This window comes from Hoplias malabaricus, chromosome 1, assembly GCF_029633855.1.
Source record: "Hoplias malabaricus isolate fHopMal1 chromosome 1, fHopMal1.hap1, whole genome shotgun sequence".
NCBI classification, from domain to species: domain Eukaryota; kingdom Metazoa; phylum Chordata; class Actinopteri; order Characiformes; family Erythrinidae; genus Hoplias; species Hoplias malabaricus.
The window spans coordinates 55,047,707-55,172,215 of NC_089800.1; the positions used below are offsets into that span (position 1 = coordinate 55,047,707).

At 42.7% G+C, this 124,509-nt stretch overlaps 1 protein-coding gene and 1 long non-coding RNA gene across 7 annotated transcripts; both read right to left on the reverse strand.

The window, feature by feature from the left end:
- Nucleotides 1–26,590: 26,590 nt before the first annotated feature.
- Nucleotides 26,591–119,457, reverse strand: qkia (QKI, KH domain containing, RNA binding a). Of its 6 annotated transcripts, none has more exons than XM_066666773.1 (9): nucleotides 119,309–119,455; nucleotides 118,912–119,223; nucleotides 93,551–93,693; nucleotides 75,706–75,822; nucleotides 70,120–70,263; nucleotides 37,909–37,996; nucleotides 35,469–35,885; nucleotides 32,172–32,246; nucleotides 26,593–30,784 (listed from the first exon to the last, which is right to left on the reverse strand). In XM_066666773.1, the coding sequence occupies exons 2-9, from the start codon at nucleotides 119,054–119,056 to the stop codon at nucleotides 30,768–30,770; spliced, it is 1,146 nt and encodes a 381-aa protein (XP_066522870.1). In that variant the 5' UTR covers nucleotides 119,057–119,223; nucleotides 119,309–119,455; the 3' UTR covers nucleotides 26,593–30,767. The 6 variants fall into 6 exon arrangements, with proteins under 6 accessions (XP_066522872.1, XP_066522874.1, XP_066522870.1 ...); XM_066666774.1 differs by having other exon boundaries at nucleotides 118,912–119,226; XM_066666775.1 differs by having other exon boundaries at nucleotides 26,591–30,784; nucleotides 35,469–35,861; nucleotides 118,912–119,457.
- Nucleotides 119,458–119,845: 388 nt separating this feature from the next.
- LOC136693009 (uncharacterized) lies at nucleotides 119,846–120,676 on the reverse strand. Its single transcript, XR_010802047.1, has 3 exons — nucleotides 120,619–120,676; nucleotides 120,430–120,511; nucleotides 119,846–120,337 (listed from the first exon to the last, which is right to left on the reverse strand). It is a non-coding gene; the product is annotated as an uncharacterized lncRNA (long non-coding RNA).
- Between the last annotated feature and the right edge of the window lie 3,833 nt (nucleotides 120,677–124,509).

Consider the following 124,509-nt stretch of genomic DNA (forward strand, 5'->3'; position numbering starts at 1 on the left):
ATCCTCATCTCGGTTGGTGCTTTTCAGCGTTTGGAGTCTCTCCGCCGTGAGCAGAGAGAGAAAAAGCCTAGCACCGGACCCAGACACTTTGTTTTTTTTACCCATTTACAGACACTGGGGCTTCGTAAACACATTAGAGCGGTTTCCAGAGCAAACCGACTGCAGAGCAGCACATGGAGAGGAGACACACTCAGAGCTTTATACACAGGGTTTTCGTACACCTGCCTCAACCTGAGCAACATTATATTTAGAAATATATCCATAAAGTGTTCAAATAACAAAACTGAGTGAAAACATTTATGCCAGCTCTTCATAGCTAAGCATAATATAAAACAATACATTCCACACCAAAGCCCACCTTCTCTAAACAAAACGCAAATGAAAGAAATCATAATAGAGACTTCCCTAACTTCTAAACTAACCAAACAAGCGAAAGATCCATCAAACAAAAGAGAACTAACCGTCCTCCCGGCTGCACAGAGGCAGATATTCACGTCCAGAATGTAAAAATCCATCTAAAATGAATCATTCTTGAATGAATAGAGAAGCCAGGAAACATCCTGGAGAGTATTTTCACTTTTATTTTCACTGTTATGACAAATACCAACAGACAAGAGTAAAAACACTCAGGGAAAAGTGGAGTGACAAGTTTGATCATGTCAGGACAACTTTAAAACATTTCATCTGCTTTTCATGCTTCTTTTATAGGCCATCTGTCTAAAAACACCAAGGACAGATAGACAGAACAGCACCACCTAGGGTCACCAAGGACAGATACACCTTGACTAACTGAGTTTCTAGTTGTGCATTATGTTAGGATAGGGGTATTTGCTTTAGATCTTGATTATATTTCACAGTCTTGATAAAGATCAAGATTGTGAAATATAATGAGGGTGTCAAGATGAGACAAGACGGTCTACGTATTCTAACAGTTGAAAAACAGCTAGAAGGACCACGCCAATGAACAATAAAAACTTTCCAATATGGAAACATTCTGGAATCCAAGAGAGTTCAGGATGGATCAGTTCATTCCAATGGAAACCCCCAAACAGTACGTTTATTAACGTGGAAACAAAACAGCTTTCTTGTTTAGAGATTTATAGCTGGGATTGCCAACACTATCTTTACTCAGTCTGGAAAAAAAACATTAACTACAGATGAATAGATGAAAAGAAGGTTATTTCTATTACTGTTTATTGAAAACAGACTATTACAGCAATTCAGCCCAGGATTCTTAAAATAGATTCTTAAAATTACATCTAAGAAGATCGAAATCAAAATGTCCCATAATATGCACAGTTTAAGGGGCATCATGTAAGTTCCAAAAACTCATGCTTTTCAGGAATCAGCTGTTACACTTACACCTAGTGGCCTGGATGTGTCAAAACCTATTTAAAGCATGGGTGGCCTAGGGAGGGAGAACCGCTCCATGGAGCATGAAGATTGTAAAAAAAAAAAAAAAAACAATGAATAAATAATTTCATAATTAATATTTGCTAGTTTTTGATGGCAATGTGACTCATTGCTCCTTTAATGCTATGGATGGCTATGAGGGAGAAAAAAGTATCACCTAACACAGAAAAAACTGATTAACTGATTAACTAACAAGATTATAACCTTAATATCCCTTAAAATTGAGAAAAACAGATATAGGGACACAAGCCACTCTTTTGAACATTTACATATGTGATTGGTCGGCTAGCATTTTGCATTTCTAGCATGCTATGACAAAAGAAAGAAAAACTCTTGTGAAGTTTTTATCACCAAAAAGAATAAAACAAACTAAAATGACACCAGATGAAAAGAATCTTGATTACAACCCATCAGAAAATCAGAACACTTACACAGCTGAGGGCGGATTAGGCTTCAGAATAAGACCCAGGATTAACCTATACATTCTAGGCATTGAGAATAGAATATCAGGCTTAAATGTGTCTTTAGTTCTTTTTAAGGTCAATAGAAGCATGGATTTATCTTGTAAAATAAGTTAAATTCTTGAAGACCTCTGTAGAAAATTGCCCAGGTAGAGTTTTTTATCTGTTGTATCTGAGTGGATTCAGAAATCTGATTAAGGCATTAGGATGTAAACTGAAGGATACATATTAAAGTAACTACTGATAACTATGGCTGCACAAGATTGGAAAAAAAACTGATATTGCAATATTTTCAACAATGTGTTTACACAAACAGACAATTGCTGTGCGTTCATCTCTCTCTCGTCTCATCTGTTTTTCTCATTGTTTTCTCTGGGTTTACTTCACCCCCAAATATTCAGGAACAGGACACCCCCAGAGGACCCCATGTGTTTTGCACCTTGCTCATAGTTCCAGTCCCAAGTCCACACGAATGGTTGGTTTGTATCAGAATAGACATCTAACGTAACGAGCCAGGTCGAATGTGCAGATTGTAATTATCTGTTGTGGAGGCCTCAACAGATGAAGGTGTAGAGTTCTTATTTTTCTCAGTCTGTCACATTTCTATCCTGAACTGAAGGCCAGTCTCTGATAGTCACCAGAAGTAAGTATGTACTGAAGGCATCAGTAAGTTAGCTTAGCAACAGACAAGCAAAACAACCCTCCAACCCACACGTTGGCCACATGTACAGCTGTGATTGGGCAGCTAGCCTTAGTTATTACCCTAGTTTATGCAGAGTGCTAGGAGGAGAGAGAAAGATGTCTATGGCAACTTTGTAAAGCACAAGAAAATTGAGGAAAAAAACAAGACTGCTGATGAAAAGCAACTTGATTATAGCCTTTAAAAAAGGGCAATCAGAGCGCTACACCATGGTTAAGATTGTGTGCAGGAGAGCGGCTAGGCATTTACTTGAAGTGCACGTTCTGCTCTGATGCATTAACATAAAGCTAAAGGGAGCGGAATTGCAGGCTGCTGCCTAAATTGGGTGAAATTATTGCATCGTTTCCTGCCAGTTCGTGTGGTAATTACAGCTTGCTGCTCTTGTGCCACAGAAGGTGGGAGAAAAGACAAGAGCGGGGAAAAAAGAGAAAGAGCGCAGATGAATAAGGCGCTGATTGCAGCTATTGAGAATTGCTGGAGCACGTGTGACAGGTATTTCTCTCTCCTTCTCCCCCTCTCTCTCTCGGCCATAAAGGAGTACGTTTTGCTCTATTTAAAAAGCAGCTTGTCATCCAGTCGGTGGAGACAGTGACAGTGAGCAAAAGAAAGAATGAAACGCAAAAAGGAATAACAGAAAACACAGCACAATTTCGAACAAAATTCAATTAAAGCCACTTTGATTGCGATATGATCTCACCAACCCAAGGGGGCAAGATTAAGATCTGATGAGCAGTCTTCCTGTGGACATCTTTTTCATTGCTGAAGGTCGTTTCTTTGTTTTGTCGAGGGTGTTCTCGCAGACGTAGGCGATTTGAGATGTGGTCACAGATCTGTAATGGATTTGTTATTTTATCTCTTACTCAAACAGGTTACGTCCATTTTTAATTGATTTTCACTGAGTCAGTGATCTTCACTTTCTCTGCTGCTGCTTGACAGGCTTTGACTTTCAGATGAGAAAGTCCTCTTAGTAATTCATAATTCAGTCTCTAGATGCTTCTAGAGAAGCCTCATGCTAAGACTGTGTGAGGCTGGTATTAATCAGGTCAGGTACTGGTGTTGGAGGATGAGTTCTGGATCACAAACACCTCTCCAACTCCATGGGGTTTTATGCCCCTGTAGTTTTTGGTTGGCATTTAGCATAATGACTCTGGATTCTGGAATTGATTATATTCCAAACTGGAAGTCAATGTCAGTAATGCATCTTCAAATCATTGATAAGTGGTCTCTACAAGCTTTAATAATAGTATATTAAATATTTGTGTATACAAAATACTTAAGTACCCAATAACACTAACTGCATCCATTCATTCATTATCTGTAACCCTTATCCAATTCAGGGTCGCGGTGGGTCCAGAGCCTACCTGGAATCATTGGGCGCAAGGCAGGAATACACCCTGGAGGGGGCGCCAGTCCTTCACGGCAACACAGACACACACACACATTCACACCTACGGACACTTTTGAGTCGCCAATCCACCTACCAACGTGTGTTTTTTTGGACTGTGGGAGGAAACCGGAGCACCCGGAGGAAACCCACGCGGAGAACACACCACACTCCTCACAGACAGTCATCCGGAGCGGGAATCGTACCCACAACCTCCAGGTCCCTGGAGCTGTGTGACTGTGACACTACCTGCTGCACCACCGTGCCGCCCCTAACTGCATCCATTAATTTCTTAAAGTAGACCAAAACTACCCAAGCATATTAGGATATCACCATGCTAAATTCAAATTTAACAATTCCATTTACATTTGCAGCTTAGTAAAATTTATATCGATATTCATTCATTCATTGTCTGTAACCCTTATCCAGTTCAGGGTGGCGGTGGGTCTGGAGTCTACCCGGAATCACTGGGTGCAGGGCGGGTACACACCCTGGAGGGGGCGCCAGTACTTCACAGTGTGACACGCACTCACATTCACACTCACACCTACGGACACTTTTGAGTCTCCAATCCACCTACCAACATGTTTTTGGATCGTGGGAAGACACCGGAGCACCCAGAGGAAAACCACACAGACTCAGGGAGAACACACCACACTCCTCACAGACAGTCACATGGAGGACACCCACGCAGACACAGGGAGAACACACCACACTCCTCACAGACAGTCACCCGGAGGAAACCCACGCAGACACAAGGAGAACACACCACACTCCTCACAGACAGTCACCCGGAGGAAACCCACGCAGACACAAGGAGAACACACCACACTCCTCACAGACAGTCACCCGGAGGAAACCCACGCAGACACAAGGAGAACACACCACACTCCTCACAGACAGTCACATGGAGGAAACCCACGCAGACACAAGGAGAACACACCACACTCCTCACAGACAGTCGCCCGGAGGAAACCCACGCAGACACAAGGAGAACACACCACACTCCTCACAGACAGTCACCCGGAGGAAACCCACGCAGACACAAGGAGAACACACCACACTCCTCACAGACAGTCGCCCGGAGGAAACCCACGCAGACACAAGGAGAACACACCACACTCCTCACAGACAGTCACATGGAGGAAACCCACGCAGACACAAGGAGAACACACCACACTCCTCACAGACAGTCGCCCGGAGGAAACCCACGCAGACACAAGGAGAACACACCACACTCCTCACAGACAGTCACCCGGAGGAAACCCACGCAGACACAAGGAGAACACACCACACTCCTCACAGACAGTCACATGGAGGACACCCACGCAGACACAGGGAGAACACACCACACTCCTCACAGACAGTCACATGGAGGACACCCACGCAGACACAGGGAGAACACACCACACTCCTCACAGACAGTCACATGGAGGAAACCCACGCAGACACAAGGAGAACACACCACACTCCTCACAGACAGTCGCCCGGAGGAAACCCACGCAGACACAAGGAGAACACACCACACTCCTCACAGACAGTCACCCGGAGGAAACCCACGCAGACACAAGGAGAACACACCACACTCCTCACAGACAGTCACCCGGAGGAAACCCACGCAGACACAAGGAGAACACACCACACTCCTCACAGACAGTCACCCGGAGGAAACCCACGCAGACACAAGGAGAACACACCACACTCCTCACAGACAGTCACATGGAGGAAACCCACGCAGACACAAGGAGAACACACCACACTCCTCACAGACAGTCGCCCGGAGGAAACCCACGCAGACACAAGGAGAACACACCACACTCCTCACAGACAGTCACCCGGAGGAAACCCACGCAGACACAAGGAGAACACACCACACTCCTCACAGACAGTCGCCCGGAGGAAACCCACGCAGACACAAGGAGACCACACCACACTCCTCACAGACAGTCACCCAGAGCGGGACTCGAACCCACAATCTCCAGGACCCTGGAGCTGTGTGACAGAAACAGTACCTGTTGCAAAATTAAATACATGTTTCATTTACAAATAGGTTCAAATGCTTGAGTGTCTTTATTTATATTAAAATGCATTTCCCAATTTCTCCACCGCACTAGAAATATGGCAAAAAAAAGGAAGGCTCAGCTTCTTTTTCTCCATTCCACCTTAAACAGTGCAGTAGTTTTGGCACCTTATTGCACCCAAAAGCTACAGCAGCACTGTTTAAGGTGTTTTATTAGTAAAATCATTCCCCATTAAACAGTGCAGTATTTACACAGCACCATTTAAAGTGGAATGGAAAATCAGAAAAATGCTGAGCCTCATTTCTATGAAGCAGATTCATAAAGCAGAAAACCTGGCCACAAAGTCAATTTAAATGATAAATTATCACTACATTGTAATTTTGCCTATTATTGTCACGGATCACGGGGCGGACTGACAGAGGCGGACGCATTTGCTAAAACACGGTGACATTTAATTTAACAAACGATATACCAAAACCAAGACAGACAACTGAGGAAACAACAATACTAAAAATTTAAACTAAACGACAGGACTTGGACTGGAGAGAAACAACAGGACATGAACAGGAACAAACAAAGGTGAAACAATACGACTGGGAAACTAAACAAAACGACATGACTCGACTAGACTTTAACTTGGACAGAGAAAAACAACAAGACTCGGTACATAGCAAAAGACACGACATGACATGACATGACATGACTAGGGAACCAACAGTACAATACGAAGTGAAATAAACGACAAACAGGACGTGAAACAAGAGGGCTTAAATGCTGACACAAATGAGACACACCTGGACAGATAACGAGGAGGACGGGTTAACACATGACACGGACGAGGAGGCGGAACAAAGGCGGGACAAGGGCGGAAACAAGGACATAAACAAAACATAGCCATGTGCTAAAAGCACATGACCGGGGAAAACAGACATGACGAGACGAGGGCGTGACAATTATGTTTTTATTTTAATTCTGGTATTGATCTGTTCTCATAATAAAGAGATTTTCCTGGCTTTCTTTTTAAGAGGAAACCTGCTTAGTTAACTTTTTTAGCCTGTGGGACACAACCTTTGTTGCACTCTACAATGTAATGACGTAGACGTCTAATCCACTGGACGAATGTTTGACTTTTTGTTGGAGAAGCAGTGGAAAATCTTAACAGCCTCATGCCTGAAGCAAAAAGCCTTTTTCATCACTTTAAAAATGTAAAAATACCACCCTATACCAAAGGAGCATAACTGCAGCCCCTTTATGGATGTTCTTACTGACACGCCGGAGGGGCCTGAGCCGGCTGGGGATAATAAGTGCTTGGTAAATAGGACCTTTTTTTTCTTATAGCTTTTCAGGCATTGACCCCTCAGTACGTGAAGGCGTACTCTGGCCATGCAGAGCATCCGAATGATAAAAGCATATGGAGCAGAATGAAAGCCCCATTGTGGCATCCTGAATAGAGCTCTGTGTGAACCACAGTCTCTCTGAGTGCCCCCTCTTTTCCTCTCCAGATATCCTGCCATGTTCCTCTGGAAGTCCAGAGAGGATCCTGAGCCAAGAGCGGAAGACGAGGAGTCACAGAGCGACCGGGCAGTAATACCCAGCCTCTACATTTAAGATCAGAATTAATCCCGGGATAAGCTTAATCCTGCTGTGAAGCCACACAGGTCAACCAGATTATTAACCCTTAGAAATCTGCAGTAGTCCTTGTCCTTGCTATGGATTGGATTTTTATTGTTTAATTGTTTTGGGTGAAAACAAGTAGAAACAAAGTCGTCACATTTCCATTTTAATGCTCCGTGAACTTTTATCTTCTGAATTAAACTTGCAGAGTTGTAAAATCTAAAATTGACACAGTTTACTTACATACATACATACATACATACATACATTTTCTTTTCCGCTTCTCCATTCCAGGGTCGCGGTCACAGTTTACTTGTTAAGTTATATTAGGTCACTAAAACTCACCTGAAGTTCCCTGAGCTCAGGTAAACTCACATGTGGTTTCCAGATTTAAATTCACCTATTTTTCACAGATTTCTAATAAACCATCCTGTAACTCCAAGAAAATACAGAAATAATTCAGAAATAACTCCTAGAATTCAGGTTTACTCACCTAAATTTCACAGAGTTCAGGTAAACTCTCCTGTGATTCTGAAGGTTTAGTCTGGATAAATTCAACAATGGTTCACAAACTGTAGGTGAACACACTTCTAGTTCACAAAGCTCAGGTTAACTCACACGTGGTTCACAGAGTTCAGTAATGTATGTACATCCTCGGTTCAGTGAGTTCAGGTAAAGTGAGTTCAACAATGGTTCACAGAGTGCAGGTGAACACACTTCTACTTCACAGAGCTCAGGCTAATTCACCTGTGGTTCACTGAGTTCAGGTAAATTCACCTGTGGTTCACTGAGTTCAGGTAAATTCACCTGTGGTTCACTGAGTTCAGATTAATTCACCTGTGGTTCACTGAGTTCAGGTATATTCACCTGTGGTTCACTGAGTTCAGGTAAATTCACCTGTGGTTCACTGAGTTCAGGTAAATTCACCTGTGGTTCACTGAGTTCAGATTAATTCACCTGTGGTTCACTGAGTTCAGGTATATTCACCTGTGGTTCACTGAGTTCAGGTAAATTCACCTGTGGTTCACTGAGTTCAGGTAAATTCACCTGTGGTTCACTGAGTTCAGATTAATTCACCTGTGGTTCACTGAGTTCAGGTATATTCACCTGTGGTTCACTGAGTTCAGGTATATTCACCTGTGGTTCACTGAGTTCAGGTGAATTCACCTGTGGTTTACTGAGTTTAGGCGAATTTAATCCATGGCTTACAGAATTCAGGTAAATTCAAGAATTCCAATAAACCCACCTGTAGTTACATAAAAAGAAACAGATCCTAGAATTCAGGTTTACTCACCTGACATTCCCTGAGTTCCCCAACACATATGGTTCGTAGAGTTCACCTGAATGTATAGGTTCCCACAGTTCAAGTAAATTCATCTGTGGTTCTAAAGGGTCCTGGGTTCCATGGAAACCTTGTGTGATGAAAGCATCAGTGATTATTTGGGGCTTGATTAGCTCAGTTTCTTAGCTGCATCACCAGTGTGGAGGTAGAAGTGTGTTTATAAACTGGGAGAACAGGCAGAGAAACTAAGGTTTTGAGGTGATGGGTGACTGGGTAACTACTGTCCCCAAAATCCTCTATAAACGTAGCATGACAATTGATGTCTGATGATAACTGAAATTAGCTATTAATCCTGATATTATACAGTATTGTAACTGACATTGTTCTCTTCTCAGTTTTATTATTTTTTCCTTCCTCTGCTGATTCTATTCTGTTGCCAGTTTGCTTTTCTCCTCTGCAAATGTGTGTGGGATTTTTTTGATTATGTTGTAACCAATTTTACTCTACTCAGTTACAAGCTGCTTCTCCCTTCCTTCTGTTCCTATCCATATGTTTATTATCCTTCTACATTATAAAGCATTTTGGGCAATGGCAGTTGATTATAAATGTGCTCTAAATATAAATTATTACTTACTTATTTACTAACATTATATATACAAATACTGCAGGTCATTTTTACAGGTTTCTTGGGAGCTAAAACACCTATAAACACACACACACACACACACACACTAATGTACACAGACACACACACACGCACATGGTAATACACACACACACACAATAATATACACAGACACACACAGTAATATACAAACATACAGCAATATACACAGACACACAAATACACACAGACAATATAAAATTGTAGTGGAAATAGTTATGCACATGTGGCGGTGGCATAAGCACTACATAGCGGAGTAAATGATAACCAGTTTCTCAAGTTTAGAAATAGGAATGCTCTCCTATTTATGTCTAATACAGGCCTCTAAATGTTCAATCGTCTTGGGCCTTCTTTGTCGCACCTTCCTCTTTATGATGCGCCAAATGTTCTCTATAGGTGAAAGATCTGGACTGCAGGCTGCCATTTCAGTACCTGGATTGCTTTTTCCAGCAACTTATTAATAATCCTACGTAGCCATGATGTTGTGATTGCTGCAGAATGTGGCATTATCTTGTTGAAAAATGCAGGGTCTTCCCTGAAAGAGATGATGTCTAGATGGGAGCATATGTTGTTCTAGAACCTGAACATAGTTCTCTGCATTAATGGTGCCTTTCCAGACATGCAAGCTGCCCATGCCACAAGCACTCATGCAACCCCATACCATCAGTGATGCAGGCTTCTGAACGGAGCGTTGATAACAACTTGGGTTCCGTAAAGAACTTCAAATCGTGACTCATCTGACCACAGAACAGTCTTCCATTTTGCCACACTCCATTTTAAAAGACCCCTGGCCCAGTGCAAACGTCTGAGCTTGTGGAGCTTGCTTAGAAATGGCTTCCTCTTTGCACTGTAGCGTTTCAGCTGGCAACGGCGGATGGCACGGTGGATTGTGTTCACTGACAATGCTTTCTGGAAGTATTCCCGAGCCCATTCTGTTATTTCCATGACAGTGGCATTCCTGTTTGAGGTGCAGTGACATTTAAGGGCCCTGAGATCACGAGCATCCAGTAGAGTTTTACGGCCTTGACCCTTACGCACAGCAATTATTCCAGATTCTCTGAATCTTTTGATGATGTTATGAGGTTGATGATGATAACTTAAAAGTCTTTGCTATTTTACGCTGGGTAACACCATTCTGGTATTTTTCTTGCACTATCTTTCTGCGCAACAATGGTGGAATTGGTGTTCCTCTTACCATCTTGGGTTCAGAGAGACACTGACACTCTGAGAAGCTCTTTTTATACCCAATCATGTTGTCAATTGACCTAATTAGTATTAATTGGTCTTCCAGCTGTTCGTTATATGTTCAATTTCCTTTTTCCAGCAACTTATTAATATACATCACACAGATTAATATACATACAAACACACACACACAGTAATAAACACAAACACTAATTCACACACACACACACACACACACACACAGAGTAATATACATACACACACACGGTAATAAACACAGACAAACACTAATATATACACACACACAAACAGACAGTAATATATATATATATATATATATATATATATATATATAGAGAGAGAGAGAGAGAGAGAGAGAGAGAGAGAGAGAGAGAGATGACCATATTGACATGTTAGGTGTGTGTGTGTGTGTGTGTGTCTACAGCCAGCAGCCAAGTTCTGACAGGCAAGCAGACGCAGACACACGCACACTCAAATACACACACACAAAGCTCTGATAAAAAAAGAAAGTGACAGAGTATTCATGCATCAGCACCTGCTGCACTGAGAGAGAGTGAGAGAGAGAGCGATGTCAGCTCTGGCCCTCACATCTCTCTCTATCACACACACACCTCTCTGTGAAGAGCCTGGGTGACCGGTCTGTTTGATTTTGTTTATATAAGTGTCTTATCCTTTCATAGCAGTATGCACTTGAAACAATATAAAAATAAATAACTGTATGTATATGTTTTCAAAAGAGCAGCACTGCACCAGCGCTGTCAGAGAACTGTCATGTTCCAGCAATCAGCCTGACACACACATACACAAACACACACACGCACCGATTATATGAGTGTGACGTGAGCTTGAGGCCGAGAGCAGGAGGAGGGGTTGCTGATTAAAGCAGAAGTGGATGATCTCACTGTGAATATGAACAGACCGATGCTGCTCTTCCAGGTGCAAACCGAATGAAAACCGCTTTAATGTGTTTACGAAGCCCCAGTGTCTGTAAATGGGTAAAAAAACAAAGTGTCTGGGTCTGTTGCTAGGCTTTCTCTCTCTCTGCTCACAGCACAGAAAAACCATCTGGAGGTTTTTAGACTTTTTTTGCTGTTACAGTTACATCACTTAAGGTGGAACTGACTCTAAATTCAGGAGAGTGCTAACTGCATGAAAGCAAACATTTCAGACACCAATAAGATACAATACACCCTGGAGGGGGTGCCAGTCCTTCACAGGGCAACATACACACACACACTCAAACCTACGGACACTTTTGTGTTTTTGGACTGTGTGAGGAAACTGGAGCACCCGGAGGAAACCCACACAGACACAGGGAGAACACACCACACTCCTCACAGACAGTCACCCGGAGGAAACCCACACAGACACAGGGAGAACACACCACACTCCTCACAGACAGTCACCCGGAGGAAACCCACGCAGACACAGGGAGAACACACCACACTCCTCACAGACAGTCACCCGGAGGATACCCACGCAGACACAGGGAGAACACACCACACTCCTCACAGACAGTCACCCTGAGGGGGATTTGAACCCACAACCTCCAGGTCCCTGGAGCTGTGTGACTGCGACACTACCTGCTGTGCCTCTGTTATCTACATACATGCATATTGTATCTTATTATCAACCTGAGTTACTTGATTTTTAATAAAGGCAGAAGCTTCCCACTCTTGTTTATTACTCTTGGTTATTCATCTCTCTTTCCCATTCTACTCCCTCTCAGTCTTCTCTTCTCTCTCTGCATCTCTCATCTATCTCTCCCTCCCTCTCTAACTTCTTGCTCTCTTCCATCCCCTCTATTCTCTGTCCCCCTAACTCTGACCTCTCTCACTCTCAACAATCTCTTCCTCCCGCTCACCTTTCTCTCTTTCCCACCCCCTTCTGTCTCTGCCTCTTCTAACCCCCCCACCTCCACCCACCCACTCCACACCATTTGTTTAACTAACGAGAGAGGGCCCTCCTTTTCTTTCTCCTGGAAAAAAAAAAATTAATAACATCACTGGAGCAAATTAGTGACATTTTTTATAACTATCAATATTTAATTAAGAATATCCTAATCTTCCCCAGTTCATAACTCCCAGGGAGGCTGTTTAAATATTAAAATTAATTTGAGCACAGATAAAGGGGATTGGTTTAATTGCACTGGAGGCGAGCGCTGTGCACCTGACCGATTTCCTTTTGTCCTTTTTAATTGAACCGATTGGACCCTTTCTGTCCAAACCCTCTCCTCCCTGGGAGCGCCCCACTGTCCTCAACACCCCACAAACAGTGTCCATCACCATCCATCAATCTATCATTGATTAACAAATCCATACGATCAGGAGAACATCTGGAAACACACTTTGTTCTTAACTCGCTCACAACACAGTGTCGACTTTTTAGAAAGAAAATGTTATATAAGTGCCACACTTAGAGGAGATCAATTATTTTATAAATAAATAATAACCTTAGGTGCCTAGGACTTTTACACAGCACAGTACAGGAGTGAGGTTTCTGAAATATTGATCTATTTCATCTGAAGCATAATATTTCTGCACAAACAACTTGATTCTCTTTTGACATTTTCTTTGCCCTTCTTTCTGTCTCTAAACCTCTCAGGGCCTAGGGGACATCAGCAGAAATTAGATGAACACACACTCAGAGTCCATCCGCTGTGCGTGAGAATTGAAAAAAAAATCCACAAATGGGGTTAAAAAAGAAAAAAAGTCCCCAAGTCCCAGAGACAGAAACGCTCTGTGTTAATGCACTATTGATGATGTTTCTTTAGAGTGTGCGCCAAAGTAATTTCAATATTTAATACTTAAAATATCTTTTTAGAGCACAAGGGCTTTCAGAACCACAGAACAGATCATTCCACTTGCAGTTTTCACGAGGAAAACCCACAGAGGGGCTCACAGAGTTAAGGGGTGGCAGAGCACTGAAGAGCATCAGAAATACACTGTAGGTCTAACAGTTTGTAAACACATTTATAGCTAGTGAATTTAGCCTTTTAAATAGTAAATAAAGCCTACAATTATTATTGGATTTCAGCATTTATTCAGACTCATAAATGATTGGGTATTCTGCTGCTATTTTTAACCTTTTTATAATTATACTAATATTAAACCAAAAGTGTTGGTGCTGTGTCAGTCGTTGATGCCCTCAGCACTGAAGAGGAGAAAAAACATCTGAGTAATGTGAAAGTTTGGCCCAAATGTGGCCCGTCTGCAGTTCTCATTTGGCCCACATTTGGTCTTGAATGATAGTGTTGACTCAGGGTATGTCTGGCTCCCTCAACTCAACCACAGCTCCAACATATACATCCTCACAAACAAAGTACAGTACAGGAACATTACTGTCACTAAAGCTATAAACAGTGTAGTGTATCTTTAAAGGTACAGCAGTGATGTTAAAGTCCAGTTGTGTTCCCTAAAGGTTCATTACATTCTCTTCTCCAGAAGGAGAGGGGGATCTCTGTAATCTTTCATTATACAACTGTGGAGAATAAAAGAACACAATAAAAGTCCTGGAGATGAAACGGGGCGAATAAAATCAACACAATTAAAAAAATATTACTGAACATATACCACTGAGAGTACCACCACAGTTTTTCTGACAGTGTATGCACCAGATGTCATGGGTGTTGTAGCAATGAATCGCCCCACACAGCACACACAGTAACCCACGTCCAGCCCAGACAACATTTGCCAGTGCCATAACTGAGCCACAATAGCCAAAAGTAGCACAGATTTGGCTACTAATCCTGTTGTGAACTACACCAGAGTCAACTACAAGAGAACCCCAGACCCCTGATGTGAGAAGCACAAGACATTGGCCAGTTTTTTCACTCGACCAAATAAACTGAATTCATAAAGCAACGGGACAAGGGTCAGGAGAAAAGTCCTAGTGTGAAAACAATAGTCCTTTTCCAGCAAGACTGTGCCCCTGTGCACAACGTAAGGTCCACTGAGACATGAGGTTTTGGGGAGTTTGTTGTGGAGAAACTCCGGGGGTTCTGAACACAGCCATGACCTAACCCCCCTCCAACAACTTTAGATTGATGATGTTTACTCAAAATAATGTCAATGTAACCTCTTCCCTATATATTCACACATTTCTGTATTTTCTACACAGAATGTGCACATTTACTACAATTAGGGCTGATTTTCCCAAAGTGTGGAGGTTCTTTCTGGAGGAAAATAACATCTGCTGCACTCTGCCCATCACTAAGGCATGCGTCTATGTATAAAATATGTTTCTGACCCTTTACACATTCATACTGAATGAACAGAGGATTGTGGGGAAACAGTAACTGGGTCAGATTTCACATATTTTGAAATTCCTTTTAAAATAAACTTTATGGAGAAACCTTCAAATCTCCAGTCAGTTTATTCATAACCAGTTCCTGTAATAGTTTTCTGGGAGGAGCTTTATAAAGACATCAAACTCTTCAGACATTTGTTTCCACTGGGAACAAATTGACTCAGTTTCTCTACATTGAAGCAATTCACACCAAAGCACTGTTTATTTCTTTGTTTACATTGTAAAACCCAAAATTAGCTTTTTTTTACTTACATTTTCCATGCTGACAAAACTTTATGTAAACTGGGGTTGTTTTTATTGTAAGAAAGTACATAATCAGTTATTTAGTTGTAACTGATTAACTATAAACTACAAACTACATAACACTTTGAGGTAGTTTGAGGTGAGCCTGTGATGTACAGGCTTAATTTTATACTCCCAGTGTTGCTGTAAGATTTATAATTATTATATTCTCTTGTTTAGACTGTGATATAGACCTAGTGCTTGTTAGGGAAACAAATAACAACAAAGAAACAATTTTATATATAGTGGGGTTCCACAGGGTTCAATTGTCAGCCCAATGTGGTATGTGTTATTCTCAGCTGTGCTGTTTAATGGAAGCTTTTAGTGAGTCTTTCTTCCATCCTTTCATGCCCTCGCCCATAATCAATGGCCTGTGGGAGGGCTTTTTCATGTGAGGAGTGATTTTCATCCACAATGCTTGTTTTCCTTGTCAGCCAATAACACTGATATCAGTTTAATACATCCATTCTCTGTCTCTTTCAAATCGATTTCCCAATGGATCAATGGTGGGGGGTGAAATATATCTACTAACGCATTAATGCAGCCAAGACGGGATCTGATTTGCATAATAATAAAGGCAGTTACCTTTTAAAGCCTTTTAGAGTCAAATATTTCAAACTTTAAATTGCAGCTGTGGCGCCAAGACCGGGTATTGATGCGAACGTAATGTTGTTTTCTTTAATTTCCGCGACACAAAGAAATAATGGTAATCTTAATGGGTTTGGTGGGGGGTGGCTGTGAACACAGCTTGTTTGTGATGTGAATGCACACTCCTGTGTGTGTGTGTGTGTGTGTACTGCATTAAAATCACACATCGTTATTCCAGCACGGCTGAAGAATTTTATTAAGAGTTTTTACATCCTGGGCCTTAAGCCGGACCCCGATCAGCCTAATCCACGTCCAAACAACAGATAATGAATCTGGCTCTGTGTCGGAGCGGGAGATCCCCGCTCAGAGATGTGCACAAATTATTGGATTTAGATTAGCCAGAGCTGCTTATAATGGGTTGGTGGCATTAGCTGCACTGCTAATCAAAAAGTGTCCTCAAATCAGGGGCCAGAGAGAGTAGAAACCCAGCCACAAATAACAGAGCACTGCAGCTGAGGTACATTCACTCAAACAGACTATAAACACGTCTTCTAATGAGTGATTTCCATTGATACATCCATTACTGACACAGGTGCTAAACTGTGTCCATGCAGCTTAAGGCTGCAGAAGGCTTTAGATTAGATTTCTGGGCATTTCTATGAGGATTTAGTTGTACTGGGACATTACTCCAACTCACTTCAAAAGAACTGCATGGTTCGCCATCACTCCAGATTTACATGAGTCAGAAATCACAGGATAAAACGAGTCATTCTGATTCTGCTCCGCTTCTGACATCAAGTGCAGATACTTGAGAATGGCTCCGCCCCCTCATCTGAGTTTGTCCAATCACAGCGTTGGACCCATGTTTATGTGAGAGCACAAAGACGAGGTTAAACTCAGCAAAACAGACAAGCGCGGAGAAATAAGAGCACTGAGTAAAAATGGACAAAACGAAAACGGAGAAGAAAGAGAACAGAGTGAAAATGGCTAAAAACCAGAGCTTCTGCTCCTCGCTCCTCACTGCTGTGCGCTCGGGGTCGGGGTGAACAGCAAGCGGCTCATTATCATTTAAAGGAACAGGTGGAAAGTAAAGTGTTGGCATTTTTGTTGTAGCTAGAAAGTGTTGCCAAAACACTTTGGCTGTTTGTCTATTTGATATTTCTAAAAAACTGCACATTGAAACTACACAAAAAGATCCTTAACATAATGCTTAGTTCTTTAGACCCTCAATCTAAGATTCCAGATTCATGTCATGTTTGATGGGTCTGAGTAAATATGAGAAAAGTTGGGTCTTATTTTTAGATGCCAAGAGGCTGAGAATCCTCCAGACAAACAGAGGGATGTGTTTTTCCTCTTTGTGGAGGAAAAGTAACATGAACAAACTAAGCGTTGAGAAACGAAATTAAGTCTAGTGGGGTTGAGATTCAGCTCTGCAGGAGATGAAAAACTTGTAAGGTGAAGAGCTCCACCTGCTGCAGCACCTGAGGGTGAATTCTTCTCTTTGACGCCCACGCTAAAGCTCCTCCGCCTTCTAGACGACAGGAGGAATTCTTCACATCCAGAACAAGCCTCAAACTTCTCCATAAAAAAACAAACAGCTCAGGATCTGGTTTGGAAATGAGCTGCCAGAGGCTGAGAACGTCTCCAGATGAAGCATCTGTAAATGGGCTTGATCAGTCCCATGGTGTGAGAGGAGGAACATAGATAATGGATATTTGATTGTATTCTGTTCTCACAAACGCTTAACTCATCATTCGGTGACAACAGCACCGCCAAACTTTAGTACGATTCTAAAAAGAGCAGCTCCAATTTGAAAGATTTGTACCTTTTGCTTCCTGACATTTTGTAGATATTGACATTGTTATTAAATAACTACCTTAGCTCCTGTCCACCGGTGGCGCTGTTTCACTAAATACCCTCACAGTCTTTTATTTACCTGAAAAAGAGCTACAGAAACAGTGCTGCTGTGTGTAAGCAACAGCATTAAACAAACAAAAAATGCTGCTGTTTTTAATCTTTTGAGGTTTACAGGGCAACACGTTAAATTAAAGCCCACTAATTACTGGGTAAGTACAGAGTATGCACCTGTTAAGTAATTTGTGAGATAAAATAAGTACTGAGTAGGTAAAGGGCATGATACTAGAAATATGTGGTTATTACTGGGTATTTTAAAAATAATAATAATAATACATTATATTAATATAGCACTTTTCAAGAACTCAAAGACGCTTACAATAATCAACACATTGAACACATTCAAAGACTAATCTCTTTCACTCAGCTTTAGTCATGTCATGTATTTGATAATACGAATATTGATAACCTCTTCAAAAATCAGTTATAACTGATTATAATATAATTGATTAATCATTTGCTGTCCCTCTCTCACTGTGAGTGATAGTAATCAGTAATCGATAATCATTATCAATTTTGATAAGATTGTTATATAATATTTTCTGAGTCAGTTATAACTGGTAACTGAATCAATATCAGTACACCTCTGAGACTGTTATAATACATAATATAATTGATGATTAATGTTGACTACACAGTGTGTTTCCAGATGTTTCTCCTGATCGAATGAATTTGTTCAATCTACAGCACACTTCATTTAACACAATGGAGTATTTATTAACCTCTGACACTAGGCACTGGATGATCACCTCCAATAACACTGGACTGTCACCAAGAGAGATGTGGAACGGGTTAAACCAACACACACACACACACTATCACAAACACACACACACACACACAGGAATAATGGGGTTGGGTGTATTCCGATATCATGGTTTTGTTTGTTAAATAAACTCTTACTGCTCAGATAAACAGCTTTTAAATCTAATTTTCTCAGGTGACTAAAGCCTTCCCACAAGCTTCTCCAGCAAAGAGGGGACAAACCCCCTCTGGAGACACACAGGACACGCACTGGAGACACTCTGAAGGAACAGGAGACGCATTGGAGACACTCTAAAGACACAGGAGACGCATTGGAGACACTCTGAAGACGCAGGAGACGCATTGGAGACACTCTGAAGACGCAGGTGTCCATCAGCTTTAAGAATTAGTGTTTATAAGAAAGGGGGTTGGGTGTGTTTTCACAAAAGAGACCTGGGCAGGTGGCTTTACTGAGCACCCGGCGCTCACCTGGTAGAGTGTGTGTGTGTGTGTGTTACAGAGCAAAGTGTGTAATTACAAGCACTGTGCTACAGTGGGTTGAGCAGAGAAAAAATATATGTGGCTGTCACACTGAATTAGAACTGTTCATGGGCTTGAGAGAGAGAGAGAGAGAGAGGGTGTGTTCACTTTTTAGAGGGTGACTATGATTCAGATTAGAATGGAGACTGAGATCTCTCACAAACAGGAAGTGACTTCACACCCATTTACAGCGCAGGTGTCCACACACAGAACACTATTCATCAGTGTGTGTAAAACTGCACAACACACACACACAGCTGTGCTCTGCTAAACACTCACCATTCATCAGCAGGAACTGCCTTTACTCTACATTTTCACACAGACTCCAGTCTCTCAGCTTCAGCTGCTGCAACAAACAGCTCTTTCACCCACTCACTGGCCACTTTATCAGAAACACCCCCCCCCCCCTCTACTGACACTCATTGGCCACTTTATCAGAAACACCCCTCTTCAACTGACACTCACTGCAAAAAGACATTTTTCTGTTTCCTCCAGGGAGAGCTGGACTGCCCTGTGTACTCACTACACACGCTGAGAAGGTATGGAATCACATTGGTGCCAAAAATAATCGCACAAAAAATTAATCTCAAACGTAAAACTTACTATTTTCAAACAAAATATCCAGCTCTGACCTTTGTGCTGCATGGTTTTAGTGCGTGAGTTCTGCGCCTGATCCCTGAGTTTTGCGAACAGTTTTGGCACAAAGCTCTCGCGTGGGCGGGACTTCTCAGTGGTGCCTTCCCATTGGCTAATGAGTTTTTGAGTGACAACTCAGTGCCCTCAACGTTGTTCTCGACTCTGAGTGCAGGAAGCGTGTGTATTCGGCAAACGGTCTTTTAAACCTTAATCCTTGAATTAGTAAGAAATAACATGTTTTCTGACTATCAATAAACACAAGTTAGGAACCTCAAATTCCACTGTAATTATTTGTTTGACACTTTCATAGAGCTGGTGCTTAGCGTTTAAATTTTTCTCTTGTTCGTTCAGTTTTTCCTCAAACTGGCAACTGCTCGCGCTTCACTTCTGGGAGGAGGAGGAGGAGGAGGAAGAAGGAGGAGGAGGGAGGAGGAGGAGGAAGGAGGGAGGAGGCAGACGGCAGACAGCGCTCGCCACTGTTTTGAAACTGTATTGCATTTCCGATTTTAAACGCTTGATGTCAATGTTACAGATTGCTCCTAAAACCCTGCAAACTAACGCCCCCCTCGTCTCAAGTTAGAATTAGTGTATTATCAATTGAAGAGAAACTATCTTTAGGAAACAAAAAGAGGGAAAAAAGACACCAGGAGACTGAGCTGCGGGAACAGTAGAGAGTAATAAGTTTAAGTAGTAGTCTACGGACGTAGTCGTGGGAGTATATTTAGACGGGACACACACTGCGCATGTTATCCACGACCTTAAAAACCTCACAGCGCCAGTGTCATGAACCAAACTTTGAAACGGAAATGTGAACATTTCTTGAATAAAACAGTAGTTGAGCTACTCTGACCAGCTAAATGTAGTGTATCAGAAAATGCTGCCTACAGAAATAAGATACGCACAGCCCAAACCCCGTATTAAATAATGATTATTATGTTGATAAGAAATGGGTTTGTAGTTTTTTTTTTTACATTTAATTCGTCGTGTACAGTATTGAAACTAAGATTGTGTTAAGCACTGGAGAAAAACAGATTTACAACAGAAAACATTAAAACTGCTGGGTCTGAGCATGCGCAGAGCACAACTCGTCACGGCTCTGCCTCCTGGCTGAAGTGTTTCCACTACTGTCTCGGCTTCTGTAATTCATGAAGGAGAACGCAAAGTGCTCAGAGTCTGGAAAAGTGCTATAACTTTAATACTCATCATCACCAGTGTTAATGTATTAACGTTTTAGTTGTTGTAGTCAGTAAATTACAGTGTGTATTTATGTTGAGTCACAACACCAAGATAACGAATGCTGCGTAACTGATTTGATAAGAACTCATAGGAACAGCAGCAAGGTGGCGCTGCAGGTGGTGTCACTGTCACAACTTCAGGGTTCAAGGGTTAGGGTTGTGGGTTCGAACCCCACCTTCGGTCATCGCTAGCCCTTTTCCACCAGTGTGGAACCGGTTCTGTTCCCATTTACGAACCTAATTTGGCACCGCTTACTGTTTCCACTGACAGATTCCTGAACCAGAAAAGTTAGTTCCCAGCTGGAAGAACAGTGGGGTCTTGAACAGGAACCATGATGGCGTCCGTGGGCGAGTCGAGATAAAGAAGCTCCAGAAAGAGCTCAGAGCCTGAAATAGTGTTATGGCACAGTGGAGCTGGACGGGTCATTTACAGAGTGTGTTAGAAATAAACAAAAACGTTAACATTAATATAAATTTAACACTACTTTTCTGTTACTGTTTTTAAATGAACAGTGAGATTGAGTATCTTGTAAGGTGCTTTTAAATAGTTTACTATTATTATTAATTAATGAAACGTGAATTTCAGGCAGCTGAACAGAACACAACCCCTGGACCTCATTCATGTCATAAGCACTTTTCAGTGCACAATTATGACCCCATCTCCTCACAGCTACAATCAGATTTTCTCATGAACTTAAAATAAACCATGCGTTGTTCCAGACGTTGAGTTCCGAATGTTAGTGTCACACGGCCTCATCAGATCATTGTTTTACATATTTGTACAGAACCTGCGTGTGTCTGTAATGAAGATTATTTTGTGTAAAAACAATACAGTTCAGCTCCAGAGCACAGCATTTTAAACCAGAACTCAGTGTTAGTGGCTTTAAGCTCTTTGTCCAATGACCAAACCCTGCATCTTAAATTGTGCTGTATTTTACTTTTTAAAAAATATAAAACCTAAAAAGAAGCCTTTACACTGTGCTTAAATTTCATGAACCGAGAATGACATTAACTTGCATTATTTAGAGGATTTTAATTGCATTTAGGAGATACAGGGTTTTGTTGAAAGGATTGAGACAAGGTCTAAATAAAAATAAATAAAAGAATGGATGAATGAGTGATTTTCCAGGGAACAAAAGAAAGTTAAAGTTGCAGAACAGAGGGAAGACGAGAATAAATAAATAAAGCTTACCTTCCAGATCCTTTCCGACTGAAACTGAACAGATGCAGGTACACAGTCCAGTTCTAAAACTTTATTGCACACTTTACAGTTTCCCTTCTTGCTTTTTCTTTTATTTATTTACTTTTTTGATGCATGACAGTCTTTACATGATTTCTGTCCTTTATTTTTTCTAACTTTTATATAAAACAAAATCACAACAAAAATTTAAACTACTTTACATATGGTTTTAAACACCACCACAACAAAAGCTATATATAGAGAGATATATCTGAGATATAATGCACCCTTTACTTTCAATGCTTGACTTTTCTTTAAAAAAAAAAAAAAATACAATGGTGGTAAAACAAAAACAGTCACGTAGAAACAAAATAAACAAACAAACAAAAAAAAAAAGAGATAATGGGAAAAAAAACCAAACAAACTCCAGTAGATATTTTCCCCCAGATGTGTTTTTAAAACTCAGTATTTTGGTAGTAGTTCATCTTTAACCCCCTGAGTGCCACACAGGGCTAAAACCGCTACAATCTGCAGTCGATAGAGGAATGTTTTCTTTTTTTTTTTATTAAAATAATTTGAGTTAATGAAAATGATTCACAGACAATAGGAGCTTTTCACTGGTGTCCATAAGGCACATGGTTCCAGAAAAAGAAACTGGCCACTGAACACAACAAACATTAACAAAGACACGCCCTGGTCCGAACACTTTCCAAATTTGAACAAAAACATGGCAGTGTAGGAAAACTTAAACTCAATAAAGGAATACAATGTTTATTTCTAATTTAATCTAAAACATTAATACTGACACAATACTGACTGTTGAAATATTTTAAGACGTTTCCAATTGACTGATATTTTTAGGATGTTACTTGCACCAACTCCCAACACACTGGACTTTTCTTTTGAAATATACTCAAAATTTATGAAAACGATGAAGTAAGAAACTAGAGTTTTATTTAATAAAGACGTTTCTCTACTTCAATGTATTTAATTTAGTTTGTAGCGCTTTGTCTGTGAAGAAACCAAAAAGACCCAGATAATTATATTAATTAAAAACAAGGGGAATTCAGTCAGTTTCACATTTGAGGCTGATATCCCTTTAATTTAAAAAACCAAAAGGCAGTGAATAAAAGACAGGTTGCTTTTGTGGATTGTGAAGCCCCTGCACAGAGGAGTGTAAATTAATCTCTCAGCTCCAAAGTTCAGTTCTAAATCTGGAGCTCATACCAACACACCAACGGCATAAAGGAAATAAACAAAAACACTGAGTGTGATGTGTTTGTGCTTTAGATTTTTAAAGTTTGCAGAAATTTAATGAAGGTAAATTATGTGCATACAATTTGGCCAAATGTGATTGAGACTTCCCCATTAATTAAATATTATATTCATAAATTTACTAGGACTTGAAATCTGAAAAATGGCAAGTGTCCAAGTTTAATGCAAATATAAAAATTAATTTAACGAATGCTTTTAAGTGTAAATTTTGTATTTAAAAAAGATCCTAACATCATTATTGCTCTGTTCATCTACTATTACAGTTTTAACAAACTTGCAAACCTTGTGCAGATTTAATATTTGAACCTTTTTTTTGGTCGTCCCTTTTATTTTTGTTTTACAAAACTGTCAGAGCGCCAGTCGTACTGGTGCTGTCTGAATGTGTAGAATTAAACATTAAACTGCATCACTCAGTGGGTTAAAGGGGTGAGAGTCAGATTAATGAAAGTTAATGTTTGCAGGTGGGTGAGCTGCAACACACTGGAATTAGTGAGAGTTTAACTAGAAACGGAGAGAGAGGGGAAACCCCCTTGGAAAGACGACAAAACCCGACATTAGTGCACTGAGTTTTTACAAAGTAGCAGAGAAAGCTTTCAAACAAGGATAAATCTACATTAAAATGACATCAGAAGAAAATTCACTCATGATCCCAAAATGTCTTGGACGCTTAGCCACCGCAAATATGTTGTTAAGAATATACATTTCACTGCGTTTAACCCTAAACGGCTTCAGGAAGGCACTTACAAAGGCAGTGTGGACTAGGTCTAGTTAAAGACAAACCAGTCACAAACAGCAACAAAATCACCTTCAAATTCTAAAATGAAAATGTAGAAAGGATTTTGTTCTTTGAAAATAAGTGAACACTTGCTCTCCAGAGAACGGAACCTTGAGAGGCTGTTTCCATTAAAAATCTTCTGTAACCACTTCAGTCTGTTCAGGCCGGACACACCCCCTGGACATGGGGCCAGTCCAATTCAGGACACTTTCACACAGTCACTCCACCTACCAATGTGTGTTTGGACTGTGGGGGGAAACCAACACAGACACAGAGAGAACACAGCACATTCTTCACAGACAGTGCCCTGAGGAGAGGTCTGTGACCCTGGAGCTGTGTGTTAGCGCCACCGTGCTGCCAGTCACATAGAGTACACACCTATAGCACGAGGCCTGAGGTGAATAGGTTAAAGGCACAATCATGGTTGATTTCCCAGATCTAACACAACAACACTGTCCAAAGATAAACCAAAAGAACGGAAAAAAGATTTTATTCCAAGTCGTTTTGGAGCATTTCTATTGGCCCATTCTATTAAATCAAGCCTGAAAAAAAAAGGCCTTTTTATTTTATAGCAATATGTTAAAATCTTTGAGTAAAATTGTTCTCTGTAAAGTGTGTTCACTTCTTATCAATTAGAAAATCACAGCCTTAAATCAGTCACAGTGCTCTATAGGGAAAAGGTTTCATTACTAAATGTTTACCAATGAGACGAAGGAGCAGGAAAAATCAGAGTAGCTTCAGATCTAGCCCCAAAATGTAGGAACGTTATTGATTGGTAAACCTCTCGATTTTTATGCCATTTGTGATTTACTTTGTGGAAAGAAGTTTAATTCTCAGTTTGGTTTTCTGCTCTGTCTCTAAATCACTGGAGTTCTGGAAGACGCCGTTAGCACCAGCTCGGAGCGACTAGACGCCATGAAAAATTAGACACTGCCAGAATTAAATTACAGCGATTCTTTTGCCAGTGCTTCTGCAAGGACACTTCAAACGACTTTGGCAGGATAAGCCTGTCTCTGAAAGTTGCACAGCTGCAAGACTCTCAATTCTGGGCTCATCCACTAGAGACAAGGCACTGTTTAAAAGATGGACGCGCCGCTTTAACGACATAAATTCAACAAAATTAAAAAAATGACAAAATATTGTCTCCAGCTACAGGTAACATCCAGTTGTGAGGAAAAAAGTGACGAAAAGCTTCAGAAATCAGTTTCTCTTTGAAGTATACAACTCAAATTACTTCCTAATCCATCAATTTAATCATTTCCCCAGCCAGGCTCCTCCCACAAATGTGCTTTTTCATAGCAACTGTTGCTAGACAAACTTTACAAAACACAGAAAAAAACACAAAACCAAACTGTGAAACAACATTAACACAAAGTTCATTAAAACTGACTCCAAACGCAGGTTCAGTGATCTGTGATAAAACCAAGTTGTGTTTCGTTTCTGAGATGTTCACCACAGATCTCTAAAGCTACTCCAGCCTAGCAACAGTAACTATGGAAGAACCCATTTGTGGGCAGAGCAAGAGGCAGCTTTTCACATCATAATCCAGAAACTTAGTCTAGAACACTTCTTCAGCATTCAGTCCAGTTATTCTCCTGAGAACGAGTAAACCCTGCACACGGAGAGAGAGAGAGAGCGAGTGTGTGCGCGAGAGGCAGAAAGCGTTGCAGCAGGGGTTTAAATCTGAGTTTAGACAGTGTGAGCAGGTAGATGTTTCTCCATAGCCACAGGTGAGTCTGCATCGTCAGAGTGAGGACGGACCGTGCACTTCTCCAGTTAGTGTGTGTGTGTGTGTAGGCATTTGCATGGATGTATGCAAAAGTTAGCACCCCTCAAATGACACTTTAGATTTCTCCAAGTAAGAATAAGTGTTAATATCCTCTAAAGAAAACATTGACATTTTTTAGTGTATAATTTTTATGTCTAAAATGTGCCACAGCACAGGGTCTCAATTTGTTATTCATCAATTAACAAAAGAGTTGTGCATTAAAATAAATGTGCAGAAGGTTTCTGTAGAGGAAGCAACCTCACTTTTAGAAAAATCATCAAAAAATCTGCTCTCAACCAACAGGTGCCAGACATTTTGCACACGTGTGTGTTCTGGGTGTGTTTTGAGAGTATGTGCGTATATAAAGCGATCCAGTGTATGGGTCTTTTATTCAGAAAGTGTGTGTTAGTGTTATGGTATTTACGTGTTCAAACAGGTGTTTTAAAAAGTGTCGATAGTGTAAAAAGTGGTCAGACACTATTTAATTGTGTTAGTCCGTGAACCAGACCAAAAAAAGGAGTAGTTACATTCATTAACCAGGTTAAAAAATTAAACAAAAACACAAGACCAAAATAAAAGTATCAGCAAAGTTAGTAAAATTCTTACTAAGAATGTTTTATTAAAATAAATGCCAAGGAGAAGGGAGGGGGAAAGGGTTAATAAGAAGAAAAATAATAACAGCATACACCATGAAAACTAAATGCAAGCATGTAAAAATCCTTACGACAAACTAATAAAAGTCGCTAATGAGTTAAACAAGCTAAAGATCAGCAAGAAAATCCAAACAAAAATTATTCTTCCTTAAGGAAAGGCAACACTCCCAAACAAGAGACAGACTCCGAGAGATGAGAAGAGGGCATAAAAGGGGATGGATAGAGATTAAAAATAACAAACAAAAAAAATTGTAGTGGGCTTCACTGAAGAAAATAAAAAAAGTCGGAAAAGTGATTTATAATATACATATAAAATGAAGTTAGAAAAATACATTAGAAACCTGTAACAGTGATTGTAAATTACATTATTATACATGTAGTAGGCAGGCAGGAGAGAATACAAGAGATTTTCTCTGTACACCTGATGGACTCATAATCGACCTTAAAACAACCACGTAGTAACATCAGAGGGCTCTCGCTTTAATACTGCTTCACGTCTGAGCGGTCTTCAGCCTCCCGGCTGATATTGCATTTCATTATTTTAAGAGTTTTCAAAAAAGAAAGTTAGAGCATCTAACACTGAGAAAACAAAACAGAACCAAGAAAAAGTGACCTTTCCGTTTGGATGTAACAGCGAGTGAAGGGGAAGGAGACTGAGCGCCTGGTCCAGACCTCGAGTCCTTTCCGTTCAAAACAAAAGAGCTCATTCTGTAACATTTCTACTTTTTTTCTGTGACGTATTTAAACCCCTCAGTTGTTTCAATGGCTGTGGGACAGCCCGACCGATATAAACCAATTTAACACAAACCGATACAGGGGCCTTTAACGATGGACATATAGTTATGAGTAAGGCCCTAATTCTCAGAAATTTTGATTAGGTGAGTAAAAGCAAGTCTTGGTTAAGGTGTTTGTTTATTTTTATTCCTTTAACAAAGAAATATTTTTATTTGCTAACCCCAATAAACTGCATGGTATCGATATTACGGGCCAATCAGTCTATCGAACAGAGTTATTTCTTTTGACCCTCAGGGAAGATTATTTTAGGTTATTTTATCTGGGGTGACATTCAGTGATTCAGAGAAATTTTGTTCAATTTTTGCATAACTATTATCAACATCGCTGCACAATTTGTCAGAACTGATGAAACTATGGCAACAATATCGGTCAATATTATCAATCAACTGATACATCGGTCGAGCTCCAGCGTGGACGTGTTTCTTTAAATAGGACCGTGATCGCTTTCATATTTTGGCACAAAACTTCTAACTCTATGATGTCAAACGTCTCCACGAATCCAGCAACAATAATACTTTGAAAAAAAAATGTTATTCTGAGTAACAATCTTGATTTGAGGCCTTTTCAGAAAGCTAAAGAAACACTTATTTTACCTGAAAAAGTTCATTTCTCTACAGAAAACCCAAGCAGTACTGTATACCAACTCAAAAGGAAAATAACAATGCACAATAAAAATCAATCATTATAACAATAAATGTCCACTTTGCACATTTTGAAACAAGGGAGGGTTATAACATTTCATCCCAAATCATTAGTTTCTTACATTGTCACTTGGTTTGAAGCATCGTAAATGGCAGTTCACTTTGAACAGAATCACAGTAACAAGTTCATACAGACAACACTGTGGATATCGTCTTAAAAAAAAAGAAAAACAAAAAACATACATTTGTTCAAATGGCGTGAGGGAGGGCAAACAGGAGAAAATGAACCTAATCCTGGGAAGACGAATCATGGCACATAGTTTAGCTGGTCGACTGACTGCTATTCGTTTTGCATAGAGTAGATTCAGTGGCACAGCAGTGTGACAGTTCATTTTAACTTTAAACGCTGAAGCCTCCATCGCTTTCCTCCTCTATGCTCCGTCATAGCTGCTGCGGGATATTTACTGAACACAAAACTCGGGAAAGAATAATAAAAAAAAAAAATTAAAAAAACATTGATAAGGCACTTTTTTGCGCAAATTCACCTCTCAAAATTGCTTATTCCTTCAATGTGGCTTACGACTGGAAAACATTCGGAGTTGACAGGTTTGGCCTTTTTCCTCCTGACTATTTTTCCCCTAGTGTCTGAAAAACACAGCATCTATGCAAACCTGACTTTTTTTTTTTTTTTTTCTTCTATATTTTTGTAACTGCAAGTATAAAAAGCTAAAATTGCCAAAAATATATTTTCTCCAGCACCCTGTAAAAGTATCTAATTTTGATCTTTTGTATTTTAATATGCAATGATGTATCTACATTTGTATATTTTTATATATTTATATTTAGAAGATGTATGTATAAAGCAATTTGAACTGGCAGACATGGCTTTCACATCCTTTTTTTTTCTTTTTTAAGAGAGATATAAAGAAACGTGGATTAGTTTGTGTGTGTAGCTACTAAGAACAATGTGTGCAGGACACATTGTGGATGAGCAAATTCATACTAAAATGTGGGAGGGGAGAGAAAAAAAAATGTCAGAAGTGTCAGGGAAATGCAACCAAATCTCGACCATTAAAAAAAAATATTAAATAAGTGAAGGAAGAATTCTTCAACCTCACTATCGTACACACAGTTTGGACCCCACTCTTCAGTTTCTTTGTTCTGTTGACATTCCACATGGACACAATTTTCCTGATGTTTTTAGTTCTATATAAAAGTATGAATTATTTGGTGTGATTTCTCACGGCTCATGTTTAATTTCCCAAATGTTTTAAACGCACGGATAAAACGTCACATTTCATCTTGAGAATGATTACTGTAACCCTACACATGACTGTGGGTGTCCAAACCTGTGTATCACATTTTGGCCAATTTTAATCAGGGGTTTAAAAAACAAGGGAAAAATACCCAAAACGCATACAAAACTAAAAGAAATAAAATGCAGGTTATGTACAGATCACCAGTGAGGGACAAATCCTCCTCCCCGCCTTGTCCAACTCATCCCTAATCTTTAGTGTTTCTTGCTTGTGTTTTTGATCCTGGAACATTACGGGAGAAAGTTTCATTCGATCTGATCTAATGTCAGATTAAACAGGCACGACATCACACCTTCTTCAAACTCTAGACTAAAGGAACTGAGCCCTCTGCACTTAGATACATATTATATATAGAGAGAAAGATAAATTCAGTAAATGGAAACCCTTTGGCTAAATATGCACACATAATACTTTTTTTTGTCTTTTGTTTTCAGCTCATTCAGAAAAAAACAAAAAAAAACAAAGAAAGAAAGATCTATAAACTTCAGGCACTGTGTATATATGAAGGCTGGGGTGGGTGTGGCATAGGTCGAGTACTTCCCCAGCCCAAAAAAAAAACGTCCTAGACTTAATTTTACTGAGAATACTCTTCTTAAGAAGCCCCCCATCCACTCTACCTACTGCCCCCTTCTGAGCTGGCACTGGTATTGCAGCTATTAGCCAGACAACTACTGTTTGGATGATATTTCAATGAAACTGATGAGTAAGGAAAACCAAAAATGAAAACAATAAACCAAAGAGTGGAACAGAACAGACAAAGCTTGTTTTCAAAGCAGTCCCATCGTTTTCCAGCCATGCAGTTGAATGAACAGCTATCTATGCGCACCCAGAATGTGTCAGCAGAGTGGGGAAAAAAAGATCATAAAAAAAATCGAACGAACCTTTGAGTGAGTAAACTAGACTTTCCATTTTCTGTTTCTGACATCTGGAAAATTTAGATTTTAAAATAAATCCTTTTAGTATCAGCCAATCAGTGTGAAGTTGGGATCACACACATGCGCTTTTAAGGGAGTAAGAGAATAATACAAAGGGGGTTTTATTGCTTTAACTCAGTGCAGATACTTGGATCAACGCTACGAACAGCCGCCCAAACACTTGGGGGCTCCAAAGTAAAGTAACAAAGGGGGGAAATAAACAGGGTAAATGCTTGGACATTAAAAAGAAAAAGTCTCAATGTTCACACAACTGGTCAGTGTGTGTGTGTTGGTGATTTTTGTGTGGGTTTTGAGTGTTAGCGTCACTTTCGGAGAGCTGCGTCTCTCCCCCAGCGTCCGACAGGCTTAGCAAAGGCAATTACCAGTTAATCTGATCAGCAGGCAGGCTTGGGGCGGCTCATCATTGGGTGAAGAGTTCAGAGGTCAGAGGTCATTTGTTAGTTGCCGGTGGCGGCTAGGTGGTTAGGAACAAAAACAAAAAAACAAAACAAAAAGGAAAAAAGATAGAAAGGATATTAGTGTCAGCAAGAAGAGACTGGAATGACATCATTTTAACAGTAAAATGAATGCAATTTAAAAAAATAAATAAATAAAATAAAACCCCCTGAAACCCACGGCCAAGACAAACAGAGGCTAAATCTTGTTATAATATCAATAATAACGGCAATAATAATAATTATAATCATGACGTGAGTTCATCTTAGGGCTGAATGAAATCAAAGGGATGGAGGGTTGTTTCCCACCCTCCTCCAAAAGTTACACAGTGTAGTTTCTGCAGTGCTGAGCCTGGAGTAGCAGCGACAGAGTTTCTATTCTCCCTGTTACAGCTCAGTGGACATCAGCACGGTTTTTAAGCTGTAATTGTGAGTTAAAAACACTACCTGGTGTTGCATTAATTGTTTAAAGCAGGGGTTAACAATATTTATTGGGGGCAATACCTCCTCCACTAACAATTTTTGGTTTCTATTGAATTTGGCCAGAGATGCGATAGATGCTGATGTTTAAAATGATTTAGAATTTAATAGAAATTGATAGAAAAAATTGATACTAATCTCATTAATAATATCAATATTAAATAGTGGAAACTCTGGTTTAAACAACGGCGCTCATTAAAGCTGCAGTGAATAAATGTGATTGTGATAAGAAAAGGATTTGTCTTTCAGCCCTAGAACATCATGATTAGAAACAGAATTGAGCCCCCCAACTTTAATGAATCTTTAAAATGTTATTTAAATGTCACTGAAGCGCTACAGTGGCCCCACGTACCCACAAACATAAGCAGAGGGACGTCAGAACAGACAAACACATCTAGTAAATGTTTTAGTGTATTTGGGGTTGGAATGCGTGTTATAAACAGTGATTAGTGGTAAGGAGAGCTAGTACTATGCTGCGCAGTAATGGATTTTACAAAACTAGTTAATTTTGAAAAATGATATGCTTTATTTTTTTTTGGTAATTTAGGTACAGCAGTCATAAATACACTTATAATTTTAAATGTATGTCCACAGTACCTTTAATACAAAAAACGACTCTACTGGGACTTGTTTATGACATAAAACATGATATTTAAGATTTAAAAACGGAGGTAAACAGGAGTGTGAAACGTGTGTAAACTGCAAATACAGTTCCAACACCTTCACCGGCTTCGAGACAGACTCCCAGTGCAGGTAGAAATCTCTACATTACACCAGTGTCGTGAAGCAAGTCCATAGCTCTGCACTTATGGGCCTCTCAGAAGATCATCAGTGTACTGAATGTAAACAGTGTAGTGGACATTACACTGAAAAAAAACATCAGAAATAATTAAATCAAAGGAAGAAGAAACATTTTTTCTAACTAACCTCTGTCTGCGGTCACTATCCTTTGGTAAGGATGGACCCGCGAGTCATGTCTCCGCACTTTAGTAGCCATTGCACCTGAATCGCAATAATCCACAAGGTTAGACAGTGGTAACTTCAAAGAATAGTTCAGTCACAACATGACAACAAACCCAACGAGGAATGGAAGTCAATAGCTACATTTCTAAACCTGTTCTCCATTTATCAGCTCAGGCACTAAAGCGTGTACAGCTTCTTTTACGCTCTCAGAATTAAAGGTACTGTACAGGAACATTGTCACTAAAAGGTACAAACATTGTACTGTACATTTAAAAGGTACAGCAGTGTTGTTAAAGTTACATTCCTTTCTCCAGAAGGAGAGGGGGATATCTGTAATCTTTTATCATAGAACTGTGACAAAAGAGCAGAATAAAAGTCCCGGAGGTAAAACGGTGCGAATAAAATCAACACAAATCTACAAGTGATATATATTACATTATATATGTTCCCTAATTAAAGATACTGTAAATGTTCTCCTGAGGGTACCACCACAGATGGTGGGATGATTTAGGTCTAAAATACAAAGATAAAGCTCCAGAGTTAGTGCTGTGACCTAATCAACCCGAACTGAACACTGAGGGTTTGTCAAACTACTGGGGCATGTACTGAATGGGGAAGCGGTCAGGGCTTTGACTGGACACACCCTCATTAAAATGACGAAGCTATTGGCTGAAGAGCTCTGTAGAACCAGGAAGATTACTAAGTGTTTACAGTTTCTACAGAAATGTACAAAAGTTTTATTCACCAGAGAAAATGAGATTTAAAGAACTGTTCATTTGAGCAATAAAAGGTTATTTACACAAATAAACAAACCCTAATATCAGAATAAAACCAATGTGTTTGTGAGAGAGAGAGAGAGAATGAATGTGTTTCTCCTGGTGACAGTCCAGTGCCTAGTGTCAGAGGTTAATAAATACTCCATTGTGTTAAATGAAGTGTGCTGTAGATTGAACAAACCCATACGATCAGGAGAAACATCTGGAAACACTGTTCTTCACTCGTTCACAACACAGTGTCTACTTTTAGAACAAACATCCTTTTACTGTGTTTATGTTTGTGTAATTATATATAATTTTATACAAGCTCCACGCTTACCGAGAAGATAAATTATAAATAATAATCATCCTGTGTCTAAGACTCATGCACAGTTCTGCACGTGTGAGCTCAACTCCATTCATTGTTGGGGATGTCGGCATGTTCACTTTTCAAGAAGAAAACAGCAGTCTGAAGCTCAGCAGCCAGATCTGTCTAATCTAGACTCAACTCTACAACCTAAATACGAGATCAACAACAACAGCTACATTAGAAAACACTCTACAGTCTAGATTTTCCAGGTCTGGCTTTGAACCCCACACGTTACATAAATTAAACAACATTTATACATATGTACATCATTTCTATAAAGAAATCCCTGCTATAAATCCATACTGTACAAATAATACAATCACAAAACCAAGGAATGCATAGGAAACACATTTCAGTTTTGATAAACAGCTATAATTTAAATTCTAACACATCCACAACACCTAGTGGGACAGGCTTCTTCGGGACAAAGGAGAATAAGAGAAAACTGTTTGAAGGAAAATGAAATAAAGAAACAAAATCATGTCCAGCCTCTAATGTGTGTTGTGATTTCTTCCTGTGCATCACATGAACGTAATGGAGCAACAGACGACATATCGACCCCTGCACATCCTTCACTGTACTGCAATCAACCAGAATGATTTTTTTCTAATAAATGAAAAGCAGAGTGTCTGGTTCTGAGAGTATCACAGCTTCAGCAGAGTGATGTACTGACAATACTCTCTCTCTCTAAACCTCGTACGCCCACACTGAGATGCTAATCATAAACATCTATCGGACAGCTGCCGTTCACATGGAGAGAGAGAAGAGAGGACAGAGAGGAACAGCTAACAGTGAAAACAAAAAAGACAAATGATGAAACAATTAGAAACAGAAAGATGGATGTTAGAAAGATATTGTTAGAAAAGAGGAATAAAACTAAAAAAGGAAAACAGTGAGAAAACAATGTATGAAATGGAAAGACTAAAAAAAACTTAAACAAAAGTCTGAAATAAAGGATAACATTCTTCATACGAAGAAGATGGATGAAAGCAGGAGAAATAAAATAACGAAGAGCAGGAGAGGAGAGAGGAGGGAGCAGCCGGGTGTCAGACAGAGTCACTGAGGAAAGAGTGATCGGCAGCTGTGGAGTAAAAGGAGAAAATCAAACTCCGTCTGCAGAGAAAAGCCCCTCTGACCTCACAGCTGGGGGCAGATCCAGGTCTGTGGGGGTGGTGTGGACGGGAGACTATAAACAACCAAACACCACCCTGTGGTCCAGCTGCATTCACCTACACTGATGGGAGAAGAGGGGACAATGCTCTGGGTCTGAATCTCAGAAAGGACGGGTCCTGGCTGTGCTCTTAGACAAAAGGCCTGGGCACAGGTACGCAGCAAACCACAATGGTTTTTGTGTAGTGTGTAACTGTAATTCAATGTTTAAACACACTCCACTCTTTTGTCATTTTACAGTGACCATGTGTCGTATTAACAACGACAATTCCCATTTTTTATTCAATAAAAAGAACCTAACATTTATAGTAAAGACACTGCCATGCTGCCGTTTTTCCACACTTTCTGCAATTTAATTTCTCTGTGGTGAAACCTAATTTAAAATATCAGTGACGCGCAGTACACACACACACCAGGTTAAACGAGAAACCACCACAGTGCAGAAGCCATTCTTATAGAAAACACATGAAAATACTTATTGTATTGACCAAAAAAATTCAAAATTGATGCATCCCTATATTTAAAATACATTACTCTAAAGTACATTCAAGCATCATGTCAAATGATGTACAACACTCTAATGTACCTTTAATAGTACACACCGAACTGAATTCATGATTAAAATGTCTTTATCTTATTTAATCGTTGCAGATGAACAACCAACTTCAAAAACAAGGGAGAATTCCTCAAAGTCACAGTCAACTCCAAAACCACTGCTGCTAAATAGCCCTCTCATCTACAGCCCCATCCCTAGGGTCTGCGTTCATTAACCAGAGCGGAGCTGTAGGTAACTGCCTCTGCTGAAATGATAATCAGAGTTAAAGCACAGGTGTGTTATATCCATGTTTTCTGAGCTGGGAAAGTAAAAGTGCCCTGTTAAAAATGTTAACATTCATTTAATCACGGTGTTAAACAGCCCCCACCCCAGCTAAAGCCAGCGTCCTCAGCTGCTCAGCACATATTTACCTCTGAGAGAGTCGTGAACAGGGGACAGAGCCCCGTTAAAAGCGGGCGTGTAAAAGAGGGCGTCCTGCTGGCCGGGGCTTGGGAAGGACAGGGCGTCTGACCCACGCTTACCTAAGACCCCGGCATGTTCGACAGGGTACTCGAGCAGAGAGGCGGGTGCCAGGGCGTAGGGGTACTCGTAGGGAGCAGCGGTGTAGATGATGCCAGCGTCAGGGGCCGGGGGGACGAGTGCTGGAGCGCCGTTGGACAGCATGGCCGCCATCTGCGCCGGACGCATGATGTTGACCAGTGGCGTGCCAGCCGGGGTCGGGGGTCTCAGGGTCGCGGGCGGCAGCACCTGACCTCCAGGGGCGGCCAGGAGCCGAGGAGCCTGGGACGCTGCCGCCGCCGCTGCTGCAAGAGAGAACGCAAGGTTCGCTACAGTCAGAGAGAGAGAAAGACAGACAGAGGGGGGGGGGGGACAAGACAAAGTACAGAGAAGCAGAAAACAAAGAACAGAAAGAAAGAAAGCACAATACGGTACAGGGAACAGCAACAAAGAAAGAAAACAAGCAAAGAACACAGAGGACAAGACAGCAGAGAGACAGAAAACAGACAAGGAATAAAGAGAAAGAAAGGAGACAAATAGTGCAGAGAACAGCAAAGAACAAAGAGAAAAGGCAAAGAACAGAGAGAAAGTGAGGGATAAAAGAATGAAAAATTTGAAGAGGAGAGAACGAGAGAGAGGTAAATTGAAGGAGACAGATGAGAAAGAGGAGAGGAAAGTCAGAATAAACATGGAGAAAAGAAATGAAAGAATGGGAGGACCGAGGGAAGAAAGTGAAGTAGGGGAGGTGTGTGAGAATGGATGAATGGATGAGGGAATGAGAGGGGAAGCAGAAAAAGTGGGAATCAGAAAAGCAGAAACACAGGGAAAAAGAGGGAGGGGCAAAAAATTAAAATAAAATTAGTTCATGCAATGATCTCACACAGTGCACAGCACAAAAACCCCACACCAGCAGGAGGCAAACAACGAGTAAATCAACACAAACACACCCGGTAAATAAAAACCAGGGGGTAAATGAACGAGTGAACAGCGAGGAGTGCAGCAGTTCAGCAAACGGTCACCAAAGCAATCAGAAACGTCACAGCACAGAGGGGTCAGCAGCGGTCAGAGCCACACAACCACGTCGAGGAATTACAGAAACAGCCACATTTCCCAATTATGGAAATTCATCCTGGAGCGTTGTGTAGTGTTTAATTCAGAATTCAGAACCGCAATTCAGTAACTGTGTTGTATTAAAAGTCAGTGCTAATGCGCTACGTTCTGAGCTCTAACACTGAAGTCTTTAAATCGTCCAAAGCCAAACTCAGATACTTTTGGACACAGTCGAGTGTCTGAATTCTGAATTACAAATGTCCACGACACACAAACGCTTCAAAATATTCGGTACACAGCATTTACTGATGATGTAATAGCCTTCAATATCACTGAGGATTCATCACATTTTCATCACAATGCACTTTTAATACAGTTTTAAACAAGGGCACAGTTTTATGACACAGTGAAGACTGGGTAGAACTGAACCTGGAGAACCACAGGACCCTCTGCAGTATTGATTTTGGGTGATTTACTTTCAGAAAACCGTAAGAGGTTTTAACTGGTAGAAGCAAGAAAAAGGAGTAATTACTGGTAATATTTCACTGATAGCGCTCAGTTTTATAGAGTGTAAAATATTCAGAAAATCTCAAATCCAATTCTGATGCCAGTGAAGATAAACATTTCTCTGTACTCCCTCCAAAAAGGGAAAAAAAAAAAGAGCTTGTATTTTTAATCCATGATTAAATTGTGACTGAGCCAACTCCCTTATAGGACCCAGATCATTTATGTGGTAAAAAGTGTGAGCAAAGAACACACACTTCAGTGAAAATCCAGTGATAATCAAATAAATAAGCCGCTGCAATAAAAGCACACTGCACAGCTTTATTCCCAGTCATGAATATTCAAGAATATAGCACAATAATAATAAACAATAAAATAATAATACATATATAATAAGGGCATATGAATAAAAAGATTTACACTAAAATAGAGCACACTATACAGTTCTATACAAACATGAATATGCATGAGGGGAGGAGTCGTGTGCATATTTATGAGCAGGATACTTCTGATTAGGGCAGGGCTCTAAATGATGCAGCTGCTGGGAGAGAGTGCAGTGAGATTACAGCACACTGCAGCCTTTAAAAGGGCAGAGAGTGAGAGAAAGAGAGAGAGAAGGTAATATCTAATGCTACAATCCATCTTTGTGTTAAATCACTTCAAGAGAAAGTTTAGAGGAGTTAAACTTGGAGGAGAGAGGAATGGAATGTGTGGATTTTAAGTCTAAACTACTTATACAAGTCTCAAATATCAAAGGCGGATTAAAATGCCATTTCTGAGGGGGGTGTGTGTTCTTACGTGTTTTGATGTTGGTGTCTCTGTAAGTTCCGTTGAGAATGGCAAGTTCCATCAGCTGCATCTTCTTCAGATTGTCTTCTCCTTCCGCCTGAGGACAAACAAAAACAAACCCACCAATCAGAGAAGGCCTGGTAATCCTCTCGGCCAATGGAGAACAAACAAAAACACAAGTAGGAAGAGCGATATAAACCAGTGAGAGGGAAACACAGAGTCAGCAGACGCACAGCGGTGGGTAACGACGATGATCTGTTATGAATCTGTGACTGAGGAGCCCTGGTCTGGTCAGAATTAAAGCAATGCTACTCTGCCCTGGTCCTGAGGGGGGCGCTGTTCTGCATGGTGTAGCACTCCCCTTGCTCCATTACCACACGTCACCTTCAGAGGGTTGTTAAAGCGCTCATTAGCTGTATCAGTGTGTGTTGGGAGCAGAGGAATCTCTAAAACGTGCAGGAGAGTGGCCCCCAGGACGGAGAACCACTCAAGAACACGGCACAAAGAGCACCCATGTTTCTCCAGAAAGCACACGTTAGTCCTGTTTAACTGGATTCAGTGCAGTGTATAAAATGTTGATTTAATAAAAGTATATATTCTTGCATCTTTTGTATTTAGTCGAGACGAGTGCATTGTTTCAAAATAATAATAAATTATATTTACATATAGCACTTTTCAAGAACTCAAAGATGCTGACAATAGTCTGTACTGGGGCTGGACGATACGTCCAATATTTATATCACACTGTATTTCTGAGTTTTCTATACAATATCATTCCGATACGGTTATGAACTGAATAAAATCCACTGAAAAACTTCCAGAACCAACATCACCCTCAAACAAACTAAACTAAATTTTAAACTGACGACAGCGCCCTCTAATGGCCGTCAGTAAATAAAAAAATGACGCTGTAAATGTGTCTCTAAACACTGAAAGTGTGATTAAATATATTGTTATTGAAACGTTTTATATTGACATTGAATTATCGTCCAGCCCTCGTCAATTATACAATGCATTAAGTACAGAATGAACGTGATCAGATCACTATTAAAGGAGGACAGGTTTGATTTGATTACAGAGAGCGCTGGGGAGTTATGGACCAGAGGGGGAAGAGAGTTCCAGAGCCGCGGAGCAGACCTCCAGGACGTACGATCCCGAGGAAGCAGCTCGGCGGAGGAAGGCCTGAGAGCGCGAGTGGGTGAAGGATGGAGAACAGCAGACTGTTGTGAAGGAGGAAGGTTAGAGCTTTGTAAGTGAGGAGGAGTATTTTGAATTGAATCTGGCAGTTTATTGGACGCCACGTATGAGGCACTATGAAAATATCTAAACTGCCTTGGTTATGACGTGTACTAAAAAGAACGCATTTGTGGGCGGAGCCTGGAGAGGAGATTAACCCTAACCCTAGAGGGTTACTTTGCACAAGAAATCTGAAAGGAACTGCACACGGTTTCTCTTTATTTGATAAAACCTTTGTGCAGAAATTAAATGCACCGTAGCAGCACAGCAGACGTCAGCCCTGTCAATTAACAGCTGTATGAGTAAACACACACACGGCCATTACAGCTAAATTAGAGCAGGAAATTATTCACAGGAAGCAATTAGACCTGCACTCCTCCCATCCACATCCACACACTAGCAACAACATAACTACAAGAACACAAGTGTAAGAGAGAGAGAGAGAGAGAGAGAGAGAGAAAATAGAAAATGAGAAAGAATTGAGAGAAGAGTGGAGGAAGTGTAATAGAGGAATAGTAAAATAATGGACAGAGTTAATGGTGAAGAGAGGTAGAGAAGAATAAAGGAACAAAAGAAGGAAGGAGGCACACATTTACCCACCACAAGTCTCCCTCCCTCCCTCACCAGCAGACAGTGAATCATGAAGTAGAGAACTGTCTAGAGCAGGAACAGGACAGAGCCGCCTTTCAAACAAAACAACGAGAGGAAGAAAGAACGAGACAGTCTTCCAGCTGTAATGAAGTCTAAATACACACAGGAGAAAATAAACCAAGGAGAGCATTCCGATCCTGCACCGAACAAAACAGAGAGAGACACACAGCCGAGGTTCACAACACCATCCCAAATCAAACACACAGCTGCTGCAGAAACACTGTGGAACACACACACAAGATTTCAGAAGGCTGGGCCTCTAACCAATCACATTGTTCTATAACAGGCATCTTGACCAATCACAGCATCAGATGGTGTTCTTATAAATCAATACATTCCTGTAATCCAGCATCTGAGCTAAAATAACACAGGTTCATCTTTAAAGAGCCTGCATCTGTACTTTACCTTTCTATTAAAACATAACATTCACTTTGGGCTCTTGAAAAGCACTTTATAAATAAAAATGTATTTATATTATAACATTAATGCCACATATCCAAAAAGCAGCTTGTGCTGAAACACTCTTTAGACCTGTTCAAAACTACGATGAGGCCAATTAAAAAAATAAAAAATAAAAAATTAAAGCTCAGGTTCTTAGGATTCTGCTGATACCACATATGTCCATATTGGGTACATTTCCAGGGACTAGTTCGCGCTCAAAAATGTGTGCGATTTTGCATATTATGCAAATTAGCTCCAAATCTAAGTGGGCGGAGCTTATGGGTTCTTGAGGCTTTTTTGTAGGGTGTGACCTGAGGAATCAGAGAAAAATTGAATCTCTACGTCACACGGAGTAAGAGATACCAACGTCTATAGCACCACCATCAGGCTGATTCTTTGCGCCTGAGTAGTGGGAGGGTTTACAGTTGACCAAACGTCAAGTCTGTAGGTCTAACGGTTTGGGCCGCCCATCGCCTTTCGTCAGAGAAAAAGAAGAGGAAACAGAGCAAAAACAATAGGCCTCCAGCACTTTGTGCTTGGACCCCTAAAAAACCCACACTGTGCATGGAGTTCATAAGGTAAAGAGCCTTTAATGAATGGGGTTTTCATGAAATGATCCCAGTGTCGCGTCTTCACTCTGCAGCACCAGCTCATATTTTGACTTCCAAAGAGCTGATAAAAATCTGGGTCCCCTGCCTTTTTCTTAAAGCAGCTTTAAAACATTTGAAAAAGTCTTGAGCAGCAGGTGTTTACCAGGTGAAAAGTTAAATCCAAGCCCTGAGTGGATCACCTTAAGCATCAGAGAAACGCTTCACGAGTCGCAGCGCCGTGGGAGAAAAACCTCTCTTCACACTCAAGCGAGAAGAAGAGAAAGATTTAATTCCATTTCCCCCCTCAGCTTACACTCCAAACCCATTCACAACCCGACAAACACTTCAGCTCTGCATCACACTCGCTCGCTCTCTCTCACACACACACTCTTTAGCTGCTTCAAACCAGCCCAAAGAGCCACACAAACTTCCAGAAACTTTCCAGCAAAATAAACAGGAACAAACACTCAATTCTGCAGCAGTGATCAGAGAGAGAGAGACAAAGTGAGAGAGAGAGAGAGAAAGTGAGAGACAGACAGACAGAGAGAGAGAGACAGAGACACAAAGTGAGAGATGAGGGACAGACAGAGAGAGCCAGACAAAGTGAGAGAGAGACAGAGAGAGAGAGAGAGCGAGACACACATTTCCCCTTTTCAAGTTTAGCTTGTTTTCACACAGTGACAAATGAAAATGCACTAAAACGCATCACAACAAACCACGTGAGAAAATTCTCTTCTCTGATTGGTCAGACCTGTATGGAGCGGGAGCAGGAAGGTTCACACAGGAAGGAGCTCCTGTGTCGTGGAGTCGTGAATAATGTAAAACACACCTGGCTACGTTCAGCTCAGACCTGAGGAGTTCACCTGATATTTCATTGGATCAAGGACAGATCACATTCTCACCACAAACCGCTTTAGAGTTGGTTCTGGACGGGACCGAGACCAGCTCCTCTCCAGGGTCTCAGTGCAGTTGTTTTGATCCGCATCAGAGTGCGATTACTGCGTTCACACCTCCACAAACGAACCGCACCACAGGTGTAAACGAACGAGTCTGATTTAACAGGATTACAAAGTGCATGTGTGAAAACGCCCTTAGTGTGTGTTGTGCTGTTATGAGTGGATCAGACACAGCAGCGCTGCTGCAGTTTTTAAATCCTTTGTCCACTCTGTTAGACACGTGTGAGATCGTGTTTGGTCAGAGGAGATGATTTAATGGAAAAGAAGTGTTGAAACTAGGAGGAATTTTAATGTTTTTTTGCGAGACGTAAGAGATTCATAACATATTACAGTAGCATTACAGTAGCATGTAAATGAAATAGCAGCCAATAGAATTAAAATCTGAAATACAGTAGCTTTTGTAGCGCTGTGAAATTAAACACTTCACTAATTAAAGAACCTAAGCAAATGAGATGAAGTTCTCTAAAGGAGCCCCTCTGGACCACTCCCACTTTAATTCTGAAGAGTCTCCATCACCAAACACACACTTCCACAAAGCAGTCTGTGGTCAGGCCTGACTAATCAAACCCAGAGCAGAGTGAGCTCTTCATTTCTGTGCTGAGAGAATCTCTCTGAAAGGCTTTAAGTGGATTTCAGAGTGGCTAATGAGGAGGTGAGGGAACGGGTCGAGAGACGGAGAAACATTTCATCATCAAACTAAACACTTCCCACAGGTGAACAGTTCACACACACGCGAAAAAGAAGCTATTATGAAAACACAAAAGAGAGAAACAGGAAATAATGTAGGGGAAGCTACAAAGAGAAAAGGGGAGAAAGAGAAACAAACAACAGAAAAAATGAACTCGAGAGAAAGAGAGATGGGACCAAAATAAGAAGAGCCTGAAAGACTGAGGGGGAAAAAAGGAGACAGACAGAAAGATGGGATAGAGCCGTGGACAGAATGAAGAAGGGAGAAAGCAAACAGACAAAAGAATAGCTAAGAGGAGAGAGAGAGAGAGAGAGAGAGAGAGAGAGAGAATGAAGGTGTTTAAAAACAGCAGTGTGTCAGCGGTCAGGAAAAAATCATAGAAAGCTGGAGGGAATCCTGCATCTGATGAAACAGCCAGGAGACAACGGAATGGGGCAAAGGTACACTTCCAGACACACACACACCTCAATGAATCTGCTCTATCTAAAGGAATCAGATGGAATCAGTGGAGTCTATTTGTGTAGGCACTGGAGCAGAGCACACATCATTGGGTTGTGTGTGTGTGTGTGTGTGTGTGTGTGTGTGTGCAGTGCATAGACTATCAGCTCAAAATGTCACTCCCCAAATTAAATCCATAGTTTGCCCAAAAACCTATTTCCCCCACTTTTCCTAAACACAGGTGATCAGCCAAAACAGTTTGCATCTTTAGTTCTACACTGGAGCTACGAGGAGGATGTATCTGACACAAATGACAGTGCACCTACTACCACTTTCCCACTGCAGGGGTCCCTCCTCTACTGTACTCAGTTCTGTTCTCCTCCACCAGGTGAATCAGGTCCTGGTTCTGGAAGCGGGTTTTTGTTTAGTGGCTGTTCTCTCGTGGTTCAGAGCGAGTCGAGTAGGGACTAAACCGTGGAGTGTAAACCTTGCAGAGCGCTGATTGTCCAGAGAGAGTCGTCACTCTACGCCACGCAGCGCAGACGTCCAGCTCCAACTCTCCATCTGTAAAATCTCCAGCTGCAGCAGAGATCACGTTTGTTTTTATCCGACTCACGACGGCAGCTCGTAAAATTACGCCGTGGTCTTTTGAAGAGGTTCAAACGCTCCTTGGATCGGTGGCCGACGAAATAATCCAGCGAGAGCTGGACGCTGCAACAAGGAACAAACTCTACTGATCTGTCTGAACTGATGACGGAGCTGTGTTCAGTCCCAAACAACACCAACAACAACACGCCAATACACCGTTTCAACACACTCGTGGTTTCCAAAGCCCTCTGTTCCTATAGCAAACAGAGAGTAGAGACCAGTAGAGTCCAGTAGGGTCAGAACCAGGTAGTGGAAAAGTGTCATAGTGTTATGTAATCTGTAACAGTGGGGGCAGGGCTGTTGTTCTTTGGGTTAATGAAATGTTTGCGGTGATTGAGAATACACCACCAAGTTTACACTGAAAAACACTCATTCCTTTAAGACCTGCCCCCCCCCCCCTCCCCCGAGCTGCAGCTGGTGTGACGGCTCGTGTCTGAATGCCAAGCTCATTCCGAGTGTTTGCTCATGTCTGGCAACGCCTCTGAGAGGGAGGGAGGGAGGGAGGGAGAGGAGGTTCATTCAGGCAGTGAACGAAAGAGCAGAATAACAACTGAAATGAAAGTGACTTCAGACTGACTAAGAGACATGGACACAATACACACATCAGATTCACACAAATAACTAACATCTGCAAAAGACAGATTGACAGAGAGAGAGAGAGAGAGAGAGACCCAAGTCCCAGATTATCTCTGTATTATTAATTGATTCCAGTCTATCCAAAGGTCCTGATACAGGAGAGAAGGCAAACCTTTCAGATCTCTCTCTCTCTCATCAGAACACACTCCCATGTCCTGTCCAGGAAACACGTCAGCTGACCCCAACACAAAGGAATCCAAACTAACACAGTCTCACGCAACTCTCCACAGCCTCCAACGTCTCGCCTCTCTCTCAGAGGACACAGCCATCCCCTCACACTGCTCAGAACGTGTGTAGATGCAGATGTGGCCTGTAGGGGGAGCTAGAGGGAGTCTCAGTGCTGTGGATGAAAGGGCTTTATTAGGGCCTTCGTTGGGCCACAGTGTGCAACCTCGGAGCTTAACAGCTCAGGCACCAATATCATCCTGAACCTGCCTCACGCAGGAGCACACAGAAACACACACACTCTCAGCTCAGTGTAATCCCACCCCGACCTGTTACACAGCCGAGTGTTTGTAAAATCAGTCTGTTACGCCCCACAAAGTGGAGAGAGTCCCATTAAAAAGTCCATAAAACGGACAGATCAGCTGCTCAGGTTCTTAATTACAGAGCTGGACGCTTTAAATAAACACGGGATAAAAAGCAAGGGATTTGACCGTGTGTAATATGTAGGTCATATCACAACACTCTGGGGACGGTATTTAAACACACAAGCACAGATGCTGACATGCAGTGGACACTGAGGTCCATACGGGATTAAGCGGGCTTTCTACTGAAACAAGAATACAGCGTGGGCGAGCGAGCATGACAGAGAGCGAGAGAGAGAGAACGGGGGTAAAACATTAAAGTGATCCATGATGTGCTCTGCAGTAACACACTGTAAACCCTCGTGAGACATCTGTCTGCTTCTGTGTGCTTCTCTCTCTCTCTCTCTCTGCCAGACGAAGCATTGTTCTGTTGCTGTGATCCTTTAATGCCTCCCAATCGAGCAGGGAATATCTTGAGGGGGATTTTGTGAGGCTGATTTCAGTCTTTAAACACCGCTGGATTTGCATCAGATTCCGAGAATTGGGAGTCCAAACTCATCCCTGCTCTCCGTGCCACCAGCCAGCTTCTGAGTTTGCCCTGACCTCAGATACACCGTGGACTCCCTGGAACCTTCAGGGACGTGTTACGGGCTTTTACAAGAACAACGGGCAGGAGTAAGTCTGCGAAACCAAGAGGGAATGAATCAGCTGAAAACAACACAAACACACCCACAATTAAAAGTAAAAACCCTGCATTCTTTGGATTCTCTGCATTTTGCACCAAGCCAGAGCAGTGGGCTGGGTTTAGCCGGACCACACCGAGGCAGTACAAGCTTCTCCCCCTTTTCTATAAAACCTCCCAGGATTAGAATGCGGCATCCACAATGAGGCGGGAAGACGGAGTGGATGGACAGTCAAGGACGGCAGCGTGGACATGAACTGGGGGGCATTATCCGCAGCGATGAAGGCCTCTCCAACACATCAAGGTCCCCCACGGGAGGTACGGGTTATTGGTTGATCCATTAACTGTTCAGAAACATGGCTGAGAAAAAGGAATGTGATGAGAAAACCATTCCAAACCTGTTTATTTGTTAAAACCCTTCACCAAAAGTGTTCTGTACAGAGCTCCTGATTTCTCAAAGAGGGAATAAAGCTGAACAGTCCGTTTCCGGAAGTAAAAATACCTTCATAATCGCCGTAGGGATGTTATATTTTACGCAGCCGACGCAGACTCGTCCGGAGCAGCAGAGAGTGACAGGATGATTCTGCTCGAGTTAGAGCCATGAATCTGATTTAAACTGTTTTGGGAAAATCGTTTTTTCTTCCCCAATTCCTCGACAGGAAATACATTACCTGTAAATTAAACACGTTAAGCACACAGTAACACCTAGTAAGCGGCCCCTGGGCCTAACGTGGCCCGCCGGCACCACAGCCCCGGTCGCACTGGGTTTGGGTCTTCGGATATTTTTATGTGAGATTATGTGAGAATATTTCGCCACCCCTGCGAGAATACCAGCGCTCTTCAGATGAGAAACTGCTGAGACAAAATGCAGGAGGGTTACGGCACTGATCGCTGGCCTCACACTCAGCTGAGTTTTTCATATGTTCCCTTTAAAACGTCTTTATATAAGAATATTTCTAAACACCCGTGGAAAAAAAATTCATGGGATTTTTTTACTTCCAGAAACAGAGCTGTTGGAAACACTGGTGTTCACTGCTCAGCGATTTACACCAAAACACAAGACATTCAAACACAATCACTAAAAAACCGCTCAAATCTGCAGTGTTACAGTGGAGGATTCTTCATGGCTTTCACAGAAATGCAGAGTAACTCTGAATACTCAATGAGACAAAAGCATCACTAAATGTCAAGGACACTGAAAACTGATCCAAGTTTCTGGCCTTTAATATCCAAGGGATGGCTCTCTACAGATATAATCCCTCACAGTCAAGGTTATCAGGAGCTGTTCGGGATAAAAACTGCATCTCCCTCGAGTCTGAAGTCCCATTCCTGGGAACTAAAAAGTTGTTTCCCTTCTTCAAGACTTTACCCAGTGATTAGGGGGTGAGTGAGGAGGAAGACCTGGCTGTTTCACATGTGAGCCTTGACATAGTGTGTCTCTATTATAATGTTGCACCAACTAAACAAACAGCTATGAAAATATACAAAATCCTTATGCCGATGTTCGCGGTACGACTAACACTGAGCCGCCATGAAACATTGGTGTCCACCTGATGCTCTCCACAGACAAATCTACAGGAACATCCATCGTAAATGTGGAATTAATTTCATATCCACAGGTGAATAAAATCAAGCACTTATCCCTGCGGTCTGCCTTTATAAACATCAGTAAAATAACTGATAAGAGCTCAGATCTCAAGCAGGGCGCAGTAATAGAATGCCATCACTGTATAAAAGTCCTAGATTTTCCAGAGTTATAGGGTTGTTTCTCAGGGGTAATCCTAGGCCCCTTACTTCCAATGAAGAAAATCTTAATCCATCAGCAAACCAACACTTTTTGGACAAAAATATGCTTCCAAACTTTCTTTGAACCCTTTGCGGACGGCCCTTAACTGTGCCCCTGTGCACAAAGCAAGACCCATAAAGGCATGGCTTGGACAGGTGCGGAAGGGGCACAAATTTCCAGAGACACACTCCAGAGTGTCGTAGAAATCCTTCTCGGACGAGGGGAAGATTTTACAGCGGTCAAGGTGGATCTTACTCCATATGAATGCCTATGGATTTTGAAAAGGATGAAGTGTGCATGTCTCCCAAAGCTTTGTCCCAATAATGAATATCCTGTTAGATTTCCATTTGTTTATACATCTTAATGTATTAGTAGTGGATATATATATATGTGTGTTACGTTAAAGCACACAGGCCTTTCCTTTAAACCAAAACAAATAGCCAAACCTCTGGTTCCTGGTATAACTATTACCACCCCTAGCTAATAATTAAATAAGGAATAGATCAATCTCAACTATTGATTACTGCAAAAAGGCAAGAATCAACTTAATGAAAGTTAAACACTACTTGATTCCTGTGTAAAGCCATTTTGCCATGCAGGGTCGGTCTACTCCAGCAGTGTCCTCCGTTTACCGGTCAACATTCCTCAAATCACAAACTCTTTCTGAACAGCCATAACCAGAACCAACTCTCTGAATTAGCCGCCGCTGGCCTGCGGACCGACTCCTGCACTGCGCCATGCGCTGCCTCGAGGGAGAACTGGAATTGGGGCTGGTTGTGTGCGCTACAGCGGCTACAGTTTGTTGGCTGCTGCCAGCTCGCGTTTAAAGGGAAGCCCATAGGCCCCGTAGCAGCACTGAACGCCGCGCAATCCCATTTCCAGCAACTCAAAGAGATGAAAGGAATACGACTCTCCCATGCTGCGTCACCAGCGCTCGCTGGATCCTGGAAGGTTGCAGAGCGTTAGATTCGGAACGGGCGAATAATTACCCCAGTGCTCTGGTCAGGGATGTGCAGAAAGGCCTTTGGGGAGGGGATAGAATGAGGATAGAAGACTCTCCATCTCAGGACCGCTGCACAAACACCATCCTCTTGGTGTGCAACCGCTCCCTTCCAAGTAAAAGGATTAGGAAAGATGTTCAAAGGGAAAGCGCAAGGCCCTACAGCCGCAGGGGGCTTTTTCAGAGGTCTGGGGGCAGATTACAGGCAGGAGTCATGGGCAGGACTAACCTCTAGAGGAGGGGCATGATCTAATGGGTTTATTTTATTTCTCCTGCTTGGCTTATTAAAGAACAGGTGTGTGGAGAGAGTGGGGGTCAAGGTCGTTACAGTGACTTGTTTATCCACGACATGAGGAAAGAGAAAGAAAGGCATAAAGGGGAAAGAGAGTGAGAGAGAACCCATCCCCAACCTCTTTGAAGTGCTTTACACTCAGCTAAGCCGAGATGTAATTGACTGCCGAGGCCTCTACCTCCACCTTACTCAGTTCCAGCAGGTTAGAGCGTGAAAAAACCCACCGTGCAGCGCTCTTATTACTGCGATTTGAATCTTTCCTTTGCGCTGCACTTTTTCCACCCTCCATCCTTCACAAGAAACCCGTGAGCTGACTCCCAAAAGCTGCAGGAGCAGAAAAATATAAATAAATAAATAAAATCAGCGCTCTCTCATGCAGAAACGGCCTCCGAGTTCTTACACACTCCGGTAAATATCATCATTTCTCCAAATGCCTTTGGGTGGCAGTTAAGAAAGGCTACATAGTGTGTGTGTGTGTGTGTGTGTGTATCTTGCTGATTCACCAGTACCCATGGGATATACACAATTTGTTTAAATAATAATAAAAAACCCACAAGATCAGCACTAGCTTGTCTGTTTGATTTGTGATCCAGTTCCCTTCAGCTCAACAAGATTATCCCAGTGTGAACACACACCTGAGAACCTCAGAGAGCGTAAGAGGCCATGCCCCCGGCCTCAACTTCACCTGCTTACCTTCACCGTGCCATTACCTTGCAAACACTTCAAAGGACAGACTCCTGACTGTAGAACTAAGTTGAAACAAGTTCCCCCACCATCATTCCCCCACTGAGAGTTCGGAGCACCCTCTGAGCGCTAAGCTTCTGGATTAGACAAACGTTCTATGGCCTGGAGGAAAAAACAGACCTGAAAACCCAACAGGAAGGCAACTACCCTGGGTCACAGCCACCTGCTCTCCCCCTGTGCTAAAGCTACTTTGGGCTGACGTGTGTGGGCTGAGGACACGGCGATACGATGATAACACTATTATAATTATATCTTTGAATTTTCTGAAAGGTTTCCACCTTCTGCTTCTGCCTCCCACACAGAGCCAAGAGCTCGGAGAGAGGGAACAAAAAGTCCTCCACTGTCCACTCTCCTTTTGAAACATTCAAACCAATCACAGAAAACATGATTTAATTAATTTTACAAGGTTTTGGAAGACGGCGACCACTGCACGACGTATTTAGGGCTAACGCAGCCCCTGAGATTTAAAGGCAATGAGAACATTAAAAAGACAGAACTTCACAACTGCACTGATCTGAGAACTGTGCATTTAAGCGAGAGCCAGGAGGCCTGGAGGTCACAGAAGTGAGAGATAACTGGCTGAGAACAGCAAGCACTTGAAAATCCCAGAGAGGCAGGAACGGATGAGCGAGCAAACGCATTCACCGCCAAGATAAGCGCTATTAAACCAAAACAAAGGAAAACAAACAAAAGAGATGTCTGTCACCAGCAAGTGCACATTGGCACGGTTTAAAACGCTCGAGGCACCGCTGCGAGTGTAAAACAGAAGAGGGGAAAAAAACGTTCCTCGGGCTGTATCAGCTCATCATCTTCACTTCGGGGCGAGGCAATTAACATTAGAGACAATGATGTCTCAGACGGGGAGAGGAAAACTGAGGGAGTAGTAGACGTTATACGCTGTAGGACGGGAGTCTCCAGGACGAACAGGAGGCAAAGACAGAATGATGATGTCGATGCTTTTTGATTTTTCTATTGTTGATATGGCACAGCAGTATGTCCTCAATAATATCACTATACTTCACTGCTTTTTATAACACGATAAAAAAAATCCATAACATGATAGTGGTATTCAGATGTGTTTGTGTGTTGACGTTGTGCAGTTAAGAATAATACGGCTAATGTTCGTAAGCGAGTCATTTAGACTGTAGCAGCATGGTGGGTCGCTGTGGTGGATGAACTCAGTGGTCAGTGTTAGCTCTAAACCAAACAGATAAACAACACAGACTCTAGCCTAGCATCTGTTTTGTATTTGTGAAGTTTAAAGGGTATTTTTCACACAATTGTTTTCTGTTTATTTCCATGCACTCAACGTTTCTGGTAGATTTGGTAAATATGTGAGCACTACTTTGTTCTTTTGTTGGAATATTATGTTCTTGGAACCAATAAACTATATTTCCCTGTTTGTCCCATCTCCAAGAACACAGTTATTACAAAAACATCACTGATTGGTTTTAGGGCCATATCATTCATCCCTATTGTCAACACTTTGTAAAAATGTCTTAATGTAGGTCTCACGTGGCGTAACAACACTGAGCAACATTCATAAAGCTTCCTTCACCTCTTTAAAGGACTGCACAATGTTAGATGCAAACGATGCTCTTTACTGGAAATGTTCGGCAGATGTTTTAACCCATGAGTCCATGTGAAACGTACAGTCAGTGAAGGACTTGTAAAACCCAGAATCCATTTATAATTTTGTGAATTCATGATTTAAAACTCTGCAATGCATCCAAGAGTCGATTATTTTTTCCACTTTTAAAACATGGCGCAGCTTGTACTCCGCACTGTAGTGAAGATCATCAGATGTAATCTTTCAGCACTTAGGATGTCAACTAGGTCTGTCCCAGTGATCACGTTATTGATTTATCGTACGATACACAGACGTGTCCTCAGTGATTGTTGCTGACCTCAGTGTTGTCCGCTGTGTTTTTACAAGAGCATAAACTCCAGTGTTTTAGACGCTCGCTCTGTTCTGGAGCCGTTGTGTGGATCTATTTAACAAAAAGTGGCTTTATTTTATTTATTATATTTATTTAAAAATCTTTTATATTCCAGTTCCTACATCGGAATATTTCCTTGGTCTTGGTGTAACTGCATTGCCTTTATATCAGTGGAAATGGTCTTATAATCACAATAATATTAATTGATCATTGAATTATTTCTGTGACAATATTTATCTCAATCACAAACCTGGCTGCTGTGACATGTCTGATGTCAACAACGAGGGTCGTGGGGAGATAACAGCAGACCTCTCCTTTTCACAGAAAGTTCAGACCCAACAAAGTCATCCAAACATTCTTCTCTAACACTTTACTGGGCACTCACCACGGACCTGGACATTCGACTGTGAACACAGCTTTACAAAAGTCACCAAAGAAAACACAATGAGAGCACTGCAGTGGTGTCTGTGATCCAGAATTAACCATTCATCATCAGCACCAAAACACACTAAGACGACAACGACCTCTAACCACCCTTGATTTCAGGAGAAACGCAGGATGAACAGGTCACACTGTGAAATTCCGATTGTGAAACAGGAGTCACATATTCACAGCTGTTCAAACAGGGAACACACAGACAGACGCCACGTCTCCAGCCTCAGTCTGAATTAGCTCAGGGCTGCACTGTTCTCCAGAGAACGTGTGCGTTTGAAAGGCAGAGAGAGACTCAGGTGAGAATTTGCGCACATGAAAATCCCAATTCTATTCTGGGAACACTCCCTGCGTTCCATTCCACAGGACGTCGCTGGAGTTGGAAGTGTTTGAAGGATTAGCGCGGTCAGTGGGGCTTGACTACACACATCGAGTACAATCACAAGGAGAGCAGGGTGTGGGACAGCTGTCTCTCTCCCTGAGAGGAGAGACAGAGAGGAGAAACAGAAAGGAAGTGAAAGTGAGGAAAGATAGCTCAAAAAGACAAGGCCAGTCCGATGGCAAAATAGAAAAAGCTGAGACTAAATGAGGAGAGAGGAAGGGAGGATATGACAGAGAAATCTCTGAAAAAAGAAAAAGAGGAGTGAAAAAAGAAAAGCAGCAGAAGACAAGTGTAAAGAAGGGACTAAAAAGCCCAATGATTTAGGAAGAGGTGGAAAAGAGTGAAAGAGAGAGAGAGGGAGAGATGAAACAAAAAACAAAGGCAGAAAAAAGAAGAGAGAACAAAGAAAGAAACTGATAAAGACGACTATAGAAAACACAGGTAAAGCAAGAAAGGGAAAGAACGAGAGAAGGCTGTGGAGAGAAAGAAAAAGCAATGGCATTTTCCACTGAATTACGCTGGGGTCGCACTCAGTTTCCCGACGAGTCTCTGGTGGATATTTCGGGCGCTGGGAATGTCAGTCCGGATATAGAGGCTCTGCGGGAGCCGTTCCAAATCCACTCCCTGTGCACTTCTGCCCTTCACCCTTCCTTCAGATCCCCAAAGACAAGGAAGGAGTGTGCAGAACGCCCCAAATTCCCCTTAACAGCGTGGGATTGGAGTAGGTCTGGGTCTTATTCCGTTTAAAACCAGCCCCTGCCTCAGCTCCACTAATGAAACCAGGAATTAAATGGATGCACAAGCCAAGGACTGCATATGTAGCTCTTCTAGTTCTGAACTGAACTTTATTTAAAGAGGTGATCAAACTAACTGCAGCCAAATGAGGAATTCAGGAGAAAACCCAGAGCTGGATGAGGACAGAACTCTTACTCCCACACTTTGACTAATATCATAGGAGAGGCTTAAATGTGAAGTGTCATAAGTAATCGACTAAAGGTGCCAAAGAATATTTACTCTGTACTTTAAACCATTCCCTGGTGTTTACACAGAAAATGTGTGACTACAGTCAGGCAGAAAAAAAACCAGATGTGGTTTTCCACACCCAGTTACAACGCTAAGGTTTGGCTTCAGAATGAAGCAAGCTGTTTTCCCTTATTGGCTCGGCACTAGAAGGATCTGATGAGCTCTGCTCTGATTGGCTGGTTTACAGAGAGGCTCTGTGAACCAGCCTGATGCCTGATTTATATGTGCGTTTAAATCTGACCAAAGGGATGTCCTGTATCGCTTAGTAGAGGCTCCTAATCTCACAATTCCATAGTCCTGACCTCTGCAGGACAGCCGAGTAAATAATCATTAACATCCACAGTCTTGGATTTCAAGCCTAAATTATAATGTAAGCCACTTGTGGACTCCACCAACATGCAGAATATTATATTTTACTTGTTTTATTTGGGGGTGAAGCATTGGGTGTGAGCTGAATTCATAGAGAGCAGTTTACGTCACAGTGTGTGCTCTCCCAGTTCTTAGACACCTTAAATACGCTGCCTACTGAGGTACCTTAATCTGGGCGAATTTTAAGGCAGCATCAAGCCCTTCCTCAGTCGCAAAGGAATCCCCCTGTACAACGCAAGGACAACTCCCCTGTCTTCACCCAGAGCAAAAATAATAAAAATCATGGGAAGAAGAGTAAAAGCCACAGCATTTAACGTGGAGGTGATGCTAGCCCCTGAGGGAAGTAAACAGTGGTTGCATACGGTGTGTGGGAACAAGCCGTGATGGTATCGCTCTCTAACTACAGCGTCTCAATAATCCGCCTCATGAGGACAGACGACTGTTAGAACGCTGTCGACTTAAACAGCTGCTTACAGACTCACAGCCAACTTATGGTGCTTTCCCACCGGATGGGTCCAGCTCTAATCAGCTTGGCTCACTTAAAGATTTTCACTTTTCCACTGGCAGGGCTTCGCTCTCAAAATGAAGCTGATGATGTCAAAAAAAAAAAAAAAAAAGTCACTAACGGGAAACGCAGGCTCTGAAAACCACAACAACGGCAGCGGTAAAGTTAGGCGCTGTTTACTCATCGTGTGTGGCGTGGTGTTGGTGTTGTTGTTTGGACTGAACACGGCTCCGCCCCAGTTCTCACACATCAGTTTTTACTTGTCGCACGGTCGTCTTTCACTGGAGATTTTCACCGGCCACCGGCTCAAGGAGCGGTTAAACCTCTTCAAAACGCCTCGAGGTTAAGTTACGAGCTGCCGCCGAATAAATTAAACCTGAAAGCTGCTGTAACTTAGAGACTTTACAAGCGGCGGTTAGTGCTGGATTTGATTGAGCTCTGCACTTCCTGGTGATTGACAGGTCTCTGGCCAATCAGCACTCTGCAGGGTTTACACCTCACCATTTAGTACCTACTCGGTTCGGCTAGGACCCGGAACAAGCCGGGACTGAAAAAGTACCCGCTTCCAGGAGCAGGACCAGATTTGGCCGGTGGAAAAGCAAGAGCCAAGCCGACAGAAAATATCAGAATATAGATTTAAAAACTCAGAAATCATCCCAGACGTCCACCTCTTTTCTGTGCCTTGATCAAAATGTTTGTTATTTAGAAATCATTTCTTTTTTAATTACAATGCACCATGCCCAAAGTGAGTACTTTATTCTTTGTTAAAATGACGGCTGGATTAGTCATTAATATCATGAACAGTGACAGCACTAGTGTGATCCAAGCTCTGATTTAAGCACAAATAGAAAAAGAACTAAACATGCTCCTCTCCCAGACTGAGGCGTCATATTCATTCATTAGTAAAATATTAATCATGTAACGCATGGTAATATCACATTAGAAATGCCACTCCAGCCACATTTATATCGTGAGCAGGTCACTGATTCAAGGCCAGTGTTATCACAGTCATGAGCGTGTGCCATTAGACTGAATTAGCGTGTACCAGCTAAACTAATTTGGTAAAGGGCGCACAGCGAGGTGTAAACACCACGTGCTAGTGGACAGAAGGCCTATCACAGTCCATCAGAGCCAGGGGTGAACCCAAACACACACGTGTCCTAACGGAGAGGGTCGAGTAGCTAGTAGTCGAGAATCAGAACCTCAGGCGCGCTGAAAGGAGACGAGAGAGCGATGGCGTCTGCGGAGCGGCGATAAAGCGGCAGCAGGTCCGTTCGTCTGAAATCTGACTCCCGCATTAAGAGAGAGAGCGTCAAAAGGTTAATAGAAACCTCACTGCCGTTTGATCTGAGGCCGCTTGACGTGATCAAAGCAGAAAGGTATAAGGCACGCCACCCGCAGCCGCCTGCTCTGAAAGGTGAGAGAGAGTGTGTGCGCGCTGGGGGGGAACAGTCTGAAGAAAAGAAATAAAAGTCAAACAGCAGCTTGGTTGTCGCAGTGTGTTCAGCACGGTTTTACCACCCAATACTTATATTAATTTTACATTTAAGCATTTATGAAACGCTGCTCCCACAGGATAAACACAGAAGTCACACTGGGTTTGTGTCTGAATTTTTACGTTTCAATGAGGTTTGCAGCAAGAGGGAAAGTAAATAAATTTCACTTGCTAAGTTTGACGTTTAGCTAAACTTTGTCACATGAATTTGCGTCTGGCTGCCTCGACTGTGTCCTCTGTCACTGTCCATACTGTAATCAGCCTGCTGCAGATTTAGAACTGGAGAACGTCTACACCTCTTTACTGTGGATTACAAACTACACAAGAACGAACAGTCTCAGTGAAAGCAGAGCTAACAGAGCTCCTCATTCTCACATTGCTGCTCCCACCCCAGCTCTACAGTGAATCTGCTGAACCAAAATGGAGGACCGTTTACACACCGTGCTTAAATTCAAAAACCCAGTGTGACCACAGCTTCGTCTCTGAATTAACCATATTTCGCTTCACAGAGCTGGTCCCACTCCCACGTTCAAAATTAGTTTAGAACAGTATCGCAAACATCCACTAAAGGTCAGTAGAACGGCAGAGTGATACAGAAAAAAAAAACTGCACTTTAAACCAACACTAACATTACAGCTTCAGAATCATTCTCGGTCCGCTGGTGTGGAGCAAACCAGAATCAGAAAGGAAGCGTTCACACTTACTCCAACAAACTGCACAAACAGAGCAAAGGCTTGTTTTAATCCAACAAAAGCTGGCAATCGACACAAATAGGCTTTTAAAAGTCTGCCTCTGACGAGGTATTTTCGCACCAGTCGGGACCTGACACACACTGGATTCGCTGCTGTAGCAGAAAGGCACAGGCATGCAGTGAGCTGATGTGTCTCTGTGCGACTGAATGCAAAGTCATCACACCACCACCACCATGCTGCTCAGGGCTCACCACGCTCTCGTTACCCATCATCCTTCACTGCAGGGTCCTGCAGCTAGAGCCTGAGCCTTATTGGACACGACACGGGCTCAGACACAGCGAGGCGAGAGACCCGCGCCAGCGTTAAGGCCAACCCCGCAGGGTTAAAGCATGTGGAGTTCAGGCCTCACAGGTGGCGCCGTTCACTGCACATTCTCTCAGAAACACAGTTAACACAGAGACAGCAGCTCGACAGGATCTCCAGTTGCTGGAGTAGTTTTAGCGAGGGTTACGGTGGGCGATGTGACAGAGAGGGTCTGAGCTCAACGTGACTATTACTCTTAGATTAAATAAAGCGTTCACGTATTTCTTAAAAGTAAGTTGTCATCTGAGTCCGGGTTGTAGAATTGCTCACTTTTGCAAATTCTATTGTAAAAATGCCAAACAATTATAAACCCATCAGGCCTCATAAGGTCTTTACTCACGGGGGCTGAATCAGGGGCCGAGTCTGGGCTAATGTCCTGGAGTCTAGTCTCTCACACAGCACCAGGCTCCAGTTTCATCAACACACTTGTGTTAAGGCCTTTTCAAACCGAGTCCCGATTTCTACACATGAAAATAAAGCACGTCAAGTTTTGAAAACAAACGCAGAGTCTGCAACTGAAACAGACTGCAACGCTGCGTCAGATTTTAAAATGGAACCCGTCCTATTTTCTGCAATAACAAATGAGTTCAAAATCAGGCGGACCAGTCAGAGCACCGTTGTCATGGTTATAGACCAAACAAATAAATAATAAAAAAAAAACATTGCATCTGTTTTTTTTTTAATGTGTGAAAAGGCCTTAACTCAGAATGGTTCAGTTTTCACAGATTCAACAAAATGAATGACGGAAATGAGCTGATGATTTCTTTATTTCCCTCAGAAACTCGAGGCGTAATAACACCCCCTGCAGGATCAGGAGATGATGTCCACACCCAGGACTTACGCTGCTCCTAAAGGCATATGTCATAAGCATTTTTCCAGTTAAATCATGTTACAGGGAGGATGCTGGAGTCCTGCACTGAGACTCTTACTGGTGGTGTGTTTATCTGAGTAGTGAACAAATCAGCGGAAATGTGATGAAACCTCAGATACCTCATTCCACACCAACTGACCAATCAGACCCTGACAAATTCCATTACACAACTGTTCAGGCCTGAATCGTGCTGAAGCCTTTGCTGATATTAAGCATAAACAGTTAAGGCCCATATGAGGTAATGTGCAAAATTACAGCCACGTCAATAAACACAGGAGACTGAGGCAGAGGAGGAGAGGGTGAGATCATCACTGAGCTGTGGTTACAAGAACACCAATGTGATGGGAGGAACGGAGGGAAAAATAAAAAACAGTCCCCTAACGGGCTGGGAAGAATCCCCATTAACTGGGGAAAGACACACACACACACACACACACACACACAGCGTGTGGCCAGATGGCATTTTGTTCTCGTTTGTCAGACTGGGCTGATAGGAGGCGAGAGAGATTATGCATGTACGAGGGAAAAAGGTGTTTATTGATCATGGCGAGTCTGAAACAGGCCTCGCTCGTCCCTGCGCCAGACTTCAGGCTCCGAGCTGACAGCAGAAATTTGGCTGACGAGGACGCTACGCCCCACAGACCACAACGCCTGTCGTATATTACTCACCATCTGTCTCTCTCCCTCTCTCTGCCTTTCCCTCCCTCCGCCTGTGAGGACCATTCCTCCTGACAGAAGGAGAGAGAGAGAAGGAAACATGCAGAGTACAAAAGAGGAGAAAGGGATGAGAGCACAAAGAGAGAGAGAGAGACTGAAGGCAGGTGACTGCAGCGGTAAACAGTGACGATTACAAACGCCCAGTGACTAAAAACTCAGATGAGCCTGAGATCTCCCCAAACACACACACTAATAACACTAAACACCACACACACACAGTATCAGGAACAGGACACAAGACGCGACAGGAGAAAACGCAGGAGAGTTAGAGATAGAGAGGTGTTAAACGTGGAAGTAAACTGAAAAGGCTAGTGACGCTATCAGATGTTCACAGGACAAAGTCAGATTCAATCCGTTACAATTATCAAATATCAATGCATCACACGTCCAACGTTCACTCAAAACTGAAAATGTCATTCATGAGAAAAACTGATGAATCTGCAAAGACGTGCGTGTGGATGCAGTGTGGATCTGAGTTAGAGCCATTAGTAGCTCTACTGCTCCACACAAGACAAATACTGCACTCGAGCCAAAGCTGCGATGTGTGAGGAGTCCTACAGTATCAGGCGAACAAACTGGTTTTAAAGTGTTTGTGTGTAGTGTATAATTGTAAATCAGAAATCAAACATTCTCCAGTCGTAAAAATCACATTCTCATTTTATTCAACAAAAAAAGAACCTAAAACTGAAGCCGTGTGAAAAGTGAAGAGTTTATTGGGCGCTGCATTCGTTCTGAGCTCCGTCAGGAAAAAGCTGCAGAAGACTGTGATGGGTTTGTTTTGTTCTTGGGGAGATTTCTGTGTCCAAATGTCCATGTGAGTTGGGGTTTAGACTATTTACAGATGGAGTCAGGTGCATTAACACTGCTTTTTAGGTTTTTTTTTGTTTAATAAAATGAGAATGTGATGTTAATACGACACACAGTCACTGTACAATCACAGAAGAGCAGAGAATGACTGAATTACAGTCATTACACTACACAGTAACACTTATTTGGACACCTGACTAAAACACACTGCAATGACAGCACTAAAACACTCACTCAGCTCAAGTAAAAGAAAGATAGGGGCAGGACTGTGTTGTGATAAACTTAGTAAAGCAGCTCGGGGCCCTTCTCCATTCAGTCACTTTGCTGAGGTCAAGGACAGCCCCCCGTTCACGCCGAGAGCTTATGTGGGGGCGCAGTTCTCTTTTTATTCTCCTGCTCCCACCCTCACTTCTCTCTCCCCACGGCTTTTCCTGGCCTTTCAAGCTCTGACAGTCGGAGAAGGATCCGGGGAGAACCCGCTGCCTCCATGCCTTCCAGCGCAGGCCGTGGAAACAATACACTACAAGAGGAAAAGGAAAACGGGGGAAAAAAGGCAGGAAGAAAGAACTGCTCCAAGCGTTCGGTTACTGCTACTACTACAGACACCCACCCACACACGCGCACACACACACGCAGTCTTCCATATCTGTACAGCTCTGGGGGGAGCCACAACCACATTGAGGATGGAAGGTAAACGAGTGCTACTGTCTTACACACAAACTCACTATACAGCGATTGGGAGATAAACCAAAAAAAAAAGGATTTTTCACATTTGATCTAATAAGAGCACCTATATCCAGAGATAGCCACTGGACTTCGATACACAGCCCTTCATATTTCTGCAGGATTTTAAATGGAGGGCAGGTGACTGACAGCTTTAGTTTGATTGTAATGAACTGCTTTGTTTTCTCAGGTAGAATTAGAACGCATCCAGAACCCTGGAGAACCAAAAAGCACATCACAGCAGCGCAAATCAAACCAACTCGGCCGTAGCTGGTCTGAATCTGAAAGAGGAATGTGTGAACAGACTGAATGCAGAATGACCCGTTGTCTTCTCCACTTCCGTTTGCGGAAATATTCTGAAGCTGTTAAACATCTCTTCAAAAGCTCTGAGCATGTAATTATCAAACAGACAGCATCTGCATTAAACCCAGGCTGGAACCCACTGACATAGACAAGTCAGATTGGGACTCTGCCGTCTAGACTGACACGGACACAGTAATAACATTTAGACAGTTGTACCGCCTCATAACTCTGTTGTCCTTTCACATGTGCATACAGCCGCATAGTTCAGGCAGGGGGCGGAGCCTGTGCAGCACATACAGCGCCATTCTCCAGAACATTCCAGACTCTCTTCACAAAGGGGTCACTCGGACATTATCCGGAATCTCTAATAGCGTAGTAAAAAAATGAAAAAGCCAAGATCTGAACCCTTGCTTTGAGTCAGTGCTGCCTTTTATCCACAACAGTAGAAAGATCTAGAACATTAAACATCTGATAAAATACATACACACCTCCCGTTTAGACAGAGATGCAGCAACAGTGTAATTCTGAAATCTATGGAAGCAATGCTACGATTGGGCAGAAAGGCAGTTTATTTACGTTTCAAGGCTCCACATCTTTAATGTGGAGCGCTGTGTGTGAGTAAGAAGCGACTGTATCTTTTAAGGTGGAGCGGTGCATGTGAGTAAGAAGCGACTGTATCTTTTAAGGTGGAGCGCTGTGTGTGAGTAAGAAGCGACTGTATCTGGTTGGTGTCTGAAGTGTAAATTGTTTATTCACTGTTTGAATTCCCACAGAAACTCATGTGTAACTCGAGCTGTTTAGTTTTGTAGCACTTTCGCTCTGTGTTTATTTTCATGCAGTTAGTGCTCTCCTGAATTTAGAGTCAGTTCCACCTTAAGTAATGTAACTGTAACAGCAGAAATAAGTCAGAGTTACCCCGCTATGGAGCAGGAATAAAGCAACATCCTCATCTCGGTTGGTGCTTTTCAGCGTTTGGAGTCTCTCCGTTGTCTAAAAACCTCCAGATGGCGTTCCTCTGAAACAGCGTTTTTTTTTTTTTTTTTTTTTAATTACAAATCGTGAATGTCACCATTAATGTTAAGTGAAAAATAATAAAACATTTTCTGCTTTGGTTCTTATTGACCGAAATGAAAGGCAACAATTAGCAAACGTTCAGTGTTTAAATACAAAACCTTAGCCGTTGTTTGGAAAGCTTAGGCATGATTTCGCAGTGACTGCTGATGCAGCATGACACACTGGTGCTAGCTGGGAGAACTCCCGCGATGCTGCGTTTTAATTAGCCGAGTTAAACGGAACGGACTCGTAGTGGCCTAGATTCTTTAATGAGGTGCGGAAGGTGCATGGCTCCTGATTTCGTAAGAAGTCTCCTGGTACCGGAGCTGAGGAGGAGGAGAGAAGAGAGCAGGACTCCAGGGATAAGCTTCATTGTTAGCGGCTAGCGTGTGTCCATCATGGGAGGAATTTATAGCAGACACGCTTGAACACCTTTTCCGCTGGAGGCACCGGAGCAGCCGGAGAGCTCAGATTAACTTTAGCAGGGATTAGCGCTGACCTTAAAGATCAACCCAACCACTGAGTCAATCATCACACACCACGACGCTTACATCCCTCACACACTTCTCAAGGGAAAGCAAACAATGTCACCTTCAATACAACTGACCGTGTCAAAACCTACACTCCTGATTCTCCCTCTCAAACATCCACCAGCTACAGATTTAATCTGCTCCGATTTGGTCCGAGCCACGATGCCGTCCCTCCTAGAACTGAACAACCTTGGGGGGGGTGGGCGATATCCACATGTGATTTTTCTCATTAATATTAATATAATACAGTAACTGATTCCACACCATTTTCTGTAAACTGCACCAATCCTTTTCCAAAAGAGAAACAACAAAAAGGTCTGTAATTAAGGCCCAGGACATTTCTCTCTGGCTTCCAGTGCTTTAAAGCAACACTAGGTAATATTGTCAGCGGGCGCTGACATCATCGGAGCCCAGGGAGCAGTTGTGTGTTCGGTGCCTTGCCCCCAGTTTTCCTGCTGCTCGCGGAAAACAACAAACACAGCATCACTGTCACACACAAACCTCTTGAACTTGAACAATGAACTGACGGCAGCACCCTGTTACTGCCATCACTCAGTGACAGACGCTGTTAATAATGTACATCAAAATATTGAAAATGTGTTTAAAATCATACTGTTATTTAAATATTTTATTTTGTGATATACATTGATACTGAATTATTGTCCAGCCCTAGTTTAAAGTCTCTGTAAAATCTAAATCTGCTCAATATCAGTGTTTTTAAGCCAATATCAGTAGATACCACTATGAAGAGAAGTGATGACACAAACCCAACTACATTTATTTTGAGTTGTCCGGTGCTATCAACATTTTTACAAACTCTAAACTAAAGATGGTACCATTCATCACAGTCACTGTCTTATTCCTCTTTTCATCTGGAGCAAAAAAAGGAGGAGAAGGGCAGAAATAAAGCACTCCAGGCCTCAGCATCCCTAAAGAGAAAACCAATATGTCAGGTTTTAACATGTTTGAGAAGCTAATTACCAGGCTGGAAGGGATCCTAACACCAGACGATAGTTTTTTCTCGCTCCTCCCAGACACATCTCGGCTTATAAACGCCCGGATTCAATTAGCAGCGAGTGGAGACTGTAGACCATCGGCCCTTTGGCTGCAGCTTTTCGGAGAGGAGCTGGAACCCTCGTGTCCTGCTGCCGTATCAAGAGGAGATTACTGCAGAGCGCTGTCTGGGCCTCGTGTGTAATCACAACATGCGGTGTCCGTTTTCCTGAGGTTTATTCACACAATCCTCTGAAATCGGTCAACATCTTGAGACAGACCGAGAAAATTGAAGAGCGCACAGCTCACATCCGACAGTCCCTCTGCAATACAATCACAGCAGGGGGGGTGGGGTGCACTAATGGAGCAATAAGATCAATAACCTTTGACAAAGCAATATCAGACGATAAGGCAGGTTCATGTTCATGCTCTTAGAAAAGAGGCAGGAGTCTTGCAGCTAGATTACAATTCAATGTGAGCTGCCAAAATGTGATTATACAAGGATTCCAGATGCATCTTGATGTGCTTCCATTTTAAAATGGTATTGTAACATAACTACAGAGTCAGGGTTATAAATGTGTTCATTGTTGGCCAGCACTTTTAAAATGAAGCACACAAAAAAAACCGCGTTCCAACGAGCTCTGCTCCAGAAAATTAAAACTGCTCCCTGCTGTGTGAGGTTTCACTGGAAAATCCGAGCTAAATTAATGTTCGAGTTACGAAGCTCTGTTTGTGTTCGCACACGTTCTTAAAGAGTGTCATCTACTGTAAACTCTACAAAAAAAACTACAATTTTCTACAAAATATACTCTTTATTTGAAATGTGTGTTGAGCCTCAGTGCTGCCTGCCACATTCACCTCTGGCACAAAGTACACACATGACTGTAAAAGGACAGCAGGAATCAGTAACATTTCCTTTCTTTCATCAAATCACCCTCTGATTCCTCCCCTCTGCACCTACAGCAGCGGACGGCATTGTCCTCGGGGTTAAAGCTGTGTACGGACAGGTTTTCAACACCAGACTTATAATCAACTTCTGACCGAGCGCTGAGAATGAGTTGGAGAAGCCTCGGAAGCACTGGAAGGAACGAGAGAGTGTGCAGCTCTCGCTGAAAGAAGAACAGTTAAGACACCAGTTTTTAGACTTCAAGTACTTCAAGTGTTCATTTGATGGTTAATTTGCTTCACCTTCTGCTTCAGCGAACACAAGCTCTACAAAAGCAGCTCAGACTTATGTCTGTGATATTACAAACAAACAGGTGTTTCTTGCAAGATCAGCCATTCAATAAAAGCAGGAATGACAGCATGCTCTTACTGTAATATACACAGACAGCTGTAGATACAGTGAATCTAATATAGGGCTGTAACATTAACCATTTTTGTGGTCGATACTGTCTCAGAAATAATTCTGATAAACAAGACTGTCATTTTAAACCATTTTATGTCATAGTATAGCTATTATCCCCCCGCGGTGCGCGCGAGTAAGAAGCGACTGTATCTTTTAAGGTGGAGCGGTGCGCGCGAGTAAGAAGCGACTGTATCTTTTAAGGTGGAGCGGTGCGCGTGAGTAAGAAGCGACTGTATCTTTTAAGGTGGAGCGGTGCGCGTGAGTAAGAAGCGACTATCTTTTAAGGTGGAGCGGCGTGTGAGTAAGAAGCGACTATCTTTTAATGCGGAGCGGTGTGTGAGAGTAAGATGCGATTGTATCTTGTTGGTGTAAATTGAAGTGTAAATTGTCTGTAAGTGTTTATTTACTGTTACACATTAGAGCGGTTTCCAGAGCAAACCGACTGCAGAGCAGCACATGAAGAGGACACACACTCAGTTTGATACAGGGTTTGTCTAATTACATTCCTGAAAGAGCAATGAACTTTCAGCAAAAACACAGTTAAGAATATTCAGACACTGGAAAGGGAATATAAAAATGTTGAAATATGCTAATAAAATAATAATAATAAACACATTTCGTTATAGAACTCCACATAATGGCTCCAAAACAGAGCGAGTGGCTAAAACACTGGAGACACGTATTCGCCTATAAACACACACAGTAAACACAGAGAGGACATCACTGAGGTCAGCAACAATCACTGAGCAGCTGTCCAGATACAGTATGAACATTGTATGATAAATTGATAACGGGATTATTATGACAGGACTTGGAATAAAAAGAACAGATCCAAACAGATCAAAGCACATATCAATAATGTCTTTAATGATGTACTGACTTTATCTAAACAGTGCACATCTTCAGTAAGATTACACCCACTGTGTCCTTCTCTACTTCTCTACTCCACCTCCTTCACCTGAACACATCCGGACCTCAGCTAAGCCACAGTGCAGATGATTGTACAATTAGTGCCATCGATAAAGCCCTGACCCCCAGTAGAGCTGATAACCTACCGGCATCAACTCCAGTCGAGGTCACAGCCCTAAACAACAGGAAATTACACTGCACTGAGGGCTGCTCCAGGACCAGCATTAACTAATATACAGTAAATTTGAATGAGGAAGTGGTTTACTCTGAGGAGACATGGGTGTGATTCCCTGCTCCGGCAGCAACAAACTACATCAATATACACCACTGGGCAAGACTCCTCATATGACATTAGCCTGAATGTGTGGAACTGGGATTAGAATTGTAAATCATTCTGGATAAAAATGTCTGCTAAATGTTGTCAATGTGAATGTTTATTAGATCTCATTTCTGGAGAAGAAAGAGTTTGTTTATTGCCTACAGCGCTCTTCCCAGCTCTGCATCTTAGTCGTAATGAACACAATCAGGTCGTGTACATGCCTTTGTGCTGAACCAATGCAGACTGGTCTACTCCTGCCTCTTCTCGACTATTCTCAGCTCACCTGGTCCCTGGTTGTTTTTCCACTCCCACAGCTCCCCCACAAAATGTAACCAGTGTCGTCTCAAACCCATCTCTAAATGGAACAGCGGTGTTTACTCATGGTGTATTGGTGTGTTGTTGTTGTTTGGGACTGAACACAGCTCCATCATCAGTTCAGACAGATCAGTAGAGTTTGTTCCTTCCTTGTTGCAGCGTCCAGCTCTCTCTGGATCCTTTCGTCGGCCACCGATTCAAGGAGCATTTGAACCTCTTCAAAAGACCATGGCGTAATTTTACGAGCTGCCGTCGTGAGTCGGATAAAAACAAACGTGATCTCTGCTGCAGCTGGAGATTTTACAGATGGAGAGTTGGTGCTGGACGTCTGCGTTGCTTAAATTTATCAAGCGAAAAAGGAGAAAATCCAGGTAATGTAGGGACTACACAATGGAAGGGTGCCATTAGTACAATAATCTGTGAAGTGCACTATGTAGGGAGTAGGAGGCTATCTGGGACACAGTACAGTATATGTCCGGCGCCAGTCAGGGCTTGTGAGAGTACGATGTAATGTGGGACGTACACAATGTTTACAGCATAGATCTGACAGAGTGTGTGTGTGTGTGTGTGCGCGCGCCTGTGTCTACAGCAGGTCGTCTAGGTTTAAAAAGTCTAACATTTCCACTCCAAGGATCCAGAACCTCATTACCTCCCTCCATCTTCATCCCTCCATCATCCTCCTCTGTCTCTCTGTCCATTTCTCTCTTGTATTGTTTCCATCCCCTGCCCCGTGATGAGGAATGTTTCATGCGACACACTGCAGCATGATTCATCAGCTCCGTAACAGTCACACACACTGTCCGCTGGTCCTGGAGGGCTAGCAGGGAAAGGGTGTGTGTGTGTGTGTGTGTCTGACTGCAGGCTGCCGCAGGGTGTATGGGACCATGCGTGACAGCAGCACGGCATTGTGGGATATGGAGGTTGGAAGTGGGTGGCAGAAGAGCAAGAAAGACTGAGTGTTTGGGGAGGAGAGCAAGCGAGCGAGACAGAGAGAGAGAGAGAAAGAGAGACAGAGAACAGAAGGAGAGAGGGAGGGAAGGGGGGTATAGGACAAGGCTGAAGAGAACCAACAGCAAAACAGACGAGAATCCCGCTCTCACACTGAAGCTCACTTGTTCACCCGTAACGGTTCATCACTCGCTCACTGCTCACGCTCTTTCTGCTGTTTTTTTTATTGCATAATGTGGCATACGCCCTGCTTTTCCTTCTGTCAATGTCTCTCTCTACATCTTTTTCTAATGGTCTGTCCATCTGTCACTGTTTCCTTTCATAAATACCATATTCCTGTTTTCCCTCTCTCTCCATCCCACTGTTAATCTCTCCTCCCTCATGAACGCACCGCACCGTCCTCTCTCCCTCTGTCTCTCAAGTTTTCACTGTCTCCCTTTATCCTTAACTCTGAGTCTCTTCAACACCTCCATTCCTTTCACTACCCATTTTCTACTCTATGCTTACGTTCTACTAAGACACATCGTGTGTGTGTGTGAGAGAGAGACAGAGCAAGAGAGAGAGAGAGAGAGAGAAAGAGAGAGAGCGAGAGAGGCAGAGAGAGAGATGGAGAGAGAGAACAGTTCAGAGACATTAGAAGCTAAAGCTCTGAATCCTCTGAGTTCCACAGTCCTCTCCAGTAGTGCCCAGGATGATAAAGAAATGTGAACACATAACTAAACAACTATAATAACAACAGTTATTACTCAACCATGTACCTCTTTAACAAATTTAAAAATGTAATAAATTATAGAGAACTGTATGTGCTCTACAATTTATTGGTTTATTTATTTATATGATAAGCTTCTAAGAAATTAAAACAAACATTTAATTAATTTAATAAAGATGCAGCATTAAAGAGTTAATCCTCTACGCAAGAAAAATCACTGTGTATAAAACAAACCCTGAAGGCCATTGTGAGAACTGCAGGGGCTTACACACACACACACTATCTATGTGCCGTGACCCCTTTTTGTTTTGTGCAGATATTTAATAAAGACGATTTCACGCATGGAAACGAGGAGAAGATGCCATTCATTAAGGGAGCGGAGGCAGAAAGATGACCCTGCCGAGCTTTAATCATATTTACTCTGCTGTAATAAAGGACATTACTGTCCACCCCCCCCCTCTCACATACACATACACGGGCAATTATCTGCAATAACACATCATAAAATTAACACTTATGTTGTGTAAACAATGTTAGCGATGTCAGGACATGTATTTAATATTCCACAGCCGTCTCAGTGCTGAGAGTAAATACACTGTCGCTGAGGACAAATCCTGTGGAGAACACAGTACAGCAGGGGAACAACAGGGGAAAAGAGAAAAGAACCCCTGATCTGTTAGTGTGAGCTCTTTATGGGGTGACAAACATTCCATGAACCCCCAAAACCTCATTTAAAGGCAGCATCTAAGATTCTGGATAGCTGCTGGTCTCTCTGGTTTGTGTTCATTCACAAGCTCTGCATCTTGTTTGTGAGTAAGAAGCGACTATCTTTTAAGGTGGAGCAGTGTGTGAGTAAGAAGCGACTGTATCTTGTTGGTGTCTGAAGTGTAAATTGTCTGTAAGTGTTTATTCACTGTTTGAATTCCCACAGTAACTCGAGCTGTTTAGTTTTGTAGCACTTTCGCTCTGTGTTTACTTTCATGCAGTTAGCGCTCTCCTTAATCTAGAGTCAGTTCCACCTTAAGTAATGGAACTGTAACAGCAAAAATAAGTCAGTGTTACCTCCCTATGGAGCAGGAATAGAGCAACATCCTCATCTCAGTTGGTCTGAGTCAAGATCCAAATTCATAACAACAACAATAATGTGGGATTCTGCTTCTGTGCTGAACTTTCAGCTGGGTGATTACAGCTAAAGAGTCAGACATCTGTGTGTGTGTGTTTTACAGTGTGTCACGTGACCCCTCTTCAGTGTCTCAGAGCAGAGAGCTTAACATTGATCTCCAGAGTGTATAAAATCTCAAGGGAAAAAAATAGTGGACAGAATGACAGTGTATTTCTTTACTCACTACTCGCCCACGAGGCATCTGAACACTACCGTGTGTGTGTGTGTGTGTGTGTGTGTGAGTGAGAGAGAAAGAGAGTGTTGTGGGGATTAAAGAGCTCATTCACTCAATGAGAAAACAACAAAAGAATGATAAGCATTTTATGGAAGATTAATGTCTAAACAAGAGAGAGGTAAATTTACACTGTCAGGGGGAGGGAGGGAGAGAGAGCAAGTGCATAATGGGCAAAAGAGAGGGACAGAAAGGAATGAGGAATGCGAGACAAAAATCCAAAATGTGAGTGAAATGAGAGATCAGATTTAAAGGAGGCGTCTACAGAGCGAAACACAAAAGACAGAAAAGAAATATTTAGATAAATGCAATAAAAGGAGCGTGTCTTTTCTCCTGTGTGGAGTCTGGGGGCAGGTCACTGACTGTAGATCTGCTGTAAATGTGGGGAACGTGGCGTTTACTGAACGCACTGTGGAGATGTTTTTATTAAAAGCAATAAAAAAAATGAAGGAAAAATGTAGGAGGCAGAGAATATTGCTCTGAGAGAGAGAGAGAGAGAGAGAGAGAGAGAGAGAGAGAAGGGGGGTGGGGTTTTGTGGCTCAGTTTCAGGAGGTCAGAAATCTCCACCATGATTCACTGCAGGCAACAGCAACAACCAGCACTCACACCTGCCTGTCCTTCTGTTCTCCACAGGTAGAGCGGCGCTATCTCACACACACAAAACCAGAGCAAGCTGGAGCCTGAACAGAAATATTCACACTGCCCTGCGCCATTTGTTCCGTAGCAGGAATTCTGGATAAAAATCCCAGAATGACACAGCAGGAGCAGGTCGGAGGTCTGATCCGGTACGGGATTAAATCCGGTCCTTATGTACCCAGTATCCCTCCGGAGCACTCTCGGATCCGGATTTACGCTCGGCCAAATTTCCTAACCACCAACTGTTTCCTGGCTGATGCTGCCAGGCTTCGGACAGAGCCACAGCGACAGAGACCTTCCCCCAGAAAACCTCCCGAGGAAAAATCACAGCACCTTTCACTGAGACAGAGCCATTTATGTTTAATTCTAAATTCAAACATCCTTTCGTCATTTCTTTATGTCGTATTGAAAATCACAGTTGTCCTTTTATTCAACAAAAATAACCTAAAAAAGAAGCATTAATGCTCTAAGTTCACAGCGAAATCCCCATCTTTAAACGGTCTAAACCAGGAGGATTTCATTAGAATTCAGTAAAGTCCAGTTAGAAGAAACCTCCTCAGGCCAAGGTCTGGACGGTCATCGTTTCTGACTTGTGTTATGATTCAGTGCCATGTTCTGATGCTGAAGCAGCCCAAGAGTTCTGTCATTTCATGTCATCATCAGCTGAAAGGCTGAAGTTACAAATACGATTCAATATATTTCAACAATATTTATTGTTTTATATGTTTTTCTTCTTTTAGAGCACACCATCTGCATTAGCCTTTCTCTGACATTTTATACTCCTCCTGTGCCCCACGGAGATGCACCGCAAACACAAGAAGAGTTCTGAGGCTTAGAAAAGACACTCAAAATTAACTCGTTCAATATTTCGAATAGTTTTGTATGAAATAAAGTCTCTAAAATAAAACTTCAATCAAGTTGGAAGTAAAAGACGTATCCATGTGTGGGAGGGGGGTGGGGACTGATATATATTCTCTCCTACAAAAGAGGATCACTGCAGAAAATGTTTGGAAGCCAGTGCCCTGAGGAAAACGTGGGGAAACTTTATCAAACCTGCTTTGAAAAACGAGCCCTCCTCCCTCCTGTGTGTTGAAGTAAACACATGCTGACGTATAGAACGTGACTTACCGCCGGCACCAGCAGCTTCTTCACCTCCTCCACGGCTCTCCTCATCTTGATCTCGGCTCTGGCCTGTGTGTCCTCTACCGTGATCAACACGTGGAGATCTTCATTCAGGTGTTCCCAGTTTGGCTTCCCCCTGTTCTGCTCCTCCTGGAGGGGGAAGAGAGAGCGTGAGAAAAGAAAGAGAGAAAGAGACATGAGCGGTTGTGACACAGTTGTAGAACGTGATTGTCTTACACAACGACATGCTTTTGAGCCAGCGTGAGAGACAGCGGGAGACAGTGGGAGAGAGACAGACAGTGGGGGAGAGAGAGAGCGAGAGAGAGAGAGAGAGAAAGACTGACACATTTTATTGCACTAGCTGACAGGCTGGATGTATTGCAGTCAGCAGTGAGAAGGAGGCGCAGGGCAAAACGAAGGTGGCTCCGCTTTTCTTCGCATTACGGAGTCGGAGAAGACATTCCACAACCTTGTTGCTATTAAAACTTAAGAGGCCTGGGTTACAGACAACCACAGATACATTTGGCCATGGTCCTGCTCACTGCTTCATTTAAAGAAAACCAAATCCCAAAGAATCAATTAGTCCAGTGTCTGTGAGTCGCTCGTATCAATTTTCGTCCAGTGATTCAGAGTCGAATCTCTTGGAGTCGACTCAGTCTTGGTTTGCGATGCCTTCTGAAGTGACTTTGAATGGAAATGTGAAATAAATGCATTAAAATGTTTTTTTAAAATGTAACATAGCATTTAAGTTAAATCCTGTAACGTTCAAAAGAATCTACAAGCGCCGTTTCCAAAGAACTGCACTGACACCTGTACCCGGATTCTCCAGATTCTGAACAGCTTCATTTGGGAAATAAATTCAGTTTTGTCTGGAGCTATGAAAGTCCCGAGTTCTAGGGGTGGACGATACGGCCCCAAAACAATATCAATATTCAATAACGATACAGATTGAGTTTGCTACGCTGTGTTACTGCGGTCCATCTGCTGGTGTTACATGACACAGCACTGCTGAGTTCTCCTCTGATTCCTAAAGAGCTTTTCCAGGAACACAAAAATTCACTACAAAGAATACTATGTAAATTACAAAAATCACTGTTCATCCTGAATCTACAACAAAGAGCAATGACTGTGTGAATCTACAGACTGTAATTCATTACTGTTTCTTTATGGAAATAAAGAAGTCTCTGTACAGTTGTGTTTAAAATTACAAAAAGGATTTTCCCATTGCCAAGTCTTCTATTAGGAACGATGAAGGATTCTGTGATTCCAAGGAGCTCCAGTCAGAGCCCTAAACGATTCCATCAAATCTGAAGTGGTCTGACGGTTACAGATGTCTACAAACGACCTGTGGAGTGTGTATTGTGTTCTCTTGTGCTTTCACGCGGACCGAGTGATTGAGGAGGGCAGGAGGCAGGTGTGAATAACCTCGGCGCCGAGGCGCTTTATACAATGAGCTCCAAAGAGAGCCATTAGCGGCTCTTGAGCGTCCGCGGTTCTTCAGAAGAGCAGCAGCCCGTCAGCTCCAGCTCCATTCAAAAACCAACAATTACCCACCGCCTGCCTCTCAGCACCCAATTCTCTCGCCCTGCCATTCAGGAAAGGCTGGAATAAACCGCACGCTGAAAGGAGAAATGGATTTTTCTCCCACTTTCCTTCTGTAAATTCTCCTACTCTGCAGCGAGAAAGAATAAAACAGCACCGGAGCGACACCAGACCCCCACTTCTCCATTATCTTCTACACAGTTACACAGATCTCTTTCTGAGGGGTTTGACAGAAGGGTTTACTTAAGGAGCGAGTGACACCACTCTCACTGTCAGAGTTAGGAGGCAGTCTCCACTCCTGAACTCTGAACTGCAGACATGCTTCAGTTTCTCTAAAGCCCTGTGAATGCTCCACAGCAAACTGCAGCTGCTCTTATTCCTCCCCTCAGAACTAAAACAGTCTTTACCATCGAACCAGGGACAAATCTAGAGTGTGGAAGCACAAAAATAAAATTGAGAACTGTTCAGGGACAAAAACTCAGCGAGGCTCTGATGTGTGCTGATTCAGTCAGAAATATAGAGAAAGTCAGTATAAAGCAGACGAAGACGAAGGTGTAATTCCTGTTATAAAAGTTGCATTTGCAAAATAACCGTCACAATGTGATGTGTGACTCGGACAATATTTGATCTGGTGCACACTCACATCCCAAACGCATCCGAACTCAGGGGCTGGTCTATCATTAGTAAAACACTTCTTGAGCATTTTCACAAGGGTTTCACAAGACTTCATCCAAAGATGTAAAAGCAGAGGGCAATAAAGTAGGCCATTCGTTAAATACAACCTCGCAGAAACGTTTCCTAGAAACGAAAGTGTTTCTGAGAATTATTTCCTTACAGGCTCAGACTCTATCAATTTTAGAGAAAACAAAAAACCACGCTACTTCAGAAAGAGAATTCTAACACAACTGGCCAATGTGGAGTTGTTAAAGACTGGAGGGAAACATGGATCAAGTGTCACATCTGCAGTTATTTATCTTTACTTTAATTCAGTGTCAGAAAAGTGGTGGAGCAACAACAGAGGCTCCGTGCTCCCTTTTACCACTCAGAGGAGCATCACAATGGTTCTGAAGCTGTAATTTTAAATTAAAAATACGACAGTGTTGCTTTAATCACATTTCTTCAGTGGGTTTTATCAGGCGAGACCGAATGAACCCTGACTACACTCTTCACAACTGAGACGTTATTAGGTTCAATGTAGATACGTTCATTTTAGGGTGATATATGACTAACTTAAAGTAATTCATGTGTCAGGGGATGATGTTATGAACAGACTAGTGTCACTGGAACACAAATAAACACATTCATTAATTCAAAATTTAGAATAAAAAAAATAAATTAATTAAAAATGGCAGGAGTCTAATGGTCGAAAACTGTGTTAGTCGTTCAGTGTCACCAGTGCTCCTCAATTTTCCTCACCGTTCTCTCTGTCTCCCACGTCTCCCCTCCCTTTGCCCTAACGTGGAGATAATAACATTTAAAATATTATTTTTCAGTTAAAATACACCTAAATGAGCCGTCTGTGAAGCTGTAAAAGTGGCGTGAGATTAAAATAAGATTGAGATCACTGTATTAGGATTAGTTTAACAGGTGATCAGTATCAGAGCCGTACAAACCTCAATTTTATTGCTTTTGTGGAAATTCGTTTGCTACAGAGACCAAACTGCGGTGTTGTTTAAGAGGCGTTCATTTCAAAAAAGCTCCTAGAGCACAAAAGAAAATGCACCATTTTAGGGGGAAATGAATGTTAACGTTGGCCACAGAACACCATCGAGCACCATTTAAAGTAGAAAGAGCCTCAAAAATTATTTGCAAATTAGACAAACAAGCTGAAATGCAATTACAGTGCTGTTTAAGGTGGAATGGGCAGTGAGTTTGTAATCCTGGGTCTGTCCAGTGAGAGTTCCTGAAGTTGTTACAGAAGATGAAGGAATGAATTAATGAAAATCATAAAAATAACCTGCTTTCCTAAAGTAGTGTTAAGAATAAGTGAATTCACTATGTAAACACCTCTCCAGGATCATTCCATTTGTGAACGCAGAGCGAACTGAACATAGATTAATGAGTGAAAAGTGTGAATGAGACCGCAATCATTTCATAAAGAGATTTAATCACGGTAAATATTTGTGAATCACTGAATTTCTCTCTCTCTCTGAACTCCCCATTCACTGCAGGTACGTCACAGCCATCCCATAATTCTCAGCCCGTCAGCAAATTCAACTTTAATGGTGATTCAGTCTTATCTGTCGGACAATCAAAGTCACCTCCCGTCTGCTGACCAATCACAGGGACATCAGTGTGTGACCTTACAAACACACAGAGACACACACACACACACAGAGACAGAGACACACACCCTGATAAACAACCTTATATGGTTCTCTCTATAATCCGTCCTCTAGTTCACACTAACACACCACCCCCACGTCAGTGTCACTGCAGCGCTGTGAGAATGATCCACCACATCACACCTGCTCTGTGGGGGTCCTGAGTGCTGAAAAACAGGTGGAAACGGGGTGATAAAGTATGCAGAGCCACAGATGGAGTAGTGTAGAACTGTAGTGTAGAACTGCAGCAAGACCGGAGACTGACTCTCTCTCTCTGTCTGTCTGTCTCTCCCTCTTCAAGGTCACCCCTCGTCCACCGAGGCAAAGTGATGACACGTGAAAAGTGTGAACGTGAGGGAGGGGCGGGCTGTGAGCAGAGAGCATGCTGGGAAATCCTCTCAAGAGGACGGAGACACTGTTTATGGAAGTCTGAATCCAAAGCGGAGGTGACGCACTGTAATCGAGTTATAACACGACATGGACATGAGGGGGGGAGAGTGTGTGTGTGTGTAAGAGCGTGAGGTGGGGGTGGGGCAGTACTGTACAAAATATATCAAAAGTCAATGAGCAGGGAGAAAATATTCCTGGGTTTCACTTGCCTTCTCCCAGACTCCATGCCTGTGTGTGTGTGTGTGAGTGAGAGAGAGAGAGAGAGAGAGAGAGAGAGAGAAAGTGTGTGTGTGTGGTTTCAGTCTCCAGAGAGTGAGTAGCTTTCTGAATTATTGAGGGCAGAAAGTGGCCAAACCAACAAAGCTGAATGAACTAAAACACCACTGCTCTCTCTCTCTCTCTCTGGGAAAGGTGAAGCTACTGTAATATACAAACACACTTAATATTCTAAAGATTGTATAATGCTCATTTAAAGGTGCACCCACAGACGTTCAGGTTTACACACACACACACAAGGTTTGTAACCTTCTGTGGAGTGATTGAGCTACATCCAGTACCACTGATGGAGCGGTGTTTATGATGCAGAACTAATCCCCAACACGAGCCCCCAACTCTCACTGATTTTCCACTGCATGGTCCTTATGCTCCATAACTCTTCTTTTCTCCTCCTCCACCAGGTGAATCAGGTCCTGGTTCTGGAAGCGGGTTCTTGTTTAGCGGCTGTTCTCTCGTGGTTCAGAGCGAGTTGAGTAGGGACTAAACCGTGGTGTGTAAACCTTGCAGAGCGCTGATTGTCCAGAGAGAGTCGTCACACTACACCACACAACGCAGACGACCAGCACCAACTCTCCATCTGTAAAATCTCCAGCTGCAGCAGAGATCACGTTTGTTTTTATCCGACTCACGACCGCAGTTCATAAAATTACGCCGTTGTCTTTTGAAGAGGTTCAAACGATCCTTGGATCGGTGGCCGATGAAAGAATCCAGTGAGAGCTGGACGCTGCAACAAGGAAGGAACAAACTCTACTGATCTGTCTGAACTGATGATGGAGCTGTGTTCAGTCCTTAACGACACCGGACACACCCGACACCCTATAAAGGAGTGGAGAACTGAGCAGGGCCTAACAGAGTAGAGAACAGTAGAGCAGGGACTATGCAGTGGAAATGTGTTCTAATGCCTGCAGCTGGATGTAAAGTTTTCTCAGACGAGTGGGAGCTACGTAAAATGGGGGACAATCTGCTTATGAATGAAATGATGAATGAGCAGTCGTCTGAAAAGTTTTAGCTCATCATTACATGGGCAGAGGAAGAGGAGGTGGATGAGGAGGTGTTTTACCTTCTTTTTGTCCCTCATGGAGCTCTTTCCTCTCACCATGATCTTACAGCCCGTCTCCGCCTCCAGCTGCTTCGCCGTCAAACCTCGCGGCCCCAGAATCCTCCCCACGAAATTATACTGCAGAGAGAGAGAGAGAGAGAGAGAGAGAGAGAGAGAGAGAGAGAGAGAGAGAGAGATTAGCATGTGAATGTGTGTAATTCTGAGGAAAGAGGAAGCTGCACTCTGTGTGTGTGTGTGTGTGGCGCTGTCTGTGGGAAACACTATATTGAATGCATCTGCTTTTCTTCCCCATCTGAAATCTGCCAAGCTGCTGCTGCTGGAAGTGTGTGTGTGATTAGCTTCTGCAGCTGTGCTGACTACAGAAACACACTCTTAAAAATAATTCACATCTCTCTCTCAGCGCATGGATTCTCTGTTATTAATATAAAATAATATAATATAAAGGAACGTTGCTAGTGAAGCTAATATCAGTGTCTGGTATTATGCAGTTGACACTTCTGTAGAAAGCTATTTTCTGTGTGTGCGTGTGCGTGTGTGTGTGTGTGTGTGTGTGTGAGAGAGATCCCTGCGTGAATGTATGCTCCTTGTTTTTGTGATGTGTATGAATATGGTTTATGGAGCAGATAAAATATTAAAACATTTGTTCACAAAAAAGTATAATTCACACAAAATAAAATACAAAAACAGCCATGGGGGAGGAGCTGTGTGTCCACTCAACAATAACATGAGTCAAAAATTAAGATACAGGGTTATTAATGACACATTATGAACCTGGTATGAGCTTCAAGGACATTTCTGAAACACTAGAGATCAAAATTACCTGAATTACTGATGAAACATCTGTGTAAATGTTAATTATCTAACCAAGGGTTACCTGCTAGAGATGGGTCTCAGTCTGTGGTTTCAAATTACACCAGAATCTAAATGTAATGCTAAAAAGCACCACACATTCCTCTACAGTGTACACTGTAACGTTATTACAATAACAATCTTGCTATCATTTGTTGTAGGAAGAGTATGACGTTTATAAAAATACTGTGATATAGAAGCTTAAAATAATAAACACACAGCTGATATTCAAAAAGCCTGTCTAACATTATACATTCTCATGTTAAAGAACCATGAGTGTCTGTTTCATTCTCCACCAGAGGGCAGTGTAGAACCTGCCGCTTACATTTTGAACCATAAAGCTACTGCAGGAATCTAAAAGGTTGAAAGAAAAAGTATTTGAGTGATATGGGGGCGATACATATTTGAATCATTAATAAAACCAGTACTGATTCCCTTAATTACAGTCCTGTTAATTATTAAGAAGCATTTATGAAAATTGTTTATTTCAGGTGTTGGATGTCCAGGTTATATTTATTTGGCAGTCGTGTCCCCTTCAACCCGTGGAAGAGACATGATGGAGTCTGACTGAAACGCCCAGTCATTTATACGACACTAATTTCCCAACAGAACACTTTCATACAATGATACGCTCCTCTGGTATTTTAATTATGAGGGAGAGAGTGTATACAAGTGTGAGTTCATCAAGATTCATCTGTTCTTTTGAAAATATTCTTAAACTCCTTAACCCTAGCGCTGATGACAACAAGAGTATTTTTATTATCTATTATTAATTGTGTTCATATAAAACTGAATGAGAAAAATGCAGAAAAGAGAAAGAGACGGCTGCAAATATTACAGAAATAACATATTAAAAAGCATATTAAAGGCTGTTTTTATTGGAAACGTCTCCCTATTTCACAACCTCAGGACGACCAAAGCCTTTTTAATGTTAAAGTTGAAGCCAAGCCTCTCAGCTCCCCAAAGTTCCTAAGCAAGTGTCTTCTCTGTTGAAACAGAGAAAAGAAAAAGCTAATAGCTCTGAAGCGTGACTGAAATGATCTGAACATGAGAGGAAACCCGGGGCGTGTGGTCAGTGGTGAAACTGATAATCAGAAATAAACACAGTTCAAATACAGGGCTCACTTCACTCAAATCAGTGGTTTCACATGTTTACAGCAGCATTCCCCCGATAAACACACACACACGAAGAACATTTTAAACGCTTCACTGCTTCGGTTTAGCGTTAACTGAAGTGTGCTGTAGATTTAACAAATCCATACGATCAGGATGAACATCTGGAAACACTGATCTTCACTCGCTCACAACACAGCGTCTACTTTTTAGAAAGAAAATGGCCTCTTATTCATAATTTTACCATTAATTTACTGTATTTGTGTTTGGGTTTCTTGTAATTTTATATCATTTTATACGACCACCACATTTACAGAGATGATACATTTGAATTAATAATAGTAATTACTACAATAATAATAATAATTTTTATTATTATTATAGATTTATGGTGCCCAATATTTTGTAAAAGTGCTGTATTTACAGGCAATCTAGTCTTCTAAAGTTTGTTAGATTCATCTACTTCTCTTTCAGTTTCAGTAAAGAAGCAAAAACTGGACATTGTGTTATAGAGTAATTGTATGTAAAATTATGCAAATGTATTTTTGCTGAATTATTCTAAATAAAATCTATAACAAACCCTACTTTCCCATATTAAATCCTTTAAAATCAAAGATTAGAAGCTGTGTGTGTGTGTGTGAGTGTGTGCCTGTGCCTAAAGGACTTGTCTGTTCAGATCACATTTACTGAAGCACAAGAAGCCACCGGCCAAGACCTTCACGGTGACATCATCGACCCTGTGACATCATCAACTCGACCTGCTGCAGGGACTTGAAGGAACACAGCCCTCTCTCAGAATTTATAAAAATAAAATAAAAGAATCCCTCTTTTATCCCAAACGTAGCTGTGTCCCAATGATCACGTTATTGATTTATCGTACGATACACGGACATGTCCTCAGTGATTGTTGCTGACCTCAGTGTTGTCCGCTGTGTGTTTACTGTGTGTGTTTTTACAGGAGAATAAACGTCTCCAGTGTTTTAGACGCTCGCTCTGTTCTGGAGCCGTTATGTGGATCTCTTTAACAAACAGTGGCTTTATTTTAATGATGATTTATTTATTTAGGATATTTAAACATCTTTTATATTCCAGTTCCTATTTCTGAGTATTCTTAATAACTATGTTTTTAACCTCTCTTTAAAAGATACTCTTTAAATAACTATGATTTATCTCAATTATTTTGGGGACAATATTGATCACGATAACGGCTACTGAGACAGTTCTCCCTCAACATCAGGCTGCTTTGAGAAGACAGTGTGGATGATGTATAAAATAATTAGCACTGACCAGGATCAGTGACACTCTCGCTCCCACGTGCCCAGTGTCAGGAGAGACTCTGAGCTACTTCCTGTTCCATTTCTGGAATACAACTTTGTTAAACAGGGTGGGACAATACGGTCAAAATCTATATCACAATATATTTCAAGAAACATGACACCACCACCAAACAAAAGCTTCATGGCTTAGTCAATGTTAGTATTTTAAACCAACTTTAAAACTGAGTGAAATGAACAGAGAGCGGCGCCTGGTGATGACCGTCAGTCAGTGACAGGCTGGAAATCTATATTTAAATAATGAAAATGTTTTTAAAAATCAAACTGTTATTGAAACTTTATAACACGATAAATATAAATATTGAACTATTGCCCAGCCCTAGTGTTAAAATTTAATGACGTTTTAATACAAAGCTGAAATTCAATAATATTGAAGTAACAAGCCAGTGTTGAGCTCCTGCTGGTGTGGGTTCAGCGCAGGTTCAACTCAGACACAAGGACTGTCTCTATGTCGAAAAAAACCCCAAACAAATAAAAAATAAAACAACAAGGTTTCCTCAAGTTACAGCATCTTCATTCTGCATCCAGCTGCAGATATTTTTATAATTTACAACTTATTAATAGATAAGAATATTAAAATATAAACATCTCTCTCTCAGTACGTCACAAGCTTTTACCATTAAATGACTTGTTTTTAAGGCTTTGTAAAGCACTTAATAAAAAGTGTTTAACAAATAAAGCTAATTATTAATATTATTTTGTCCACGGCACTGCTTTCTGTTATCCTCCTTTACCCCTCTCTCTTTTCCTCTCCAGCTCCATCTCTTGCTCTGATGCAAATGAGAGAGGATTCTCCTCTATCGTGTGTGTGTGTTTGAGAGAGAGAGAGAGAGAGAGAGAGAGAGAGAGAGAGAGAGAGAGAGAGAGAGAGAGAGAGAGAGAGAGAGAGAGAGAGAGAGAGAGAGAGAGAGAGAGAGATGCTGATTGGACATGACAGAGAGCAGGGGCCTGCTGCACTGGGGGAAATTGCTCACTTTGAATACTGGAACCAGGCAGTAATTACAGCCAGAAGGGGACGCCACCATTTATTCACCAAAATACATCAGGAAAGAAGGAGGGAAAAGATGAGAGAGGGAGAACTGGAGAGACAGAAGGAGGGAAAAGATGAGAGAGGGAGAACTGGAGAGACAGAAGGAGGGAAAAAGCAGAAATACATGAGTAAAGACACAGGACAGTTTCCAGTAAGATTTCAGAGATGTGCAACTCAGCCCCCGCCGGTGGGGGATAAATCAGAACTTGTACCAAACATTTCCGCTGCTCAGCGAGTTTTTGTTCTAGAAACACAATAAACATAGCCCAGAAACCTTAAAGGGTCTATTGTTCAAATGTGTGGAGGCTAAATAGAGATGTATTTTTACCTGGATGTTCTAGAAAGATGAATAGGACGCGGCTTGTCTCTCTCAGACTCAGTGTGTTCATATGATTACAGCACAATAATCCGGCTGCTCTGATTGGAGGATCATGACGTGTGAAAACGATCATTTTAGTCTCAAACAAATGCACAGACTTCTTTCACATTATTGTTGCTGGGTTTGCGCTGAATATTGGCATCTGTAGCTTTTTGGGAACAAACTTTAGGTAGGTGAAAAAAAATTAGGGCTGCAACAACTAATCGATTAAATCTATTAAAATTTATGGTTAAAATAGTTTGCAACTAATTTAATAATTAATGACCCAAGTCATCAAAAGTATGGGAACACTTTACATTAACGCCTTCAAGGAACAGCGTTAGGTGCAACATGTGCACAGCTGATCTCGCATGGTACAGCAGCACAAAATCACTGCATGAGCATCTGAAAATGAAGCCGGTTGAAGCTGTGTGTGAAAGAGATTAAGTATAGTAAGTTAATTCTACTTTTTCTCTCACTCAATGTTACTAGAGCCTGCTAGAGTAGTTAAACAACATTTGTTTTTCTTAGTACATTGATATTACACTCGCGCTTAGCAAACAAGCCCCCTGCATTTTAGTTCAGTAGTTATTAACTTAAAAAAAGGTGTATGTTCATATCTACACTTTCTCTCTCACCTCAGATAAAAACAGCCCAGCATTGCTGACTATGTTTTGAAGAAGATCTGCACACCACAGCAAGCAGCTGTTCTCACTGATGGTATCCTGAATATGCTAGTAACAGAGAGGAAACCAAATTTGGCTTGTCTTCCTTTTTATCTGATTAGTAATCGATTAATCGAAAAAATAATCGCAGACTAATCGATTATCAAAATAATCATTAGTTGCAGCCCCAAAAAAATAATAATAATAATTAAATAAATAAATAAATCAAGGCGTGTCAGATCACCTCAGACTCCAAGGGGTTAACAAACGTGGACAGCAGCTTAAACCCAACACACTCCATGTTCACTAGAGCCGACCTTCCACCAGCTGCTGCAGCGTTCACATCAGCCGCGTGGAAGAGACGTCAGATTTACTATTATATTCACTAATGCAAAGACTAAAATATTAGTGAGAAACATGAGCAGTGCTCAACTGATCTCTCAGCAGCTGGAGGAACATGAAGCAGATGGAGTACAGAGAGAGATCCGTCTCAAAATACTTTACAAATGCATACATTTTAATCCACAATTTAAACACGGGTCACAAACACTGTTCACGTCCCAGTGTGTGTCTCACAGTCTGCAGTTTGTACAAATACAGTCACATCCACAAACACGACTTGGCTTTTCATAGATCATTTGACGCAAAAATAAATACATTTAAATGTATATTGAATATATTTCTAAAGCCGAAGTCTCGAATTTAAAATGTATTTGTAAAGTGTTGAATCTGCGTTTATGGATCAAGTCTCGCGTGTTTTCCGTGACGTGTTTTTGTTCATTGCCTCACGTGGGTTTTTGGATTTTGAGACCTTCCTCTCATTTTTGAGAGCAGAGGGTGGGGTAAATGTGAGCAAAACAAGAGCAGATTTCTGGAAAATTCCACTTTGCTACCCCCTTCAGTACCAGCAAACCACATCACAACATACACACCCCAACCCCACACACACACACAAAGCCATTTTTGCTCCAGTAAACACCTAAAAGGGCAAACCAGAGAGAGAGAGACACACAGAGAGAGAGAGAGAGAGAGAGAGAGAGAGAGAGAGAGAGAGAGAGAGAGACACAGAGTAAGACTTTTACTGTAGACTTACATTTTTATAATCAACATAAAGCCAAAGAGGACACATGAAGACAAAGTGTCTTATATTTACAGTTAAAAAGAAAGAATGCAGCCGGTGTAAATAATCCACCAGGATTAAACGGGTTAATTCAAGGCTGTGAGGCACCATCACACACTGAGCCCCTGTTCTAAAACACAGGACTAATATTTACGTTTTAAACTCTGATACGAAGTTTGATTGTTTTTAACTGAACACAGGACAGTGCCCCGTACAGAAAGTGTCAGATAAACCACACTCCCTCACATACCCACAATCAGTGGTGAAGTCAGGCCTTTAAACGCTAAGCACCAGCGATATGAAAGTGTCAAACAAATAAATACAGTGGAATTTGAGTTCCTAACTTGTGTTTATTGATAGTCAGAAAACACGTTATTTCTTACTAATTCAAGGAATAAGGGTTAAAAGACCGTTGGTCCACCCGGAGGTAAACAGGGTGAGTGTTTTAGTTGGTGTTAGTTAACGTTAGCTTGACTTGCTAAACTCGGTGGCTCAGATTATACTCGGCTAAGTAGCTGCATTACGAAGGTTTATAGTATCAGATGAATTCGAGTTCGACTTCGATCACATTTACAAGAACGGTACCTCTAAATTTGAGTTTAGCTTATTGCTAGGCTATTGTCAGGAATAATGTTAGTTATTTATCGCTAGCTAGATACTGTCATAACAGTCAGTCATAACGGTGTTTTACCGCGGTGTTGTTCAGCTGTTGTCCACCAGTGACGTCGCGGTTGCGTTCAAGAATTTCCGTTGCGAGCTTGGTGTTTTCTGGCAATTTAATAAAATTGTCAGTTTTAAAGCAAATTTACAATGATATTTTCATTTTAATTCATACTTATATATGTCAGTAACTAAAATAATGTGCAATACTCATGAAGGTCCATTAAGTGGAGCTTAGCCTTTATTTGAATAATAAACTTCATACAGTGAAACTTTCCAAATCTACAATAAACACAGCACTGAGAAGCAGAGGAAGCACGTTTGGCTGAGGCTGTGAACGAGTAATGTCCGTCTCTTATTTCACCAAGAAAACAGGCCAGAACGGGGTGTGTGTGATCTCAAAAGTGAAGCTACAGGGACATAAAACAAGGCCGAACAGGACCGAGGGCCAATGGCCAAATATCGGACAGAGATGGACGACCGACTAAAACTTACTGCAGCTCTCTCTCTCTCTAAACACTTACAGCTCTCTGTTCTCTGTTCCATTTAACTACGCCACTGAGAAGACTTGAATTTGTTTGGAAAGAAAACACACCGCTTCACTTTAAGGACGTGATTCATTTGGAAGCAGACAGAGGAAAGACAGGAAAGAAGCAAAAAAACAAAATCAAAAGACAATGAAAGGAAGAGAGAAGACAGACTTCAACAGGTCCCTGAGTCTCACTCTGAACTTATGTTTATTACTCCCCTGGTTTCTCCAGGAGAAAAATTAACTGCATTTCCTACATTACACTGGCACACTCCAAAACATTACACTTATTCAATCGGTCCAAAGTGTTCACGAGAAAAATACAGACACACACACACCCCCCATTGTAGAAACAGAAGACAGGAGAAGAGCAGAGGTCAAAATCCAGATCAATCCCCTGGAGAGCTGAGGTCGAGGGTTCAAACCTACTGTAGAACCACAGAACAGCAAGGAATAATATGTCCCTCCATCTGTGTGTGTGTGTGTGTGTACTGCTGCACTTACAAGGCCTTAGTGTTCACACTAGTACAGTAAAATGTTAAAAAAAAAAAAAGTCGATGTCCTCCACTGCATCAGCAGACTCTACACCACACTCTCGAGCTTCACCCTCGCTGACGGAAACACACCTCTTTACAACCTGTAAACAAGCTCCAGCTCTGTGTAACACAACATTACAGGACAACTGAATGAGAACAGGCCGAGGTCACTGTGGACACGTACAGGCTTTTAATCCATGAATATTTCATTACATTTATCTCAGAAAACATCATTTGTGTTGATTACGTTTGATTTAAAAGAGCAGCTGTGATTAACATCGGGGGAATGTTTCTGAAAACTCGACTCTCGAGGGTCTCAGTACAGTTCTTGCGTTTCTGCATCCAAGTGCGATTACTGCATTCACACCTACATAAACCAACCAGAATCCGATTAAACCGGACTAAACAGTGCAGGTGTGAACACACCCTGAAACAGCACACACCAAGGGGTGGGGGACAGTTAAGTTCATTTCTCAAGCCCCCAGTCCATTCCGCTGGTGTATGGAGAATAACCCACAGATTCATGTGTTCATTTATATAACTCACCCCTTCAGATTTACAACTCTCAGCCACAGTTATCAGAATTACACTAACAGGCACTACACACACTAACCCCCCCCCCCCCCCCCCATCCCTCCCTCTCCCCCCGGAGTATAATTCCCTTGCTTAATTTACAGTGTTAGGTGATGGTGGGCTCAGGGGTCTTTAGTGCGCTCTCCACAAAACTGAGATAAAGAGTGTTTGGGGAAACACACACACTTTGCATGGCATAAGCTCAAGGAAGAGAGAGACTGTAAAATAAGGGAAGCAAGGATAACCACAGAAGAAAAATGCAAGAGGTAAACAGAAAATGGGGAGAAAGAAAAAACTAAAGACAAAACAGCCAAAGAGACAGGGAGAGAATAAAAACAGACTCTATGGAGCAGTCAAACTAAACACCGGTTAAACCTGCACTCAATGCAACACTCTGACTATAATTTACCCTTAAAACACAGAGAGAGAGAGAGAGAGAGAGAGAGAGAGAGAGAGAGAGAGAGAGAGAGAGAGAGAGAGAGAGAGAGAGAGAGAGAAGGATTGAGCAGGAGGGTGGGGGGTAGAAATAGAGAAATTTCAAGCTAAATAAATAAATAAGAATTAGAGACTAGAGTGTGTCCCTTTGCCTCGGAGCGTTTAATATTTGTATCAGTGTGGAGCTCTGTGCTGGGGTTTCAGCGCTGTATCAGAGCCCTGTCTCTCACTGGAAACCTGTTCATCAAGGGATTTCTACTGCAGTCTGGACACACACACACACACACACACAGAGAGAGAGGGAGGGAGAGAGGGAGAGAATCAAATAGCACTAGCGCAGCAAGGCCGCAGGCCAGAGGTCAGAATCTGTGCACCATGAAGTTACAGTGAATGGAGGCTGCTGTGTTTTACCTTTCCATGTGGATCACAGACAGAGAAAGAGAGAGAGAGAGAGAGAGAGAGAGAGAGAGAGAGAGAGAAAGAAAGACAGGGAGGCAGACAGAGTCAAAGAGAGAGAGAAAGAAGAATGGCAGACAGAAAGAGGCAGAGAGAGAGAGAGAAGCAAGTGTGTTTTATCATAAATCAATAACACAAAACTTCTGACAGGACTAACACAACAGCACACAGGCAGCCAATTACACAGCAGAGGAGATGATACTCATCCTGGCTCAGTCTTCGGGGAACACACACACACTCGTTTAATACTGTTTTGGCTGGTTTAGAAACAAATGCATGATTCTGAAGCAAATCTCCAGATTCAACAATAAATAACATTAACTTTAGGATCTATGCATTTCATTAAGAGTGTTCTGTAACAACACACACCTGTTTACACCCTTCATCACAATAATAATTTAACCGCGTGTGTACACTGTGTTCAGAATCATCTGTTTGTGAATGCAGTGACATGTGAGTCAGCCGAGCTCCGTCCGGGGACCTGCTGCGTGGTGCGTCGGCCTCCTCTCGCTCATGGACTGCGTGCCGGCCTCCTCTCGCTCACCGACCGCGCATCTGCCCCCTCTCGCTCACCAACCACACGCCAGCCCCCTCTTGCTCACCGACCGCGCATCTGCCCCCTCTCGCTCACCGACCGCGCATCTGCCCCCTCTCGCTCACAGACCGCACGCCGGCCCACCCTCTCGCTCACCGACCACACGCCAGCCTCCTCTCGCTCACCGACCGCGCATCTGCCCCCTCTCGCTCACCGGCCCACCCTCTCGCTCACCGACCGCACGCCGGCCTCCTCTCGCTCACCGACTGCGCATCTGCCCCCTCTCGCTCACCGACCGCACGCCGGCCTCCTGTCGCTCACCGACTGCGCATCTGCCCCCTCTCGCTCACCGACCGCACGCCGGCCTCCTGTCGCTCACCGACTGCGCATCTGCCCCGTCTCGCTCACCGACCGCGCTTCTGCCCCCTCTCGCTCACCGGCCCACCCTCTCGCTCACCGACAACGCATCTGCCCCCTCTCGCTCACCGACCGCACGCCGGCCTCCTCTCGCTCACCGACCGCACGCCGGCCTCCTCTCGCTCACCAACTGCGCATCTGCCCCCTCTCGCTCACCGACCGCACGCCGGCCTCCTCTCGCTCACCGACTGCGCATCTGCCCCGTCTCGCTCACCGACCGCGCTTCTGCCCCCTCTCGCTCACCGGCCCACCCTCTCGCTCACCGACAACGCATCTGCCCCCTCTCGCTCACCGACCGCACGCCGGCCTCCTCTCGCTCACCGACTGCGCATCTGCCCCCTCTCGCTCACCGACCGCACGCCGGCCTCCTCTCGCTCACCGACTGCGCATCTGCCCCCTGCATGGGAGCTGCATGGGACGGGTGAGGAGAAAAGGACACAAACGGCGCTCATGTCACTCCTCCTCTGTTTAATGAGCCCAGTGCAATTTGTGTGTACACACACACACACACACACACACACACACACACACAAGGAGGACCAGACCAGAAGCTTCTTGTTCACCTGCCAAGGAGAGTCCACTGTGGCTTCCAATTACAGCTTTAATACAAACTCTCTCTCTCGCCCTCTCTCTCTCTCTCTCTCACACACACACACACACCCCTGTGGGAACCTCCTGCTGCACTGAAAATCCTCACCTGGATGCTCCAGAGATTTCCATAAATACTCCAGCATCACAAACGTCTCATGATCTGTAATGAGCTTAAGAGCAAGTGAAACGGCAGAATAACATCACGATGGATGATTCTAACAGAAGGACATTTCTACTGAGGATATGAGGCACTTATAAAACAACGCTTCTAACACTTTGTTCCATTATTTAATGTTTACTTTTACTTGTATGTCATTAGTACGTACTGCTAGCCTCAGCGAGGACGTAGTTGTCTGAACTTTCACGTCCCCTACACTCTTCAGTTTAAGTCCAGAGGCCTTTATCTGAGAGTTCACTGCAAATGTCCACAGCCATGATCACTTCCCCCACTTCTAATACTCATTCAGGACACACACCGAGGACCAGTGAAGCAACACAGTTGTGTATACTTTAAAAAGGCTGAAGAATTAAGAGTGAAAAAGATGGTTTAAAACAATAGAGAATCATCAAAATAGTTTGATATGTTTTTACCAGAAACAACAGTCTGGGAAATCATTTGGGAAACTTTTAAAAATAAAGATGGTGTTTGAAAATCTCTGGATCCATTAATAACAACTGCAGAAAGCGAGCTTTGAAACAGTGATACGGCCGAGTGCCGCCCTCCGCACCCTCCACGTGGACTCTGACCGTGATCCAGCTAGGTGTCATGTCCTAGTTGTCAGTTCCAGAAAGCTCCAAATCCTAATATGAAAGGTCTCAAAACTAATCAACGTCCGACTGAAGCCCACCCACACCAGAAAACGCAGATTAAGAAACTAAATATGAGAAAATCTCCGGTGAGAAATTCTCCAAAGGGAACCATGACAAGTTTCTTAATGATGCGTCTGAGAGCGAGAGACGGAAACGCGACACGTCGACGCAAACAATCCACAGTTAAAAATGAGAGCAAATCCGCAGATGATGTCTCAACTGTCACAGGAAAAGCTGGAGATTTCAGAGAGAGAGAGAGAGAGAGAGAGAGAGAGATTTAACGGGATTTGATGAATCAGTGGGTATTCAAGAAAAGCTGGAACTCATTTGAGATGCTCAATTGGAGTCATTTCACTTCAAAAGCCTCAGTAATAACCTGCAAATTAGGTGTGTGTGTGTGTGTGTGTGTGTGGGGGGGGGTTACAGCTGAACATAAGGTCAAAACAACGTTGCACAAACAGGTGAATATTAGTGTAAACCTCTGACTTCTAAACTATTGGACTGCAATTATTTAATAATCAACACGACTAATTACAAACCTTCATCACAAACACATCAAACGTCATCTCAGCAATGACCGGATGTCTTTGATGTCATGTGTAATTAATGGAAGTCGGTGGCCAGTCGGTTATCCGTACGTTCTGTAGGTATTCGGCTTTTAATTTTGAGATTCTGGTATTTTTGGCTAAATGTGGGCCATGCTCCATTCCACCAGGCTTCAGACTCAACATTAAAACATTAAAGTCCTTGTTGGAGTAAAGTCTAAATCAGCTACACTCTAAAACAGTGACCTCCGCACAGCTCTGGTGAATTAGAGAGCGTCTCTAATATATCTACATATATTTAATAGATTTTTTTATTTTATTTGTTTTTTTGTTTTTACTCCTTTAATGGTAACAAGTGCATCATTTACCTCCCATCAGTGTGACACATCACAGACGTCTTATTTACTGGATTAAATCCAGCTCTGAGATTAGTGCACCGCAAAGAGCAAACTCAGCCCAAGGCCCTCGCACCCTACACACTCCATTTCCTAAACACACACCCAGCCAGAAACAGTCACACTGGGGTTTCAGGATGCAGAAGTAATGTAGTCCTACTTCTGTAACACGCCGGTCAGGGAGGTGTAGTAACCACCTGAGCATCTGAGAAGTGCTGAGGAACTCTGTGTCTAAGCGTGTAATAATCTAATAAAAGCACCTTATCAACACTGCCATGTGTTTAAAGTACAGACATTTAATCTAATGAGAGTTTGTCAATTCCTTGTTAACAGGTTTGACCACTCAGAGGCAGCTGTGACATCACAACCATCAATCACTACCCCAGCACAGTACACTCAGCTTTAAAGCCTTAGGAAAGAACAAGTATGTGTTTATATTCTCAGTCAAACACAACAAAAAGGACCATGATTTACATAAAATATTTGCATAGTACTATCACTTGATATCAGGGTGTGTTCAAACTTGTAGTTCAGTTCCCTGGACCCAGACCAAACAATAAAAGTCTGTTTGTTTGCAGGTATACACACACACAGAGGTGATGAAATGGATAAAAGAGTAAAAACGACACCCAAAATACCTCCACCGCCCGGAGAGCGACGTTCAGAGTCTGTCCTTGGATCGCTATTTGTTTTTAACGCACTGTTTCCTCACGGCGCGACTGTGGTCACATCTTCAGACGTCACGTCCTGTGTTTGTTTTGTGTAGATGCCTGTGATTTGTTTTGCATTTTTAACCAACTGCACCAGAGTGTGTTCAGAAACATGGCGAGACCCTCCTGCTCAGGCTGCTCAGTCTCGGGCCATTTTAGTGCGAACCAGAGGTCTAAAAGGAGCGTTCACACTTACTCTGGTGAACCGCTCTAACAGAGCAATCGCACTAGGGTTCACTTGAACTAAACAAGACTGACACTCTAGGGGGCGCTGGTCCAAACTGACCAATGCCTGTCCTTAGCTCATGAACGTAGAGAGTCAGAGCTCCTCATTACACTTCAAATTCATCAGTAGATATGTGTGGCATTTGTGGAGAACACATTACATACTATTAAAATAAACATCATCACCACCTACAAGCTGCAATAGTGCCATGGCCTCCCTAGGGGGCGCACCCCACACTTTGGGAACCACTGACCTAGAGGAACATGGGGCTGGCGTTAGAGAAGCAGGAGCCACAACCCAGTCCTAAATAATTCACCTGTCCATTATTATCAAGGCCCTGAGAACCCAAGAGGCTCAGGGTGTGAATATCTACATTGGGAGGATCTTCTACAATGTTTATCTAGAACCTCTAGTACATCACTGCACGATAAACTCACTTTCAAACCGTCTCTGTCTAGAGTTAAGATCAATTCAGCACACACACACACACATCCAAAGAAAAGCAGCGGTCCACCAGAGCTTCAATGCATTGGAATAAAAAGAGGAATGAAGGAAAGGACAGACCTGCTCTTCCAGCTGCCTGGCGCCTACAGTGTGCTCTCAAACATACGCAAGCATCAGAGGAGCGTGAAGAAACGCAGACAGGTGTGGAATTCCTCAAGTGCACAGAAAGTCAACAATGAAGTCTCATGCGCAGACCAACGCTTGTCCGCTTCTGTCTCACGGCGGTGGAAGAGAAACCAGGTGAAGTTTTGGGAATCATAGGTTAAATATCCACAGCAGTCTCAGGGAAAATTAAAACATTTCCAGACTCCAGACTGCTGGTGGATATTACAGGCACCAAAATAACAAGGAATCAATCAAAACATTTACTCAACATTGCCGTTAATCAAAAGTTAAAACGTTAGATTTTCCTCATTTCTTTGAAAAGCAATTGAGAGGAGTGGTTTGCACAAAAAACAGCTTAAGACCCACGCAGACACAGAGAGAACACACCACACTCCTCACAGACAGTCACCCGGAGGAAACCCCTGTGTAAGTGATTCTGGGTAGACTCCGGACCCACTACGACCATGAACTGGATAAGGGCTACAGACAATGAATGCATGTATTTATATATTTAAACGCATGCAAACAGTTGCTTGAGAGAGAGAGAGAGAGAGAGAGAGAGAGAGAGAGAGATGATAAAGATGGTACGGAAGCACAAGAGAGGAAGGAGTAGATGGAAGGTAAACGGTTTCTTTCCTCCCTCACATCGACAGACGGAAAGAAAACATTTTGTCTGGAAGAGGCCACATTTTCCAACCTGCTGTTTTGAAGAGAACAGGAAGCTCCTGCTGTCGCTCCTGATGGAGTTCCCATCCCTCTCTCCCTCCCTCTCTCCCACAGACAGAAGTCTATATTGTTATATTTCGGTACACTGCAGAGTTTGACGTAATACGTCTTCAGTCCAGCTGAGTCTTCATCAATTAATAAAATAAAAATGATAGATATTTAATGAAACAGAACTGTGCTAATGTTGTATTCACCTGAGAAATGAGATTTAGAAAAAGTTGTTCATCTGAGCAGTAAAACTAACCCCACCCTAATATAAGGATAAACCAACCCCCTTATTCCAGTGAGTGTGAAAGCCTTAAAGACAGCATCTACGATCCTGAGGAAACGCTGTTCTCTTTTGTTTGAATTCCCACAGAAACTCATGTGTAACTCGAGCTGTTTAGTTTTGTAGCACTTTCGCTCTGTGTTTACTTTCATGCAGTTAGCGCTCTCCTGAATTTAGAGTCAGTTCCACCTTAAGTAATGTAACTGTAACAGCAGAAATAAGTCAGTGTTACCCCCCTATGGAGCAGGAACAGAGAAGACACTTTGTTTTTTTACCCATTTACAGACACTGGGGCTTCGTAAACACATTAGAGCGGTTTCCAGAACAAACCGACTGCAGATCAGCACATGGAGAGAAGACACACTCATCGTCTTTGATGCAAGAATATCACTGCTCTATAGCGCCACCTGTTCCTTGTATGCTTTACTCCACTTCCTACATCAGCACTAGACCTCAGTAATGCTTGTGGTTGAATGTAATCACTTCCTGACAGCAATGTTTAAAGTGTATCATGAATGTTTCTCAGAGGCGTGGGACCTGCCCCGGCAGCACAGGGGGAACCTCAGGAGACAGACGCAGAATGAACTGGACAATGTTCAGTAAACAGTGAGAGAGGCAGGGTTCTGTTGTGATGGCGTCAGAGACCTACAGGGTTCCTCCTCCCTTCTTTATTGTGCTACTTCACTTTGTTCCTCTTCATGAGCATGTTTATTTTAAGAGCATAAAATGTCAGCTGGGAATATCATTACACAAACTGTGTGTGTGTATATGTGTGTTCAGACACGCACACAAGTGTTACCCAGCCTTCCATGCAGTGGTGGCACTTTTTCAACAATTCCACACAGGCCGGACATACTTTCCACACACACACACACACACACACACACACACACACACACACACACACACAATGACCTTGGACCTCGCTGGTGTGAGAGTGAAAGACACGAAGAGGAAAATACATTTCACACTCAGCTGAGCACCACCCTCGCTCCATGTCTCTTTTCTCCTCTTTATCTCTTCTCCCTCTACATTTCTTTTCTCCTCCTCCATCTCCTTTTTCCCTCTCAATGCCTCTCTTCCTTCTCCATTTCCGTCATCTTCTCTTTACTCTCCCAGTTTCCCATTTCTCCTTGTGTTTTCCTTTTCTCGTCCTCTATCTCATTTCTCCTTCTCCGTTTCATTTTATACCCTTTACCTCATTTCTCCCTCTCATTTTCTCTTTCTGCCCTCTCCATTTCTCAGATCTTTCTTTCCAGTCTCCTTTTCTTCACACAGCGTTCATCTCTCCTGTCTTTTCCACTCGTTTATCCTCCTTTTCCCTGTTTTTCTTTCTCCTCTTTTCCACGTGCCACTGCAGCGACCTGTATCTGTTCATCTCCCTCACACCCTCCTCCTCTCCTTTAACCTTTACTCACTCTCTCCCTTTTCCATATTCCCCCTCTACTTTACCTCTCCCATCTTATTCCCTTCCCTCTCCTCCTTTCTCATTCTCCTCTCATTCAATCCGTATCTTTCTTTCTGTTGTATCCCTTTGCTTCACTGTTTCTTCCACCACACTTTCCTTTCCTCCCCCTCCAATTTCTACATCTGTCCATTTTCTTTAACCCTTCACCCCTCCCTGCTTCCTTTTATTGTCTACAATTTACCTCCCTCTAGTCCTTCATGCCTTTCCTTTCCAGTGCTCTCTGCATCTGCTCTTTCCTTCTCTCTTTTACCCTCCCCTCATTCTTTTACTCTCATAAGCTTCCTTTCCTGTTTCCTGTGTCTCAGTTCTCGTTCTCTCCATCTCTCCTTTTTTTTACTCTATTCCTTCCTTTCTGGTACCCCTCCCTTCTCTCCCTCTATTCTTTTGCTTTATCTCATTCCCTCTCCCTGTATAGAGTGTAATTTTGGAAACAAGAATTTCAGCACCAGGCCTAACACTAACACACACAAAAATCTCTCTCCAACCCAAAGCACGTCTGTCAATCTCTCACCATCACAACCAATCACTGACAGAGGGTGGGGCATGGACTTGTGGGAGGGGATCTGTCTGAGCCAATCAGAAAGAGTGTGGAACTAAGTGAAACAGTGGAGTAGAGCTGGACATCTATCTGTAACGGATCATAAAGACTATCACAGTCTGATGGTGGGAGGACCTTCTGAAAATCTATGTATTTAAGTATTAAATAAATGACAATGATCAATATTAGTGTCATTAATACTAATCTAAACGCAGGATGCAGACGCTCATGTACAACAAAATTCTCTTCAAACATGAAGCAACATCAGCATTAAGGCTACAAACTACAAACAGTGTGTGTGTGTGTGTGTGTGTGTGTGTGTGTGTAAGAGAGAGAGAGAGACACTCACGTCGGGGTACTCTTTAACAGGGACGAAGAGCTTCTCCTGCAGGTGGACGATGGGACCGAGTGGATCTGGAAGCTCCAGTGGGTGTTTATCCACCAACCCGCTCACAGTGTCGTTATACATGTCCTTACGCACCCTGTTTATCTCTGTACAAACAAACAAACAAATAAACAGGTCAGTGGGGCCCTACATGACACTTCTGTATTGGTTCAGGAAACTGCAATTTTACACACCAAGAAATGACATTTATAACAAAGTACATTTGTAAAACTACAATAATATAGGGTTTTTATAAATGTAATATTAACATAAATGATTTGACAGTCTATTTACACACGTGAGAGACAGACAGACAGAGACAGAGAGAGAGAGAGAGAGAGAGAGAGAAATCTCTCTCTCTCATCCAAAGTCTTATTCACACTGCTCCTTGGTCAAATGAGCTCAGACTTCTGCTGCGAAACATTTTAACATGGAGTGTTCAGTTATCAGTCACTCACACACACACACTCCAAACTGGGATGAACTCTGTGTCACAGTCCACAGTCAAATCCAAAAGGAAACAGTAATAATTTGTGTTTTCTGAAGATGCTCTGTGACAGAACAAAAATTCAGTGTGTAAAGGGTTTCGGTCACAGCCTGTACACAGTTTACGCTGTGAAACACACTCTCACACCTAACCCCCTTCTAATACTGTCTACTTAGACAAAGAAAGCCGGTATCCTTCCAGTCTCCTCTCTCTGCTCGGCGCTGGGGGCAGAATTTACACTGATGTGAAAAACACACAGAGTCTCAAACCAAAACACAGTCACCTCCAGAAGCAGAACACACACAAACAGAGGAATGATAAATGACTTATAGACACAGACACAGCTGGAGAACATCTGCGCCGTGGGCCGAGAGGGTGCACACACCTGGAAACCCTCGGCCCACACTGAGAATGTAGTATATGAACAGAACAGAAATCTAATAAAATATATGAACAGGACAGTTCTGATCCACACTGCGAGGATGATCAGGACTCTGTGGCTGTGATGTCAGGAGCACATCATTTAGGCAATTAGTTACTCATTGTACATTAAGCTTAATACCAGATCTTATAAAGAATAAACTGCACCATCACAAGCCGAGACATTCTGATACAACAACCTGGATTTACATTTTATTGTTGTTTGGGACTTAACACAGCTCCGTCATCAGTTCAGACAGATCAGTAGAGTTTGTTCCTTCCTTGTTGCAGCGTCCAGCTCTCGCTGGATTCTTTCGTCGGCCACTGATTCAAGGAGCGCTTGAACCTCTTCAAAAGACCACGGCGTAATTTTACGAGCTGCCGTCGTGAGTCGGATAAAAACAAACGTGATCTCTGCTGCAGCTGGAGATTTTACAGATGGAGAGTTGGTGCTGGACGTCTGCGTTGCGTGGCGTAGAGTGACGACTCTCTCTGGACAATCAGCGCTCTGCAAGGTTTACACTCCACGGTTTAGTCCCTACTCGACTCCCTCTTAACCACAAGAGAACAGCCGCTAAACAAGAACCCGCTTCCAGAACCAGGACCTGATTTTGTAGAGTGGAAAAGTACCGTTGGGTGTGTTACGGAACGCTCTCCAGGAAAAAGGAGAGAAAGAATTTAAAATCCTGAAGAGAGTCGATCTAACATTAAAGCTCAGGTCCTTTATTCTACCAAAGTCAACAGAAGTAAGGTCAACAACTGAAACAGTTAACTGTAAACTACAATATCACCTTCACATCGTATCAGCTGCAAAAATCTAACATTTCAGTGAATATAAAAATAAAATGTTAAAAATGTCATAAAACGGATGGTACTTCTAAATAAAATCATAAAGGCCACTGCAGATTAATCAGCAGCTACTTCTCTCAACCTCAGAGTCAAAGATGTACAGAGAAACACGAATAATGGAGGTATTACTGTGACATCTCAACTCTTTTCTTTAATGTATGAAATTCATGAGCTTCTGAAATGTCCTCTCACAGCAGGGAGTTCGCACAGTCAGAGCCAAATGGGCATCGAGTCCCATCTCTGTTCAGACAAGCAGTACCTACGAAATTTCTCACTTCAGCTCACACTTCTGCTGCATTTAAAACAACCAAACTGGCCTGAATCAGACTGGAGAGAACATTATAATACACCATCCGTCCTACAGCGGGTCTGGAGAAGAGTTTTATATCCAAACTCGCCTCAGTCTCATTCAGAGTGGTCTGAAATACAAAGGGGACTGTACACATTAGGGAAAGACCTCTCAGTCAAATCTGACCCAGCATTAAAAACACTATCCTCTCTGTCCTAAAGCTCTGAACATCCACACGTGCAGTACTTCACACAGGAAAACTCTCCTAAATCAGACTCATCATTAGATCTAAACCAGAGAGACTGAGGCTTTAGAGAATGTTTTTATTGGGCACCTATCTTTCCATAACGTACAGTATTAGGTTTCAGAGAGCGTTTTAATATCCAAATCCACTCATTTCAGGTTTTAAAGAAGATATTTGCACAGAATAAAGCTTCTGAGAACATTGAATATGAAACCGTACTTAATTCACCCCTTAGAGGAGGTTCTAATGTAAGAATTGGACCGACTGCGCTATTTACTCCTTGTGTGGCATGTTGTTGTTGTTGTTTGGACACGGCTCCGCCACCCAGTTCCTCATAGAGCAGTTTTCCTTGAAGCATGTTCAGCTTTCGCTGGAGATTTACCACAGCCACCGACCCTAGGAGCGTCTGGCCCTCTTCAAAAACCCCTTGGGAGAATGTTACGAGCTGCTGCAGAGAGTCAGATAAAAACTAATGTAACTTCATTATGTACTTCATTATATACACTGTAATGTACTGCTGTAACTTCACAGATTTTACAAGCGGTGAGTTTGTGCTGGAGCTCTGTGTTTCGAGGTGATTGACAGGTCTCTGGCCAATCAGAGCTCTGCAGGGTTTACACCTCACGATAAGTACCTACTGGCTGGAACCGTAAGTGATCAGGGACCGAAACAGAAACTAGTTCTAAAGACCAGGACCAGATTTGTCCAGTGGAAAAGCAAAAGACCCGAGTCGAGTTGAGTATGTCCCGTGAAGTGGAAAAGCACCATTAGAAAAGCAGTGTAGGGACCGCTTTATATTATGTATATTATAAATAACAGTATATATCCAAGCTCACTCATTTCAGTCTTTAGCCAAGGTCCTAGTGTCCTGTAGAGGGTTAATCTGTCAGAATGACCGTGCAGAGGATGTGAACGTTATCAGGTATTTTTTAAAATGCAGAGCCCTCCACAACAATCAACTTCCATTCTTCAAATCTATAAACACTTTACACTGTTAGAGGTTTTATCGCTGCTATTGGAGACTGGTTTCTGCAGCAGTAGAATCTCTCTCTCTCTCTCAGACATTTCAGTAATCCTGCATGTCTCAGCAGGCCAGAATTCTACTGTTAGGTGTAGACAGGTGTGTGTGTCTGTTCAAGCGCCTCTCACTACACAAAGATACACAACAGCAACAACCCCTGAGTAAATAAAATAAAAATATTCCATGAATGAGGTGCTACAAACACAGTGCTGTTCTGCTGTTGAACCTTAATCGTGATAAAGAATCAAGGCAGAGCAGAAGACAAAGTGAAAAAATTACTTTTAAAACATTATTGTCAATGTTCCTGAAATCTAGAGACCCCTGGAGAGATGGATGGATAGATAGAGAGAAGACAGAAAAATAGACAAAATAGGAGACAACTTAAAGAAACAAAATGAAGAAACGCTGACAACAAGATGAAAACAAAACTCCAAGATATATATAGATCAATTCAAGATTCATGAAAGAAAGACAGAAGAAAGAGACAAAGACAGAAAGAAAGAGGCAGAATGAGAGACAGTCAAAGAAAGAAAAAAAAAGAGATTGTAGATTTCAGACACTAACTCATGTGGTTTTTTTTAAACAAACAACACAGTGAATTATGGGTAATCTGATATATGTTTGTGTACATGTGTTGTACACTACTCTTTGCAGTGGATCGTGGGATTGATTTAGTGCACTGAAAATTGTCCACTATGTTTTCGGACATGATTATAAAATGGCAGAACCCCAAAGTAGTGCACAATGGAGCACAGTTTCAGACACAGCAGTGGACAAAAAAAATCTCCTTCAATCTACAAACTTGTTATTGAGTGTGAACAGATGTGTTTACACTGCTCTGACATGGGGCTCAGACCTGCAGCCATTCAGATTTGTGTCTGTTTTTAAGTTTTTAGGATGCTCGACTGTATACAGAAATAATCCAGATCCTCAATACAGATTAAGTGACCAAGTGTAAACAGGGTCTAAACGAGGCCTGAACACCAGCTGCTCCACTTTGTCCGATCAGGACAGGTACACAGACAGAGACACATTTATATGGAGAGACAGAGATGAACAGAGGCAGGTGATTAAAAACACAGACATTATAATGTTTTATAAATTACAAATGCATCACAGTAAAGTAGGAGATGAATGGTGAGCTGTTCTAATTTTATTAATAATATAATTTTGCTGTTGTATTGTAATTTACAGGAACATCACAGCCTTGGGTTTAGTCAAACATCGCAATGCAACACTGTCCTGATATCGGTCAATCCCAGTCCTGAGTCTGAATTCATATCATAGCTCCAGGAGTTCTTCCTTGAGTTATCCACACCAGCTGGTTCAGATGAACACACAGCGCAAAGAACTGACCGAAGGCCAGAGCAGATACAAGTCAGAAACTCATTAAATAAAGGCACGACGAGACGGAAAAGGAAGGATAAAGACGGCGGCAAAAATAAGGCTCCGCTGATGTGTACGGCTCTGAGCTTTGAAGAGACGCACATCAGCGATAAAGCTCTGCGCTCCAGACAGACGATTTCTCAGCCACAACACACACACACATACTTTACCCACAGATGCTAGCAACATTTAAAGCTTTGACACTTTAGAGAAATAAAGGGATTCTTAAATAAATAAATAAGCGGGGCGAGCCGTGTTGAGATGGAGTGTTTCCCTGGCTCTTATCGAGCGGCTGCAGCCTCGTTTTCTAATGTACACTCTTCTTTTTTCATATTTCTTCCTCCTGCCGTCCACCAAAACCATCTCCAATTTCACCAAGGTGTCGTGAAAACTGGAATTTAGAACATCTGCATGTCTCTGTGGCTGGGTGAGAGGGTGAGGGGGTTACACACCATTTATGAAGACTAGAGTTTTCACTACAAAGTGTTAAAAGATATCAGAAGCTAAATCTCTCTGTGATTAAGATGTTTATATTTTACCATTAAAGGCACACATGGGTCATTCAGGAAAGTTCATAAACAAAGGGCAATATGATTACCTTAATTCTGTAGAAGATCATTTTTCTAAGACTCAGAGCCGTCAACATCCTTCAAAACCATTAATAACTAATCGCATCTGTTCATGAGTTTAACGAATCACACACTGAATCAAACAATTTCGGATTTATTTATTATTTACGACAAACAACTTGACCCTAACACACACACAAACACACCACAAAATGTGCCTTTCACATTTAACCTGTCCATAACTGTGAAACCCCCCCCCCCACACACACCAGAATACTGAACACCACCCCCACACACAAACACACCCCTGCACCTCTTAAAGAAACAGTGCATGTTTATTGCCTGTAACAGGGACTAATAAAAAAAATAGAAATGAGTGACTATATTAGTGTTAATAGTGTTAAAATGTTAACTTTAAAATAATCCAGGGTCATTTACATAATCCAGGATCACTCTGGGTCAAGGTAAAGGCAGAGAACACACTGAACTGTCCAGTGCCACAAACAGGAAACAACAGATCTCACACACAGCTTACAGAAACACCCAAACCTGCAGCACACACACACACACACACACACACACACACACACACACACACACACACACACACACACACACACACACACACACACACACACACACACACACACACACACACACACACACACACACACACACACACAGCTGGAGAAGACTGCAGATATTAACTCATCAGCTTCTCCATTTTCATTATAGTTTATTTTGGTGCAGTAAGATTTTTACTCCTAATTTACAACTATTCATATGAGAAGCTACTAATATGAATTATTATTTAGGGTGGAACAGAAAATTTTAAAAACTACTGAATGTGAATATTTAAGAAAATTCAAATAAGGAGCTACTGGATATAAATTAAATTGGAACAGAAAATGTAAAACAAAACGGCTGAATAACTATGAGGTGGAAGAGAAATTTCAGTACCTAACAAATAAATAATTAATAATTATTTAAGGTTGAAAAGAAAATTAAAATAAGAAGCTAATGAATGGGACCATGTTACTTTTTGAGGAGGACAGTAACATTTTACAGGGTGGGCATCTTTTTCTTAGAAAAATAGTGTCAGTCTAAACTCCAGTAGCCCTGCTGTGTCTGATCCACACTGTGGTGTCAATGGAGCAGCCGCTCCCAGGTTTTTATCCAGTGTAAATCCATGATGAATATTACTGATGCCATAACCCCAGCGCCCCACAGAAAACTAATCCTCTCCCAATAGGGCTTACGGTATTTTTATTGTAGTCTTTATTTTCACTGAAGTAAACCTCGCCAACACAACTCCTCCTCCGGGCCGCGACGTTTAGGAATGTGGAAAGACGAACACTAGCCGAACGTTAGCACCTTGGCAACATCACAGAGGCACAAGGGAACCAGCCGAACCAAAAACACTGGAAAAATAACATTCTTAAAGCCAGCGTTTAGAGCAAAGACGCTGGAGAGCGATGAGCGTGACCTGGATTACAGACAACTGCCGGCCCCAGCTCGCCGTCACTCACTGCCAAAACTGCTATTTCTGGGGTTTGGCATCAATAAGAAATTTAACACCGAGCTAACTGATGATCAAAAGAGTCTAAACGAGCCAAAAGAGTCCTTACCATTCCAGACTTCCTAAACACACACACACAGAGAGAGAGAGAGAGAGAGAGAGAGAGAGAGAGAGAGAGAGAGAGAGAGAGAGAGAGAGAGAGAGAGAGAGAGAGAGAGAGAAAGAGAGAGAGAGAGAGAGAGAGAGAGAGAGAGAGAGAGAGAGAGAGAGAGAGAGAGAGAGAGAGAGAGGCATGCAACACTCCCAGTGCAGGCTGCCTACAGTGTCAGTACAGAGGCTAAATTTATCTGGATGGCTCATCACTCACACACACACACACACACACACACAGCTTCTTTATGAAGCAAAGCAGTGGTAGAGGAAGGGAACTGGAGCACTGGGGGGGTGAATTACAGTGTGTGGATCATTTGGACAATAATATGAATAAATAAGACCCAAATTCATTTATTCATTCACACTCTGTACCTGGTTCATGGCATTCAGGGTCACAGTGGGTCCAGTCTGTAGGAAACATTATGGAAAAAGGCAGGAATAACACACTCAACCACACAATCTGTCTCTCACAGTCTCTCTCTCTCTGTATCTCTGTCTCTCACAGTCTCTCTCACACAGTCTCTCTCTCTCTACAAAACACAAAAGCAGGAAAAAACAGAATCAGAACAGGAAGGAAGGAAGGAAACAGTTACTGAATCTGCAAGACACAGATAACCAATCATCCGCATCCTGCTGCCGTAGCCACGCCCCCCCCCTCACTCCACCAGGCACTGGACCACACAAACATGCCTGTGTGCGTCTCTCTCCCACACACACACACACACACTAGAGGGACTTCACAGCTTCTGCACTGATCTGGAGCCATGTAAAGTGGCGTTTAAACCAATCTGCCACAAAGAGACAAAAACCATCAGTGTCTCTCTCTGGTGTACATTCCTACACACAGCCGTGGACTAGAGTCTAGTCAGGGGCTGCGCTCAAATTAAATCCTACAGCTTTATTAACACACTCTGGAGAAGGAGGTTACAGTAGCTCACACTAATGCCATCAACAGGATCCTGAGTAATGTTCTGTTGAAGGCCATGTTCACAATTTTAATCCGAAACACTTTATTTATTAAGTTCTGAGAATGTTTCTCACCATTTGCTGCTGTGTTTGCGCTGGAAAATGCGCCAGTGTTCGTACACAGCCCTGGCTCCGTAATTATGAAACAAACTAAAGGCCAATTTATTTTTCTGCTTTAACTCGACACAGTCTACGCAGTTGTGAGCGTTTATTCTTCTGCGTCATTCCGTAGTTACACCTCCACACCACTAGGGTCCTCCTAGGAATCTCCAACACATTCCTCTACACTCTGTAGTACACTATGCAGTGGTGTAATAGAGTTACTTTTATACATTTTTAAAGTGCATTATTTATGGAGTAGGTCATTGATTGGGACAAAGCAGATGAGGTGCCAGAAAAGATAGAAATACACGGCGGCATGTTTTTCTCCTGCTTCTCATTATTTTCCCTGGGGACCTCCGTGTTTTTCCTTTGTTCTTCATTTGTATTGGTCCCTGATGTCCACCCCGTGTCTGAGGAGGTCCCTGTCTGTGAATGTGCTGCTGTCTGTGTCTCTGTGTGCGGAGGAGAGGAGCTCATGTTCCTGTACTTCATCAGTTCAACTTCAACAATGTCCCTCCCACTACTGACCAATCACAGGCTGCGGTCTGCGTCCACGGCACGCAGAGTTACATTTCTGGAGCTGGGCGCATCAGGCTACAGCATAGAGTCTGCTTTGACGTGTTGTCTATGGCGTAGGTTTGACGCAGAAGTATAAATTGGGCTTTTATTGTCTCTGTCCATCTCTCTTTCTTCCCCCATTCCTCCTGAGAGACATTTGGAGCTGTTTGGACGGTGGAGAAAGACGACAGTCGAAAAAATCATGAACCGAGATGAGAATGTTGCTCTATTCCTGCTCCATAGAGGGGTAACACTGACTTTTTTTTTTTTTACTGTTTCAGTTACTTAAGGTGGAACTTAAATTATCACACCTTAAATCACCAGCTTGTGTACGTACAGCGAAGAGAAGAATGAGAAAACATTTCTGCTCACTGTAAACAGGTACATTCTGGTGACCGTTTTCTCACACTGCTGATATGAATCAGGACTATCTGTTACTCTTTAGTAAAGGTAAACCATGCTCTCTCCCTCTGTCTCACACACACAGCATTTCCATCTCTGTTCATTCATCTGTGCTTAGTAACAGTGGTCAGTGTGGTTGTGACAGCAGCTCTGATGTGGTCCAAACCCAGCCTCAGACACTTATCCTGCATTGTTCTTTTCTACCTTTTCATCATTTATCTGTGTGTGTGTGTGTGTGTGTGTGTGTGTGTGTGTGTGTGTGGCTTTAATTAGCAGGAAATGAGGGCAACCAATGACAAGGACCATTTACACCAGACAGAGAGAGAAAATGAAAGTGTCTCTCTCTCTGTGTGTGTGTGAGAGAGAGAGAGAGAGACACACACACACAGTGTGGACATTTCACACTGCCTCTTCCAGCCACGCAGTGTAATTGAGCTCATAAGAGACGCCCAGGGGACAGAAGTGACGGACAACAACAAACTGCTCTCGTCTGTTAAGGTGGCGATTGCAGTGACACGGCAAAGCCATCTGAGCATGCTCAGTGTGAGGCAAGAAAAACCACTGTTACTATCTGACAACACAGTGTCTGCAAACATAGTCCATAGCTTTAAAGTCACGCTGGGTAGGATTTTAGACGATCCACTGGTCTGTGAAAACTGCAGTGTGTAACTTTTGTGGAGCGGAGGAAAACAAACCGCCTTGATTTTCACAGGACAGTGCTGTAAAAGTGGATTACAGTAAATAAACAATAAAATAACAGTAAAAACAAAACCTGGTCAACAGCAGCCACGTGAATCCAGTGTTTTCACTTTCTCACAACATTATGGCTTTAGTCTCAATGCTATGACGTGGTAAATCGCTTTTTTACAGCTTGGTGGAGTGGTTTTAAAGGGACAGTACATGAGCACACAGTGGGAACATAACAGAATATAAATAATCAACACAGACAAGATTGTGTCGATTTCGATTCATTTTCGATTGCAGTCAGAAAGATTATATCCAGTGATGAGAGCTGTGTGAAAATACCTTGAATGGTGTGATACATCTTTCTGAGCCCTAGGCAACGGCTCCAAATCAGATTTCTGGAGTTTCCAGGTTGTTCTATGAACAGTGGGGTGTTCGGAGGCTCTGCAGCGGCGGCGGAGGCCAGTCTGGGCTTGTTGGAGACAAGGCTGTGAGATGAGGGCATTAAAGCACACAGCTGATTGCTGGTTTGGTTTGAGGAGGGCTGTAGGGGTGTGTGTGTGTGTGTGTGTGTGTGTGTGTGTGTGTACTACTGTGTTCCTCACAGAAGCCATGTGAGGTGCAAGCTCCACTTTAAGAATCCAAAACAGTGATCAGAGTGACAGTAACAGCACGACTCTGTACTCCAGACACGACGCCTCTGCACCTCTCAGAATAAACAAAGAAAAACACAGGCCCAGAGGAAGTGTGTGTGTGTGTGTGTGTGTGTGTGTGTAAAGGAGTTAAAACATTAGTGTGTAGGCTTAGTAAACAGATGACAGAACTATGATTGCAGATCTGGCAGAAGCAGGTCACAATGCCAAAACCTCAATCACTCTCTCGCTCTGTGTGTGTCTCTCTCTCTCTCTCTCTCTGTGTCTCCACCATGACTCATGTCTCTCCGCCTGCTTACGGGTTTAAAGCACTGATCGCCTTAACCTAGGAGAAGGATGGAAGGATGGATACAGCGAGAATGAAGCCAGAGGGGTCTGTGAGAGTCGGTGCATACGAAACAGAGAAAGAAAAGGAAAAAACAAGACCGACAGAGAAAGAGAGAGGGCAAACTCTCATTGGCTAATGCAAACAGACAGGGCCTGTTACAGGCCTTTAATGTCAGAACTGGTCTTCAAAGGAAAAAGAAAAAGAAGGGTGAGGGGCAGAGAGAGAGAGGCAGGGAGTGTGCTCTACCCACTTGTGAAACGTCACGTCCGGGTCCAAACTGCTGCTCTGTTCAGACCAGTTAGTGATTTTGCTGCTAGATTTAGTGACTTTTCAGAACCTCTAGAGAAATATTATAAAGAATCAAAACAAATCTAGCTATTTTATATCAGATAATCAATAGTACAACATATTAGAACACCGGGACCGACCACGAGCGGGAGCCGTCTCTCTCCGCGATCCCTCTGCCCCCAGAGACAGAGCGGCAGCGGCTCTCTCTCCCAGAGGCGGGGCTCAGATCACACAGATCAGAATGAACTGCGAATGAGCAAACAGTGCTGGCAAAAGATACGTTTGCTTCATTTTATGTTTATTCCTTTTATTAATTTATTCCTTTTAATGAGCCTCTGAACCAAGATCACAGAATTGATTGAGATATTCAGCTTTATTCAAACCATAAACATGAGCCTGGTGAATGTAAGAGATGGGACCAAAGGTGCGAATGGGTCCGGCAAAACGTCACATTTAACAAGCAGAAAACAGACGCTGTACTGGCTCTGACAGGCAGTTTAACACCCTCCTCTGAAACGCGAAAGTGCTCCATTCAGACAGACCCTGTGATTGAGGGAGAGAGAGAGAGAAAGAATAAATTGTGTTTGGTAGAGGTGCTGAAGAACAAAGCTAACGGCTCCAGCTGTGGGTGACGGCGCCGGCCGCACGGCTGCAATCAAACCTCCCAAAGACGAGGCGCTGAAGAAAACACACCTGGACAGGTGCTATCTCACCTGACAAACTGCTCACTCTCGTTTACAGATCCACTAATCACCCACCTGTCACATAATCCTTTAATCTCAGTTTATGATGTTATTAGAGCTGAACTGATAACGGCGGCTGTGTTTATTCAGCGCTGTCACTCAATTCTTCAAACGGTGCACGCCGTTAAATCCGTGAGCTGTAAATACAGGCAGCTTTGGTGACAAATTCTTCGTTGTAGAGAATCCTGGGGTGAAACCCATTTGCTCCCTTTGCCCCTACCCCTCATCTGCCCCCCTCTGTGTCACCTAGGGGTGAGGGTCTCAGTCCCATCCACATGGACACGGATATTTAAATAAAACTAAGGGTGTACGTCACTGACTAAACAGAGGTTTTTCTAAACTCTCTCCGAGGCGGAGGTGTGTGGAGACGCCGTGGTCTCTGTTCTCGTGTGGACGAGGAAAACTGATCTTCTGAACTGACGTCACACAGCACGTCTGTCTGTCTGAAACTACACTGCACACACACAGACAGCACTAGAGTTCGGATTCACACAGATTATTAACACACTGTTAACATCTAGATTCAGTCGTTTCAGGACGTGTGTAGTGCACTACAGAGGGAGCATGGAGTGATTTGGGATTAAACCTCTCATGCTTCTCTCATGCTTCGTGGTGTTTTGATGTCTCTCTTAAAGAGGTATGATGGCCCCCTACTGGACTGTCCTGAGAATGCAGCTGTTTTCGTTTGGAGAGGGAAAGTTTAAAAATGGAGAGAAAATCTGATGCATGTTTTTTGTTTGGACAGTGATGAGTGTACTTAGTCATCCAAATGCTTGGCTAGTTTGGTCAGTGTGTGTGTGTGTGTGTGTATATAAAAAGTCTCATTCCAGGTTAGTGTATCATATGAACATGATCATATTCACCGAGCTGCATCACCGTCAATAAAACTCCACATGTCTGTGCTTCAGTTCACAGTCATGTGTGTGTATGGGGTGGTGGTGGTGGGGGGGCTGTTAACACAGAAGCCTCCATTATGTGAAACACCATGCTGACTGTCCCCCTCCACTGCCGGCAGGGTGACCTCATTCAGTAAATTCACCATTCATCTCCCCATCCCTCTCTCCCTCTCTCCACCCCCTCATTTTTACATGCCTTTCACTCTCCATTCTCTCTAACTCCTCCCTTTACAGTTGTCTTCCTCTTTCCCTTTTTCTCTCTGTTCCTCCCCCATCTTTTCCATTTTTCTATCCCTCCATCCCATCAGAGCGTATGAGGAGTTGATTCAGTTTTGTGGAGACACACTAACACACTGACCTCCGAACAAAGCACAATGGTCTTATACTGGCTCCAAAAACACTGCTGCTGTAACAGACCATTCGCACGCACACACACACGCACTTTCCGTCCAAAACAGCAGACATTGCACTCACAGATTAGGTTTTAAAACTGCTGAATTGTGGAAGCAGAGGGTTTGAGTTTTGAACAGAAAACTACAGCACGAATCAGAACAGAATACAGATAATATCTGAAATAAGGCCCTGATACAATAAACCGTCAGCTCCGTAATATGAACACCAACTATAAGCACAAAAAACTATAAGGAAGCATTCACAGCGGTGGAGATTACGAGACCCGATCACACCCAGACACGATGCAGGGGAACAGCCTCCAAATATTCGACACCCATTAAACCAATCAGCAGCGTCTCTCTGGAGGAGCGCAGGAAAACTGCTCAGAGTCAGAGAGAAACTCAAGTTCCTTCAGCACTTTCTCCTTTCACTGATTAATGACCCTGTGAATAACTCATCTGCTATTGTTCAGTTTCTATTTTAAATTCACTCACTTTCATTTCATCCTACTGATGTTTATGTTAATTACTTTAGAAATGTAGCACTCAGAAGATCTGAGAGAGAGGGAGAGAGAGAGAGAGAGAGAGAGAAAACTAGAGAATAGAAAAAAACGTGTGTGTTTGAAAAAACTACTGACCAAAAAAAGAGAGAAAATAAAGTTCAACAGATGAGAAAATGTCCTCAAATGAAGAGAAATGTGAGAAGGATGAGGACTGATCTCAAAACAGACAAACAGAGAGGCCCCAGGACAAGAAGCAATAAAGAGGAGATAAAACTATTAGCATTTAATCTGTTCCACAAACGATGTCTGTTCTGCTGAAATATACACAGCTCTGCCGTCAACGAGAGCACCATCTCTCTCAAATTCAACAGCAATAAACCGTTTATTTCCATTACACTACTTCCCCTTTTTCTTACTTGTGTATTTATTTAAAATAATAATCATAATTAAAGAACAGCAAAACTGCACTGCATTTATTGAAGCTGCTACAACAATTCAGTAAAATGGGTGGCAAAAAAAAAAAAAGTAGTAAATGAATTAGGAAAGACCCCGTTCTGTGGGAGTCTGCTGATTCAGATCAGGGGGTGGGGGTAATACCAAGATAAATTACTGAAACCCCCAAATCCACTCACTCAGAGCTTCCCTGCACATGATCACAGCTTCAGACCCGAACACTGCCGTCCGCGAGCTCCTCTGAGTTTATAAAGTTCTCAATAAAGGTGGGAGATTTGGTAAAACGTCAGGAACCTTCACCAAAAACGCAACACATGGAAGGATTTACCTTCAGACGTATGTAAAGTTGGAAGAGACAAAACAAAATGAACGCCAAGGCAGATTTTTAGAAAGTCTATCTGAAAACAGGGATTTTATTATGACCATAATCCAGCATTTCACGTCCTAAGCCTGTTCTTACTGTAATGAATCCTGCAGTTTTAACATGACTTCATCATTTAGTTCAGATTTTCACCACATGCTCAGAAAACCCCATCATTCATTAGAAATGTCTATAAATAACTGTCCAGGCTCAGTCTTCTCAGAGCGGTGATACTGGATGTTCAGTTGAATGCTGTAAGGAAGACACTGCTACCGAAGCAAAACCTAGATTTAATAGCACAGAGCTTCATCATTAAACATTTACACTTGCTATTAAAAATGGTCGCAATGCACAATACCGGCCTCGAGCTACAGCTTAACAAGAACGAGAGGCAAGAGCTCATCACACAGAATAAAACACAGCTCTAATGTTCTGGAAGAGCTCAGCGTTTAGGTGGCAGTGGGATTTAATTCTTTGACTGTTTTTATGACCCTGCTTCTGGTGGAATTATGAACGCTACAATTCAATGGTTGCAACCTACTCTTTGATATCAACATAAAATCAATAATCACAGATAACAATGAAACAAAGCAGTTTGGGACATTACAAGTTTATATGCTCTCTCTCTCTCTCTCTGGAGATGGTGTGTGGGTTTGTTTGTAAACAGTGGTTTCATTTTATTTATGTTTAATTTATTTTGGATGTTTAAACATTATTTATATTCCTACGGAGCCCCTAAAGAGACTGGGGGGAAAAATAAAAAAAAAAGATTATTTAAAAAAAACTATTAATTTGGCTCCGTAGTACTGTGCTTGCTGTTGATTATGTGTTTCCAAACAGTGTTACAGAATGGAGAGTGAACACCTAAATAAATGTGTAGCTATTGGTAGTGTACTGGAGTAATGTGTGTAAAAGTCAGTTTTGGCAGAAAATGGTATCCTGTTTTTATTGCAGCTTTAAAAAACAGAGTTCCCAGATAAAACGAAATGCATGGTGTAGCGACCGGCTCGCGAGCTCCACAGCCACGTCTGGAGTCAACGCACTGAGTAAAAATCAGTCCGCAGCGTGCCCTGAGATCTGTGTTGAGCCACTGCCTTACACCCTCCATCTTGTTATTGAATGACCGGAATTTTGCGAGAGACTTTGCTTGGTAAAGGTTTTTCGTTAAGATTCTTAGCTTGACTCCTACCTCAGTCAATAACAATAATAAAAACCCAGCCGTCCACACTTTTACTTACTTTCACAAAGCCGCCTACGTCTCAAACACCTGTTACTATGGAGATATGTGGAGCTACGTCGTTCTGACTAGCATTTTCAAGGTGCTACCGAACGCATTTAAACTTGAGGTTCACAACTTCCTCTGATGTTAGGCTGTTCCTTACAGATGTATGAACGAATTGCACTGGCAATGAAACTGTGTTAGTAGAGATAAATAAATACATATATAATTTTTTATATATGTATATATGCACAATTGCGAAGGAATGTAATTGTGTTTGCGAGGGAATGCAAAATCAATAGCCTTTTTATTTTTCCCCCAGTCCCTTTAGGGGCTCCGTATTTTCCAATTCCAAAGTCTGAATATTCTTAACAGAATTATAAGCTCACTGATCTTAAAGGGGGGGCGGTTGAATTGCATGCTGTTTTCATTACATCAGTGGCATAAAATAATCTTAACAGTAATATTCATTCATTCATTGTCTGTAACCCTTATCCAGTTTGGGGTGGCAGTGGGTCCAGAGCCTACCCAGAATCACTGGGTGCAAGGCAGGAACACACACTGGAGGGGGCGCCAGTCCTTCACAGGGCGACACACACACACACACCCCTACGGACACTTTTGAGTCTCCAATTCACCTACCAGCGTGTGTTTTTGGACTGTGGGAGGAAACCGGAGCACCCGGAGGAAACCCACACCACACTCCTCACAGACAGTCACCCGGAGGAAACCCACGCAGACACAGGGAGAACACACCACACTCCTCACAGACAGTCACCCGGAGCGAGACCCTGGAGCTGTAACAGAGACACTACCTGCTGCTCCAAATGTGACAATTATATTGTTTATCGCAATTATTTTTGGCGCAAAACGTCAACTACAACATAATGACTATGACAGGTCAAACATTAATGGCATAAACAGTGAAATAATAGTGTGTGACTATTGAGTTGAAGCCCTAGCGTGAGCCTCATACTGAAACACATTGCTGACAAAAAATAAAACGCTGTACACTGATGTAATAAAATATACAATCTGCCATCAAATGACTCGTTGTTGCCAAAAATCTGCAAACAGCGACTATAACAGCTACAGCTAAAGGCATGTCTACAGTACCTGTGTCTCCTTGAGGAGTTAACATCATCTATAAACGATCAGACATGGACACGGTCTGGAGAAACCACAGGGACGTGAAGTGGACAAAGAGGGAGGACAAGAAAGAAGGGCAGAGAAAGTGAAAATAAATGTGAAAGAGTGAAGACAGACAAACAAACAGGAGAGGAGAGATCATTTCTCTTTTGAGTTAAAACAAAACCACAACACACTCAGAGAGAGACGTCACTCCTCAAGGTCAAAGCAACATCGGGTTCCCGCCGTCTTAAGTATGACTGTTCACACACAACTAGAATTCTTAGAGTTACTGTGGCTTAGTGGAATGTAAAGCATGTGATCTGACAAAGTTAATAAATCAGAGGCACAAAGTTCCTTTATGAGCAGGAAAATATGAAGCATTACGTATCTTTTACACAGTGATAGGAAACAGAGGAACAAACTGATTTGTGGAATTACACACTGGAACTGCTACAGTGAATATACTGTTTCCAGTAAGAGCGAGCGAGCGAGCGAGCGAGAGAGAGAGAGAGAGAGAGAGACGAGCAATTCCAAGGAAGCTGAGGAATGTAGAGGGGGGAAGCAGGAGGAGTGAAGAGTGAGGCTTCAGTTGAGGAATTTGTCAATTTTGTATTAAAATCACAATTGGAGAGATTTTCAAACTCTAAAATTTGCTAAACACAATCTACTCCTTCCATTATATTCTATATTCTACTTTCCCTGGGGGTTGGACTCAACCATGTACTGATTTAAAGGAACACTAAGTAATGTTTGACATTCTGCCCCTGGGCACCCCCTGGAGTTGCAGAGAGTTATTCACATTAAAAAGCACTGTCTTGAAATCAAAAGGGAAAGGGGATGATTTCCTACCCTCATCCACAAGTTACATAGTGCAGTTTCTGCAGTGCAGAGCTCTAAGAAGAGAAGTTCTGTTCTCTCTGTTACAGCACAGTGGAGCATCACAATTTTGAAGCTGTAATTTTAAGGTAAAAATCCTACCTACTGTTGCTTTAATTAGTTTAAAAAGCATTTTTATTGAAAATAAAACCACATTCATTCAAAACATTGGATTCCTCAAAAGTGCCCCGCCCTGAGTGAGTGAGTGTGTGTGAGAGTGAGTTTTAAAGGGGGGGGGGGTGTAATAAGCGTGTTTGCTGGGGCAGATGTGTATAAACATTCTGCTCAGAAACTGCTTCTGAAAACCTCATTTAAATTAATGAAAGGGCACCACACAGAGTCTAAATAGAGAGTGTGTAAAGAGTTTCTTCTCTAAAAGCACACTGCGCCAATCTTTCCGTCTCAGCCGGGCGTGGTTTCCTTCTCCAGAGGAGCGAGTGTCAGAGTGTGTGTGTGTGTGTGTGTGTGTGTGTGTGAGAGAGAGAGAAAGAAAGAAAGAGGTCAGAACCCATTGCAACATCCTGACATCGGCCTGTTGTGAAATGCATTAGGAAACACTAAATCGTCTCAGACCCACAGATAGAACGCAGAACCCCATCTGTTCAGATGTGAATCCATCTCTGGTCCAGTCTGTGATCCACAACTAATCTACTCCAACATCAGCAGCAGACCTCACTGAGGCTCTACGGCTCGAGCGACGTGGAACCAGCACAGACCCAGTCCAACATCTGGTGTAAAGCCTTTCCAGAACAGGGTGGGGGGGCTCTGAAGTGAGCAGTTAAAGAGTAAACAAAGCCATCGAGGGCGGTTTGGGGCGAAACACTCTGTTCTACAGCAGCGTCTGAGTCAGAGTCACTCTCAGAACTGAATAGAACCAGATGTGAACGAGTGCTGTGGTCACTGTGGAGGAGAACAATGAAATTTGACCTCAGTATTTACCCCAGCTGTAGCAGTGAACACACACACACTTGTGATTGGGGAAGTGAACTCTCACACTCACTTGTGATCGGGGGCAGTTCTCTCTCTCTCTCACACACACACATATATATATATAGGGAAGTGAACAGAAACTATAGATGGTTCTCTATAGCACCTTTTAGAAAGGGTTCTTATACAGCAGTTCTTCTGTTGCTCACACTTAAAAAACACGGATCTGTACAGAACCCTGAAGAAGCTTGACATCGTAACAGAGGAACTGCTTTTTTTATTTTTTTCCTCTAAAAGGCATTGTATAGAACCATCTACAGCACATTCTCCATCCATCTGAAGAACCCTGTGGTTTTCTTAAATGTACATGAATTAACTTGGCACACACACGTCATAAATACTGCCCTCATTCTGAGATATCGTCCACATTTTAAACCCCACGGTAGACAGGGTTACCGTTACACAGCCGTATCCAGCCCTAGTTGAACTGTGATTTCTGGGGAGTGAACACAATGGACCTGGTTCCTATCACCACATCTGTAAAGAAACCTGAGGCTGTTAGTTTCTCAACGATGAACTCTCACGCCAGCCCTGAATTACTGTTTATAGCTGAACTGTTGTATTGCACTGAAAAACCTCTGAAGTCGCCTTTACTTTCCTTAGTTTCAGATGAAAAACTAAGAACAACAGTGTGTCGCAATGAGTTCAAATTACAACACGCAGCAGCAGTAACACGGTAACAACATGCAGTTTTACCACATCAGGCAGCTTTACACTGAAACTACAGCCAGAAAACTGTGTAATTTTCTTACAGCCGATTCTGTCAAAACAAACAAGCAAACAAAACTGTGTGAGTGTGAGTGTGTGTGTGTGTGTGTGTGTCTGTGTGAGAGAGAGAGCAAGAGAGACAGCATGCTGGGCAGGCCTGTGTGAGATAAGGAGCCCCTGCATTTAATGAAGGGAAACCCCTGATATCAGACCACATTGCAACACAGAGACAGCTTTATCAGGGACACACACAACAGGGGCCCAACACACACACACACACACACACAAGTATTTAGTGGGGGGTGGAGAGCAGCAGAGTGGCATCTGATAACTCTCATACATACACCAAACTGCCAGCACACAAACGAGAGCGAGAGAAAATAATGAAATATATAAAGAGCGTGTCCCTGCGAGGGATGTCACCAGAAATGTAAGCGTCCGTATCAATGACACTAAAATAATGCCATTCTCGATACCACAACAACAAATAAACCAATGAAACCACAGCATGTCTACACTAACACTTTACTAAAAAAGGCTTTTTCCAGAAAAAAAGGTGCAATTTAGTTCCTCGTGTTGGTGTTGTTTCAGCTTTCTCTTGTTATTAGCATGTAGCCTCATGGTGACCTCGTGGATCTGTGAAACGTAAGGACCGTATCATTTTTGGTATAGACTTGGTACTGAAGTATTGGTTCTTGTGACACATCTCTAGTCCCCGCTCTAACCCTGCCATCCAATTTATTATAGACCACAGAGAGAGAGAATGGCAGTGAAAGAAGTAGGAAAGGGGGAGAGAAATATAGAAACAAGAATAAAAGAAAGAAAATGATGGAAGAGAAAATGATTAGAGAGAGAAGAAAGAAAATAAAAAAAAGAGATACATGGACAGAGTGAATGGCAGTGAAAGAAAAAGATGGACTAATGAGAGGAGAGCAAAATAAAAACAAGGATAAGGGAAAGGGAGTGAGAGAGAGAGCCGAGTGAAAGAGAAAGAAAGACAACAAGAAAAAAAAAAGAAAAACAAAAAGGAGAAGGCGACAGAGAGGGGGACGTTCAATATCCAGCTCCTCCGACGGAGGGAGTTAATTAAATTCCGCCATGTAAGTGGCGTCTAGGGAGGTTTCTAGAACGGGTGAGGAGATTATAAAGAAGGTGCGTGTGTGTGTGTGTGTGTAAAACACACTGCTGCAGGCTATCTGAGCCTGAGGCTCCTCTACCCTCCACATCACAACACACACTCGGATCATCAGCTCGACTCTTCCCTCAGCATTTACGGCCCGGTACGACAGGTTCTTGCTCAGACAGTAGAGATGGGCCCGGTCTGATCCCACGTCACATCTTGGATATTGAACAGAGTCGATCCACTTACTGACCCATATTCCAGAACACAGCTTGCGCTGGACCATGAACTAGGAGTAATGTAACTTAAGGAGACATCAGTGATCCACATTCCATGCTGCACAAGCTCCGCCCCCTGCCTGAACCACAGGCCGCACAGGCTCCCTCTCCAGCTGTGCTACATATGTATAAGAACAACTTCGGAAAATCTCGGGAATCATTTGTGAAAACTTAGGCATGATCAGGTATGTTCTTATTTATGCTCCTGGGCTCCCCCTACTGTTGCAGCAGAGTAATTATTGTTTGTTGCCCTCTTACAAAAAAAAGTTGCATAATAAAATTTCTGCAGTGCTGAGCATGGAGTAGCTGTAACAGCTCAGTGGAGAATCATGATGATTTTGAAGCTGTAATTTTAAAGTAAAAATATTACTTACTGTTGCTTTAAACTCGTATTACTTTCCTACATTGAGACTCTAGAAAGTCTTGAGAGAGAGAGAGAGAGAGAGAGAGATTGTCCCAGTTCTCTGCAAAGACAGAAATTCAAGGGCATTCGATATTCAGAGGGGCTTCAGGAACTCTTTACGCTTCAGCAACCCAACTGAAGTCTACTGTGGAAGTCTACTGGGCTAAAACAATCCAGCTAACTGAGAAATCAGTCTAAAGGAGGGGTCTGGTGTTGGTCTTAAGTAATACAGCTATATAAACCTCTATTAAAATAGACTGGAGCTGGGGCATAAGTTATCATCTCTACAACACACAATTAAATCTGAATACTGCCTTAGCTCAATGCTAAAGTTGCTACATTCTGAAAGACACAGGGTGACCTCTAACACACACACGTATGTTGAGCTAAATGCAGAGCCACAAGCAGCTGCAGTTTGTGGAGGTCAGGGCAGAGACTGCACAAGGTGTCAACTTTCTTTCACCATGGAGAAACACACACCACTCATAACTTTGACTTAACCACTGTGTGTGTGTGTGTGTGTGTGTGTGTGTGTGGGTGGGGGGGGGGGGGGGGGGGGGGGGGGCTTTGTGCGCATGCGTACAGCTGTCAAAATGACAGTTAACAGTTTGAGGGAGAAAGAGGGAGGGGGGAGAGGGACAGAGAAAGAAAAGAGAAATAGACAAGAGAAAGAGTGAGAGACTTATCTGTGCAGCTGGAGTTTATCGCGAGGTCTTAAAATGTGTATGTGAAAAAAAAAAATAAAGGAGTAAACCTTGTTTACTTCACGTTCTTCTTCAGAAGCGGCACAATGCCGTCGTAAAGAAACACTGCTCTATATCAATATCTTTATAAAACACAGTGGAGTTAAAATCCTACACCACGACGGTGAAGAACAATAACCCTGGAACAAAACCAGACAAGTCCCTTTTCTTTTGGTATTTTCTGAAAACCCCAGGTTTGAAAAGTCAGAGTGAAAACTATGGCCTGCGTTCTGCTCCAGAGACATTATTCCAGTCGGATCGGAGTGTGTTTTAAGCTCAGGAGCCTGAATTCCAGCAGCAGCGAGTGGTGAAGTGATTTCGGCGCCGTTAGATCTGGCCCAACACCAGCCCCGAGCAGCTGCTGGGTCACAGCGAGCAAATGGCCACTCGAAAAGCTCCAGACAGCAGCTGAATCACGGCTAAATTACAGGGCAGAGAGAGAGAAGGCCTTCTCTCTCTCTCACACACACACCTTCACATTGTCATTTTCTCGTTTTGTTTGTTCTACAGGTAAACCTCACTGGTCTTTAGTTACACAGACACGGCCTGTTGACAAACCACTGCCTCCGTTTACACAGACAAACCAATATGCAAATGAGGCCACAAACGGCAGTGATTTACCCCCCAGCTGTAAGGTAGCGTTAAAGGGAAGAGTGTAAATCACTGACAAATCTGGCATGTGAAGGTTTAAGTGCATGGTTTTTAATTCCCTGGGTTTATTAACGAGAAATACAACACCTGCCAAACAAACCATACTTCATCACTGTACGAAAAAACACATTTCTCCAAAACAGTAACTTTACAGGAGGGAAATAACCTTCTGAGATTTCAGTGAAAATCAATGTAAACTGATGTTATTCAGAGTAGTTTTGGAGAGTTTCTATTGGTCATTCATCATGAGATTTACACACAGTGAAGGACAGCTGCACACACAGTTTCAATTAGACAGTGGTGATATACTGCATCACATTTAGCTAAAAGTGAAAAACCATGTTCTTAAATTTGAGTGCGAGGGGCACCAATCACACCCTCCCTACGTCCAAAGTGTAAGTCAACACACCACAGAATGGCTCCTCACACGTGGTAGGAACCAAGAGCTCATTGTTTGCTGCTAAAAGGAACAGCTGCATGAGAACTCTCATCCTGTCTCAAATAAGGCCCCCCAGACACCATCTGACACATTTAAATCCAGCTGAACTGCCATCAAATATTACATTAAGAAAATGGTAAAAGAAAGGAGTCCTAGGCAAGTAAATTGGACCTAAACAGAACCTTTAATACAGTATACAAACAGCTTTTTTTCCTGGACCCCATCTCTAAGGGGAACAGTGGGCTTTGGAAACCACAACAACGGCGGCGGTAACGTTAAGCGGTGTTTACTCATGGTGTATTGGCGTGTTGTTGTTGTTGTTGTTTGGGACTGAACACAGCTCCATCATCAGTTCAGACAGATCAGTAGAGTTTGTTCTTTCCTTGTTGCAGCGTCCAGCTCTCGCTGGATTCTTTCGTCAGCCACCGATCCAAGGAGCGTTTGAACCTCTTCAAAAGACCACGGCGTAATTTTACGAGCTGCCGTCGTGAGTCATGACATAGAATGACGACTCTCTGTGGACAATCAGCACTCTGAACCACTAAACAAGAACCGGCGTCCAGAACCAAATTTACCGAATGGGAAAGCAGAAAAGCAGAGTAGAGTCGAGCAGGGACCCTGCAGCGGAAAAGAACCTCTATTCTCAGTTCCTAAAGATGGTGGTGAGACACCGTCATAAACGACACCACACCGTCCTGTTCCAAGAAACAAAACACAAGCCTTAAACTTATCACCCGAGTGTAAAGCATAAAGGTATGTGCCCGGTTCCACAAACTAAACCAGTTCTCAGCAATCATGTTCATCTGGCCCTGCCACAATTTTAGAACAAGAATAAAATTCACACAGAAAATGACACAGGGCTGGCGTTCAGAAACCGCAGCCGTACGGCAACCAAAGCTGATCCCCTCCAACGTGCGGCTGATATAGCTTTCACAGAAAGAAGGGCAGCCTGGTGATATTTTTGGGGTCAATCTGAAGCCCAGGAGCGATCTAAAGGACACCTGGGGGGAGGCGGCATGCTCTAGTGTCACCTGTTTACACAAAAATAAAGCAGCGTGTGTGCAATCCTGAAATAAAAGGTGAGGTGGAAATGGTCAACACGGTTTAAAATCTAACTATAAAGTCATTTTATAAACAAATCACTTCAGAAACTGAAGTTTAGAGGCAGGTGAATAAGAGCGGGTAGTACCTAATAAAAATAATAAAAAGTAAAATAAATAAATAAATAAATCACCAACTGAAAGGACTCAGCTGTCCATGAATATTCATGCACTCGTCTTAAAGGGAGACAAGTTAGTTCCCAAGTTAGAAAAGAACACTGGCGCTTGTAAACACACATGGAATGAATGCACAGTTGTGTCTGGATATCAGCACAAACTGCAATGGGACTTTGATGCACTCACAAAAGAGTGACACAAATCCCCTAGGATTTAAGACAGGAACTGGAACATATGCACTGAGGAAAAGCTCCTATGATCGATGGAGAGACCACCTCACGCCATTTTACAACGCTGTGGTGTGCATTAAAAATGCAGTGTAAACCTGACTGTATAAGGACGTGTCTTTATAAAATTACTAATACACACAGCTCAGCCCCTCATCCGCAGCTGATGTGTGTGAAAATACTCCTCCTTCGTCGATTACATTCAGTTACCACTTCCTTCTGCATCAAGTTGCCCGTGTCTTCCCAATTCCCGGGATAAAGCATTACTTTGTACATTTAATGCAATCAAAATGAGGCAAAACGAGGCCATTCCTGCCTTTGTCCATGGCTTTGAGCACACAAAGCCCTCAGGGCGCATTGCAACACACAGACTTTTGCTCCAAATTCCTTCAGCGAGGAGAAGCACAAAAATGCCCTTAATCTGGGGAACAATCCCTTCATTTGTTTGAGGTCTGCTCTAATATCCCCAGCCACAAAACCCTAAGAAATGGTCAGAGATGACTCTTCAGGGCGAAGGGACACACGGCGAGTCTGTTGCAAACTCACAGAAGCGAAATAAGAGCAAAATGAGCAGAGAAAGTGGAAGTTAGAGGCTAGTTAGCAGGAAAGATTACCAAACTCTGCTGCGAGCTTAGATACGGCCACAACTCTGAGTAATCTGGGAAAACACGCAAAAAACAACAGTTTGAGCTCGATCAGCAGCTGAAGCTCCTTTGGAAAAGCTCACATTTCAGACTTTTTTTGTAGTTTTGGTAGTTTTTTCGAAGTTAGCGGAGTGCTAAGCTATGCTAAGGTAACTGAGGGGAAAACTAACTTTTTGGCTTCTGCCTTTAGACGCCTGCAGTGCGAGGAAAGGGAGATTCTTTTAAAATAGGGCAAATATCAGACGGAAAAGTCTCCGTTTCTGTGTGAATCGTAGTAAAAGTCCACGGGGTCCGCTCTGAAAGTTTTCACCGTCGATTTAACACCTTTCAGCGCTCTCCCACAAACACGCTTTCAGGAGAACTACCGACCTTCCGCGGGTGATTATGGGTAAAACGGGGGTGCTGTTGGTCTTTACCTTCGTCCAGGAGTCTCTCCAGGTGAGTGAAGATTCCGCAGAGGTTCGGTAAACTGCTCATCAGCTTCTTTTCGTTCAGGAGCTGCATCAGGTAATCAGGACTCGGCCTCGGCCTCTCCTTCACCTCCATCTCCCCCACCATCATCTCTGCGGCGGATCCGAGCGCTCACACACTCGCACACACTCTCTCTCTCACTCGCTCGCTCGCTCGCTCCACGCACACGGGCTCCTCTCCGCGAGAGAAACAAAGAACAGGAGCGGAAAATAAACACAGCCCAGAACGTCTCCGCCGCAGCTCCCGACTCCCGCGCTCTGCTGGAAAAGTGCGTTACTCTTCAAAGAACTGAACCAAAAAGTGCCGCTTCTAACTGACCGCACTTTAAAAGGCTTTTCAAACCTCTCTCTCTCTCTCTCGGTGTGTGTGTGGCGCGCTCTCGCTCTCCCCGCGTGTCGGACGATCTGTGGCTCGCGCTCTCGCCGCGCTCTCGCCGCGCTCTCCTCGTGACTGAGTTGCGCCGAGCTCGCGGCGCCGTGCCCGAACACTTCGGCCCCGCCTACTCACACACAGCGCGCACTGATTGGCTGAGGCCCTGCACTTAAGGACCAACAGACGCCGAGAAAAGTCCACCATCCAGCGGGGTGCGAGCCAATAGACGGAGGCCTCCAGTGACATACACACACCAGAGCCAATCAGATTAGAGGAGACTGAAGAGAGTAATATTGCAGCTCAGTCAAAAACAAAGCAGCATTAGTTCTCATACAATACCAACAAGCAATTAAAAACTGATCAAACAAACAAATAAAACATTAAATACTGAAGAAATAATAATTAAACATTAAATGTTTAATGAGAAAAATTAGTAATTAAAATTTAAAATACACATAAATCATTATTCATTCATTCATTGTCTGTAACCCTTATCCAGTTCAGGGCAGCGGTGGGTGCGGATTCTACCCGGAATCACTGGGCGCAAGGTGGTAACACACCCTGGAGGGGGCGCCAGTTCTTCACAGGGCAACACATTCACTCACACCCTCACACCTACAGACACTTTTGAGTCTCCAGTCCACCTACTAACGTGTGTTTTTGGAGTGTGGGAGGAAACCGGAGCACCCGGAGGAAACCCACGCAGACACAGGAAGAACACACCACACTCCTCACAGACAGTCACCCGGAGCAGGACTTGAACCCACAACCTCCAGATCTCTGACACTGACTACATCTGTAAATGTTCTAAACCCACACTCACACAGACTTTTGGACACAGTATTATCCCCAAGAACAGAACAAACTCATCACAGTCTTCTGCAGCTTTTTCCTGATGGAGCCCGATAAACTCTTCATTTTCAAACAGCTTCATTTCTAGGTTCTTTTTGTTGAAGAAAATGAGACTGTGATGTTAATACAACACACAGGGGTAGGGTTCTGTAAAATGAGCAGAAAAGAGCAGAGAATGTTTAAATTCAGAATTTCAGTTAAACACCACACACAAACACACTGTAAACCTATTTATTCACCTGATTCCTAAGAAACCTGCGGAGGCAGAGCTGAGAGTGGAACAGACGTTCTGATGTGCATCATTACTTGCGCAAACACGATCTGCATAGAGAGTCAACAAAAGTAAATCTTACCTTATCACAAGTATCGGTCGGATACCTGGAAGAGTTTGAAATGAGAGAATCAGCAGCGTCTGATAAAAAGAATACCTGTCTGTCTCTGACGTGTGGCTCTGTTGTGCTTCTGCTGGGGGTCATTTCCTGGGCATTGTAACGAGTCTCCTGTGGGCAACTCTGAATTTAAAGGCTACACAGATGATTATGGAGAACTCTTGTTTTCACAGCAAAACAATCTCTCCCCCATTTTTATGTTCATTCAGAAGATCTGTATCTTTTAAGGTGGAGCTGCGTGTGTGAGTAAGAAGCGACTGTATCTTTTAATGTGGAGCAGTGTGTGTGAGTAAGAAGTGACTGTATCTTTTAATGTGGAGCAGTGCGTGTGAGTAAGAAGTGACTATCTTTTAAGGTGGAGCGGTTTGTGTGAAAGAAGCGACTGTATCTTTTAAGGTGGAGCAGTGTGTGTGAGTAAGCAGCAACTGCATCTTTTAAGGTGGAGCAGTGCGTGTGAGTAAGAAACGACTGTATCTTTTAATGTGGAGCAGTGCGTGTGAGTAAGCAGCAACTGCATCTTTTAAGGTGGAGCGGTGCGTGTGAGTAAGAAGCGACTGTATCTTTTAATGTGGAGCATTGCGTGTGAGTAAGAAGTGACTGTATCTTGTTTGTGTCTGAAGTGTAAATTGTCTGTAAGTGTTTATTCACTGTTTGAATTCCCACAGAAACTCATGCGTAACTCGAGCTGTTCAGTTCTGTAGCACGTTTGCTCTGTGTTTACTTTCATGCAGTTAGCGCTCTCCTGAATTTAGAGTCAGATCCACCTTAAGTAATGTAACTGTAACAGCAAAAATAAGTCAGTGTTACCCCCTTATGGAGCAGGAATAGAGCAACATCCTCATTTCGGTTGGTTTCAGCGTTTGGAGTCTCTCCGTTGTCTAAAAACCTCCAGATGAGAGTGAGAGAGAGAGAGAGAGAGAGAGAGAGACAGACAGAGAGTGAGAGTGAGAGACAGTTTGGATGGAGGCACTAAGAGTGTGCTCTGATTCAGTTCAGAAGATTGTTGTAAACTTGCAGCCTTTTCCCCTCTTCAAGTTTAGCTTGTTTTCACACAGTGACAAAACAAAACGCACCAAAACGCGTCACAACAAACCAAAACGACAAATCACATCTCCAGGCTGCTGTATCTGCCCCAGTACAGACTCATTTACACCTTCTCACCTCTGAAAGCAACACAGCGCAGGTATGAGGCACATACTGAGATTATATTTCTATGTATGGACTTCTCTATTTGTCTTAGAAGTAAAACTCAGACTTATTAATATTCTGCAACAAGTTTTAAATCATGTCATTTTAAATAAGTGTATTTAAAGTTGCCCGGAGCAGATAAATCCATCTCATCTCAATTATTCCTCAATTATTCTTCTGCCCTCTACATTTCTCCATCGGCCCAGAGACTAGAAAACCATTAATGACACAACCCAGCTCTGCCTGAGGACACCACTGATCATAGCTCTCTATCTCTCTTTCACTCTCTCTCTCTCTCTCTCTCTCTCTCTCTGTCTCTGTCCCTCTCTCTCTCTCTCTCTCTCTCTCTCTCTCTCTCTCTCTCTCTCTCTCTCTCTCCCCTGGAGGGGGTGCCAGTCCTTCACAGAGCGACACACACTCACACATTCACTCACACACTTACACCTACGGACACTTTTGAGTCTCCAATTCACCTACCAACGTGTGTTTTTGGAGCATGGGAGGAAACCGGAGCACCCGGAGGAAACCCACGCAGACACAGGGAGAACATACCACACTCCTCACAGACAGTCACCCGGAGGAAACCCACGCAGAAACAGAGAGAACACACCACACTCCTCACAGACAGTCACCCGGAGGAAACCCACGCAGAAACAGAGAGAACATACCACACTCCTCACAGACAGTCACTCGGAGGAAACCCACGCAGACACAGAGAGAACACACCACACTCCTCACAGTCAGTCACCCGGAGGAAACCCACGCAGACACAGAGAGAACACACCACACTCCTCACAGACAGTCACCCGGAGCGGGACTCGAACCCACAACCTCCAGGACCCTGGAGCAGAGACACTGCAGTGGACGCTGAATGACCCTCTCCCAGTGCGGTGGCTTTTATCGTTCCCTCCAAGAGATCTGAAATTCTCAATGTTTTTTTTCAAACTGATCAAAATATTCGTTACTTACACTTTTATATTTTGAACATTTCAGTACTGAGCTCTTTTCCCTCTGGCTCTTTCTGCGCTGAGAGGAGTCTCCACATTAGGGTTTGAAATGGGAGGTGTTTGACAGCTTGTGGGAGGAGTCGGGTCGTTGTTGTTCCACCTGGTGTTTTTGCAGCCTTTACTTTTGACACTGATGTAATGCCATATTAATACATTTTTTCTTGTTGAATATAAAGAGAATTGTGAATTTTAATACGACACACATTTACAGTAAAATGACAAAAGTGCGGAGAATGTTTGAATTCTGAGTTACAGTTATTCACTGCACAAAACCCTTGGGGAAATTGCTTCTCTGCATTTGACCCCTCTGTGGCAGTGAACACACAAACACTTACTAGTGAGCAGTTCTTCACACAAACACTAGGGGCAGTGTACACACAAACAGCCGGAGCAGGCGCTGTGACCACCTCGGCGCTCGTGGGCAGTTTTGGAGGTGTGCTGTGGATGAATATATTTCCCTGGTCCTGAGAACTGAACTGGCCTCGAGGCCAAGGCTGTGCCCCAAACTCATTTAAAACTTATTTAAAACTTATTTGTGCTCCTGATATAACCTTCATTTTAAAAGAAATGTTCAGTGCTATTGTTCAGCTCTGGGTTCACAGTGATACGCCTCTTTACTCTCACAGACACAGAGCTGTGGTAGCCTCTGCTCAGAAACACACTCTTCAAAAGAAGTGTAACTTATTCTGTGAGCTACAGACTCAGTCTAACCTCAGCTCTGAGCAAAGAGCCTGAAGAACAGAGCAACAAACACACACACACACACACACACACACACACGGCTTACTTTGAGAGCTCTTTTATTTTCCCAGTCCTCAATCTGTTTGAATATCAGTGATGAATGAAGTGTCATATTCCTTTGAGCATCAAAAAGCTGAGATGATATTTACAGAGGGCTTTAGCTCTTATCTCAGGCCACACACGGGGAGAGATAGTGTGTGTGTGTGTGGTTCTGCTTTACTGATTCTGTTTCTTTGTAGATGAGATCACATGACCCATATTTGTAGTTTGTAGAAGAGTAAAAATAACAAAGGAACGGTTGGTGAATGGCTTCATTATGTAATTTATGCTAATTGTCTTCTCCATGCTCCAGCCACTAAAGTTCCACTGGTAGCCGCTAACTTCAAAAAAGTTTACAGCCTTCAGTGTACCTCCTGCTGAAGAACTAAACCCTCCCACAGCAGGGCTCCAAACTTTAGTACATTCTTAAATACGCTCCAGAAATTCCTGCCATTTCTCCTGATGTATTTAATAGTACTGTAATGATCCATCCACTGGTGGCGCTGTTTCACCCAGTGCTGAGTGAAGTGTGCCCTGCGGAGTCTGGAGGAATGTCTGCCATGAGTGGAGTTAAAGGGTTAAATGTGTGGTGTGTTCTCCAGAGTCTCAGATCAGACTCTCTCTCCCTCTCTCTTTGTGTGTGTGTGTGTGTGTACTGAAGGCCACTGGTCAGAGTGGTGGTGAGGTCAGAGTGAGGTCATCATACAAACTACCTCAGGCTTTCTGACTACTATCTGACACACACACACATATACACACGAGCGCACACACACACACTATTGTGTGAGAACTCTCAAACGTGTGTGTGTGTGTGTGTGTGTGTATGTGTTTGTGTGTGTGTCTCCAAGCATCAGAATCTGGGTCAGCTGATAGACAGAGGGAGGAATATCAGGGGGAAAGAGATGACAGAGAGAGGGAGACAGACAGAATATAAAAGAGAGAGAGAGAGAGAGAG

What these genes read in the sequence shown, in the direction of transcription:
- qkia (XM_066666773.1), bottom strand. Translation starts at nt 119,056, where the DNA reads ATGATGGTGGGGGAGATGGAGGTGAAGGAGAGGCCGAGGCCGAGTCCT. An exon ending in AGAAGCTGCTGGTGCCGGCG is followed by an intron (nt 37,997 to 70,119) that starts GTAAGTCACGTT and finishes GTTTGTCCTCAG; the next exon opens with GCGGAAGGAGAAGACAATCT. An exon ending in TGTTCACGACTCTCTCAGAG is followed by an intron (nt 32,247 to 35,468) that starts GTAAATATGTGC and finishes ATTGCGATTCAG; the next exon opens with GTGCAATGGCTACTAAAGTG.